At 39.6% G+C, this 119,277-nt stretch overlaps 1 protein-coding gene across 1 annotated transcript; it reads right to left on the bottom strand.

The window, feature by feature from the left end:
• Positions 1-50,757: 50,757 nt before the first annotated feature.
• Positions 50,758-111,440, bottom strand: slc17a6a (solute carrier family 17 member 6a). Its single transcript, XM_073049732.1, has 12 exons — positions 110,599-111,440; positions 108,664-108,916; positions 108,134-108,252; positions 87,718-87,832; positions 87,033-87,120; positions 86,851-86,937; positions 83,675-83,817; positions 81,486-81,635; positions 70,780-70,912; positions 63,734-63,844; positions 61,482-61,609; positions 50,758-52,778 (listed from the first exon to the last, which is right to left on the bottom strand). The coding sequence occupies exons 1-12, from the start codon at positions 110,682-110,684 to the stop codon at positions 52,449-52,451; spliced, it is 1,743 nt and encodes a 580-aa protein (XP_072905833.1). The 5' UTR covers positions 110,685-111,440; the 3' UTR covers positions 50,758-52,448.
• Positions 111,441-119,277: the final 7,837 nt, after the last annotated feature.

Below are 119,277 nucleotides of genomic sequence, written 5' to 3' on the forward strand. Positions count from 1 at the left end.
TCTGAAATCAACCTGGTGAACCTCCTCTGCACCACCTCCAAAGCCAGTATATCTTTCCTCAAGGAAGGAAACCAGAATTGCACACAGTTCAACAGGTAGGTTGTCATCTGGGTTCGCTTTAAGTCTTACTTGTCACTTCTGCTTTGTTTTGTAACACAAAAATTAATCAAAAGGAAAATATGGAGACTCTGGGGATAAAAGTGTGCACATCATTTTTACTTTTAGTGAGGCAGGTGCTTATGATATGGTGGAGTATTGACATATGTCATTCATGTTTTATGTATAACCCATCATGAATTATGTAAACAACAATGAATGCTCAATCAAACAATATATTCACAATATTACTTAAATACAGTACTGCGCAAAAGTCCTAGATACAGATGTATAGCTATGGTGCCTAAGACTTTCGTACAGTACGATATTTGCCAATGTGGAGCGAAGGGGAAATTTGCAAATATGTTGGGAGCAAAGGATGTTGTGAATGGTGAGGGTGAAGTGCTGCGGGAGGGTACGGAACAGGTGTAGGGTAGGGCATGGGAAGGGTGCAGACAAACCCATCCCTGAGACACCAGGGCAAGGTCAGTTGATTCCAAACAATTGGTTTATTGATCTTTACAAAATGTCTCTCTGGTGCTTCCTGCTCCCTCCCCTCTCCTCTCTCCCTTTCCCTTTTCCCAACCATGATTTGACTCTCCCTGCCCATCTTCCCACTCCCAGTCCACTACAGACACCCATTTCATTATCAGGTTTATTATCACTCAGCTATGTCATGAATCTGTTGTTTTTTTTTGCAGCAGCAGTAGTACAGTGCAATAGATAAAATTGCTACAATACTGTACAAAATTTTAGGCACCCTAGCTATATATATGTGCCTAAGACTTCCACTGTATTTTATTACTGAAATACTACATACACAACAACCTGTATCCTTCCAAATTTCTCCCTAGATTTTTTCTCCATAGCTCCATAGCTTATCATTTATCAATCTCTTAAATGAAAAAGTAGCACTATAGTGTTGAGGGATATCTGGCTGCTCTTTTATATAAGGGTTCAATTTTCTTCTTTATTGACTTGTTGGAATTCGTTAATGCTTATTGTGTTTCTGTCTGAGTAAAGAATGATAATCAGTTTTCCATAGAAGTAACCCTATTGCAACTGAAAATAACAGAAAATGCATGGAATATCAGTCTTTATGAAATGTCATTGGCCTCCACTGATACTGATTGACCTGTTTGCTGTGTGCTTCTACCATCTTCTGAGCTCAGATTTTCACCAAATACCGATTCCACTTTTGGATTGCTGTTGCTAACAAGCAACTCTTTCTAGTTATGATTCCAACAAGATGCTTCTACAGAGAAGTGTTTTGTGACCATGCATAATGGAAAGACAGCTGTGCCTAAACAGATCAAATATTATCTTTCAGTTTTCTGAAGTAGAGTCGAGGATCATTACTGAGTATTGCTACCTTTCTTTGCAGACTGACAAATAAAAGGATTGTTAATGATAAAGACATAATGGATAGTGGATTGAATGATAGTGGATAAGGCATTCATCCTGAATTTTAACGAACTTCTTTGTTTCCATTTGAGACTATAAATTTTGTTGGTCGCCTGCAGTAATCTTCCACTTTCCAGTCAAATGTCATACTGCTTAATTTTTCATTAAATATTAATTCTGTTAGAAAATACTGAGTTGAAAAAAATTAAGAACAGAGATGTGGCTCTAAAGCTGATTTTATATGAGCAGATGGAATTTTAGGCCAAGCCTTATCACACAATTTAGATGGATTATAACAGTTTTGGCACCTTGTGGATGGAGTTCTGCCAAAATTCATCCTTCATCCTGTACCATCAGAAAATATTAACTGTGAGCTTGACCCTTTCTGAAATTACCCTCTTAAATAGCACATTCAATTTAAGGTAAATTAGAATGTGAAAAATATATTGGCCTTGTCAGTGAAGTTCAGATAGTAACAAAAATAACTCAACTCTTCGCATACATTTCCAATTCATGACTTGGTTTAACAAAATATATTCTACCCTCCAATGCTAATTTTATTCTAATATGCCCAAGCACTAACAACATATGCACTCAATTCAACATGTCCCAACCAATGAGTTCCAATTACAGATTTCTCCTTCATTATGGAAAGGTGACATAACCATGGCTAACAAGAGAATTCAGAGCCAGCATAAAAGCCAAAAAGAGGGCATATAATAGAGCAGAAATTACTGGGAAGTTAGAGGATTGGGAAGCTTTTAAGAACCAACAGAAAGCAGCTGAAAAAGTAATTAAGAAGGTAAAGATGGGATACAAGAGTAGGTTAGCCAATAATATTGAAGAGGATGCCAAAAGTTTCTTCAGATACATAAACGTAAAAGAGAGGTAAGAGTGGATATCGGACTGTTGGAAAATGATGCTGGAGATGTAGTAATGTGGGGCAATGAAATAGCGTACAAACTGAATAAGAATTTTCCATCAGTCTTAACTACGGAGGACACTAGCAGTGTCAGGGGGTATGAAGTGTGTGAAGTTACCATAACGACAAAGAAGGTTCTTGGGAAACTGGAAGGTCTGAAGTAAGATAAGTCATCTGGACCAGGTGGTATACACCCCTGAATCACTAGACTCTGGAATGATTCCAGAAGATGGGAAAATTGCGAATGTCACTCCGCTCTTCAAGAAAAGAGAGAGGCAGAAGAAAGGAAACTATAGGCCAGTTAATCTGACCTCAGTGGTTGAGAAGATGTTGGAGTCCATTATTAAGGATGAGGTCTCAAGGTACTTGGAGGCGCATGATAAAATAGGCCGTAGTTGGTGTTGTTTCCTCAAGGGAAAATCTTGGCTGACAAATCTGTTGGAATATTTTGAAGAAATAACAAGCAGGATAGACAAAGGGGAATAAGTTGATGTTTTGTACTTGGATTTTCAGCAGGCCCTTGAACAGAGACAGCACACATGAGACTGCATAACAGGCTACGAGCCCATGGTGAGATTCTAGCTTGGATAAAGCTATGGCTGATAGGCAGGAAGCAAAGAGTGGCTGGCTGCCAGGTTTCACAGGGTGTTGGGACTGATTACTTTTACATAATATGTCAGTGATTTAGATGATGTAATTCATGGCTTTGTTGCAAAGTTTGCAGACAATATGAAGATGAGTGGAGGGGCAGGTAATTTTGAGGAAGTAGAGAGGTTACAGAAGGACTTAGACAGATTGGAAAATAGGCAAAGAAATGGAAGATGGAATACAGTGTTGGGAAGTATATGGTCATGCACTTTGGTAGAAGAAATGAAAGAGTTGACTACTTTCTAAACGGAGAAAAAATACAAAAAAACTGAGATGCAAAGGGACTTAGAAGTCCTTGTGAAAGATTCTCTAAAGGTTAATTTGCAGGTTAAGTCTGTGGTGAGGAAGGCAAGTGCAGTGTTAGCATTCATTTCAAGAGGATTAAAATATAAAAGCAAGGAAATGGCAGAGCAGATTGGATGGGCCAAATAGCTTAATTCTACTCCTATATCACATTGAATGGTGGTGCTGGCTCGAAGGGCCAAATGGCCTACTCCTGCACCTATTGTCTATTGACTACAATGACCATCTCTCCGAGCAGCCAGGGCCATCAGGATTTGGCAATAGGGGAGGGGCCTCTGTTATGACACCTACTCAAACATGCAACCTTCCAGGGTTCAGGCTCTCTAACTCTCTGGAATTTGGATAACAGGCTTGGCCCCTTGAAAGATTCAGGACCATCCCACTAATTGGCAATCAGGACTTTGGGCGCCAAGAATTCAGTATTTAAAATACGCCTGAATGGAGCCTTAGTGCTCAGTCGTATCCCTACTAGTGCCACCATTCACTTTGCGTTCAGCTATCGATCTAGTTTGATACCGTGTCTCAATCCTAGCCTCAGATACACAAGCATTTGCATCCAAACCACCCTCCACAAGGAGTTGCATTACTAAAAGATATAATCTCATCAAAACATGTAAAATTCTTACAAGATGGACTGGATAGATGCAGGGGTGATGTTTCCTGGAACCGAGGGTTCCAGTCTCAATCACATTCAGTATAGAGACAAGCAGAGAGTAGGGATTCTTCTGCTTCTTCTCTTTCAAAGGACTATTGAGATTCAGTCACTGAGTATGTTCAATGATATTGTCTGGATTGAAGGTTTTTATTTATGGTAAGAGATTAGGCAGGCTGTGCCTATGTTCTCTAAAGTGAAGGAGGGTGAGAGGTGATATGCTTGAGGAATATAAAGTCTAAGATGGAAGATAGTCATAATCTTTGACTCCATGGTAGGGCTATCTAAAGTAAGAGGTTTAGGCTTAAGTGGAAGGAGTTTTAAAGGGATTTAAGGGGAAATCACTGTAATTATGCAGAGGGTGATTGATATCTGGAACTCACTTCCAGAGGAAGTGATGGAATCAAATACAATCACTTTATTTAAGAGATATTTAGAAAGGATACAGTTTAGAAGAATACAGACCTAATGTGAACAGGTGGCATTTGCAAAGATCTTCAAAAAGCTTGACATGGATGTAGTTGAGCTGGAGGGTCAGTTTTCCTGATACCATGACAGATTAACAGATGCTCAGAAATTAAAGGTATCCAGGATATAGAATTAGTGTGAAAAGGCATTTCTGTATTTACTAGAGTTTAGAATAAGAGGTAATTTCATTCAGATGTACAAGGGGAATTATAGCAAGGGAGGAACCCTTGTTTCCTTTGGAGATTCCAAAACTAGAGGCATCATCTCAGGATAAAAAAATCAGTCACTTAGCTCAAGGATAAAAAGAAATTTGCTATCTATTGTGCTGTAAATGGAATTTTTGGGACCAGCTCAGGTGGAGGCATCAAATAAAAAAATGCTAGGTGCTTAATCATTAACTTTTTATTAGCCATATATTTTTTTCTTTTTTCACGACACTACATAATTATATTTCTCACCTCTTTATGCCTCATCATATTTACAAGAACACAGCTGCCAGCATTGATACTCGCTGCACGCTAGACATTCTCAAAGATCCAAAGATTGAAAGTACATTTATTATCCAAGTATGAATGCAGTATACAACCCTGAGATTCATCTTCCCATGTTCAGTCTGCCCAACAAAAGCTAGAAAAACCACGCGATCCATTCAAAGGAAAACATCAAATGGCCTACGTGCAAAAAAAAACACACATCATGCAAAATGGCAAAAAGTACAGAATAAAACAAGTCATCAAGGCAGATCAAGTTCAGTTCAATATAGCTCTGTGTCGTTTGTTAACTTCAGGCCACAGAGCCTGAAGTGCACCCTGATCACAAATCACACAAAATAGCAACAAAAAAAGAGTGACCAAAAACCAGAAACACATCATAACATGAACTACAGAGTCTGATTCACAACCACGTCTGTTAAATTTTGAGCAAGACCCAGGCCGCCATCACCAACCTCTGACAGCATCAAGCGATAGGTAGAGATGACTGTCTGCACTATCAAAAACAGGTGTAACAGGACTCAGGGTTGAGAAAATAGCATGGAAGGTAGAAGTTCAAAGGGAGAAGAAATGTGTAAAGAAAGAGAGCAAGTCATTGATGGCAAAAATAGGAAGACATTAGAAATAGAAAAGATGTTTAGAAAGGGATAAATAGAGAGTGAGGAATTGGAAAATAACAAAAGAGAGTGATAGAGGGTAGGAGTAAGAGTAACAGGGCAGTGACCAGAATAGAAATAGGCAGAAACACAGGCAGACGGAATGGAAAGTAGAAAGAAAGAGAGAAAGGAAAAGAGGATGGAAGGGAAAAGGGAATGGGATTGGAGAGAGGGTAAAGGGACAGGAGGAGATGACAGAGAATAGGTTGGAAATAAGGCACTGGAACCAGGCATTCAGCCCAACTAATTTATGGCAGCATTATGCTTCATTTATGCCTTCTTCCTCCTTTATCCTCATGCAAATCTCTTTTTGAGATCTCCTTTGGGAAATGTGTGACCTGCACAAAAAGGACAGGTTACACCTGAACACAAGGGGGACCAGTACCCTTGCAGAAAGGTTTGCTGTAAACTAATTTGGCAGTGGGGTGGGAACGGGAGTAATAGGGCTATTGGTATGCAAGTCAATGTAGCGTGTAGTGAGACCATGAGGAAGGACAGGCAGATGATAGGGCAAAATTGCAATCAGTGAGATGAATTAAAGCATAACGGGGCCAAAATCAAAAAGGGTGATAAATACATGACTGAAGGTGTTATATTGGAATGTACATGATATACGTAATAATGTAGGTGAACTTGGAGCACAGTAAAAAATTGGCCTGTATGATTTTGTGGGCATCTCTGAGTCATGGCTAATAAAAGATCATAATTGGGAACTTAGCATCCAAGGATATGCATTGTACCAAAAGGGCAGTCAGATAATAGAGGTGGGGGTGGCCCTGTTGGTAAAAAATGAAATCAAATCCTTGGTAAGAAGTAACATAGGATGGGAAGATGTAGAATCCTTGTGGATAGAATTAAGAAACTGCAAGGGTAAAAAGACCCTGATGAGAGTTATATACAGACCTGTGAGAAGTAGCCAGGATGTGGGCTACAAATTACGACGGTAGTACGAAAAAGCATGTAAAAAAAGGCAAAGCTGCAATAATCTTAGGGGATTTCAACATACACATATTCTGGGAAAATCCGGTTGCTGCTGAATACGCAGAGAGGGAATTTGTAGAATGCCTCCAAGATAGGTTTTGGAGCAGCTTGTGGGTGAGCCCACTAGGGGAATGGCAATCCTGGACTGGGTGGTATGTACTGACCCAGATTTGATTAGGAAGCTTAAGATAAAGCAACCCTGAGGAGCCAGTCATCGTAGTATGATAGAATTCACCCAGCATTCGGAAAAGGAGAAGATAAAATCGGATGTATCAATATTACAGTGGAGTAAATGAAATTACAGAGGCATAAGAGTGCAGCTGGCCAAAGTTAATTGAAAGGAGACACTAATAGTGATGACAGAAGAACAGTAATGGCTGGTGTTTTTGCAGGAAATTTGGAAGGCACAGGAAAGATACATCCCAAAGATGTAAGGGTATTTCAAAGGGAGGATGAAACAACTGTGGCTGACTAGGGAAGTCAAATCCAGCATAAAAGCGAAAGAGATGGCATGTAATATCGCAAAAATTAGTGGGAAGGTAGAGAATTGGGAAGCTTTTAAAAACCAACTGAAGGCAACTAAAAAAGCCATAAAGAGAGGAAAGCTGAGATATGAAGGTAAGCTAGCCAATAATATGAAAGAGTATACAAAAAAGTTGAAAGAACCTTCTGAAGTCCTAAAGAAGGGTTTCAGCCTGAAACGTCTACTGTTCATTTCCATGGATGCTGCCTGACCTACTGAGTTCCTCCAGCATTTTGTATTTGTTGCTTTGGATTTCCAGCAATTGCAGAATTTCTCATGTTTACAAAAAGAGCAAAAAAGAGATGAGATAAGATATCAGGCTGATGGAAAATGATGCTGGAAAGGTAGTAATAGGGGATAAGGAAATGACAGAGGAATTTAGTAAGTTTTTGAATCAGTCTTCACTGTGGAAGGCACTAGCAGAATATTAGTAATGCAAGAGTGTCAGAAGTGATTGTCTTTGCGAATACTAAGGAAAAGGTGCTTGGGACGCTGAAAAGCCTGAAGGTAGGTATGTCACCTTGACCAGACAGAACCACACCTCAGTATTATGAAAGAGGTAGCTGAAGAGATAGTGGAGAGATTAGTAGTGCTCTTTCAAGAATCACTAGTTTCTGGAATGATTCCTGAAGACTGGAAAATTACACGTCAGTCTACTCTTTAAGAAGAGAGAGAGGCAGAAGAAAGGAAATTATAGGCCAGTTACCCTGACTTCAGTAGTTTGAAAGATGTTAGAATGCATTATTAAGCATGAGGTTTCAGAGTATTTGGTATAAATCCCAGATAGGCCTTCCTTTTTTGTCGGTTACATGGAACAGTATATGTTCCAAGCCTACACTGTACACTGGTATCACTCCCCAGCTTTTCCTATGCTACATTGATGATTGCATTGGTGATGCTTCCTGCACCCATGCAGAGCTCGTCAACTGCATCCACTTTGCCTCCAACTTCCACCCTTCCTTCAAGTTTATCTGGTCATTTCTGACATCTCCCTCCCCTTTTTCAATCTCTGTCTCTATCTCTGGAGACAGCTTATCTACTGATTTCTTTTATAGACTCACTGATTCTCACAGCTACCTAGGCTATACCTCTTCCCACCCTGTTACTTGTAGATATGCCATCCCCTTCTCTCAATTTCTCCATCTTGACTGTATCTGCTCTCAGGATGAGGCTTTTCATTCCCGAACTAATGAGATGTCCTCTTTCTTCAAAGAAATGGGCTTTCCTTTCTCCATATCAACACTTCCATTTCACGAACATCTGCCCTCATCCCATCCACCCCGTCGCCCTACCAGGAATAGGGTTTCTCTTGTTCTCACCTACTGGGCCTCCACAAACAGCACATAATTCTCTGTAATGTCTGTCATCTCCAACGGGATCCCATCATCCTTCCCTCCTCCCCACTTTCTGCTTTCCTTTTCCATCCATGCCTCCCCACCGATCTCTCTCCTGACACTTATCTTTGCAAGAGGAACAATTGCCACAATTGCCCCTACACCTCCTCCCTCACTACCACTCAAAGCCCCAAACAGTCCTTCACGGTGAGATGACATTTCACCTGTGAGTCTGTTGTGGTCATCTACTGTATCCAGTGCTCTCAGTGTGGCCTCCTGTATACCAGTGAGACCCGAGATAGATTGGGAGATTGCTTTGCCGAGCACCTATGTTCCGTCTGCCAGGAAAAGTAGGATCTCCCTGTGGCCACCCACTTCCCATTCCCATTTCAACATGTCAGTCCATGGCCTCCTCTAATTCCGCGATGAGGCCATACTCAGGTTGGAGGAGCAATACCTTATATTCATTCTGGGTAGCCTCCAACTTGATGGTATGAATATTGATTTCTCGAAATTCCAGTAAATGCCCACCCCCTTCATTATTCCCCATCCCCTTTTTCCCCTCTCGCCTTATCTCCTTACCTGCCCATCACCTCACTCTGGTGCTCTTCCCCATTCCCTTTCTTCCATGGTCTTCGGTCCTCTCCTATCAGACCCCCTTCTCCAGCACTTTATCTCTTTCACCCATCGAGCTCCTAACTCTTTACTTCACCCCTCTCCTGGTTTCACCTATTATCTACCACCTTGTACTACTTACTCCCTCCTCCACTTTTAATTCTGACTTCTCATCTTTTTCTCCAGTCCTGATGAAGGGTCTTGGCCCAAAATGACAACTGTTTACTCTTTTCTATAGATGCTGCCTGGCCTGCTGAGTTCCTCCATCATTTTGTGTGGGTTAACATATGAGAAGTGTTTGATAGCTCTGGGCTTGTACTCGCTTGAGTTCAGAAGAATGAAGGGTGATCTCATTCCAACCTATCAAATACTGTAAAGTGGTTGTGGTGAGGACATTTTCTATAGTAAGAGAGACTGAGACCAGAGGGCACAACCTCAGAATTGAGGGACGTCTATTTAGAACAGAGATGAGGAAGAATTTCTTTAGCCAGAGAGTGGGGAATCTGTGGAAAGGAATAAACAGATGATGATTCACACTGAGGTCCTTCACTATAATTTGCTACTGGTTCAATTTAGTTTATTGGTGTCAGGCTGTATTTATACATTGGCATTTGAACTGAAACCTGATTTCCCTACAAAGGACTGTGAGAACAGCTGAGCGGGTCATAGGGGTCTCCCTACCAACCATTGGGGACATTTATCAAGAGCGTTGCGTATGCAGGGCCCTTAGTGTTATTCAGGATCCCGCTATCCATCCAACATCCTCTTTGACTTTCTACTATCAGGCAGGAGACTCTGGTGCATAAAAAACAAGAATGGTCAGTATGGGAAACAGTTTCTTCCCTCGGGCCATGAGGCTTTTGAACTCTCCGCTGCATCATATTCAAAGTGTCCCTGGTTAATCTGTTTCATACCTTACAGTATTTAATTTATGCACTTTAGTTTGTTATTTATATGTGATTCATCTCTAGATTTTATCCTTACCTTCCCAAGTTATTGCGTGTTATGTGGGTTATGTGTACTATTGTGCTTTACACCCTGGTTTGGAGAAACATTGTCTTAATTTCCATATACGTTACATCATTATGTTGTTATATACATGTATAGAGTTAAATGACAATAAGCTTGCTTTGACTTGACTTAATTTAAATATCACCTTTTTAAAGCTATGTTCTTTCATTAGTCAATCAAGTCTACTTTCTGTAAAGCAGGGGTCTTCAACTTTTTTTTAATGCCAAGAACCAATTCCATTAAGCAAGGGGTCCGTGTGCCCCAGATTGGGAACCCCTGCTAAAGAGCAAAAGACTTTGGTTGGGATAGTAAAGAGTTAACCTGTGTCCTCTGTTTTATTCAGTTTTGAGCTCTGTGACTAATCTTTCAATGTCACCACCTACACTGGTTCTAAAAGCATCCACAATACACTCTGTCCTTCGCTGCAAATGAAAAGATTTTGGTGTAAATTAATTCTTTTAAGCAACGCAATCTTGGATTCAAAAGCACATTGTGGGACTTGATTATGAGCTCCCTTAAGTAGCTTTGGAATAGCATGTCCAAATGTTGATCTATTAGCATTCACAAATGCTTTATTGTGCTCTATCTTGTATGCCTGTTACCTTAACTGTATGAAGCATTCCTCATTATAAGAGCTCAATAAAAGTGTGTCTCCAGCACAGCAAAGCATATGCTGCAACGATGAACAATCACTTCTCACACTTTTGTTCAGTCTCACTGTGAATGAGGAATTGTGAAACATAATTAACCGAATTTTGTTTTCATCATACTGTATATACATTCCGCATCGGCTGTGCAGATAATATTGCAAGTGCTGGTTTGCATTAAAAATAAAATACTATCATATATTTTATCAAATACATTTCCCAGTTCAATTGTTGAGATATTTGGTATTACCAAATTCACAACAGAAATTTTGTATTTAATTAGATCCCAATGAGAAGAATTCTAAGTAATGCTGGATTATCAAAATTAGTTATCTTGAATGATGTCGAAATAATGTCGTTAAAAGTAAGCAACAAAATTACTCTTTGTAATGTTAGCTCTACTTTTGTAACATTTGGGAAGAGGAATTTTACTGAGCAAGTTTTTATGCCCACTTGAGATTGATTTTAACTCTACAAGAGATCTCTTGTAGAGATTTTATCTCTACACAACACTACAGGAAAACAAGATCTTCCTAGAACCATGGTCAGACTTAACTTTGTCCATAAAATAATATCCTACTGTGTCAAAAGAAGAACAAATGTTGAATTGTAATTTACTGACATGCCAAATTTTGATTTCTGTTAAGCTATGGGGATACCACTGAGCAACAATAGATTATTCTTGTCCATCTTCTAACCCAAGGGGACTTAAGAATTTGGAGAGAAGATGAAGGAATGGGCTGTGGCAAGTACTCTATGAAGTGAACGTTCTTTGCTGGCAGCTACAAGGGGTGATTGATAAGTTTGTGGCCTAAGGTAGAAAGAGTCAATTTTAGAAAACTGAGCACATTTACTTTTCAACATAGCCCCCTCCTACATTTACACACTTAGTCCAGCGGTTGTGCAGCATACAGATCCCTTCTTCGTACAAGTGGTCCACAGCAAGGGTGATTGATAAGTTTGTGGCCTAAGGTAGAAGGAGATGAGCTATTAACTTCAAACTTTCTGCATAATCATTCAAAGAGTTGAACTGCACGTGCATGTAACAAGAGCATCTTGGACCTCCAGGTGGTTCACAGTAAGGGTGATTGATAAGTTCGTGTCCTAAGGTAGAAAGAGGTGAGTTATACAGCTCTTGTTATACACACATGCAAGTCAACTCTTTGAGTGATTATGCAGAAAGTTTGAAGTTAATAACTCACCTTCTTCTACCTTAGGCCATGAATCTATCAATCACTCCTCATATGTTGAATGGAAATAGTTCTGTACATTCTGCATCCAAAGATTAAAATGCATGCACACTGCATATAATTAGAAAGACAACATTATGAATCAGAATCAGGTTAATTATCACCGGCATGTGACGTGAAATTTGTTAACTTAGCAGCAGCAATTCAATGCAATACATAATCCAGCAGAGATAGAAAAAAAATAAAAAATAATAATAATAAATAAACAAGTAAATCAATTACGTACATATATTGAATAGATTTTAAAAATGTGCAAAAGCAGAAATACTGCATATTTTTAAAAAAGTGAGGTAATGTCCAAAGCTTCAATATCCGTTTAGGAATCAAATGGCAGAGGGGAAGAAGCTGTTCCTGAATCGCTGAGTGTGTGCCTTCAGGCATCTGTACCTCCTGCATGATGGTAACAGTGAGAAAAGGGCATGCCCTGGGTGCTGGAGGTCCTTAATAATGGACTCTGCCTTACTAAGACACTGCTCCCTAAAGATGTCCTGGGTACTTTGTAGGTTAGTGTCCAAGATGGTGCTGACTAGATTTACAACCTTCTGCAGCTTCTTTTGGTCCTGTGCAGTAGCCCCTCCATACCAGACAGTGATGCAGCCTGTCAGAATGCTCTCCACGGTACATCTATAGAAGTTTTTGAGTGTCTTTGTTGACATTCCAAATCTCTTCAAACTCCTAATAAAATATAGCCATTAGTAAACACAAAGTACACTGCAGATGCTGTGGTCAAATCAAGACGTACAAAAAAGCTGGATGAAATTCTCACTTTTTGTGGACTCTTCGTAGACTCTTTGAAACAGACCACATCATGAACTCACTTCCACTGTAAAGGTACAGTGGCCGCTTTGTGAGATCAGCGTTCGAGAGGTACCGTGTGTCTGCCAAATTGTCTTCGGAAAGGTACAGTGGCCGTTTTGGCATATCTCTGCGAGACTCGCTTCTTCGCTGTATTTTGAATCTCCATCTTCAAGATTGTCACTTCGCTACACTTCAAAACTAAAAGTCTCTCCTATCAATTCCCCCATGATTCCCTGGAAACTTTCTGAACTGACATTCTGAGACTGTGCTCCAGTAAGACTCTGTTAAGAATTGTCTCTAATTTTAATCATTTGGGAGCTATAGACGCTTAGCGCTGTTAACTTCATTTTAAGTTAATCGCTTGTTTAATATTTCATGTTTCTGCTTGAGTGTTAATAAATTCTGTTGTTTTCCAATAATATCCTGACTCCGTTCCACATCTATTATTGCAGGTTCCACGTAACAGTATATAGAGAGCACAGCAGTGGGCTAAGCACACACCCCGTGGTGCTCCAGTGTTGATTGTCAGTGAGGAGGATATGGTGTCACCAATTTGTACAAACTGTGGTCTTCCCATTAGGAAAGTCATGGATCCATTTGCAGAGGGAGGTACAGAGGCCCAGGTTCTGCAACTTCTCAATCAGGATTGTGGGAATGATGTTATTAAATGCTGAGCTATAGTCAATGAACAGCATCCTGACGTAGGTGTTTGTGTCGTCTAGGTGGTCTAAAGCCGTGTGGAGAGCCATCGCGATTGTGTCTGCCATTGACCTATTGTCACAACAGGGAAATTGCAATGGGTCCAGGTCTTTGCTGAGATAGGAGTTCAGTCTGGTCATAACCAACCTCTCAAAGCATTTCATTACTGTCGATATAAGTGCTATCAGGCGATAGTCATTAAGGCAGCCCACATTATTCTTCTTAGGCTCTGGTATAATTGTTGCCTTTTTGAAGCAAGTGGGAACTTCTGCCCATAGCAGTGAAAGGTTGAACATATCCTTGAATACTCCCGCTAGTTGGTTGGCACAGGTTTTCAGAGTCTTACCAGGTACTCCATTGGGACCTTCTGCCTTGCAAGGGTTCACTCTCTTTAAAGACAGTCTAACATCAGCCTCTGAGATGGAGATCACAGGGTCACCAGGTGCAGCAGGGATCTTCACAGCTGCAATTGTGTTTTCCCTTTCAAAGTGTGCATAGAAGGCATTGAGTTCATTTGGTAGTGAAGCATCGCTGCCATTCATACTATTGGATTTCACTTTGTAGGAAGTAATATCTTGCAGACCCTGCCAGAGTTGCCGGGCATCTGATATTGCCTCCAACCTCACTCGAAGTTGTCTCTTTGCCCTTGAAATAGCCCTCTGTAAATCATACCTGATTTTCTGGTACAGGCCTGGGTTGCCAGACTTAAATGCCACAGATCTAGCATTCAGCAGACAATGTACCTCTTGGTTCAACCATGGCGTTTGGTTTGGAAATATACGGTAAGTCTTTGTAGGCACACACTCATCCACACAGGTTTTAATGAAGTCAGTAACAACTGCAACATACTCATCCAGATTCAAAGATGAATCCCTGAATACAGTCCAGTCCAGTCCACTGATTCAAAGCAGTCCTGTAAGTGCTCCTGTGCTTCCCTTGTCCAAACCTTCTTGGTCCTCACTGCTGCTGCTGTCTTCAGTCTCTGCCTATACTCAGGGAGTAGAAGTACAGCTAGGTGATCAGACTTCCCAAAGTGAGGGTGTGGAATAGCACGGTAGGCATTCTTGATGGTGGTGTAGCAATGGTCCTGTATGTTGTTTCATCTGGTATTGCAAGTGATCTGTTAATGGCAGTTGCTTAGTGATTTTCTCAGACTGGACTTGTTAAAATCTCCCAAAATGATGGTGAAGGTGTTAGGGTGCACTGTTTTGTGCATGTTGATCCCATTGCTCAGATCATCCAAAGCCTGTTTGACATTAGCCTGAGGTGGAGTGTAAACTGCTACCAGAATGACCCCAGAGAATTCCCATGGTTGGTGAAAAGGACTACACTTAACTGCTAGATATTCCAGGTCTGGTGAGCAGAATTGTCAGCACTGATATATCTGTGCACCAAGTAGAGTTAATCATGAGGCATACTCCTCCACCTCTGCTTTTGAGAGACTCTATAGATCTATCCTGATGGTGTATAGTAAACCCATCAATCTGAATCCCTGCATCTGGTACAGAAGGGGTTAACCAGGATTCCGTGAAACAAAGGACACATGCAGTCCTAATGCCCCTTTGATTCAGCACCCCGGCTCTGAGATCATCGATTTTATTCACCAAAGACTGCACTTCCCCAGCAAGATAGTCGGTATAGGGATTTTAAAACCCCATTTCCATTGATCCCGTTGATATGAACTAAATTATGATATGAAGCAATTCTGATTTAAGTAGAAATTAACAGTCAGTATGGATCAAGCAAGTAATTAAAGATTGGGATACATTCATACCCATGGGTTCCAATTCAAATTGGTAAATCCATCACCTAATCTTAAGGCAAGTAAGGTGTCAATCCTGGTCCGGTAATGTTGCAGTTGAAATTTTCCATTCTCTTCCTATAAGTTTGAAGGATGGGTAAATACATGACTCATATTAGCTCCAGTACCTTCAGTCAGCACCATACTGTTGCACAAATTATTTAGACTTAAATGTGAAGGACACTATGGCTGAGAGCCACTGCTGTCAGCTTTTGTTTGTGTAGTACTTATAAAGCCAAGGACAGAGATGTAGATTCAGAGGATTCAAGCAATAGATCAAAGTTTAATACAAAGTACATTTTTCATCAAAGTATGTATACCATATGCATCCTTGAGATTCGTCTTCTCACGGGCAGCCACAAAACACAGAAGCACAACAGAATCCACAAAATAAAACCCACGCAACAAAAACTGTCAAACACGCAAAATGCAAAAAAAAAGAACTCGTGCGAACAATAAAAAAGTAAGCAAATAACACAGAGATCAGGAACCATGAAAGTGAGTCCACAACCACAGAGCTCGTTCAGCACTGCAGTTGATCCAGGAGCCTAACGGCTGCAGGCCACAACTGCAGAGTCAGTTCAGCATTGAGGTGAGTATCTATATAGAAGTAATAAAAATTACATTTCCTATTATCATTAGTTTCAAGTTAAGCATCATTAATAGTACCTGAACAATTTTAGTTGTAATTTATAATTAAATCATATTAACCCTAATTCTAATTCATCTTAGTTCCAGAATCTCTTCTGTTTGTAAATCCTGTGCTGCTGAATATCGTTTGCAGTCCTTTTGCTCTGATTTTAGTACTGAATCTCAATCAACCCACTGAATATGAAAATCATGTTCCATCAAGCCAGCAATTGATAGGTACCATATATGACATGATTCCTATTTCTGTGAGGATTCCTATCATAATTGAGTGCACAAGATGGGGTTACTAACCTCATTTCTCACTACATTCAAGGAAGGTGCATCTTAAAAACTAATGGGCTATCGTCAGCATCTAAAATCATCCATGTTGTTTGGTTTTTCATACAAAAGGAACATATGCCCTTGCCTTGAGTTTTCTTATTTCCTGTACTGATATCATTAATTTCAATTATTAAAACTATTAACTTATTAAATGTAATTATTCAATTATTTAAAAATAATTCCATAAAGCAGTCAAATCCCTAACGCTGAGAATACATCCTTTTCATGTGGGACAATTGTTAGCCTTGCTGGTTTTTCAGATTGAGAAAATACTGGCCAAGCCCAATTTGTCGTCACCAACAGATCTCCAGAACAAATACTGGATTGATTGGCAAGGAAGTCTGTGAGAGAAACCATTGTTTCCTTCCTAGTTTTCCATTAGGAATCAAGTAAATCTTTCAGTAAGTTGGTCTCCATTAGTCGGGGGATTGAGTTCAAGAGCCATGAAATAATCTTGCAGCGCTATAAGTAATGTTGCAGCTTTTGGGGCTGCACCATAGCATGGTGGTTAGCACAACACTCTACAGTACCAGTGACGGAGGGTTCAATTCCCTCCACTGCCTGTAAGGAGGTTGTATGGTCTCTCCATGACAATGTGAGTTTCCTCCAGGTGGTTTGGTTTCCTCACACAATCCAAAGACATAACAGTTGGTAGGTTAATCGTTCATTGTAAATTGTCTTGTGATTAGGCACGGATAAAATCGGGGGATTACTGGGTGGTGTGGCTCAAAGGCCTATTCTGCGCTGTATCTCAATAAATAAATACATATAAAACCCTAGTTAGACTACACTTGGAATATTGCATTAGGTTGTTTCATTATAGGGAGGATGTGAAAGCTGTGCAGTGGAGATTTACCAGGATGCTGTCTGGATTAGAGAGCATGTCTTAGATGGATAGGTTGAGCAAGCTAGGGCTTTACTCTTTGAGCAAAAAGTGATGAGAGGTGACTTGATAGAAACGTACAAGATAAGAGGCATGAGAGGCATTGATTATGTGGATAGCGGGAGGCTTTTTCCCATGGCTGAAATGGCTAACACGGGGTGGGGGCATATTTTTAAGATGCTTGGAAGTAGATACAAAAGGAATGTCAGAGGTAAGTTTTTCACGCAGAGAGTGGCAGGTGCATGGACTGTTAGCGAAGTTGGTAGTGGCGGATACAATAGGGTCTTTTAAGAGACTCTTAGATAGGTTCATGGAGCTTAGAAAAATAGAGGGCTATGCGGTAGGGAAATCCTAGGCAGTTTCTAGAGTAGGTTATGTGGTTGGCACAACGTTGTCATGGAGATAATTACTAATGCCTTCAAAATCTCTTCAGCTACCTCTTTCAGAACTCTGGGGTGTAGTTAATCTGATCCAGACAACTTATCCACCTACAGATCTTTCAGCTTCCCAAGCACCTGCTCCTTCATAATGTCAACTATGCTCTCTTCTGACCCCTAACACTCTTGAATTTCTGGCTTATTGCTAGTGCCTTCCACAGTGAAAACTGATGCAAAATACTTCTGAAGTTGGTCTACCATTTCTTTGCCCCCATAACTACCTCTTCAGTGTCATTTTCCAGCCTCCTGATATCCACTCTTGCCTCTCTTTTACTCTTTATATATATGAAAATACCTTTTGATATCCTCTTTTATATTATTGGCTATCTTACCTTCATATTTCATCCTTTCTCTCCTTAAGGCATTTTAGTTGCCTTCAGTTGGTTTTTAAAAGCTTCACAATGCTCAAACTTCCCACTACTTTTTGCTATATTATATGCCTTTTTTTTTGCTATTATGCTGTCCTGACTTCCCCAATGTTTCCTTCTTCAAATTTGGGATGTACTGCATGTATCCTGTGCCTTTTGAATTGCTCCCGGAAACCCTAGCCATTACTGCCTGCTGTCATCCCTGACACTGTCCCCTTCCAATCAACTTTGGCCATCCCGTCTCTCTTGCCTCTGTAATTCCCTTTACTCCGCTGTAAGACTGATACATCTGACATTATCTTCTCCCTCTCAAACTGCAGGGTGAATTCTATCATATTATGATCACTGCCTCAGAAGGTTTCCTTTACCTTAAGTTCCTTTATCAATTACACAACATCCAATCCAGACATGAGGAAATCTGCAGATGCTGGAAATTCAAGCAACACACACAAAATGCTGGAGGAACGCAGCAGGCCAGGCAGCATCTATAGGAAGAAGCACTGTCGACATTTTGGGCCGAGACCCTTCGACAGGACTAACTGAAAGGAAAGATAGAAAGAGATTTGAAAGTAGGAGGGGGAGGGGGAAATGCAAAATGATAGGAGAAGACCGGAGGGAGTGGGGTGAATCTGAAAGCCGGAAAGGTGATTGGCAAAAGGGATACAGAGCTGGAGAAGGGAAAGGATCATGGGACAGGAGGCCTAGGGAGAAAGAAAGGGGGAGGGGAGCACCAGAGGGAGATGGAGAACAGGCAGAGTGATGGGCAGAGAGAGAAAAAAAAGAGGAGGGGGAAAAAAACTATATCAGGGATGGGGTAAGAAGGGGAGAAGGGGCATTATTGGAAGTTAGAGAAGTCAACGTTCATGCCATCAGGTTGGAGGCTACCCAGCCAGTATATAAGGTATTGTTCCTCCAACCTGAGTGTGGCATCCAATCCAGAATTGCCTTTTCCCTAGTGGGCTCAACCATAAGGTTCTCTAAAAAGCTGACTGATAAGAGTTCCTCTTCAAGATGGCACCAGCAAAAAGTGCAACCAATGATAACGCCCTGCAGACAGTTCTTTTACTTCTTCTTCTTTCAAAAATGATCTATTACTAAACTGTGTCTGATTGGAACTTGTTATTTACATTTTGATGGTGTGTTTTTGGGCCAGTTTTGCGACCTGTTGCTTTGTTGTCTCCGAGGGAGTTTGGTGAGGTTTAGAGCTGAGTGTACAGCCTGGAAACCAGGAAGCACATAATCGACTCATTGCTTCCCTTTGGTTGAGGATGAGAGCGGAGGCCGGGCAGGTTTTCAGTGCAGTCTGCCTGCATTAAAGTTTATCCCCAAAGTAGGCCCAAAGCCTGGTATTAGTTCATCATATTCACGGGACAAATCACCATTAAGTTTGCAGACATGAGGTACAGTAGCTGGGAGCAGTCTTACAGCCTTGGCATTGCGGAGAGAGAAGTCTCCTGCTATCTGGTCCGGCATTTAAATTGTCCTATTTTGGCTGCCTCAATATAGAAAGGATGTGGAAGCTTCAGAGAAATTGAATAACAGATTTATCTGGACTATAGGGCATGTCTTATGAAGATAAGCTTAAGCGAGCTAGGGTGTTTCTCTTTGGAGTGAAGGATGATGAGAGATGACTTGATGGATGCGTACAAATAATAAGAGGCATATGCAGCCTGGATAGCCAGAGATCTTTTTGCAGGGTAAAGGGGGGCATAATTTTAAAGTGATTGGATGAAAGTATAGCAGGGAGGTCAGAAGTAAATTCTTTACACAGAGAGTGGTGGGTGTGTGGATCACCCTGCCTGGGATGGTGGTAGGAGGGCATTTAAGAAATTATTAGATAGGCAAATGGATATCTTATTTGATGCACAGTGAGTCTCACTTCAGTTGTTGGGATGTTGATGGAGAAGATCCTGAGAAACAGGATTTATGAATATTTAGAGAGGAATAATATGATTAGGAATAGTCAGCATGGCTTTGTTAAGGGCAAGTCGTGCCTTACGAGCCTTTGAATTTTTTGAGGATGTGACTAAACACATTGATGAAGGTAGAGCAGTAGATGCTCTACTAGATGCTAGTATATGGTTTCAGCAAGGCATTTGATAAGGTACCCCATGCAAAGCTTATTGAGAAAGTAAGGAGGCATGGGATCCAAGGGGACCTTGCTTTGTGGATCCAGAACCAGCTTGTCCACAGAAGGCAAAGAGTGGTTGTAGACAGATTATATTCTGCATGGAGGTTGGTGACCAGTGGTGTGCCTCAGGGATCTGTTCTGATTTGCTCTTTGTGATGTTTATGAATGACCTGGATGAGGAAGTGGAGGGATGGATTAGTAAAATTTGCTGATGACACAAAGGTTGGGGGTGTTGTGGATAGTGTGGAGGGCTGTCAGAGGTTACAGCAGGACATTGATAGGATACAAAACTGGGCTGAGAAGTGGCAGATGGAGTTCAACCTAGATAAGTGTGAGGTGGTTCATTTTGGTAGGTCAAATATAATGGCAGAATATAGGCAGAATATAAAAAAATGGAAAGACTCTTGACAGTGAGGAGGATCAGAGGGATCTTGGGGTCTGACTCTATAGGACACTCAAAGCTGCTGTGTAGGTTGACTCTGTGGTTGGGAGCTGAGGGATAATGTTGCAGCTATATAGGACCCTGGCCAAACCCTACTTGGACTACTATGCTCAGTTCTGGTCTCCTCACTAGAGGAAGGAAGTGGAAACCATAGAAAGGGTGCAGTGGAGATTTACAAGGATGTTGCCTGGATTGGGGAGCATGCCTTATGGGAATAGGTTGAGTGAACTAGGCCTTTTCTCCTTGGAGTGACGGAGGATGAGAGGTGATCTGATAAAGGTATACAAGATGATGAGAGGCATTGATCGTGTGGACAGTCAGAGGCTTTTTCTCAGGACTGAAATGGCTAGCACAAGAGGGCACAGTTTTAAGGTGCTTGGAGGTAGGTACAGAGGAGATAGCAGGAGTATGTTTTTTATGCAGAGAGTGGTGAGTGCGTGGAATGGGCTGCTGGCGGCGGTGGTGGAGGTGGAAACGATAGGGTCTTTTAAGAGACTTCTGGATAGGTACATGGAGCTTAGAAAAATAGAGGGCTATGGGTAACCATAGTAATTTCTAAAGTAAGATCATGTTTGACACAGCTTTGAGGGCCAAATGGCCTGTATTGTGCTGTAGGTTTTCTATGTTTCTATGATAGAAAAATGGAGGGTTATGTAGGAGGGAAGGGTTAGATTGATCTCAGAGTAGGTTAAATGGTCAGCAGCACATCATGGGCCGAAGGGCCTGTACTGCGCTGTAATTTTCTATGTTGTGATAAAGGAGAACAGTACTTTGGCTGCCATAGGGCTGAATTTGTTGATATATTTGCTATTTACTTTAAAAGTTCAGATGGATATTATTATAACTATTCATTTCTATATTGGGTGATTTCAATCCTCTTTTTTCCTTCTCTGGTTCCCTCTGCTGTTAGGATAGCTTTCCGATTCTGTGATAGTGCAGTTTCCATTTGTTATCTTTGAATAACACCCAAGGGCTCAGGAGAATGTTTTCAATGAAACATGATCTCCACAAAGCAGATATTTCTGTGCCTCCCTAAGAAGCCAATTGGAGTTTCAGTGTTAGCTTTGGATATTATACCTGCTGAACTTCTCTTGGTCAGGTTTGACAGCATTAAGCATTAAATGGGTTACTTGGACCATTCATGTTCTCTTTCATGGAGTTATTGCATGTTAGTAAAATAAAGAGAGACTTCATAATAGAATTCAAGGCTAGATGCCCTCACTGGCTGAAGACAAAGAAACCATTCCTGCTAGCTGGGAACTCCAGGATTGAGGTGAGATGGAGTGAGTGTGTGAAAGGGGAATGATGAAACAATGGTGTAGAACTGTGTGTAGCTTAAAGTATACATCTATATCTTTCAAGATTTAAAGTTAGAAAACTCTCTTATTTCCATTTCTACTCTATGTATAGTGGAGGTTTGGAACGCTTTCTTTGAAATGGTAAAGATTGTCTTACCATTCGGACAGTGTTAATTTTAAACCTAAGTCTGATAAAGTTTTTGTTTACTGGGATGTGAGGTGTGGCCCGTCATGTAGAAATATATTACAGATCAGCAGTGATCTCTCAGATTAACAGAAGTGGCTTGAAGGGATGAATGGCCTACTCCCAATCCGATGTTTCTTCCTATGCACCTGCAGTTACAACAATGAAAGAACTCCATAGCAATTTTATTTTGCAAATAGGTGAAATTTTAATTCATCCATTCATCATATCCAGTTCGTCCAACATGTTCCCATGGGAACTTTGAATTTCATGTGGAATTTATTAACGAACAGAAATAAAGCAAGTTAATAGTAATTTCTCTTGTAATTGTAGATGGGAGGATAAAAAAAACAAGGAAATGGGAGCTGAAGAATTCATAGAAATATGATCCAAGATGGCACATGTGCTAATTTGCTCCAGAATACCTTTGTGTGTGCATTTTCCCAATGACACACACAAAAAGAACTGGTGTTTTGTGAGTATAGCAATGATGACCACAAAGTTAGCACATAGATGTAAAGACCCATCTAAATTCGCACATTTTGGGGGTCATTCACAAAATCCTAACCTGTACAGTGTTGCCATGGATGGAACTCCCAAAACAACAGTTCTGGACCATTTGAGGTGTTACAAGCAGTGTAATAGGAAGAGTGAACTGCCACTCCGTGACACAGAAGCAAGCATTTCGCTTTCACCCCACCAACCCACTCCTCCGCTAAAGCAAGAGGATAAAGACAGAAGAGGAAGAATCAGAATCAAGAAATGAGATGAGATTCTTTTCTATTTTCCATTCATTGCAGCTTTTTGGTGATGTAATCATGATCGATGTAATCATGGTGATGTAATCATGACCTTTGTTCTGGGGCTTTTATAATATTTGTGTGGTGCAGTTCCAATGTTGTCACACGCAGTTAAATAGCTGGATTAGTAGGGTGAAACTGTGAGCTAATGGCTTGGCGATAGCATTCAAATCCCACTAAAGCAGCTGCGGGATGTAAATTCAGTTAAATAAATAATTCCAAAGGTTCAAAGGTAGATTTAATGTCAGAGAAATGTATACAATATACTACATCCTGAAATACTTCTTCTTCGCAACCATCCACGAAAGCAGAGGAGTGCCCCAAAGAATGAATGACAGTTAAATGTTGGAAACCCAAAGCCCCTCCCCAGCTCCCCCCTCCCACGCGTAAGCAGCAGCAAAGCAATGACCCCCTCCCCAACCAGCAAAAAAAAGCATCGGCACCCCCCCCCCCCCACCGAGCACTCAAGTGTGCAGCAAAGCATCAATAAAGACACAGACTGGCAGTACCCCAAAGACTACTCGTTCACTCGATAATTTGACATATCACAGGCTCTCTCTCTCCCTACTAAGGGAAAAAGAGGTGTCTCCATAATCTAGATTTCTTTTAAACTAATATAGTAGTAGTGATTTGAATAGTTCTAATTTACTAATGTTTTTCAAGGAGGAAAATATCCTATCCTTACCTGCTTTGGATAGATATGGCTTGAATCCTAGAAAATGTGGTTGACATTTATCTGCCCCTGAAAGAGCCCAACGAGTAACTAAGTTCAAGGGCATTTAAGGGCAAACAATGAATGCTGGCTTTACAGTTATGCCTACCTCCCTTGATAAAATCAAATGGCTGAATATGGTAAACTCAGTGTTAAACCAGACCTTTACAGCAATGTAACCTTTAACAATGCAACTCCTTTAAATACTTAATCAGAAAGTCAGAGTCAAAAAGTAACAGAAACAGCATGTTCTGACCCAACATCCATGCTGTCCAAGATACCTATTAAGCTATTTCCTTTTGTCTGCCTTTGATATGACTATAAATCTTTCCTACCCACGCACCTGTCAAAATATCATTAAATTTTGTTATTGTAACTACCTCAACCACTTCCTCTGGCAATGACTCCATATACGCACCACCCTCTGTGTGAAGAGTTTGTCCCTCATTTCCATTTTAAGTCTTTTTCCTCCCACCATAAGTTTAAGATAAAGTCAAAATTCTATTCAAATTTTAAGATTTTTTAACATATATATTCATTAACTTTCAGAGATTTTTGTATCTGGAACTTCAAATCATTTTTTTCCTCTGTAATTCCCTTTTCTTAATATTGTGATATTGAACTTCATCTGCCCCAGTTTTGCAGGAGTACATAATCAATTCAGTATGTTTCTAGAATCCTGCAATCTACAAAATAGCTGCTAAATTGTCTGGAAATATTACTATTTTTCCATGAGCCCTGCCAGCATTTATTATCTATCCCCAATTGCTTCTGAACTGAGGAAACATATAATCAGCACAAAAAATCTAAATCTGTTGTTTAAAAAAAAACAGGGTAAGATTCCTTCTTAATACAAATCCATCCCTTCCTTTGTGCTACCATTTTTTTAGTGGGTTCAGACTGAATTAAACTACTCCGTTCACGAGACAGATGGTATGGCTCACAGATACAGTGGAGAAACTAATTCTGTTCATCTGAAAAGAAGGGGGAGAAAAGCTAATCAAAAATTCTTCCATCTCAGTGAATCTCTAGTGTGTGGGTTGATCTTTATCCTTCATCCAACATCATTCAGTCAGCTACATATCTCATTACAACTTGTGGAAGCTTCCTTTGTGAAATTGGCATATTACTCACCAAACCACACTTCAGAAGAATTGGCTGCAAAATGCTTTGGAAGTTCCTGAAGTCTTGACAGATCATAAATGTAAGCTTTTTCTTATTAAGCAGTCTGAATTCTCACATCGAACATCTGCTTCATTCCTGATTCACAATTCTACTGATTGTGTAAATATGGTGTTCTAAATATTGTCGGGCCAGACAAGGAGAGAAATGCTAACAGTCTCTTTGCATCCCATGCCAATTGTGATAAAGTCTGCTGACTGCTGTTTTCTCTGGGACTTTTTTTCCCCCCTGTGCCTAAATCTACTCAGTCGTCCATTCTTCCTAAGTCTTGATAGGAGACATTCTAATATAGGATACATTCAGGGCAAATACTAAGTGCCCAGAAAATGAGATTACAAGCAGAATATCTCTAAATTTTCAACCGCTCACTGCAGTCAGAAGTTCCCACTTGCTTCAAAAAGACATCAATTATACCAGTGGCTAAGAAGAATAATGTGGGCTGCCTTAATGACTATTGCCCAGTAGCACTCACATCGACAGTGATGAAATGCTTTGAGAGGTTGGTCATGACTAGACTGAACTCCTGCCTCAGCAAAGACCTGGACCCATTGCAACTTGCCTATTGCCACAATAGGTCAATGGAAGACAATCTCAAGTGGCTCTCCACATGGTTTTAGACCACTTAGACAACACAAACACCTATGTCACGATACTGTTCATCGACTATAGCTCAGCATTTAATACCATCATTCCCACAATCCTGATTGAAAAGTTGCAGAACCTGGGCCTCTGTACCTCCATCTGTAATTGGATCCTTGACTTCCTAACTGGAAGACCACAATATGTGCGGATTGGTGATAACATATCTTCCTCGCTGATGATCGACACTGGCGCACCTCAGGGGTGTCCCACTGCTCTACTCTCTATATACACATGACTGTGTGGCTTGTAATAACTCAAATACCATCTACAATTTTGCCGACAATACCACCATTGTTGATAGAATCTCAGGTGGTGACGAGAGGGCGTACATGAGTGAGATATGCCAACCAGTGGAATGGCACCACAGCAACAACCTGGCACAAGATGAAAGAGCTGATTGTGGACTTCAGGAAGGGTAAGATGAAGGAACACATACCAATCCTCATAGAGGGATCAGAAGTGGAGAGAGTGACCAGCTTCAAGTTCCTGGGTGTCAAGATCTCTGAGGATCTAACTTGGTCCTAACATATCAATGTAGTCATAAAGAAGGCAAGACAGCGGCTATACTTTATTAGGAGTTTGAAGAGATTTGGCATGTCAACAAATACACTCAAAAACTTCTATAGTTGTACCTTGGAGAGCATGCTGACAGGCTGCATCACTGTCTGGTATGGAGGTGCTACTGCACAGGACCAAAAGAAGCTGCAGAAGGTCGTAAATCTAGTCAGCTCCATCTTGGACACTAGCCTACAAAGTACCCAGGACATCTTTAGGGAGCGGTGTCTCAGAAAGGCAGCATCCATTATTATGGACTTCCAGCACCCAGGACATGCCCTTTTCTCACTGTTACCATCAGGTAGAAGGTACAGATACCTGAAGGCACACACTCAGCGATTCAGGAACAGCTTCTTCCCCTCTTCCATCTGATTCCTAAATCGACATTGAACCCTTGGACACGACCTCACTTTTTTTAATATACAGTATTTCTGTTTTTGCACACTTTTTAAAATCTGTTTAATATACGTAATTGATTTACTTGTTTATTTATATGTTTTATTTTATTTTATTTTATTTATTATTACTATTTTTTTCTCTCTTTCTGCTAGATTATGTGTTGCATTGAACTGCTGCTGCTAATTTAACAAATTTCACATCACATGCCGGTGATAATAAACCTGATTCTGATTCTGATAAGTGATGTTCGCTTAGGGATAAATAATGGGACAAACACCAGAGAGACACGGAGGTAGAAATTTATCCCCTGTTGTATACACAAAATACATGATGAGTCTATTAATCTCTACTTCTATACTTTGGCTTCATTAAAGTTCAGAAGCAGGATTCAGTGTGCATATATTATATTGTGCATTTAACATATACCTAGAAGGTAAATTTCTACCTCATCTCCTTCATTGAATATTATTTTCATATCTTTATGAGTTCAAATGTCTTCGCTCAGAGGGTGGTTCAAGTGTGGAGTGAGCTGCCAATAGAAGTTGTGGGTGCATATTCAACTGTACCATTTAAGAGAAGTTTGTGAAAAGCCCTGGTTTCCTTGGCTGTGTAAGTCTAGGGAAGACACCCTCTGGTCCCACAAACTCGTGAGATTGAGGTGACTCTTCCACCCCAAGCCCTGGTTAGTGTGGAGGCTGTGTAATTTGCTGCCCTGTTACAACTCAATGCCTCAAAATAACAGACAGTACACTACATGCAATTAAAGGAATTATATTTATAAATCTTATCTGAAGGGTTAGTAAAGAAAAACAAAAAGAAAAGGGCCCATTTTAATTAAACAGTCACATGTTGGAGCTCATCCTGAACTTCTCTGTCACTCACGCGCTGGGCCCTTGGTCTGTGTGAAAACACACCACTTTCCAAACGTCACTCGCAATCCATCTCAAACATACGGGTCTCCCACCGGATCGTATGCTATGACCGGTTCTCCCCAGTGTCTTCTCTTCTCATCTACCATCAAACAAAATGGTCCAAGAGTAACCTCACCAAAAAACCTGCCCCCCACCCTTTTCACCTTTCTAGCTGGATGGCACACATTCCTCATCATTCCTGATCGTCAACAATAACCCAAACAGGCTGAAAGCAGAACAGCGGCTCTCACAGAGCTGCTAAAATAAATACCTACAGCATAACAGTAGAGATGTGGACCCAGGCATTACATTTGTATAGATACATAGGTGAGTGGGGCTTGAAGGGATATGGTCTGGATGCAGGTAGATGGGGCTAGGGAGATTTCAGGTCAGCATGGACTATACAGGCCAAAGGGTTTGTTTCTGTGCTATAGTACTCTATGATTCTATGAATGAGGATTTGGTTTAACATAAAATGTCAAAGTAATTGTGTTCTCAATACCCTGGTAAAGGACTTGAAATATAACTTAAAGATGAGAGTGTTACCAATTGGACCAAAACTAGTAAAAAGAAAAACTGCCAGCAGTTATATATGATATCTGTTATTTACACCATAAAACCTTGACATGGGAGCAGAATTGAGCCATTTGGCCCATCAAGTCTGCTCCTCCAATCCATCATGGCTGCTCCATTTCCCTATCAACCCCATTCTCCTGTTTACTCCCCATAACCTTTCACACCCTGACTAATCAAGAACCTATTAGCCTCCACCTTGAAAACACCAACGACCTGGCCTCCATAGCCACCTGTGTCATTGAATTCCACGGATTCACCACTGTCTGGCTAAAGAAATTCTTTCTCATCTCTGTTTGAAATGGATGTCCCTCTATTCTGAGGCTCTGTCCTCAGGTCCTAAACTCTTAAACCACAGGAAACACCCTTTTCACATCCACTCTGTCTATGCTTTTCAACATTCGATAGGTTTCACTGAAATCCCCTTTCATTCTTTTAAGTTCCAGTAAGGGCTCAGAGCCATCAATCTCTTCTTATATGATAAGCCTTTCACTTCCAGAATCAATCTCATGAGCCTCCTTTGAATGCTCTCTAATGTCAGCACATTCTTTCCTATGTAAGGGACCCCAAACTGCTTGCAATACTCACGGTGATGCCTCATGAGTGCCTTATAAAGCCTCAGCATTACATCCTTGCTTTCATATTCTAGTACTCTCAAAATGAATGCTAACATGGCATTTGCCTTCCTCACCACTGACACAACCTGAAAAATACCCTTTAAGGAATCCTGCATGAATTTTCTTCCTGTTTAGAAAATAGTCTATGCTGTTATTCCTCTTACCAAATTGCATAACCACAAACTTCACTACACTATATTCCACTTGCTACCTCTTTTTCCATTTTCCTAATCTGTCCAAGTCCTTTTGCAGCCTCGCTGCTTCCTTAACATTACCTGCTTCTCCACTTATCTTTGTTTCATCCACAAACATGACCACAATGCCATCAATTCCATCATCCAAATCAATGTAAAAAGAAGCAGTCCCAGCACCAACCCTTGCAGAACACCACTAGTCATGAGCAGCCAATCAGAAAAGGCTCCCATTATTCCAACTCTTTGTCTCCTACCAATCCGCCGATGTTCTATCCATGCTAGTATCTTTCCTGTATTACCTTGGGCTCTTATCATGTTAAGTAGCTTCACATGCATCATGTTGTCAACAGCTTTCTGAAAATCCAAATACACAACATACACTGACTCTCCCTTATCTATCCTGTTTGTTATTTCCTCAAAGAATTTCTCAGGCACAGTTTTCCCTTAAGGAAACCATGCTGACTTCGGCCTATTTTATCATGTACCTCCAAGTACCCAGAAACCTCATCCTTAACAATCAACTCCAACATCTTCTCAATCTTAGTTCAGGCTAAGTGACATAATTTTCTTTCTTCTACCTCCCTGCCTTCTTGAAGAGTGGAGTGACATATGTAATTTTAAATTCCTCCGGAACCATTCCAGAATCAAGTGATTCTTGAAAGATCATTACTAATACCGCCACAATCTCTTCAGCTATCTCCTTCAGAACCCTGGGGTGTGGTCCATCTGGTCTAGGGGATGTATCGACCTTCAGACCTTTCAGCTTCCCAAGCTCCTTCTCCTTAGTAATAGCAACTGCATTCATTTCTTCCCCCGGCACTCTGGAACTTCTGGCATACTGCTAGTGTTTTCTGCAGTGAAGACAGATGCAAAATACAAATTCAGTTCATCCACCATTTCTTTATCCCACATTGCTAACATTCCAGTGTCATTTTCCAGTGGTCCAATATCTTTTATTACCTCTCTTTTTCTCTTTATTTACCTATAAATCTGCCGGTATCCTCTTTGATATTATGGACTACCTTACCTTTATATTTCATCAATTTCATCTCCTGCCCCATGGATTTTTTTGTTGTCTTCTGTTGGTTTTTAAAGATTTCCCAATACTCCAACTTGCCACTAATTTTTGCTCTATGATGTGCCTTCTCTTTGGCTTTTATGTTGATTTTGACTCCCCTTGTCAGCCTGCCTTTAGAAAACTTCTTCTTCTAAGGTAGCCATTTTGGTAATGTTCAAGTACAGAAGTTCGAAAATTATTGATCGGGCTTTGAACTCACATCAAGTTCGACCTGCTACAGGAATAGTGAGACTTTGAACTTGAAGAATAAGGCAGAAATTCAAGAGCATTGGGGAAGAAGTAGGAGTAGTTTTATTACTAAAGAGAAAGTGCTTGGAAGTAGAAAGGTCTGAAGTTTGATAAGTCAACTGCACCATATGGACTATACCCCAGGGTTCTGAAAGAGGTAGCAGAATAGATTGATGAGGCATTAGTAGTGATCTTTCAAGGTTCACTGGATTCTGGAATAGTTTCGGAGGACTGGAACATTGCAAATGCAACTCCACTCCACAAGAAGGGGAGAAGGCAGAAGAAGGGAACTTATAGGCCAGTAAAGCTTAACTTCAGTGGTTGGGAAGACATTGGAGTCTATTATTAAAGATGACATTCAGGAGTACTTGGAGGCACATGACCAAATAGGCCAAAGTCAGCATGGATTTCTTATGGGGAAATTTTGCCTGACAAATCTGGTAGAATTCTTTTGAGGAAACAACAGGCAAAAATAGCCAGAGGAGAGTCAGTGAATGTTGCTTCCTTGGATTTTCGGAAGGACTTTGACAAGGTGCCACACATGAGGCTGCTTAACAAAGTAAGAGCCCATGGTATTACAAGATAGAAGACTGGCTGACTAGTAGGAGGCAAATAGTGGGAATCAAGGGGGGCTTTTCTGGTGCTAGTGGTGTGCTACAGGGGACAGTGTTGGGACTGCTTCTTTTCACATCATATGTCAATGATTTGGATGACTTGATTGGTTTGTGGCCAAGTTTGTGGATGATACAAAGATTGGTGGAGGGATAGGTAGTGTTAAGGAAGCATCAAGTCTGTAGCAGGACATAGACAGATTAGGAGAACGGAGAAAGTAATGGCATATGAAATATAGTATAGGGAAGAAAATGGTCATGCACTTTAGTAGAAGAAATAAAGGTGTAGGTTATTTTCTAAATGGGGAGAAAATTCTGTAATCAGAGGTGCAATGGGACTTGGGAGTTTTGGTGCAGGATTTCCTAAACATTAAGTTGCAAGTTGTGTCAGTGGTAAGGAAGGCAAATGCAATGTTAGCATTCCTTTGGAGAGGACTAGAATATAAAAGCCAAGGTATAATGCTGAGGCTTTATAAGGCATTGGTAAGGCTGCACTTGGAGTGCTGTGGACAGCTTTGTACCTGTTATCTAAGAAACGATGTGCTAGCATGGGTGAGGGTCCAGAGAAGATGCACAAGAATGATCCCAGGAATAAAAGGGTTAATGTGTGAGGAGCTCTTGGTGGCTCTGGCTTCATACTTGCTGCAGCTTAGAAAAATGACAGTGAATCTCATTGAAACCTATCAAATATTGAAAGGCTTAGATAGACCAAAAGGACATGGAGAGGATGTTTCCTATAATTGGAGGTTTCTAAGACCAGAGGGCAATGTTTCAAAATAGAAGGATGTCCCTTTAGAACACAGACAAGGAAACATTTCTTTAGCCAGAGGATGGAATTAATTGCCATAGATGGCTGTGGAGGCCAAGTCATAGCGTATTTTTAAAGTGGAGGTTTATAGGTTCCTGATTAATAAGGGTGTCAAAGGTTACAGAGAGAAGGCAGGAGAAATGGGTTAAGACTGATAATAAATCAGCCGTGATGGAATGGCAGAACAGATTCAAGGGGTTGAATTTCCTAATTCTGCTTCTATGTTTGATGGTCTTGTGGTCACTGTACTTTCGGACAGCAGTGTGTTAGAATTTTGTTTTTGTTATTGTTGGCCAAAAAAAACTAAACAATTTTATTGAAAAATAGTTTTTAAAACATCAGTGGGGCATTGTATCAAGGTAAATTATATTTTATTGATAATTTCTTTGATGCTTTGGCTTCAGGGTATGTTTTGTCAGTTCATCAATCATTCTATATGTGCTATCAGGTACTTCAATTAGCCCCACTGGTGATCTGCCAGTAGCCAATATCTATGGCAACAGAGGACTGCCCCTGCCTGTGAATGATCTAGATTCTATACTGAAGAATTTTTTTTCCAAGAATTGTGGCTTAAAGTTCTATTTGTAAAGAACCACGCGCAGCTGCCTGAAATAGGTGTTAGGCCCCATGTATATATCGTGGATGAGTCTAATGGCTGTGTGTGTTTTTTTATTCTGGTCAGTACTAAGTAACATTGCCATCAAATCCTCCAGCTGAGAACTTTTTGGAGGCCGAAGTTGTGATCTGAACAAACAGAAAGACTACTCCGACAGAATCAAGCGCCTCTATTAATCAGAGAAACAAAGACTCCTGATGTAACACCAACCTCCGTGGTACCAACCACCCCAATCCATCAAATATAGTACTTCACCTTCAGTATCACTGAAGCTACATCCTGGAACACCCATCCTGGCAGCACTTTGAGAATGTCTTCACCAGGAATATGGATTTCCTCCACCTGCTCATGGCCAATGAGGATAAGTAACTAACGCTGGTTTTGCCCACACTGCCCAAATCTTGAAAAGGAATAAATGAGGGAAAAAAAGGTAAATGAAATAAACCCTACCTGTTTGTTATCTTACACCCCACTTCAGTCAATCAATCACTTCACCACCCCCCCCCCACCTCCTCTTTAAAATGACATCAGCCCTTTTTTACTCTCAGTCCTGATACAGGGTTTCAACCAGTTACGTTGAAGATTTGTTTCCTCCTACAGATGTTGCTCGACTTGCTAAGTTCCTCCAGCAGATCCGGACTCCAGCACCTACAGATTCTTGTGTCTTAATTCATATAGACATTCTGGTAGAGCCTGAAGATGCAGGTACAAATGCCTAGTGTTGCAGCCCTCCTCCTGACTAAGGCAGTGCCCTCTTCAAACTTTTCCATCCAAAACTTACATGAAAGTGGTTGGTCTTCAACACATGCAAGTAAGGGGAAGAGCCAATTTTTCAATCTTTTCTTTGCTTGAGAAACCCTATAATTAATTTCATAGGACATTAAAACTTAAAATAGAATAAGATTGAACCTGTCAATCAGAGGGTTGAACTTAAGCCTCTGATTGCTCTTATCGGTACTTCGGGAGAAGTTGACATGCATTTAACTCCGACTAAGCGTTGTACATTGTCTTTCACCTCTCATTTGGCCAGACGTGCAGTCCTACTTAGGTGGAGAGATGCTGCCCCACCCACTCATGCTCAATGGCTCAGAGATATTATGTCCTGCTTAGACCTTGAAAAGACTCATTATTTACTTCTTAATTCAGATATAAAGTTCCAAAAGGTGTGGGAAACTTTTCTTGATATTTTTGTAATGCCTGTTTAGATTTAGGGTGCATCCCTCCTTTTTCTTTTCTTTTGCATTTAAATCCCTTACTTACAGCTTCTTATGGTTAAGATTTATTGTTTTTTATGGATAAACATATTATAGTTTAGGTAGTAGGCAATATACCTTCTTTTTATAAATACAGCTCTGTGGTGATATAGTTCTGATTACCGTAGATTTCGCACTACAGAGTGCACCTGATTAAAAGCTGCTGGCTCTAATTTTAGAAAGAAAATCAATTTTGTACTTGTACAAGCTGCACCGGATTTTAGGCCGCAGGTGTCCCACGTTGTAATATGAGATATTTACACAGAAAGTTATTACACGTGAGGATTTTTTAACTTTTAATTAAATCCATATGGTAACATAAACAAATACATATTGCAAATGCTTTTTTTCGAACCGTGCCTGTAACACGGCTACTTTTAAATATACATACATATCGGTAACACACAAATTACGTTGTGTATACATTCCAATATCTCCTAACGACTGGTAAAAAAATATATACTGCAGCCTACCAGGAAAAGTTATTGATCGCCTTTAACTTAAAAGCAGTGTTTCGCGCTCGCCTAATGCCCCCACCTTCCCGTTTATCGCAAACCGGTATTTCCCACAAGACGCGGCGAAACCGGATGTGACATCATAGTATCCCGGGATGTAGTACTTCTAACTTTAACTAGAAAATACTAACAAATGAATTACTAAGCGAAAATATTATAAACTAAATAACTGCCATAAAGGCAGCACAATGCTTTTCTTCGAGTGTTTTCCATGTTGATGAGGGTGAGTACAAATGACTGATTTACAATAATTTAATTGTGAAAGTGCGCTTGATTTATCGTACAATTTCATTGGACCTCTGTGAACTACTCATCAATTTTATTGGTCTACTGTTACGAGGCAAAATGTTTTTGGCGGCATGAAAAAAATTCATGCATTAGCCGCACCGTAGTAAAGGCCGCAGTGTTCAAAGCTGTTCAAAATGTAGCGGCTTATAATCCGACATCTACGGTAACTCTTTTATATATCGTAAGGTTGTCTTGGAGTTTGGTAGTGGGAGGGTGGGGTGGTAACTAACTTTACACGATCTACTATGGGTGCTTTGCTTAATTGTTATGAATTGTACTTTGATATGTTTGTTTTGCACTGTATAAACCTCTTTTGTTATTGTTTTTTTGTTTTGTTGCATTGCAAAAACTCATTAAAAAATTAATTTAAAAAAAGAAAAAGATTGGCTATTTATAGAGATGTTACTGGGACAGGGAATGGGTGACTGATAGAAGATTTGAGATGAGAAAAGTGGAGAAAATTTAAAATTAATAGGCTTCTTATTCCTTCTGAATTAGGCAACCATAGGGTTAAATTACAGATGGTGGGTAAATCCACCTCCAAGTCTGTAGAGATGTTACTTTAAATACACAAATTGAGTTCCATTGATGCCATTGAGTCCTTACCTGTCACTCTGTCTTGATGCCTGAGCTTGGTATAAGATGAGATTCCAGTTTACATGCCAATTCCCGGACTCTAACCTAACTCTATTGAAGCTGAGCATGTAGATTAGATCTAGGAATAGATCCATTCTCTGGACATGGTTTTCCCTGTCTTGTGCTCCTGTCAGGGTGTTCTGTACTGCCGGATTTAATCTCCTTTGTATTGACACTTGGGTCTCAGGAGACTGCCAGCTATTCAGTTTTGCCTCTTTATTTTAGTTTTGTCTATTTCATGTTAATTACTCTTTTATTAGTGGAAAATAATGCAAAATCATTGCTAATTGGAAATACAAATATTATGAAATTGAACTTACAGAACATTCCCGACAGAGTTTAATATTTGTCAGGTTAACAGAGTGGTCTATTGAAAAAAGTATTTGGATTTTTTTAACTCTCTTTTATTCACTTTTCAGGACTTGGTCAGTCGTGCTAAGGCAAAACTTATTGCTCCTTCATTATAGCAGAGAGAGTGGTGGTTACCTATATTCTTGCAGTCAACAATCTAGTCACTGTTGAACGTGGTAGACCGTGTACACTCTCCCAGAAACAGTAATGTGATAATTACGTGTAAATTCAGTTGCACAGCGCTTTTCCTGTGCTTTGCAATCAAAAATCTTTTATTTCTCTATGAGTGAGTGAAGCATTTCCAAGTCTTAATTTAGTCAGCAGATTCTTCCTAAGACATCCTATCATAAGTCAACATTAGAATCACTGAGCAGTGCAGACAAAATGCTGGAGGAACCCAGCAGGTCAGGCAGCATTTATGGGGGAGAGTTAAACTGAGGAGGTTTTAGGCCGAGACCCTTCATCAAGACATGAAAAAAAGATGACGAATCAGAGTAAGAAAGTGGGAGGAGGGGAGAAAGACCCACAAGTTGATAGGTGAAACAGGGGGATGGGGGGAGGAGGGGGAGGGGTAAAGTAAAGATCTGGGAAGTTGATTGGTGAAAGAGATTGGCTGGAGAAGGGGGAACCTGATGGGAGAGGACAGAAGGCCATGGAAGACAGAAAAGGGGGGGGAGCACCAGAGGGAGATGATAAGCAGATAAGACGAAAGAGAGAAATGGAAATAGGGAATGGTGAAGGGGGTGGGGGGCATTACCAGAAGTTTGCGAAATCAATGTTCATGCCATCAGGTTGGAAGCTTTCCAGACAGATTATAAGGTGTTGCTTTTCCTGCACCTGAGTTTGGCCTCATCGCGACAGTAGACTAATATATCGGAAAGAATGGGAAGTGGAATTAAAATGGGTGGCCACTGGGAGATCCCGCTTCTTCTGGCGGACAGAGCGTAGGTGCTCTGTGACGCAATCTCCCAAGCTGCATCAGTTCTCACCAATGTACAGGAGGCCGCACCAGGAGCAGCGAATACTGTAGATAACCGCCAACATACTCACAGGTGAAGTGTCACCTCACCTAGGAGGATTGTTTGGGGTCTTGAATGGTAGTGAGGGAGGAGGTGTAGGGCATTTGTCCACTTGCAAGGATAAGTGCCAGGAGGGAGATCAGTGGGAAGGGACGAATGGACAAGGGAGTGCAATAGAGAGAAATCCCTGCGGAAAGCAGGAAGTAGGGGAGAGGGAAAGATGTGCTTGGTGGTGGGATCCTGTCGGAGATGGTGCAAGTTATGCAGGTTTATGTGCTGTATGCAAAGGCTGGTGGGGTGTTAGGTGAGGACAAGAGGAACCCTATCTTCGGTAGGGTGGCAGGAGGATAAGGTGAGGGCAGATGTGCGTAAAGTGGAAGAGATGTGGTAGAGGGCAGTGTTGATGGTGGAGGAAGTGAAGCCCTTTCCTGTGAAGGAGGAGGATACCTCCTTAGTTCTGGAACGACAAGCCTCATCTTGAGAGCAGATGCGGTGGAAACGGAGGAATTGAGAGAAGTGGGTGGTGGTTTTACAAGTAACAGGATGGGAAGAGGTATAGTGCAGGTAGCTGTGAGAGTCAGTAGGTTTGCCAAGTTGATTTCCTTGCAGTTCCACACAGAGACACCGACACATGCACTGAATCTCCAGCTGGTAATTCCAATTCTCTGAGCTTTCAGCTCAAGTCTTTACACCACATGTTGCCAGTAGATTGCCAAACCCTCCTTTCCCTCCGAGCTTCCTGTGGGAAGAATGCCAATAACCCCCTGATATGCTGCAGACCTAGCCCCACCGCTCCAACTTTACCTGGCCAGCAACCCAATCAAACCAGTCTCCGGTAAGGAAGTATGGGGTACACATTTCTATATAAATGTTCAATGCCCAGCTATTGCAAGGCCTGGTTTATGATAGAATTTTGTCAAAGTAGCTACAACTGTTGCCTGTTTGCTTCTGCTCCAGTCTAGTGCACCACTTTGGATGCAGTAGATATTCTCTGCTAATATGTCTTTTCTAGAGATGTTGATTAAGAACTAAATATTAATTGGGTCCATTGTATTAAGTTCTTTGCTTTTATTTTATTCAGTGCCTTGGGATCTCTTAGATCCATTCAATACAGCCTTGGTCAATGAAAGGAAAATATAAGGTATAAGCTAACAAGAATTACTCATTAGTTGCCGTTCTATGCTGTGTATGAACACAGAATTAACCCAAGGTCCTCTAGTCTATCATCAAACATGTTGGTCCTTTCACCTTATTAAGAAATGTATTAGTGAGGAAAACCAATTACAGCGAGCTGGCCTGCTGCTAATTTGTAATAAGGCCTGTCTGCTTGCCAGGGCAGAGATTTCATGTTAAGCTAATCTTCTTTGTTACTTGATTTGTGGTCAGCACCTTGTGTTATTAATCAAATGTTAGTGAATGTCCCAAGGTACTGTTAGTGATAAGTTAGTCAGTGGAACTGAACCCACTCCACTTCTGTTCATAGGAACAAACGGATCTAGAAATTAGATTCTGCAGTGCCTGTTCTTTTTCTATACCAACCCCTTATAGAGTAATCTGATGTATGCTGTTTTTAATTTTGCTACATTGAATAGGGAGAATAGTTAGGTTTGCTGAGCAACACAGCAGTAAGCCAGTTCTGGTCTAGAAGCCCTCATTGTCGATTTGACTGTTTGTGGCATTGGGTCCCTTCCAGGCAATTGTCAGCAACATATTAAACAACCGTCACATCTCCAATTTTAATCGTGCCTCCAAAACTTGCACTGACAAATATTGTCAAAGTGAGTCTCGTAAAAATTTCAGAGTTGTAAACTTTGATAATAAATGAAACTTTGAACAACTGAGTGTCTTGTATCGTGCTAAATAATGATTGTACTCCAATCGCAAACAAGAGAAAATCTGCAGATGCTGGAAATCCTAAGCAACACACACAAAATCAGCAGGCCAGGCAGCATCAATGGAAAAGAGTACAGTCGATGTTTTGAGCTGAGACCCTTTATCAGGACTGTACAGCTTGTACTATGATTGTACTGCTCATGTTAACCCTATGCTCAAATTTTGCCATAAGTGATGGTGCAGATGCCTCTTCTCAGTTTCTGAAACCCAGCAAATAACAACAATTATTATCCATTTGGTTGCAGCCAGACTGTCTAGTCAAGTGTAGTATATATAGCTTCTCCGAGGATCATCAACTTATTGTGGTGGAAAGGCTTGGGAGTTCCAAAGATCCTGAAAGTGATGCCATCTTGAATTTAGCTCCTTGTAGGGTCACCCAAGGCAGTAAGGTCAAGAACGAGGTTTCAGACAAAGAATGATCCAGCCAGACCTCAATGATGGAGCTGGCAGAAGATGATGACGCATCACAATGACAGTGAAGGTGGAGGAAGGCTGCAGCAGTGAAGGTTACCCAGTCATCTTATATTTCCAAGCCACCGGACCCTGACCCCAATCTGTCAAGGACTGTGTGGTGGCTGCCCATGCATCAGCTTCCTCATGTTAAAAAAAACTTACACACATCCGTTCTCCATTAAGGGAATCAACCCTAACATCCCACTCAACTCGGGTGATAGACAATAGACAGTAGGTGCAGGAGTAGGCCATTCGGCCCTTCTAGCCAGCACCGCCATTCACTGTGATCATGGCTGATCATGCACAATCAGTACCCTGTTCCTACCCTCTCCCCATATCCCTTGACCCCGCTATCTGTAAGAGCTCTATCTAACTCTCTTGAAAGCATCCAGAGACTTGGCCTCCATTGCCTTCTGGGACAAAGCATTCCACATATCCACCACTCTCTGGGTGAAAAAGTTTTTCTGCATCTCTGTTCTAAATGGCCTACCTCTTATTTTTAAACTGTGGCCTCTTGTTCTGGACTCACCCATCAGCCGGAACATGCTTCCTGCCTCCAGCGTGTCCAATCCCTTAATAATCTTATATGTTTCAATCAGATCCCCTCTCATCCTTCTAAATTCCAGTGTATACAAGCCCAGTCGCTCCAATCTTTCAACATATGCCAGTCCTGCCATTCCGGGAATTAACCTTGTGAATCTATGCTGCACTCCCTCAATAGCAAGAATGTCCTTCCTCAAATTTGGAGACCAAAACTGCACAGAATACTCCAGGTGGGGTCTCACCAGGGCCCTGTACAGCTGCAGAAGGATCTCTTTACTCCTATACTCAATTCCTCTTGTTATAAAGGCCAGCATGCCAGCATGTGTGATCCACAACTAATATATACATGGAGGTGTGAAATACAAGAACAGAACAAAACAACACTATTAATTTATTATTTTGTCCTTTTATTCCTTTTCTAAGGAAAGATATTCCTGTTATGGGTGTGTAATGAAGATTCACCAGGTTAATTCCTGTTGTGGCAGGTTGACATATGAAGAGATATTGGTTTATATTGTTGGAGTTTTAGAAGAATGGGAGGGGACCACCTAGAAACCTACAAAATGGTGACAGGACTGGACAGACTGATTAAAGGATGTACGTTACCCCTGGATAAGAAATCCAGGATCACTCATCACTGTCATTTAATAACGAGATGAGAAGAAATTTCTTCTCCCAGAATGTGGTGAGCTTCTAGAAATTCTCTGCTCTAGGAAGTAGTCAAAGGCTAATCATTAAACACATTCCAAGCATTGGGTATTACTCCTGAGGCTAAGGGAAAGAGGGATTTGTCAAAAGAAAGCTAGAGTACTACCGAATGTGGATAAAATTGGCGACTGACCCTTCTTGACCAACCTCCTGTGCAGGACATTGCTAAAAGCCTTGTTCAAGTCCAGGTAGACAAAATTATTGCTTTTCTTTCTTGGTAACCTGTTCAAAAAACTGAGTAAAATTGGTTAGATATGACCACCCTGCAGAAAGCCAGGTTAACTATCCCTAGTCAAGCCCTCTCTATCCAAATACTTAAATATCCTGTCTCTTAGAATACTTTCCAATAATTTACTTATTACTGACATCAGACTCACTGGCCTATAATTTCCTGGCTTATTAGAGGTATTCTTGAAAAATGGAACAATGTTAGCAGTCTCCAGTCTTCCAGCAACTCGCATGTGCCAAAAGGCATTTTAAATACATATGCCCAGGGCCCCCGCAATTTCTGCAATATTCTCCCACTAAGTGCAGGAGGACAGCTTGTCAGGTCTTGGGGACTTGTCCATCCTAATTTGCCTCAGAATGTCAGATGTTGCAGGTTCATGAGTATCAGTCATAAATGCTGTTTAGTTTGTTGTCATGGTTGTGGAGAGTCACTGACTTGGACCAATGATGGTTGACAGCAAGAACCATTTTCTAAAATAGTTGCTGAGATTGCTTGCAGTGTATGGAGAATTCAGCACATAATGAGCAGCCAGTTGCACCAACTTTCTCTGAATGGGAAGGTCAGCAGGTCTGCAGAGGAATAAACCTCTGCTGGTCCCCTCATCCCATGATTCCCAATGCCAAAAACACCCATAAGTGCCAGCAGCCTTTGATGTAACTGCCAGTAGCAGGATGGGCAATCCTGCCCATGTTCTTACCCTTGCATGAGGGCATTTCCAAATTTTCCAGAAGGCAAAGTTACCATTTGAGAAATGGCCTCAGACCAAATTAAATCATCGCTAAAGGCTATCTTATTGACCTCTTAAGGTTAAAAAAGCTGTAATTCCGTGCCAAACCAAACAACAGAATGCATGCTAATAGTTACAGCAGCTGAACAGCAAGAGTTCTGTGAAGAACAGTTTATAAGGACAGTAGAGCTTCTGGTTAGGGAGTGCTGGTAAGCGAGCAGGAGTGTGTTGTGTGTTTTCCCTGCCTTACATTCATACAGTCCATTATGGTAAAAGCTGTCCCCACCATTGAATATATCTACAAGGAGCGCTGTCATGAGAAAGCAGAACCCACCAGCAAGGACCTCCACCATTCAGGCCATGCTCTTTTCTCACCGTTGCCATTGGGAAGGAGTTACAGGAGCTTTAAGTCCCACACCACCAGGTTTATGAACAGTTATTATCCTGCCATGATCAGCCTTCTGAAGCAAGTGGATAGCTTCATTCACCTCAATACTGAACTGATTCCACGACCTATGGACACACTTTCCTGTAAAAATCCACAGGTATGGAAACGGCTGCACCTGGGGACAACTTGAGACCAGCCCAGGACAGAGAACTATGGCAAGCTACTGTTGGCAGCCTATGCCCCAGCAGGGGTGATGGGCTTAAGTACAATTTGTCTTCTTTTGCACATTAGTTTTCTGTCTGTCTTTTTCTTTGTGTAATTTTTTCATTGACTTTAGTGTGTTTCTTTGTATCTATTGTGAATGCCCACAAGAAAATGAATGTTATGGTAGTATATGGCAGCATACTATATACGTACTTGGATAATATATTTAGTTTGAACTTTGAATTTACTGATTATGACACTGAAAAATGTTACTCAACCCAAGGTGAGTATGTGGCCTCCAGCAGAGGCATCCCATCAACCTGTTACTTCCCTATAACTCTTCAACTTATCTTCTTTCATATACTTCCCAACAACTTCCCTTGGTTTATTTTTAACCACTCACTTACGTTAAGTAACAATGTACAGTTCTCAATTAACCTACGTTTATGATGTGGGAGGGATTGAGAACACCTATGAGGAACTCACAGGTAAAACATGCACATTCCAAAAGAACAGCATCTATGGTCAGGATTGATGAAGGCCCTTAAATGAGGCATCTAACAGATTTATTGGCAAGAAATGATTGAATTTCAGAACTCTGTTTCCTAGCAACCAAACATCAAGATTAATTTACTACATAAGAAATACCCCAAGGCCATTTTCAGCACTGTTCTCATATCTTTTGATTCTCATAATGTGACTAGAAATCTATTGTTGTCTGTTTTGAATGAATGCAGTCACGAAGCCTCCATCCACAGTGATCTATGAAAGATACATCACCCTTACCTCAACTATTCGTGGTCACCTCTGATCATAGACTTCTCAGCCATGTAAATTGAATTGAACTGAATTGAATTGACTTTATTTCTTACATCCTTCACATACATAAGGAGTAAAAATTTTTATGTTATGTCTCCGTCTAAATGTGCAATGTGCAATCATAGTCATTTATAATAAGTTATAATAAATAGAACAGTCAATGTAATATAGAGTACACTCAAATCTGCGTGAGTTCGTCATTCTGATGGCCTGGTGGAAGAAGCTGTCCTGGAGCCTGTTGGTCCTGGTTTTTATGCTACGGTACCGCTTCCCGGATGGTAGCAGCTGGAATAGGTTGTGGTTGGGATGACTTGGGTCCCCAATGATCCTTCAGCACTTTTTACACACCTGACCTTGTAAATGTGCTGAATCATGGGAAGTTCACAACTACAGATGCGCTGGGCTGTCTGCACCACTCTCTGCAGAGTCCTGCGATTAAGGGAGGTACAGTTTCCAAACCAGGCAGTGATGCAGCCAGTCAGGATGCTCCCAATTGTGCCCCTGTAGAAAGTTCTTGGGATTTGTGGGCCCATACCAAACTTCCTCAACTGTCTGAGGTGAAAGAGGCGCTGTTGTGCCTTTTTCACCAGACAGCTGGTGTGTACAGACCACGTGAGGTCCTTAGTGATGTGGAAGTCGAGGAACTTGAAGCTGTTTACCCTCTCAACCTCAGATCCATTGATGTCAATAGGGGTTAGCCAGTCTCCATTCCTCCTGTAATCCACAACCAGCTCCTTTGTTTTTGTGACATTGAGGGAGAGGTTCCTTTCCCTGCACCTAGTCTGTCATGCACCTAAAATCTTCTGTAAGTGTTGATAATATATACCATTTCTCAAAACTCAAGAGAATACTGTCACAGTCTACTCCATATTCTTTTATAGCAAACTCACCATCCTTTGAGCTGGTCTTTTGAATCTTCTCTGCACTCCATCTGTGGCAAGCACTTGCCCTCACTGACCATGACCTCTTTCCAAATCTATAAAATCTCTTACTGCCTTTTTTTATGTTCCCACCAGTCTACACTCATGTTTCGTATTTCCTTTATCAATCTCCTGGTCCTTCACTCGGTTCTAAAATACTCCCAACTCTCAGACCTCCTACTATTTCTGACTACATTATAAGCTTCTTGCTTTGATTTAATGCTAGCTCTAAGTAAGGTGTATATGGTTACTAGAATGAATCACTCTTTCTGTTGGGGCTATAAGTTTTTTCTCTTCTGCAAGATATTATTTCCTTAAATGCTAGCCACTAGCTCCTCACCATTGAACCCTTTAATGTGTTCATCCAATGTTCTGGCCTCTAGAGGTTCAGTTTGTATTGTATGCATTTGTTTAATGCATATCACTTCCTGTATGTAAGCAGTTTTTAATAACATTTCCTGTGTGGGTTAATTGGATTCAACTATAAGCACAGGGTGTAAAGATATCTATCTCTATCCTCTCTTTACTTGCCCTTAAAATGGCAATATCTGTGAGTCTTAAGCTTTGTTCACATTGGTAAACAATTAGTAAATCTATTTTGAAGGAAGTATTATTTTATCGCCTGTCATCGTTAAGATAGTGTCACATCACAAGTTTACTCTTGTTTCCATGGCGTAGATATGGAGTGTTGTGTGTGTGTGTGTGTGTGTGTGTGTGTGTGTGTGTGTGTGTGTGTGTGTGTGTGTGTGTGTGTGTGTGTGTGTGTGTGTGTGTGTGTGTGTGTGTGTGTATTAGCTTGGTTAACACCAATTGCAATATTAATCAGCAGTATTAATATATTAAGGTGCATGGTAATTCTGCATTGAATTTAACATATATTTTATTGAACTTTCTGCAGTTTCACAAGTAAGATTTCATTAAAAACCTTGAAGGAAACTTCTGTCTCAGGTGATTTTTGAAAAGGTGTTTAACTCACTGCATAGTTTTGTATATCCATACCCGAGAGCAGTAGATCCAATCAACTACAGCCGATATGATTCTCGTGCCTTTATTGTTTAGATTTAAGACCCTTGTCTTATATTGAACTACATCACTTTCAAACTCAGTGTAAGATTAGGGAATTTTGTGGCAAAAACCTACATCTAGGGTGTGAGGAGGGAAGGAGTGTGGTTCAACAAAGACATTAAATATGAGTGGGATGGTTAAGTTGGTGGAGGTGGGCGAGTGATCATTAGTTTTATGAGTAGGGATAGTCATGAGTTACAGGCCAGAGAGATCCTTCAAGGATAAATCATGGTCTGAAAAGGTCAAGTTCAACATAATGTGGCTAGATTGTGAATCTGTTGAATTTGGCAAGGGCCTTGGTGGTCAGGGGTATTTGGGTGGGTTGCGGGAAGAAGATCTCATTAAAAGGGTCTAATCATGTAGAGGGATGGAAGGTAATAGTTTGCTTGGAGATGTCAGTGGAAGATAGCAAAAATGAAGCTCTCTCACCCCCAGCAAGTGGAAGATCACATTTTCATTTCTGCTTCTGTTGAATTGAATGGTTACATGAACTCAGGGATACCAGGTTCACAGCCATTAAGTTTAAAGCACATGTGAAATGTGAAGCCTAAAGCTTCTTAAAGTATTCAAGATGGGGATCTGCCTCTCAAGAGTAAAGTATTCCCATCCATCTGCATTAAAATCCAAAGTGGTAAGGTTTATGGGGTTGATTCAGCCTATCTTTAGTTGCATTTTGTTAAGTTTCTCCACTTCTGACCTTGTGATGGATGGAAAACAATTAGGTAGGTGATAATACTTGGGCCTCGGACACTGTCCAGCAGTATTCCTGTGGTGATGTCCTGGATGGAATAACTGACCACCAACAACCACATCTAACTTTCTTGGAGAAACTAATTATTAGCAAGATGTTATTGTATGTGTGGAATAGTGTAACATCACATTGAAAAGGTCTAATGAGTGATGCATCTATCACTAAGATTTCATTAGTTCTGACCCACAATGCACCTTGAAATGGTCAGTAAGTGGTCAACTACATTTGCAACGTAAAGCAGGATTTTTCAAGGAATGGTGGGCTTCATTGGCATTAATTACTATCACTTGATGCAATTCACTACCTTTTGTGGACCTGAATGATCAACATGTTGTTATGTGATTTATAATTATCTGCTACGACCAAACTGCAAGGCAACAGGTGAAAGGGTTCAGGTGCTCAAACAAAATGTATACCTCAGACTGGGGCTGATCTGAGCCATATATTTTATGCTGAGGTCACTGGTTGTTTCAGCAAGAGGATGCTGAATCGGGAAACACAGATATAATATAGCAAGAAATTTAAAATAGACATGGCAAGGATCAGTCATTGTTTTGATATATTCAGCAGAGTTAGATCACCTCAGGATTGGAGAGAATTTTGTCATCTGGATGGCTATTAATGTACTATGTTACTGTTAAGTTAACTGTGGTTTTCATTGGGAACATTGATTTAATTGCCACCATATTTGAAAGAACTCCTTGCTGCCAATTCAGATAATGCCTACCACCACCATTTAGCTGAGAGATAGAGTCATAGAACACTACAGCATAGAAATGGGTTCTTCAGCCCATCTAATGCATGCCAAAATATTAACCTGCCTAGGTGCATCGACCTACACCCGGACCATAGCAGACCCATCCATGTACCTATCAAAATTTTGCTTAAATGTTGAAATCGAACCTTGCATCATCACCTCCACTGGTAACTTGTTCCACACACTCACCATCATCTGAGTGAAGTTGTTCCCTTTAAACATTTGGAAGTGGACAAGATAACAGAGGTAATTAATGAGTACTTTTCTTCAGTATTAACTACGGAAAAGGATCTTGGCGATTGTAGGAATGACTTACAGCAGACTGAAAAGCTTGAGCATATAGATATTAAGAAGGAGGATGTGCTGGAGCTTTTGGAAAGCATCAAGTTGGATAAGTCACCAAGACTGGGTGAGATGTTCTCCAGGCCTCTGTGGGAGGTGAGGGAGGAGATTACTGAGCCTCTGGCTATGATCTTTGCATCATCAGTGCAAAGGTTCCGGAGAGGTTCCGGAGGATTTGAGGGTTGCGGATGTTGTTCCATTATTCAAGAAAGGGAGTAGAAATAGCCCAGGAAATTATAGACCAGTGAGTCTTGCTTCAGTGGTTGGTAAGCTGATGGAGAAGATCCTGAGAGGCAGGATTTATGAACGTTTGGAAAGGCGTAATATGACTAGAAATAGTCAGCATGGATTTGTCAAAGGCAGGTCGTGCCTTACAAGCCTGATTGAATTTTTTGAAGATGTGACTAAACACATTGATGAAGGAAGAGCAGTAGATGTAGTGTATATGGACTTCAGCAAGGCATTTGATAAGGTACCCTATGCAAGGCTTTTTGAGAAAGTAAGGAGGCATGGGATCCGAGGGGACATTGCTTTGTGGAATCAGAACTGGCTTGCTCACAGAAGGCAAAGAGTGGTTGTAGACGGGTCATATTCTGCATGGAGGTAGGTGACCAGTGGTGTGCCTCAGGGATCTGTTCTGGGACCCCTACTTCTCATGATTTTAATAAGTGACCTGGATGAAGAAGTGGAGGGATGGGTTAGTATATTTGCTGATGACACAAAGGTTGGGGGTGTTGTGGATAGTGTGGAGGGCTGTCAGAGGTTACAGCGGGACATTGATAGGATACAAAACTGGCTGAGAAGTGGCAGATGGAGTTCAAACATAGAAACATAGAAAATAGGTGCAGGAGTAGGCCATTCGGCCCTTCGAGCCTGCACCACCATTCAGTATGATCATGGCTGATCATCCAACTCAGAACCCTGTACCTGCTTTCTCTCCATACCCCCTGATCCCTTTAGCCACGAGGGTCATATCTAACTTCCTCTTAAATATATCCAATGAACTGGCCTCAACTGTTTCCTGTGGCAGAGAATTCCACTGATTCACCACTCTCTGCCTGAAGAAGTTTTTCCTCATCTCGGTCCTAAAAGGCTTCCCCTTTATCCTTAAACTGGGACTCCTCATTCTGGACTTCCCCAACATCGGAAACAATCTTCCTGCATCTAGCCTGTCCAATCCCTTTAGAATTTTACGTTTCAATAAGATCCCCCCTCAATCTTCTAAATTCCAGTGAGTATAAGCCTAGTCAATCCAGTCTTTCTTCATATGAAAGTCCTGCCATCCCAGGAATCAATCTGGTGAACCTTCTTTGTACTCCCTCTATGACAAGAATGTCTTTCCTCAGATTAGGGGACCAAAACTGCACACAATACTCTAGGTGCGGTCTCGCCAAGGCCTTGTACAACTGCAGTAGAAACTCCCTGCTCCTGTACTCAAATCCTTTTGCTATGAATGCCAACGTACCTTTTGCCTTTTTCACCACCTGCTGTACCTGCATGCCCACCTTCAATGACCGGTGTACAATGACACCCAGGTCTCATTGCACCCTCCCTTTTCCTAATCGGCCACCGTTCAGATAATAATCTGTTTTCCTGTTCTTGCAACCAAAGTGGATAACCTCACATTTATCCACATTAAGCCTCACATCAAGCCAGATAAGTGTGAGGTGGTTCATTTTGGTAGGTCAAATATGATGGCAGAATATAGCATTAATGGTAAGTCTATTGGCAGTGTGGAGGATCAGAGGGATCCTGGGCTCTGAGTCCAAAGGACACTCAAAGCTGTTGCACAGGTTGTCTCTGTGGTTAAGAAAGCATACAGTGCATTGGCCTTCATCAATTGTGGGATTGAGTTTAGGAACCAAGAGGTAATGTTGCAGCTATATAGGACCCTGGTCAGACCCCACTTGGAGTACTGTGCTCAGTTCTGGTCACCTCGTTACAGGAAGGATATGGAAATCATAGAAAAGGTGCAGTGGGGATTTAAAAGGACATTGCCTGGATTGGGGAACATGCCTTATGAAAATAGGTTGAGTGAACTCGGCCTTTTTTCCTTGGAGCAACAGAGGATGAGAGGTGTCCTGATAGATGCGTATAAGATGATGAGAGGCATTGCTCATGTGGATAGTCAGAGGCTTTCTCCCAGGGCTGAAATCACTAGCATGAGAGGGCAGATTTTTAAGGTGCTTGGAAGTAGGTACAGAGGAGATGTCAGTGGTAAGTTTTTTATGCAGAGAGTAGTGAGTGCTTGGAATGGGCTGCCAGCAATAGTGGAGGCGGATACAAAAGGATCTTTTAAGAGATTCCTGGACAGTTACATGGAGCTCTGAAAAACAGAGGGCTATCGGTAACCCTAGGTCATTTCTAAGATAAGGATATGTTCGGCACAGTTTTGTGGGTCGAAGGGCCTGTATTGTGCTGTAGGTTTTCTATTTTTCTATGTTTCTATTTCATCTTTCGCACTTAACCCCTGACCACTAACTCTAGTTTCACCCAATCTCAGTGGAAAAAGCCTACTTACATTTACCCTTTTTATACTCCTCATTATTTTGTACCTCTATCAAATCTCCCCTCATTCTTCTATGCTCTGGGGAGTCCTAACCTAGTCAAACTTTCTCTATAACTCAAGTCTCAGCAATGTTCTTCTACATTTTCTCTGCGCTCTTTCAATCGTATTTACATCTTTCTTATAGATAGGTGACCAAAACTGCACACAATACTCCAAATTAGGCTTCACAAAGGTGTTAAAACTTCTACATATTATCCCAACTCCGGCATTCAGCACTTTGATTTATTAAAGCCAAAGTGACAAAAGTTTTCTTTACAACCCTATCTACCTGTGACACCACTTTCAAGGAATTATGGATCTGTTAATTCCAGATCTCTTTGTTCTACTGCACCCCTCAGTGTCCTACCGCTAACCATGTAAGTTCTACGCTGGTTTGCCCTCCAAAGTTGCAACGCCTCACACCTGTCCTGATGAAGGGTCTTGGCCCAAAACATTGACTGTACTCTTTTCCATAGATGTTGCCTGGTTTCCTGCTAAGTTCCTCCAGCATTTTGTGTGTGTTGCTTGGATTTCAAGTATCTGCAGATTTTCTCTTGTCTTAAATTCAACCTACTATTTTTCAGTCAAGCTGGTCCAGATCCCTCTGTAAGCTTTAATAGCCTTCCTGACTGTCCACTACACCCCCAATGTTGGTGTCATTAGCAAATTTGCTGATCTAGTTGACTACATTATCATCCAGATCATTGATATAGATGACAAATAACAACAGACCCAGCCCAGATCCCTGCAGCAGATCACTAGTTACAGGCCTCCAGTCAGAATGGCAACCATCTACTACCACTCTCTGGCTTCTCAAAGTGACTGAACTTTCTTGACCAACCTCACATGCAAGAGCCTTGTCAAAGGCCATAAAGTCTATGTAGACAACATCTATTCAGCTGGGTCATTCCCTCATCATTCACCTGCTTGTCTCCTTTCTGTTGTCCAATGGTTCCTGGTTATTCATTGATCACATGAATGAGGTATTGGTGGCAAGAATATGTAGAAAGCTAACAATACTGGCAAATAATTTCCCAAGGAGTTGATTGGTGAGGTGAAACAGAATTAGTGATTTCCTGGTGTAACAGCTATAAAATGGCTGAATGTGTTGACAAAAATGCTGACTCAAGTTTAGTTTTGGACTTTGATTATGCAGGTAGGCCTTCTGAGACAATTTACTGGAAATCATGTGATAGTTTCCACTAAATTGCATTCAGGGATCTTGTCTTGTATGAAGTTATCATTCATGGCAGAGGTAAGGGAGAACCTGAACAATAAAATAGTGAAGATGTTTCAAGAGATTACTCCATGGGTTGGATCGCGACCAGTGCCTGGCAAATTTAACACCCCTTTCATGCCTTGCCAAAGCTTTGTTAAAAATTAAAAATCTTAAAATTAAGTAAAATTGGAGAGAAGGTCCAGGGAGCCTCATTGATTCTATGATGGATTTATTGAGTATACCTGCAAGAAAATGAATTTCAAGTTTGCGTATCATGACATAAATGTACTTTGATAATAAATTTACTTTAAACTTTGAACATTATATAAAAACAAACCTGCACTTACATTTTCAATTATGTTTGGCTTTCTCTTTTTAAGGAAAGGAGTCATTCCATATACCCATGCCATATCTTTCATAAATCTGAGAGGTCTGGTATGTTTATTTGATCTATTCTGCTGAGGATGCTTGGTCTGCATCACAGAACTCTGTGTTAAGTCCATCATGGGTGCTGACATTTACAAGGGGTGACTGATAAGTTTGTGGCCTAAGGTAAAAGAAGTCAATTTTAGAAAACCTAGCACATTTATTTTTCAACATAGTCCCATCCTACATTTACACACTTAGTCCAGGAGATGAGTTATGCAGCTCTCGTTACATGCACACGCAGATCAACTCTTTGAGTGATAATGCAGAAAGTTTGAAGTTAATAACATCTCCTTCTACCCTGGGCCACAAACTTATCAATCATCCCTGATGAGATTAACTTCAAACTTTCTGCATAATCAATCAAAGAGTTGAACTGTATGTGCCTGTAACGAGAGCTGTATAACTCATCTCCTTCTACCTTAGGCCACAAACTTATCAATCACCCCTGCTGTGGTCACCTTCTGGAGGTCCGAGATCCGTATGCTCCACGACCGCTGGACTAAGTGTGTAAATGTAGGACGAGACTATGTAGAAAAATAAATGTGCTAGGTTTTCTAAAATTGACTCCTTCTACCTTAGGCCACAAACTTATCAATCACCCCTCGTAGATATACCATCATAACACAAGCATGTTTCTAATTTCCACACTGCCATGCTCTGAAAATCAATAAGGTCTGTCCCAGTACCTTTTAGGTCCTCTTGACAAACTTATACTATGCAGGGAATACATGTTGGATATATATACTGTATTATAGTTATACCGTCAACTGTAAGAACATACTGTAACTTGTATGTAAAAAGTATAGATAGAGATTTTTATTAACACTTCTTGCAGCAACAAAGTGATACAGTCCACATCTTTCCAAAGTACACAGCAATGGCATGATCACATTACACATCACTTTGAGGCACAAAGCAAGGGCAATACCTTCAGATCAAGTAGGTTCCCCTCATTAGTAACAGAAGCCATTCCTGACTTGTATACTGGGACAACGGACACTAAAACAGCCTCCATCCACTAGTACGGTATAGCCAACAAACAGAAAAAAAAACCCATCCCCTGCACCATCTGGAACATACAGTACAGCAGCAAATGGTTGATACATCTCGAACTGTACCATTAATGAGTAGGACTGTCATCATCTGTGGAGCAGAATTTTAGTCTCGAGAATGAAGTAACTCAAGTGAACAAGGTGCTGATGAATCCAGCATAATAATTACCTACAACCAAAAGCTATATCAAACTACAGTAGTGGAGCACATAGTACAAGACAATGCAGTTGATTATGTGGGTTTATTGCTTTGTACACAAATACTGCAGTCTTTGCTGAATCCAGTAATATGGAGAGGAAATGGGTTTAGCCAAAATGACATTGCCTGATACTAATTCTAAATCTGATGAGGCATGCTTCCTTTTATTTTCAATGAAGACTGTGATTCTGTCCTTTTTTTTTTCTCTGCTTTTCAGTCAAATATTCAGATGCAGGTCCTACATCTGGGGTTTTGATAGATTTCCGTAGAAGTTTTTTTTTACAGTAAATTAAAATTTTGCAAAGCTTTAACTTCTTTATCTGATAAATAACCTCTAACTTTTAAGTGCTAATTATATTCAAGTACAGATGAATCATAAATATGTGATTTTTTTCCATTTATAAAAGCTATTTACTTATCTAGAATATCAATAGATAAATTTATCTCATTATGTGTGCTTTACAACTTTTCTTCTTTGCATACTTTGTTCATGGTAATGGCGAGACTTGTATAACCATTTGTTTGGTTTGGTGGTAAACTGAATGTAATTTCACTACACATCCAAGATGGACATAATGACACGTGCATTTTTATAAAACATCTAACCAGGATGAAAACATATTAATTCAATGGGTTTTCACAGATAAAAACGCTCATTTAAGGAAAATGCATATTTTGAATATAGAGTTTAAATTTACTAATTTTTGAGTTTTTTTGAACCAAGTATCTAAATATTCATATAATATGCATTAAACTTTGGCTTGGATCCACTGAAATTATGTAAGATTTACTTTAATATCTAAAACTCAACAATACAATTCATTACTAGACATTCATCTAAACACTCACATTAGGATTTATTTTATTTGAACGGATACCCAGTTAAGCTGCAAGTCTTTCCATTTGAATGGATAAGTCATTTTGGATATCCCCGCTAAATTTCCTGGCAGTTTGCTGGCCAACCAGCAGATCCTGAAAAAGCCCAAGTCCTTCTAAAAATGGCAAAGCCTGGATTGAAATGATGCACGCCACCATTTTATACAGATTGCACTCAAATGCTGCTTTGTTAAATTGTACACAGTTAACAATTGTCATTCTTACGTGTGGACATTCACACCACAGTAGTCTGTGCAAACAATCACAATGAATCTTAGACACAATACAAAATATCGAATAGACCTTTTTTTGTTTATTTCCCTGTTATGAATAGTCTCCTTCTTGGCCTTTACTGTAGTAGGAATCTTTCACATCCTCCTGTACAAATTCTTCCTTCTTTTCCCATCCATTAGGCCAACCACCATTGCCACAAGTGGTGGCCCCATAAGACTTTGTTGTACCATAATTCTGAGTAATGTCACCGGTTTCTTCTGCCAGTTCATCTTCATTTATAAAACCACATTTTTCTTCACTTGTCTGCTCAGGGTCTGCCCAAGGCTGTTTCTCACCCGATGCAAATAATGCATAAAATATGACTCCTCCATAGTGGACAAGTGCCGCAATTAGAAAGACATACTGCCATTCTTTCTGACTCTGTGAAGGGAAACAGACATGTATGTATTTATTCTGTGGCCTGCAATACATCCCAAAGAGTATTAAGATAATCAATAACTTATGAAATGTGGTTGCCCTTGGTAATCAGGTTCCCACAAACACCAATGTCTAATGAGCTAATTATCTTTCTTTGGTTATATCAAAGTGCAGCACAGTGGTGTTAGCGACTAACGTAACGTAACTTTACAGCACATGTGATCAGGTTTATTCCCACTGCTGTTTTAAGGACTTTTTACATGCGCTGTGTCTGTGTAGGTTTCCTGTGGGTTCTCCGATTTCCTCTCGTGTTCCAAACACTCAAGGATTAGTCAGACTTGGGCATGTATGTTGGCGTCAAAAGCATGGTGACACTGCGGACTGCCCCCAGCACATCCTCAGACTGTGTTAGTCATTGATGCAAATGATTCATTTCAATTATGTTTTCATGTACATACGGCAAATAAAGCTAACCTATTCCAGGTTAAGGAATATCTTTATTTGTCACATGTACATTGAAACACACACAGTGAAATGTGCCATTTGCATCGAGTCAGGAAGGACTGTGCTGGGCACCCTGCAAGTGTCGTCACGCTTCTGACACCAGCATAGCTTGTCCACAATTCACTAACCCTATCCGCACATCTTTGGAATGTGAGTGGAAACCAGTGCACCCAAAGAAAACCCACGTGGTCACAGGGAAAGCTTACAAACTCCTTACAGGCAGTGGAGGGAATCAAAGATCATCTCGATCTTACCACTGGTGCAGTAACATGTTGCACTAGTCTAATTGACTGAGAAAATAAAACATAGGCCAAATCAACTGAAATGCACATAAGCTCTTAAGTTAGTATCCTTATATAGAATAGTATAGCATAGGAGTATTCTCTTCAGCCCACAACAGCTCTGCTGACCATGAAACTAATCCCTTCTGCCTACACATGAATCATATTCCTCCATCCCTATATAATCTTCATACCCTCATAATCCACACAAGTAGAACAACATTGCTACAAAGTAACCTCATGCAGTCACTATGCCCCTTTACTTGTTGAGTTCCCCCAACATTTCACATGAGTTTTTCAGGATTTTCAACATCTGCGGAATCTCTTTTCTGCTTAGCAAAATGAACTTTAAATATGGCAGCATTCAGTTTAACAGTGTATGTGTGAGAATTTACCAATTATTGTAAATAATATTTCAAAGTATTCTAGTTTTGATATACTTTTCTCCCTTTTCTGTTCTTAGACAACATATGCAGTAAAATACCCTGCAATCATAATTTTGGCTTTGTTATACAGAATGATCACAAATGTGGTTACCAAACAAACTTGCACAGTTTACATTTTTTTCAGCTAAAATTGCATCTGCATTGTGACTCTTTTACTTTAGGATGATCAAAACATTTTGAAGTATGATCATTCTAGAGATAAATATTGCAAGGTTAATGAATAGTAAATCCAGCTGACCACGTACGGGGAATTGGTGAATAATCCAGCAAATACCCAGATCAATAAATGGTGGTGTGTTTGGACAAAGCTTGAGAAACACATTTCACATGAGGACACTGACGCCTACAGTTATGCACGGCTCAAAAATTCTGCAATTAAGATCAATAGGTGGGTAGATTGGGAAAATCAGACTGGTGCTGAATCCTAAGGGAAGGAATTTGTACAATGCTGACAAGATGGCTTACTAGAGCAACTTGTGGTTGAGCCCAATAAGGAAAAGGCATTGCTGGAATGGATGTTGTTTAATGAACCAGATTTGATCAGGGAGCTTAAGGTAAATGAACCCTTAAGACACGGTGATCATAAAATCGTAGAATTCACCCCGCTGTTTGAGAGGGAGAAGCTAAAATTAGTAAGAGTCTCAAAGGTAATGGTGAGAAAATTGAAAATGGGGTTGAGTGGGATATTAAATAATAAATCAGCCATGTTGGAATAGCAGAGCAACTTGATGGGCCAAATGGCCTAATTCTGCTCCTATGTCCTAAGATCTTATAAAAGTAGATAGTTTTCCTATGATTTTTTAACACATAAACATATAAACATTGTGTATTGCCTGAAGGAGGATGGAAAAGTTTACATCAATGGCACTCATAGCATTTTTAAAAGGAGAAAAGGTGGAATGATTAGACATTTCTCAAATATCATGTCAAATATATGACAGAAATTTGTCCTGTACAATGGCAATGGTCAGCAGTGTTAGGTAATTATTTGAATAAGCTTGGCACCATTTTACAAACTCAACTTGTGCTACAAAAAAGATAAATAATATATAATTCTACGTGACAGGTTGTAGCAAAAGGTGACACCTGGACAGGAAACTACAGAAAATTTGTTGGTTGCAATTCAAACAAGAGATCATTAACTATTGAGTAAAATTGACTGTGAGTTGGTTATGAGACCATAAGACATAAAAGCAGAATTGGGCTATTCAGCCCATCAAGTCTGTTCTGCCATGCCATCATGGCTGATTTATTATCCCTCTCAACCCCATTCTCCTGCCTTCTCCCCGTAACCTTTGGTGCCCTTCCTAATCAAGAATCTATCAACCTCCACTTTAAATATACCCAATGACTTGGTTCCTACAGTTGGGTGTAGCATTGAATTTTACAGATTAACCACCCTCTGGCTAAAGGAATTCCTCCTCATCTCCATCTAAAGGAACATCCTTCTATTCAGAGGCTGTGCCCTGTGGCCCTCGGCTCCTCCACTGTAGGAAACATCCTCTTCACCTCCACCCTATCTAGGCCTTTAAATATTCAATGGATTTCAATGAGATTCCTCACATTCCACCCCCCCCCCCCACCCCATTCTTCTAATCTCCAGCAAGTTCAGATCCAGAGCCATCAAATGCTCCTTGTACATTAATCCTTTCTTTCCTGGGATAATTTCTGAGACAAATGGGAGAACGGCTGGATTTATTAACAGAATTATATTAGTAATCTATGAACATCCTTCCAACAGAAAGTTGACTATGTATTGTAACAGTGTTCCACTACTATTTTTTCAGTATAGCTTCTCTTTTACTGTATGTCATCCTTTTGGGTTATATCGATGGAGCACAGGAATCACCAATCAGTGAGCCAGAGGCTGAAGCTCTGGGATCTTTCAAGAATCGATTGATTCTGCCATTGTACCAGATGACTGGAAAATTGCAAGTGTCACTCCACTATTTAAGAAGGGTGGGAGGCAGCAGAAAGGAAACTATAGACCTGTTAGCCTGACAACAGTGGTTGGGAAGTTGTTGGAATCAATTGTTAGGGATGAGATTATGGAGTACCTGGAGGCACACGACAAGATAGGCCAAAGCCAGCATGGTTTCCTGAAAGGAAAATGTTGCCTGACTAACTTACTGCAATTTTTTGGAGGAAATTACAAGCAGAATGGACAAAGGAGATGCAGTAGATGTGGTGTACTTGGATTTTCAGAAGGCCTTTTACAAGGTGCCACACATGAGGCTGTTTAGCAAGATAAGAGACTGTGGAATTGCAGGGGAGTTATTAGTATGGGTGGAGCATTGGTTGATCAGCAGAAAACAGAGATTGGGAATAAAGGGATCCTATTCTGGCTGGCTGCCAGTTACCAGTGGAATTCCACAGGGGTTGTTGGGACTGCTGCTTTTTAGGATGTATATCAATGATTTGGACTATGTGATTAATGAATTTGTGGCTAAATTTGCCAATGATATAAAGATAGGGTGGAGGAGCAGGTACTGCTGAGAAAACAGAGAGCCTGCAGAGAGATTTAGAAAGTTTAGGGGAACGGGCAAAGAAGTGGCAAATGAAATACAATGTTGGAAAGGGTATGGTCATGCATTTTGGTAGAAGAAATAAACGGGCAGACTATTACTTAGATGGGGAAGTGAATTCAAAATGCAGAGATACAAAGGGACTTGGGAGTCCTTGGGCAGGATACCCTAAAAGTTACCCTCCAGGTTGAGTCGGTGGTGAAGAAGGCGAATGGAATGTTGGCATTGGTTTCAAGAGGTATAGAATATAACAGCAGGGCTGTGATGTTGATGCTCTCTAAGGCACTTGTGAGACAGCACTTGGAGTATTGTGTGCAGTTTTGGGCTCCTTATTTTAGAAAGGATACACTGACATTGTGGAGGGTTCAGAGAAGATTCACGAGAATGATTCCAGGAATGAAAAGGTTACAATATGAGGAATGTCTGGCAGCTCTTGAACTGTATTCCCTGGAGTTCAGGAGAATGAGGGGGGATCTCATAGAAACATTCAGAATGTTAAAAGGCCTGAACAGATTAAATATGGCACAGTTATTTCCCATGATAGGAGAGCCTGGGACAAGAGGGAATGGCTTCAGGATTGAAGGACGTCCATTTAGAACAGAGATACGGAGAAATTTCTTTAGTCAGAGGTTAGTAAATATGTGGAATTTGTTGCCACAAGCGGCTGTGGAGGCCAAGTCATTGGGTGCATTTAAGGCAGAGATAGATAGTTTATTGATTAGCTGGGGCATCAAAGGGTATGGGGAGAAGGGAGTGGGGTTGACTGGAAGAATTGGATCAGCCTATGATTGAATGGTGGAGCAGGCTTGATGGGCCAAATGGCCTACTTCTGCTCCTATATCTTATGGTCTTATGATTTCCAAACGATCATTTTAAATTCACCCTCATTCTCTACCAGTTCTGTTTAACTTTCCTAAGTCTTTCATTTCATTTGTTAGGGAGTTATGATTATTGCATTCTCCATTTATTGTGGTTTAAGTTAGAGTGCAGCAAACGGCAAGACTAATATGAAACTATTGCACCTATTGTCCAGAGCCAAGTTTACCTAAACCTCAGAAGCTGGGTGCACTTGTGCCTGTTTGAAAGCTGTGCTTGACGATCCATGATCCTGATCGTAGTTTACTGTATATAGCACCAAATGCTGATGTTAAACATGCCCTCTAGGTGTTGAGTGCAGCAATATGCAAATGGAACAATTGCAAAGGGCCTTGTTCTGCACTTGATGTCCATCTGACGAAGGTCCTCCATCAATCTCCACCCATTGTATGAACTCATTCTCTGGATCAAAGTTTTTTAGTGAGGCCGTGGAAGACATGGATCACTTCTCGTAGCTTGAGAGCCACCTCTCAGTGAAGGCAGATATCAATGAAGGGTTATTTCAACAATGTGCCAGCACAGCCTTTGGCTAACTGGCAAAAATAGTGTTTGAAGATCAAGGCTTCCAACGACACAAAACTCAAAGGACTCGGTGGACTTAATTCTCAAGAATGCAGGTATGACACCTTTAAGTGAACAAAGGTACATTTTCATAGCTGGAAGCGAGCAAGGAGTGGGAGGACTCCAAACCAGACTAAAACATCAGGATATGAAACTTCCTCTACTCAGTATCTTGTTAGCAAATGTAGTCTCTGGAGAGCAAGACTGATAATCTAAGGGCAAGATTGTTCCACTGGAGCAAAAAGGGATTGTTGCATTCTCTGTTTCATGAAGACATGGCTGACCTCAGACATGCTGGATACCGAAGACCCGAAGACTTCTTGATACATGGGAATGACTAGACTGCTAATTCAAAGAGGGCAATAGTTGGTGCTCTATGCTTCATGACAATCTCTTCATGGTGCTTGGACATTGCAGTCTTGTTCCTCTGACCTGGAACATCTAATGATTAAATGTTGACTGTTCAACTTAAAAGAGTTCTCCTCCATGATCCTGATCGTAGTTTACTGTATATAGCACCAAAGGCTGAGGTTAAGCATGCACTCTAGGTGTTGAGTGCAGCGATATGCAAACAAGAAAAAGCCTATCCCGACGCCTTTCAAATCATAGTCGGGGACTTCAGTAAGGCTCCACCCAATTATCATCAACATATCACCTGCAGCACACACTCAACCTTTGCATGTTACCGTAAATAGTGTCTACCGTTCGAGCCCAAGAATGCATATTGAGAAATCTGACCATCTGACTATTCTCCTCCTACCTTCATACAAGCAGAAAATAAAGAGAAAAGTTCCAGAAGTGGTCACAAGAGGCAGAGGAGCAACTACGGGACTGCTTCAGGTCAGTCCTGGGCCATGTTCAAGGACTCATGAGAGGACCTGAACAAATACACCATGGTTGTCATCTACTTTATAAAGTCAGTCAAGGACAAGTGTGTCCACACAAAATTGTTTAGAGTCTCCCCTAACCAGAAGGTCTGGATGAATCAAGAGATCCTCATTCTGCTGAGGACAAGATCAGTGGCATACAGTTCTGGCAACCAAACAAAGTACAAGAGATCCATGTATGACCACCAGAAAGCTATCTCACACGCAAAGAGGCAATTCCACACCAAACTGGAATCAATAAGTGATGCTCAGCTGCTGAGGCAGGGCTTGAATGGTATCACATCCTACAAGGCAAAACCAAGTGGCATATGTGACAATGTTTCACTCCAAGATGAGATCAATGCCATTTGTGCTTGCTTTGACTGACATAACATGGAGGTAACTTCACAAACTCCCACAGCCCCCTTTGAACTTTTGATTTCAGTCTCTGAGGCTGATGTGAGAGCATCCCTCAGGAGTGTGAACCTACGCAAAGCATCTGCCGCAGATGGGGCCCCTAGCCAAGTACTGAAGACCTGTGCTGATCAGCTGGTTGGAGCATACACTGACATCTTTAATCTCTTGCTTTGGTAGTCTGGGATAGCCACCTGCTTCAAGCAGGCTTCAATTATACTGATGCCCAAGAAGAGTGTGGTACCTGCTTTGATAACTATCATCCAGTAGTACTTACTTCCACTGTGATGAAGTGCTTTGAGAGACTGGTGTTGAAGGATATCAACACCTGCCTTGGATCCAATCCAGTTTGCCTACCATCACAACAGGTCAACAGCAGATGCCATTTCATTGGCTCTTCACCCAACTTAGACCATGAAGATTCATATTTCAGGATGCTCTAAAACTGTACAGTTGGGAGTATTGTGACAGTTTCATCATTGGCTGATATGTATACACGAATGCCCCTGAATGGAAAAGCCTACAAAAATTAGTAGATAGAGCCCAGTCCATCGTTGGTAAACCCCTCCCCACCATTGACCACATCTATGTGGAGCACTATCACAGGAAAGCAGCGTCCATCATCAAGGACCTCCACCATCCAGGCCATGCTCTCTTCTCACTGCTGCCATCAGGAAGGAGGTACAGAAGCCTCAGGACCCACACCACCAGGATCTGGAACAATTATTATCCCTCAACCATCAGGCTCTCGAACAAAGGGGATAACCTCTCTCAACTTCACTTACCCCATCACTGAAATGTTCCCACATCCTATGGACTCACTTTTTAGGACTCTTCACCTCATGTTCTCAATATTTATTGCTATTTATTTATTGTTATGATTATTATTTTTCTTTTTGTATTTGCACAGTTTATTGACTTTTGCGCCTGGACTGTTTGTCCATTTTGTTTTGTGCATTTTTTCATTGACCCTATGGTGTATTTTTTGTATCTACTGTGAATGCCACAAATAATGAATCCTGGGGTTGTATATGTTAACATATACAGGTATGTACCTTGATAATAAATTTACTTTGAGCTTTGAACCCCCATTCCTAGTTCTGTTACAAGAAGGGATTATAAGGCAGGCAAAGGAAAAAAAATAAATAAAGGAGACTTTGAGAGCATCCTTCAAAAAGATGCAACAACCCTACTGTTTCCTGGGATTCTGTGGCCCAAGACCACTTGAAATGGAGAAGGGTTATACAGGATGGTACAGGGAGGTACAAGGTGTACCTACAGTAACATTGAAAGCAGCAATAGGAATCCTCCATCTCACAAACTACCCAGACTATCCTGCCCATCTGTGGAAGAAGCTGAAGTTCTCACACTGACCTCACCGGTCCACACCAGAAGCCACAGCACCAGCATGAACCATCCCCTGACCCTGGGGGGGGGGTCTAAGCAGCAGGAGAAGATCAGATTTGTCGCCATATATGGAAGGTTGTAGGGATAAGTCTAAAAGCAAATCCAATTCAGTCATTGATATTACAAATTCTCGCCTAATATTTAAAGTGGCAAGTGATTCGGGAATCTGCCAGAACAAGCAGGATCTCCCTGTGGCCACCCATTTTAATTCCACTTCCCATTCCCATTCCGATATGTCTATCTATGGCCTCCTCCACTGTCATGATGAGGCCACCTTGTAATCCGTTTGGGTAAGCTCCAACCTGATAGCACGAACACTGATTTCTCAAACTTTCAGTAATGCCACCCACAACCTCCCCCCTTCACCATTTCCCTCCCTCACCTTATCTCCTTGCCCACCTGTCGCCTCCCTCTGCTGCTCCTTCCCCATGGCCTTCTTTTTTCCATGGCTTTCTATCTCTTTCACCAATCAACATCCCAGCTCTTTACTACTTCCACCCCCTCCAGGTTTCACCTATCAGCTGGTGTTTTTCTCTCTCCCCCCCCCCCCCCGCCCCACCTTTTAAATCTACTCCTCAGCTTTTTATCCAGTCCTGCCGAAAGCTTTCGGCGTGTTGCTCAGATTTCCAGCATCTGTAGATTTTCTCTTGTTCAAGAATCTACTTAACCAGATTTTAACTATTTTTGCCATTGTGAGTAAACACTAAAAATAACCTGCAATGCAAGTGCATTAGTAAAGAAAAATGGGAATTTTAAAAATGAAAAATACTACAATGTCACAGCTTAAAATCTACTACCGGTGTTCGACAGTTGTTGAGTTCTGTACCTTGTTTTTAGTCATTGCCCCAACAATCAGAGGGCACACCATTCCAGATAATGTTCCCACACCGTTGGAAATTCCCATGAGAATACTGGCATATCTAGGTGCTATATCCAGATGGTTAACATTGAAACCTGTATTGAAAATTTTAAAAAAGGATTATGAATATAAATCCATGCCTTCTGCAATGTAAACTAAATAAGAATTTGGATAATGAATTCCTTTTCCATCTAGGGTAAACTATTAATTTAATTTCCAATATAATTTAGTATACCTAAAGTGGTTCTTAAACCAACAAACAAGTCTAATAAGAATAAAATGTAACTATCATATTTAATATCGGAAAATTAACGTCTTTCATCCAAAAATATCTTGGGACAAATTTACAACTGGTATACACTCTAAAATGTAAAATTACAAACAAACAAATAATTTAACCATGTAGTAATCTACTACCTGATGAGGTAATATCGAGCAGGGACTAATGAAAATATATTGTCTCATTTACTGTCAGGTGTCGTACAAAATGAATTTGACCTGCTTCCTGTAAATAACTAGAAATATTGAGTGTGATTATTATGGTAGATGAGGCAATTCTCACTGACATGGTCTGGATTGCACTTCTGAGCTTTTTTTTTCAAGAGATAAACCATTTATCTCATTCTGCATTTCATATCTGTCAAATATGAAAAGCGCTCCATTGAATATTATTACTATCTGTTTAGGATTCTTTTGAGTCTAACTCAAACACAATTTTGGCATAATTTCATCATTGAAGTTCATTAACTATGAATGAAAAATCAGGCCACAGATCGTCCACAGTAATATCCCTGGGAAAATTGTTTTTCTTGTCAAGGTGGCAATAATTCAATCATATCACAGAAGTGCTATTAACTGACAAATGCTCCTCAGAGAAACAAAATGCTGTTCACTGAACCATTTGGCTGTTTCATAAAGGTTTGGGAAAACAATGAATAAGTAAAATACTTAAGTATAAGTGTCTGTTGCAATGTGCCAGGCATGGGTACCTTGCCCTGAATCACTGCCTACAATAAGCTCACAGACAAGTTTACCTGGTCCACCTGGCTGGCCTGAATAATCCTGGATTCCAACAGCATGGCTTGAGAGGTGGCAGCTCCTTGACGGGCCCAATTAAATCTCACCCCTGAAAATCCCATGGAAGCCCTTACCTGTCATCAAAGCCCCTATCCCACCTGATCAAGTTGTAAAAGCTAATATTTTTTAAAATGCCTCTGAATGTCCTGACATTCAAAATATTTTAAATACAAAATATAAATATAGCTAATTATATTTTTTGAAATTGATGATATTTTTAAAAATCTCAAGTAATTTATCAATGTTTTGTGCTGACTGAAATAAACAACTACAAAGGATTTCTTCTCTGCTGGCATTGAAATGATTGGGTTCACAGAACCTGAAGCAGCTCTTACCTGTTGCAGTGTCCCCAAATGCAAAGGCCAAGGAAATTGCAATTTGATTGGTATGCCTACGCTTCCCCCCAACTAATTCTTCCCCACCAACTAACCCTCCCACTAAGGCTACGGAAGTCCTGGACCTCACCTCTTTTAAACTACTATACGCTATTGATTCTGAACAGAACCAATCACGTTCACCAGTATAACCCATAACAATGCATTTGGGATGTGCAGAAAGAACTATAAAGGATAGAATTATGGAGTAATTCAAGAAAAAACACTATACATGCTAAACCTATAACTTAACAGTGTTGTTAGTCTAACTAATAATTAGCAAAATACAGCAAACTTTCATTTATTCTGTAGTTATGCATCCTGAATTCTCACTCTACTGACAATTTCTAAGAATGTTCAAAAAATTCATAAAATATTCATAACTGTGAATTTTATTCCAAGTTTTAAGTGTGAAAGTGTATTTTTAATTTATTTACATTTATACATGAGAGCAGTGCAATTAGAGGCTGACTGGCAGCTCTTTGAAGACTTGGCACTTCATGTGATGGTGAACACACTCATTCTTTTGATTTATTTCTGTTCTATTTTGCACTAATGTTATTTAGCCTTAAATATATACAGTAGACCTGCAGTATAAAGCATTTATTTCAAAAGGGTAAGAAGATGTCAGATCAGATATTTAATTCAAGGCTATGTATAGAATACCGTGCCTTTTATTTAGGAGCTATTCCCATGCAACCAATACACTCCTCTCCCCAAGGATGCTGTATAGGTAAGAGTATATTGTAATATTAAATATCACCTTACCTGATATAGCAAAGCCACTGAAGCCAACAGCCATGACAAGGAATGAGATTGCAACCCCTTTGCTATGTGAGTAGCCTACCACAAGAAGAAAGGTTGCTTCCAAACCAAACCCTTAAGGGAAATAAAAGACAAGAAACTATTATCCAAATGAGGTCTATTAATGACTTTAATGCTACAGTATTTAATTGTAATCTGCACCAATTGACACCATAATGACTCCACTTTTGATGAAATCAATATCAATTAGCATTTATATACCTTACCTAAAGATACGGTAGAATGCCACCAGCACTTACCAATCTATACTGTATATAATCACTAAAAAAGTATTCAGCTCTTTGCAGGATAGTGTGGTCCACTTACCCGCACTCCTATTACTAAAATCAGCATCCATCCCTTTCATTACTAACACACTACAGCAACATTAAATCCTAATTACATGGTGCAATGCAACCATTCAACAAATGCAATTCAGAAGCAGTTTCTGGCCACCTGACGTCTATCAACAAGAAAGAGAAGAGCAACAAAGAATGAAAGTTCTTTATTTGCTAGTCCACAACACAGATCATGCATCACCGCTGCTGCTCCTGTCCACCCCAATCCTGGACAGCGGGAAGTCTGTTTTGCAGAAGCGTCCAAACAAATTTATAATTTATTTTGTTGTATTGGAGATGAGGAGGAATTTCTTTAGTTTAAGTTCAAGCCTAATTGCCATTATACAGCCAGATGAAACAGTGTTCCTCTGACTTCAAGGTATAAAACACACTCACTGCATATTCTGTACATGTAATCATGACAGCAGAAAAACATAAAGATACCAAAAAAATGTAATTATATAACACAATTCTCTGACTGTCATGGCCTGTAGATTGATGGCACATAGATGTTGTCCTGGAGCCTTGTTTCTACAACAGCAAACACATAGCAGTTCCTCATCTCACACAAATGCAGTCTCAGGTTAACACAATCCAGCTCTTCTTCCACCCAGTGAACACTAGTGGGCAGCACCAAAGGGAGGGGCCAGCCCCCCCCCCCCCCCCACCAAACTATCCCGGAATCCAGTGGCACACAGTCATCTCCAGCATCTCCTTCCCTGGCGGCTGCAGCAGGCAAAACATCCGAGGTAACGCAGCTCCCCCACCTTTCGTCTTGCCAATGAACCAGTGAATTGGACTCACAGTGCTCTAAAACCCCAATGTCAAACAGGATCTTGTAATCACTATAAAAATGTCCACGACAATCATTTGCACCACTTGTTGATCGCACGTTGCCTCTGACACCTATTTTCCTGGGTGGCTGAAGTGAGGTGCAACACAATACACAACAAGGTCAGTTCCACTGCTATTGAGCAACTCGAGTGGGTAGATCTGCAGCACTTGGTGTTCCTAATATTTACCAGTGTCATGCAATTGTGAAAAAGATGTATAGGACAAACAATTACATCTTTGTTTGGATCCAAAGAGATCTCACTGCATCCAAGGCCCCCGCCGTCTATCAGAAGCAGTGGGATTGTTGAATTCTGTGAAACCATTGCCACAGATGGCTGTAGAGGTCGAGTCATTTGGGTATTATTAAACCAGCGGTTGATAGATTCTTGTTTAGTAAGTGTGGCAAAGGATATGGGGAGAAGACAGGAGAATGGGGCTGAGAGGGATAATAAATCAGCCATGATGAAATGGCAGAGCAGACTCAATGGACCTAAAGGTCTAATTCTGCTCCTATGACTTAAGCTCTTTTTATCTGATTGTATGATTATTCTCTTCACCATAGCTATATCATGCTCCTCTTCTGGACGTCAACATGCAAGCATGTTCAAGAGAAAATTTCATAACCATCTTCTCAGGGCAAATATTAATAAACAATGTACTCTAGCTATCATTCCTGAATAATTTAAGAAGGAAGCATCCCCTGCTCTTTAGCTTATATCAATGCGATTTGCAATAAATAAAACACTGATCAATGCTATATTGGAATGGTCAAGCAATCCCTGCTCAGTGTGGAACCTCAAAGAGCTAATGCAATAAAGTGGTAATTTCTGATTTTCAAATTAATTCATTAACAACAGTAATCGAGTTAGGGAGGAAAGTAATGTGTAAAGGAATTGCAAAAGGTTGAATAGCTAAGGAGTTGAAAAGTAAGATTGATTATAACATGAAAAAATCAGAACTGTTCCACTTTGTCTCGAGAAAGAAAAGCAGAATTTTGCTTTAAAGTTGAAAGCTGGAGAAACTTTGTACTTGGATGACCATGAACATGAATCACAGGAAGTTAACATGTTGGTACAGGAGAGAGAGACAGAGACAGAGATAGGAACACACGCAGAAACAGACAGAGAGAGACACACACATACGGAGATTAAAAGAGTTCTAAATACAAAATGAACAAAGCAAAAAAAGGAAAATTTATGGAAGTGTTGAGCCAGGATCCAATGAAATAGCGAAGTCTGCTTGAAAAAACAAATAATCTATGTTCTTGTAACCTGTTTAACTATAATTACGGTAAGTATAAAATAGTTGAGCTACTGATTGCTTAATTTTTTGCTGAAATGTAATTTGTTGCATTAGTTACTTAATTTTCAGCACTTGGCAGTCTTGGTTTAGGGTACTGCAAGGGAATGACAGCATTGAAATAACTACTGAATACCTGGTTCAAAAAAATATAAGAAAAAATTATGACCGTCAGAAGAAAAACTACAACATGTATATTGAAAAAATTGCAAGAAAATTTCTGGAATTTAAAGAATTAGGTCTTAGGATAATTGAGAAACGACCATACTGAAAGTGTCATGGTTGGTTTTAGAAATGAGGGAATTGGCGAATGGATTTTAATGCCAAAGCATTTTCTTGATATATCACCAATATTTTATTATCAATCAGCAAATCAGATAAATACAGTATCATGGATAATATTAGTTGATGCTAGATCAGTATTGATCGATCAGGATTAATTCAATCCTGGAGGTCACATTGTAGTCAGTGGCAAATGAATTTCATTTTGCAGTTCAGCTCACTGACAGCTTCCTCTGAGGTTTTTGTTTACAGATTATGAAGTACATAATGTGGTTATCAGAGCCTCACTCTTCCAACTCAATGGTGAAGTCACCTTCTCTCTTCCACCCCCCCCCCCCCCCACCCCACCGAAGAAGGCATTGTCGCGCTGTCAATTCTCTTTTGCGGAAGGCTGCAAACTTCAGATGGTATCCATTTGGAGATTTTAATGTGAATGACAATAACAGGGGGTTAAATTGGACAGCATCAGGAAGCGGACAGAGGAGAAACTGGAATGTGTGATTAACTCAGTCTGTTTGATTTGGCAAAGTACAAATTCATGCTGCTTGTATCTAGTCACAGGAGATCGATCACAGTGATATTCAAACCATCCATTGGAAGAAAGATGGATGACCTGTATCACATTTGCGTTACACCAGACCTATATCAGGTTCTGCCTGGCAGTGGTGTAGTGGCATCAGTACCAGACTTCCAGATGAATGGTCTCAAGTTCGAATCCGGGCAGCTCCTTGCATGCTTTCCATCCATGCTGGGTTGAGCCGGGCCTCGTAAAAAAGCAGTCAAATGCTACGGAAGCGGCAAAAATGCAGCCCAATGTGCCACAATGCATGAAAAGGAACAACAATATCACAGGTGAGGGGTGAAGAGAACTCTGGAAATGAATAACAGGAGTCAGGCTTGCAGGGTTGAATTTGAAGAGGTAATGCCCGAAGAAGAGCAAAGATCTCCCATGCCGAGTCAAAATCATGGAGAGCACCATCTAAACGACAAACCTTAAAACAAGCATCATCAGCTTTAATTGCTGGTGCATGCACTGCTTCCTGTTCACACATTCATCAACAGTCTCAAATAATTAGAAACTGGATAAGCTTCACAGTATTATAACTTACTCTTCGTCATATAACCATACCTTTTACACAACCCCAACAAGTCAGCCATTACAGGAAAACGGCCCAAATAGTAATCACCAGATTGTACTGATGACTACTCAGCAGCTTTGCAGAGAACAGCCAGCATCTACAGTGCACAAGTTGGCAAGGAGCTTGAGGAATAATGCAGTGCAGCATAGGCACCCAGAACATGTAGAAGATTAGAGGGCAATGGATCTGGCTTCTGCTCCACTACTGGACTCGGCAAAGAATCCAGGGGAATATCATAAGGTACTGAATTTTAGGTCACAATGTACTCTGTATTTGGCCCCGTCACTTTAAACTAACAGGTATGTCTAGAGGGGTTCGTTCACTAAAATGTGTTTGTATTTTTTAATTGCCTTTTTAAAAGCTAATAATGTTCCCAAATTAATTCACATGTTGAATATGTTTCTAAATTATTTTTAAATATCTAAGGTTTTTAAAAACTTTTTCTTAATATCTGTGGTCATGTTTAGGAGGGTATTTATTTGGTGCCACTCACAGGCAACTAAATACCCTCCCAGAGGGTGGCAGAACAATGGGGATCATGAAACCATAGAAGTTAAGTATGACCACATCCATCCCTTGTGAGGCAAGTGTGAAGCTTGGGCTGGTTCCTACCCCATACAATGTTTTAAATAACAGATCAGGTAGCCCTTTAACTGCACCAGTCAGCCCTGATATGTGATGGCCTTGACCCAAAATGCTAATCCTGTTTCTCTTTCCAAATATTGTCTGACTTCGGAGCATTTCCAGTATTTTCTGGGTTTTTTTAAATTCGGATTTCCTGCATTTGCAACTTTTTTGGATTTTCATTGTGTGGTAGGCACTTTTTTTTTAGCAGGTGCAGCTTACCTCCCATCTACTGGCCAGAGGTGACAATCTTTGCCATCACTGAACAGGAATTAATGAGTCCATTTGGAAATTTACTGTTAGGGTAAAACAGTTAAGCAACAATATTTTTTTGGAGTCATAGAGAGGCACAGGTCCTTCAACCCATCAAGTGTGGGGTGGCATCAAATGAGTTGTTGCACTAATCCAACATTAATCCGTTTTTTTTCTTACAATCTCACCAAAAGAGAGAAGGTAAGATTGGAAATGGTACAGACCGGAATTGGGGTTAATTTTATTGGTAGAACACTCTGATGAGATGGTTACAGACAGAGACTCTCTTCCTTTTCCACTGGCTTCATCAGATGTGTTTTTCAAGGCTGTGCTTTCCTAAGTGCAAGGTTGTGAAGCATACAGCTGACCATCATGGAGGCTGCAGAAAGTTGTATACTCAGCCAACTCCATCACAGGCACAACCTTCCCCATCATGAAGGGCATCTTTAAATGCAATGCTTCCAGAAGGCAGCATCCAGCAAGAAGGACCCTAACCACCAGGAACATACCCTCTTCTGCCTACTACCATTAGGGAGGAGGCACAGGAGCCTAAAGACCCACAATCAACATTATAGAACAGTTTCTTCCCCTCCACCATCAGATATCTGAACAGTCCATGAACATTACTTTGTTACTCTTTTTTTGCATTATTTATTTATTTTGTAATTTGGAAGTTTGGTTGATCACTGATCTTGACAAAATGTTTGCAGACCTTTCGGCTCCAGTCGAGAAGCCATCATCAGTGCACAGTTGAGGGTGCTGTCTCCTCAGAATGCCCGTTTAAATACTCCTCCAGGGTCTGAATGGATACTGATTAGACGCTGTCATCTGGTTGGCTGGTTCAAAATGCCGTGAACAGTTTAGCAGTAGAAGATTCTGATTGGCTAGCTTGGATGGAGATCCATTGGAAGTGTTTGCTTCGCTGTCCAGATTCTGACATTACTGATGATTCATTAATTTATAGTACTTATAATATCTTTGTGCTGATTTACTGCCACAAAAAAACCACTTCAAGACTTATAAATCAGTGATAATAATCCTGATTCTGATCTTGTCCTACTCAAATTCTGGGCATCTACAAATCAGTCTATGAGCAATGCTTGAACTTTCTTATGATCTATCATGTGATCTTTGTTTTCATAGCAAATAGCCGGTAGACCCTTTCTTTTGCATCCTTTTATTTTATTGACGTGTAGAACACAACACAGCAGAAGAAAAATATTTTGGCAAGCTCAAAGAGCAGAGCACTAATCTGCATGGTAGATACTGTGAGAATAGAACCCTTAGTTTGGTATTCATCTCCACATTGGCATGCGATAACACAATACCAGTAACATGAGGGCATGCATCTATTTTTTTCTTTGACAATGAAGAAAGCTGCAATCCTTGCAATGAAATAAATGATAACTACCTCGAGAAAAAGGACAGCATCTCAACCTCCTTTGAGAAAAATTGTATAGTAGACTAGGATATATTGTAAGTATCTCAAACTGATACTTAGAGGAAGCCTATGCAAAAATGCCTATGAATAGCACAACTTTAATTACAGGGACAACATTATCCTCATATAGAATGGCAATAGACTGTATTTGAAGCATGTGTTTTTATCTCGATGTGGGCATCTTTAATAAAGTGTAATTCCTTTACATTGTTCTTGAAGTGCATAACGAGGATTAACCCCTGAAGGTCCTGGAAGTGCATAACGAGGGTTAGCCCCTGAAGGTCCTGGAAGTGCATAACGAGGGTTAACCCCTGAAGGTCCCGGAAGTGCATAATGAGGGTTAACCCCTGAAGGTCCTGGAAGGATGTTGAGTGCCCTTAAATCCTTCTTCCTCCCTTTTCAAACAAACTGCTTTTCTCCATCTGGTCCTTCCCCTGACTTTCTATCAAGCTACCCTCTGACAGAGAAAACTACTAAAACATACAAGTCTGGAAGAAATTGATAACTGAATCAAACTCCCACAAAAGTTTGTTGAGTAATTACAGAAACTGTTAAAAGCATTAAACAATCAAAATTAATCTATCCAATGGTTGAATGATCCATAGAAATGTATCTTCCTAGTACATGATCTCAAACTCATAAGGAATACAACAAATTTTTACATTATAATATGAGCAAAAGCATTAAGAATTATAAATCACTTATTTTCATCACGGTATCTATCACAATACTGAAAGCTTATCTTAAATAGTACATACACAAAAATGTTTTGGTATTATCATGAAAAATATAATAGCATACCTCCACAATTCATTATCTTTCTGACCATTGTAGTTGAAAGTATCCTTTTACTTCTGAGGTAGTCCGCAATCTGCCCACCAATTGGTACAATAATTGTCATAACGAGATGGGGCAAAGCTGACAGCATACCGACCTGAATTAATAAAACTGAATGGTTACAGAGAATAAGGGAAATAAATTGTACTTCTGTCTCTTGTGTAGTTAAAGATATTACTTTAAGTAATTTACTCTAAGTAGTCATTTTAAAAGGTAAATATGGAAATACTCTGTGATAGGAAATCCAAATAATGCAAAAAAAAACGTTTAAAGGTTATATCAGATAAACTGACCAAAAAGAAATTCCTTAAATCACTGGAAATCAAAAGAACTGCAGAATTTGTAATCTGAAATAAAATTATAAAATGCAGGAAGCACTTAGCAGGTCTGGAAGCAGCTGTTGGAAGAGAAATGTTTCATTCTTGGGGCATTTCATAAAGAACTGGGAAAGAGAGAAAACAAGTTAGTTTTCAGATGCAGAGCAGATGAGGGGCAGGGGATGGATAGCACAAAGGGGCATATCTCTAATAGCGTGAATCTACACACCGTGACCACTTTATTAGGTACACTCCTGTATCTTAAAGTGGTCACAAGAGTGGACCATGGTGTGATCTTTTACTGCTACTGCAGAAAGGTTCAACACTGAAGTTCAACATGTTGTGTATTCAGAGATGCTCTTCTGCATATCACTGTGATAACACGTGATTATCGGGTCCAGTGATCACAATACCATTAGTTTCAATATAATTATGGAGAAGGACAGGACTAGACCCAGGGTTGAGATTTTTGATTGGAGAAAAGCTAACTTTGAGGAGATGCGAAAGGATTTAGAAGGAGTGGATTGGGACAATTTGTTTCATGGGAAGGATGTAATAGAGAAATGGAGGTCATTTAAAGGTGAAATTTTGAGGGTACAGAATCTTTATGTTCCTGTTAGGTTGAAAGGAAAGGTTAAAAGTTTGAGAGAGCCATGGTTTTCAAGGGATATTGGAAACTTGGTTAGGAAAAAGAGAGATATCTACAATAAATATAGGCAGCATGGAGTAAATGAGGTGTTTGAGGAATATAAAGAATGTAAGAAGAATCTTAAGAAAGAAATTAGAAAAGCTAAAAGAAGATATGAGGTTGCTTTGGCAAGTAAGGTGAAAACAAATCTGAAGGGATTCTACAGTTATATTAATAGCAAAAGGATAGTGAGGGATAAAATTGGTCCCTTAGAGAATCAGAGTGGACAGCTATGTGTGGAGCCGACAGAGATGGGGGAGATTTTGAACAATTTATTTTCTTCGGTATTCACTAAGGAGAAGGATATTAAATTGTGTAAGGTAAGGGAAACAAGTAGGGAAGTTATGGAAACTATGACAATTAAAGAGGAGGAAGTACTGGCGCTTTTAAGGAATATAAAAATGGATAAATCTCCTGATCCTGACAGGATATTCCCTAGGACCTTGAGGGAAGTTAGTGTAGAAATAGCAGGGGCTCTGACAGAAATATTTCAAATGTCATTAGAAACGGGGATGGTGCTGGAGGATTGGCGTATTGCTCATGTGGTTCCATTGTTTAAAAAGGGTTCTAAGAGTAAAGCTAGCAATTATAGGCCTGTCAGTTTGACGACAGTGGTGGATAAATTAATGGAAAGTATTCTTAGAGATGGTATATATAATTATCTGGATAGACAGGGTCTGATTAAGAACAGTCGGCATGGATTTGTGCATGGAAGGTCATGTTTGATTAATATTATTGAATTTTTTGAAGAGGTTACGAGGAAAGTTGATGAGGGTAAAGCAGTGGATGTTGTCTATATGGACTTCAGTAAGGCCTTTGACAAGGTTCCGCATGGAAGGTTTGTTAGGAAGGTTCAATCGTTAGGTATTAATATTGAAGTAGTAAAATGGATGCAACAGTGGCTGGATGGGAGATGCCAGAGAGTAGTGGTGGATAACTGTTTGTCAGGTTGGAGGCTGGTGACTAGTGGTGTGCCTCAGGGATCTGTACTGGGTCCAATGTTGTTTGTCATATACATTAATGATCTGGATGATGGGGTGGTAAATTGGATTAGTAAGTATGCAGATGATACTAAGGTAGGTGGCGTTGTGGATAATGAAGTAGGTTTTCAAAGCTTGCAGAGAGATTTAGGCCAGTTAGAAGAGTGGGCTGAACGATAGCAGATGGAGTTTAATGCTGATAAGTGTGAGGTGCTACATTTTGGTAGGACTAATCAAAATAGGACATACATGGTAAATGGTAGGGCATTGAAGAATGCAGTAGAACAGCGTGATCTAGGAATAATGGTGCATAGTTCCCTGAAGGTGGAATCTTATGTGGATAGGGTGGTGAAGAAAGCTTTTCATATACTGGCTTTTATAAATCTGAGCATTGAGTATAGGAGTTGGGATGTAATGTTGAAATTGTTCAAGGCATTGGTAAGGCCAAATTTGGAGTATTGTGTACAGTTCTGGTCACCGAATTATAGGAAAGATATCAACAAAATAGAGAGAGTACAGAGCAGATTTATTAGAATGTTACCTGGGTTTCAGCACCTAAGTTACAAGGAAAGGTTGAACATGTTAGGTCTTTATTCTTTGGAGCGTAGAAGGTTGAGGGGGGACTTGATAGAGGTATTTCAATTTATGAGGGGGATAGATAGAATTGACGTGGATAGGCTTTTTCCATTGAGAGTAGGGGAGATTCAAACAAGAGGACATGAGTTGACAAGAGGAAAGTGTTGTGCATTAAAGTTCCAGGAGATCAGCAGTTTCTGAGATACTCAAACCACCCCATTTGGCACCAGTAATTATTCCATGGTGTAAGTCACTTAGATCACATGTCTTCCCCATTCTGATGTTTGGTCTGAACAATATATGAAACCCTTCACCACACCTACATGCTTTTATGCATTGAATTGCTGCCATATCTGTTTTTATAGCAGGCTGAAATTAGCGCGAGAGATCTTTCACAGCAGATTGAAATTAGCATAAAAGGTCGTTCTCTGGTGACACAGCATGAGGTTGAAAAAGATCTGGGGTGCTTTTCAGCGGCTGCGATCAGCATGGGACCAATAAAAATCGGTGTCAGTGGAGTGTTCATTGTTGAAGCGAGGCAGTGTTAGAGTGCTCCAGCTTTGGCCAAACAGGCTTAGGCAAGGACAGGTTTGGACAAGGATAGGCAAAGGTTCAAAGTAAGCTTCTAATAAGTTTTTGTTTTCTGTGAATGCATTGCTGGTGCACAGAGAATAGATCTGGGGGTAGTGGTAAGTTTGTGTGAGATGTGGGAACGCTCTCCCTGATAATGACATTTGCACAGACTGCATGTAGTTCCTTGGAGACCGTGTTAAGGAACTACAGCTGCAGCTGAATGACCTTCAGATCATACGGGAAAACGAGGAGGTGATAGATAGGAGCTATAGGAAGGTAGTCACATCCAAGTTTTCCGATGCAGGTATCGGGTAACTGTCAGGAGAATGAAAGGGAACAGGCAGCCAGTGCAGAGTAGCCCTGTGGCTGTTCCCTCAATATACTGCTTTGGATACTGTTGGAGGGGTTTAGCTACCAGAGGGAGACCACAGCAACCAGGTCTCTGGCACTGAGTCTGTCTCTGTGGCTCAGATGGGAAGAGGGAAAAAGAGGAGTGCAGTAATGATAGAGGATAATTAGAGGAGCTGAAAGCAGATTCTGTGGATGTGAAAGAGACACCTAGATGGTATGTTGCATTGCAGATGTCAGGTCAGGGATGTCTTGGATCGGGTCCATGAGATTCTAAAGGGAGAGGATGAACAGCCAGAAGTTGCGGTACATATTGGTACTAACAACACAGGTCGAAAAGGGAGGAGGTCCTTTGAAGACGTAACCAGTAGAATGGATAGGGGAGAGCCAGTGGATGTGGTATATTTAGATTTTCAAAAGGCTTTTGACAAGGTCCCACACAGGAGATTAGTGTGCAAACTTAAAGCACACGGTATTGGGGGTATGGTATTGATGTGGATAGAGAATTGGTTGGCAGACAGGAAGCAAAGAGTGGGAGTAAACGGGACCTTTTCAGAATGGCAGGCAGTGACTAGTGGGGTACCGCAAGGCTCAGTGCTGGGACCCCAGTTGTTTACAATATATATTAATGATTTAGGTGAGGGAATTAAATGCAGCATCTCCAAGTTTGCGGATGACACGAAGCTGGGCAGCGGTGTTAGCTGTGAGAAGGATGCTAAGAGGATGCAGGGTGACTTGGATAGGTTAGGTGAATGGGCAAATTCATGGCAGATGCAATTTAATGTGGATAAATATGAGGTTATCCACTTTGGTTGCAAGAACAGGAAAACAGATTATTATCTGAACGGTGGCCGATTAGGAAAAGGGGAGATGCAACGAGACCTGGGTGTCATTGTACACCAGTCGTTGAAGGTGGGCATGCAGGTACAGCAGGCGGTGAAAAAGGCAAATGGTATGTTGGCATTCATAGCAAAAGGATTTGAGTACAGGAGCAGGGAGGTTCTACTGCAGTTGTACAAGGCCTTGGTGAGACCGCACCTAGAATATTGTGTGCAATTTTGGTCCCCTAATCTGAGGAAAGACATTCTTGACATAGAGGGAGTACAGAGAAGGTTCACCAGATTGATTCCCAGGATGGCAGGACTTTCATATGAAGAAAGACTGGATCGACTAGGCTTATACTCACTGGAATTTAGAAGATTGAGGGGGGATCTTATTGAAACGTATAAAATTCTAAAGGGATTGGACAGGCTAGATGCAGGAAGATTGTTTCTGATGTTGGGGAAGTCCAGAATGAGGGGTCACAGTTTAAGGATAAAGGGGAAACCTTTTAGGACCGAGATGAGGAAAAACTTCTTCACACAGAGAGTGGTGAATCTGTGGAATGCTCTGCCACAGGAAACAGTTGAGGCCGGTTCATTGGCTATATTTAAGAGGGTGTTAGATATGGCCCTTGTGGCTAAAGGGATCAGGGGGTATGGAGAGAAAGCAGGTACAGGGTTCTGAGTTGGATGATCAGCCATGATCATACTGAATGGCGGTTCAGGCTCGAAGGGCTGAATGGCCTACTCCTGCACCTATTTTCTATGTTTCTAGGTCCTAAAGAGTGAATATAGGGAATTAAGCAGAAATTCTGAAAAACAGGACCTCCAGCGTAGTAATCTCTGAATTGCTACCCGTGCTATGTGCCAGAGAGGGTAAGAATAGGATCATTTGGAAGATGAATACATGGCTGAAGAAATGGTGCAGTGGGAAGGTTTCAGATTTCTGGATCGTTGGTATCTCTTCTGGGGAAGATATGACCTGCACAAAAAGTAAGCATTACACCTGAACCCAAGGGGAACCAAAATCCTTCTGAGCAGATTTGCTAGAGCTGCTGGGGAGCGTTTCAGCTGAGCTGGGAGAGATGTGGGATCTGGAGTGATAGGGCTGAGGTTGGGGCAGTTGGTATACAACTAGATGCAGTGTCTAGAGAGACTGTGAGGAAGGACAAACAGATGACAGAGCAAAATTGTAGTCAGGGGGATGAGTATACCATGAGGCCAAAATCAAAAAAGGGTGATGAATACAGGATTGACTCTGTTATATTTGAATGCACACAGTATATCAAATAAAATAGATTATCTTGCAGCGCAGTTAGAGATTAGCAGTTCTGATGTTGTGAGCATCACTAAGTCATGGCTGAAAGATGATCATAGCTGGGAACTTAATGTCTAAGAAAACATCGAAAGGACAGGCAGGTAGGCAGAGGGGATGGCATGGTTCTGTTGGTAAAAAATTTAATCAAATCCTTTGAAAGAGGTGACATAGGTTCAGAAGATGTAAACTCCATGTGTGTAGAGTTAAGAAGCTGCAAGAGTAAAAAGACCCCGATGGGGCTTATATACAGGCCTCCAAACAGTAGACAGAATGTGGGCTACAAATTACAACACGAGATAGAAAGGGCATTTAAAAAGGGCAATATAGCGATAATCATGGAGGAACTCAATATGCAGATGGCTTGGGAAAATGAGGCTGGTGCTGTATCCCAAGAGAGGGAATTTGTAGAATGCCTACGAGATGGCTTTTTATAGTAGCTTGTGGTTGAACCCATTAGGGGAATGGCATTTTTAGATTGGATGTTATGTAATGTCCCAGATTTGATTAGGCAGTTTCAGTTAAACACTGAGGAAGCAGTGATCATAATATGATAGATTTCACCCAGCAGTTTGAGAAAGAAAAACTAAAATTAGATGTATAACAGTATAACAGTTGAGTAAAGGGAGTAATAGAGGCATGAGAGGAGTTGGCCAAAGTTCATTTGAACGGGACATTAGCAGGGATGATAGCAGGACAGCAATAGCTGGTGCTTCTGGAGAAAATTCAAAAACCACAGGAAAGATACATCCCAAAGATAAAAAAATTATCCTAAAGGATGAGGCAACTGTGGCTGACAAGGAAAGTCAAAGACAGCATTGAAGCTAAAGAGAGTGTATATAATTTAGCAAAATTTGGTGGGAAGGTAGAGGATTAGGTAGCTTTTAAAAACCAAAAGAAGGCAACTAAAAAAAACATAAAAAGAGAAAAGATGAAATATGAAGGTGATAGTGGCATCCGGTAGGCTCAAGAGACCATGGATCTGTGCCTGGAAAGTCTACTGGAGTGTCCTCTCCAGGGCGCAGGCCTGGGAAAGGTTGTATGGAAGACCAGCAGTTGCCCATGCTGGAAGTATCCCCTCTCCATGACACTGATGTCAATATCAAATACCCTAATATGAAGGTAAGCAGGACAATAATATCAAAGAAGATTCCAAAAGTTTTTTCAGATATATAAAGAGTAGAAGGGAGGTGAGTGTAGATAGTGGACTGCTGGAGAGGTAGTAAAGGGCCACAAAGAAATGGCAGTGATGCACCATTAATAACTCACTCTGAGATGTAAGAAGCGAGGTATCAGCTTTTATTGACTGGAAGAATGAACAACACTACATCCTGGAGAATGAGGCCGGGCACAGGCCTCAATCGCCTTTATACAGGGGTCTTTGGGAGGAGCCACAGGAGCAGTCAGCAGGGGTCTGTGGGAGGAGCCACAGGAGCAGTCAGCAGGGGTCTGTGGGAGGAGCCACAGGAGCAGTCCAGACAGGTATATGTAGTTCACCACAGGCAGACAAACTGAATAAGTATTTTGCATCTGTCTTTACTGTAGAAGACACTAGCAGAATGTCAAAATTGAGAGTGTCAGGGGGCAGAAGTGAGTGTAAGTTGCTATTACTGAGAAGAATGTGCTTGGGAAGCTGGAAAGTCGGAAGATTGATCAATCACCTACTCTAGATGGACTACACCCCATGGTTCTGAAAGAGGGAGCTGAAGAAATTGAGGAGGAACTAAAATTGATCTTACAACAATCACAGGATTCTGGAATGTTTCCTGAGGACTGGAAAATTGCAAATGTCACTCCACTTTTTAAGAAGGGAGGGAGGCATAAAAGAAGTAAAATATAGGCCACACGAGTGAATCTGCAGATGCTGGAAATAAATAAAAAACACAAAATGCTGGCAGAACTCAGCAGGCCAGACAGCATCTATGGGAGGAAGTAATAACGACATTTTGGGCCGAAATCCTTCATCAGGAGTTGGAAATTTTGGCCCAAAACGTCGTCACTACCTCCTCCCAAAGATGCTGTCTGGCCTGCTGAGTTCTGCCAGCATTTTGTATTTTTTAAAATATAGGCCAGTTAGCCTGACTTCAGTAACTGGAAAGATATTGGAGCCTATTATTAAGGATAAGGCTTTGGAGGACTTGGGGGAACATACTAAAATAGGCCAAAGTCAACATGGTTTTCTGAAGGGAAAATCTTGCCTGCAAAATATGTTGGCATTCTTTGAGAAAGTAACAGGCAGGATCACAGAGAGTTGTTTATTTGGATTTTTGGAAGTGCTTTGATAAGGTGTCATACATGAGGCTGCTTAACAAGATAAGCCCCTTGGTATTACAGGAAAGGTACGAGAATGGATAGAAGAATGGCTGATGGCAGGAGATAAAGTGTGGGAATAAACAGTGCCTTTTTTGCTTGGCTATCAATGATTTGTGGTGTACCATTCAGATCGGTGTAGGGACTGTTTCTGTTCATGTATATTTCAATGATTTGGATGAAGGAAATGATGACTTGTGGCCAAGTTGCTGATGATATGAAGACGGGTGGAGGGGCAGATAGTGGTGAGGAAGCAGGGTACCTTCAGAAGGACTTAAACAGATTGGGGGAATGGGCAAATTGACAAGATGGAATATAGTGTAAGGAAGTGCATAGTTACGCACTTTGGTAAAAGGAATAATGGTATGGACTATTTCTAAATGGGGAGAAAATTCACGAATCAGAAATACAAAGGCATTTGAGAGTCCTCATGCAGGATTCCCCAAAGGCTAACTTGCACGTTGAGTCGGTGGTAAGAGGACTTAAAAACAAAAGCAAGGGTGTAGTGCTGAGGCTTTGTCATTGATCAGATCACATCTGTAGTATTGTGATCAGTTTTGGGCTCCTTGTCTAAAAAAAAAGATGTGATGGCACTGGAGAGGGTCCAGAGGAGGTTCACGAGAATAATCCCAGGAGCAAAAAGGTTAATGTATGAGGAGCACTTGATAGCTCTGAGTCTGTACTCACTGGCGTTCAGAAAAATGAAGTGTGAAACCTATCAAATATTGAAAGGCCCAGATAGAGTGGATGTGGAGAGGATGTTTCCTACAGTGGCTGAGTCTAAGACCGGAAGCCCCAACCTCAGAATTAAAGGATGTCCATTTTGAACAGAGCCGAGGGAAAAATTCTTTAGCTAGAAGGTGATGAATCTGTGGAATTCATAGCCACAGACGGCTGTGCAGGCCTAGTCATTGGGTATATTTAAGGAAGAGTTGATAGGTTCTTGATTAACCAGGGTGAAAAAGGTAATGGGGAGAAGGCAGGAAATGGGGTTGAGGGAGATAATAAATCAGCCACAATGGCCAAATGTCTGCAGCTATGTCTAATGTCTTATTGTCACCTGATTAGCTGATTAGAAATCTGCATTGATGAACAGGTGTACAGTCGTACCTAATGAAGTGGTCACTGTGTATAAATGAATTAGGGTTTCATACTTCTTTGCCTGGATTGTGTGTTGCTGACATCAGGGCTGTGGAGCATGACCAACAGGCCAAGTATAATCAGTTACTAGCCAGTGGCTCTTTCTGCTGTGAAGATATCATTTTCGATTGTGTTCAGTAAAACACACACAAAATCTGAATGAACTCAGCAAGTCAGGCAGCACCTATGGAGTGGAATGAACAGTCATGGTTGGGCCGAGGCTCTTCATCAGGACTGGAAAGGAAAGGAGAAGAAGACTGAAGAAGGAGGTGGGGGAGAAGAAGGAGTATAGGCTGGTGATGGGGAAGATAGATGAGTGTGGTGGGGGAATTGTCTTCAGTATGCAAGTTAAGCAATTTCTGCAGGAAGCAAAACCAACTATGAATTCACAATATAGACTCATCGAACCATAGAAAAGTACAGCACAGAAACAGCCCCATGGCCCACCTAGTCCGTACTGAATCATTTAAACTGGCTACTTCCATCAACCTACAATGTGTTGACATCATTTCAAAAGTACATGGAGAGCTTTTAGAATGGATTCCAAAAAGACATGAAATTAATAAACAGAAACTCTGCCACTCACTTTAGCCAGAATTTTCTGTTTTAGTATTCAGGTTCAATGTTAGTAATTTGCTTCTGTATGTCCTCAGTAATTTCTCATCGTTCCCAGTAATCTCTCATCCCCATTCAACTCTGCTAATTCTTATTTTAAAAGTTAGGATAATTAAGATGTTGTAAGTAAAGAAAAAAAGTTGCATTCATATGCAGTCTTTTATAGCCTCTGTATATCCCAGAGCACTTTATAGTAAATTAGTTATATTTGAAGTGCAATCTCTATGGAAGGACAGAGCAAATAAATTATAAATAGCAGAATTCCAAAATAGCAATAGGATGATCAGATAATAATCTGGAATATCTGATTAGTTACTTTGTATACCTAGAGCAATTCTTCCATTATCAATATACTGTAGATGGATCAGGTTTCCAAATCTCCATTCTGACATGCCTTATTTTAATGACTTTTAAGGAGGAATTGTTGGTAAGAACACAAGAAAGTAAGCCCCACTCTTTAGAACAAAGAGTAGCTGTTTAGATCCACTGACTAGCCCACATTCAAAAGCTAATGAACTCAAATGATTCTATAACTTCAAAAGATGTAGTACAACACCCCCTCGGTGCAGCAAAGTGTCTCTCAGTACTGAAGTATCAATTTGCATTTTATACTCAAATCACTAAAGCCCGCGCCTTCACTTTCGGACACAGACTAGAGTGGTACTACTGAGCCAAGGCTGATTTTGTTTTGAGATGGACTCATAGTGAAATCTTTCTTTTGTCAATTCCCTTTATGGATTTAGCAAGATGGGATATAGTAGCACTCAGTTGCAAGCACATGTCATAGGATATCTTGGCTGAGAATCTATAAGGCTCCATGGTTTCATGAAGGGAATTCTATCTAAAATCAAGATGGGTTTTTGAATTCCAGGGTATTTCCATTTTTTGTGTACTAAAAAGAATTCTACCATGTGACATTTTTCACATTGCAAATATCTATTTGTCAAATTGCCTGTCTTGTTATAAGCTGTATGAAATGAAAATTACCTTGCTGATTTCAAATCCAAATACTTCTTCGAAGTAGGCAGGTTGGCTAATGAGCAGCAAGTAGAAAGTCCAGCTTCTACAGAAGTTTGCCACAATTATTGCATAGACTGGCAGAGAGGTAAAGAACTTTCTCCATGGTGTCTTGAATTTCTAAAATAAAAGAGCAGACCAATTATGATAGAGTTGTTAAATTAAAGCATGTATTGGTTAACTTATTCCAACAAGCCCATTTGTAAACTGAATGCATTAAAATCAAAAAATTATACCAGACCATGGTCCAGGACGAAAATCAGCCCACACTCAAAAACAAATGAACAATTATATGTACAACCAGATTAACCAACTGATTTTCTTTCTGGTAAAGGACAATAATCAATATACTTTGACCAGAACTGTCAAATGATCAACTATTAATTTACCCAATAATTTACATATTTAAAATGCTTAGAACATAACCATTTCTTCACCAGCTGCCCTGCTCTACATCATAGATTTATCAACTGAATTATGGTGAAAGTGGTAGTGGATCAGTTGTAGATTAATCAAGCTTTCTGATATGTCCAAGTTACTTTGAGAAGTGACTTGACTTGGTTAATTAACCATATGCTTTTCGTCAGGTCCCCTACACAAACAATCAGATCTCCAGGAAAAAGTACACCATTACCGCATTTCAGTGCACAGGTATAAATTTTCATCTTTAGGATGATACACTATTACCCAATTTAACAATTATTGTAATATTTTACTATTTAGAGTTATGCCTGAAGATATAACATAATATTTGATTTTGATCATTTGCTCATTTTGAATAAAAATTGGCAATGTGAATCCCCAGTGCTCTCAGATCATAAAGCACAGTTATGGTGTTACATCAATTATATCCTGGATACTCTGCTGTGCAGGAACATTATTGTACAACAATAAATAACCAACACTGATAAATACAATTTATATTGAGATATAAAATGCCTATCCATAGATTCTATGTTCTGCAACAATGCATTATAACAGGCAACTATGGCAAAAGTAATGAAGTTTTAATTTTGTAATGCTTGGCTTCAAATAAGCTTGTTAACTGTGTCTTCAAGTACATTTTATTTTGCTTGAATAATGTTTAAAGATTTAATTTTCCATATTTAGGCCAATAGACATGAAATTCCTGCATATCTTGTGTTACGTTATGGCAATTTCAGGTTTATAGGGATTGCAAATGAATGCCATCAAAGTCTCACATCTTATCCTAAACATGACAAAATCAACCTGCATCATTTTTCCTAATAAGGAATATCAATCAGTCAATCTATATGTTAATAAAAATAATGTCCAGGAAAGTAAGGCACAGTAGCATAGCAGTTAGTGGCATGTTATCACAGAGCCAGTGATTGGTGTTCAATTCCCACAAGCATTCTTAAGGAGTTTGTCATTTCTCCCCATGACTGTGTGGGTTTGCTCCCACATTCCAAAAACACATGGGTTAGTGGGTTTGTTGGTCACATGAGTGTAATTGGATGTTGTCGGCTCATTGGGCCTGTAACAACACTCTCTAAATAAATCCATTACATCAGTTTTGTGTTTCTAAAATTTGAAAAGGGCTGATAGAAAAGCAAGGTTTTGTTCTTAAAAATTGAACTATAAGTGAAAAGCTAAAAACAGGTGGAATATTGGTTGAATATGTGCAGAATTCAGGACATGTATCTACCAATGGAATGACAAAATTCTGTAGATTTTTTATATGCAAATATAAAACACAGTGTCTGGTGTAATATATTTGGACAGAAGTCAAGGACATCTTGAGGTATGTACTACATTTATATGCATGTTAAGCAGTGTGAACGACGACATTTTAAAGTGTATTCAGAATCTTGGTGCATGGCTTAAACACTTTAATTGGACAGCTGTGCAATAAAACATGGTGCACATATGTTAGAGCAGACCTCCATGTATCTACTTAGTATGCAAGACCAGAGCCCTGTGCCCACAATTAAACAGTAGAGACAAACATCTCCATATGTTTAATCTGAATGGCGCAGAAATCGGTAGACATAAAATACCCATATACAAAGTTCAATAAATGTTATTACATACACAAAGAGCTTTGGGAATGGATCAACGTAATATCACACATACTGTATTCATCTTTAGTTAACTGAAAGACATCTAAAATAAAGAACAGATGGAAATGATCCTACATCTATTCCTCCAATTAGGTTGGCACTTTCACCAATGCTCTCTTCAATGTAGGTGCGCTCCTCATCTGTGATTGTTGGATGTGCTGCAGGACTTTCATAGGATACCAGGACCCAAAATATATACCAAAAAATTCCAAAAGACCCTAGTCCAAAAACATTAGAGAAAGCAGCATATGAGAAAACCGGATCACTTTTTCATTGTTTTGCAACAGAGCAATTACAAATTACTTAACATATTGCATTCAATTATTAATCAGAATATTCCAAAAAATTAAACAAATACATAAGAATGCTGGACATGTGAAGAAAGAGTCACCATTTCCAGACAAATGATATATGAACCTGGTATGTTAGTTTAGTATTTTAAGGGTAGATTTAGTCTTCATTCAGGTCAAATCAGAAGGAGGGCAAAAATTCAGAAACCTGACAATGATAGGGAAACCATTTGGGAGAACAGAACCAAGATCCTGATAAAGTTTTTTGCTGGAAAGGTGTAGAAGGGATGCCAGAACTGCTACAGACTTTCATCTTTTCCCTGGATTTTTTCTGCCATTGGCATATTGTTTTTCCAGTAAATGTTTCTGTTAAATATCAACATGAGAAATTATGACTTTTAGCAAGAGAAGTAATATTTTGTTTTAATGTCATTACTGGGTATTTCTATAGACAATTATAATTCCAAAGAATGTATTTCATTTTTCCTAATAATTTCTCAAGTGAATTGGTGAATTGATCAAATGAATTCTCAAATGAATATGCAATTGGTCTTAATTGTTGTCAACCATGCTTTGAAAAACTGCCATTTCAGCTTTATGTGCTTAGCTACAGTTGCATATTCTTACTTTTCAATTCATTTTTCTGTCACTTTTTAAAGTTGAACCTATTAGTTCATCATCCTAGAACTAGTACCAAATCTGAAATTACTATAAACTAACCCTATTTAGTGTTAAATACCCCTTTTTAAGCCTGATGACAACATAATACTATTTTGTACTCTCTTTTTGCCAGTAGTTTGGAAGAGAAAGGTATTTCTTGTATGTTGGTGTGGTCCATGCCTTCAGTGCACAGTGAAAGTAGAGAACATGCTGGATGTCCAAATGTGGACAGCTCCAGGACATCCTGAGCTGACTGGTCAGATCATTATATCTTCACACCAGCTAATTTTTTGTAAATTAATGTTTTAATTAACTTATTTCAATTATATATGTTTTAATTGAGTTGTTTTATTTTGTAAAATACTTAAACATAACAGTGTTTCTATAAGTCTCATTGTCAGAAACATTTAGTTGTAAAGATGAAAAGGTCTTGCCAAAAACCATTGGGGTGATTGGAGGTTGGTTCTTAGGGTCACCAGCAAGACCTTGAAATTAAAAGGGGAGCAATGTACAAAAGGTATGCACAACTCTGGGAATATTATAGAGGGGCATACTTGAGATGTGGGCTGGTTCAAGTATGATCCAATCCAGTTTTGCTGTTCTATACCACTCAGGTGTTGCTCTTGAAATATGAACCCTTTTTTAAATGAAAATGCATTTGTGAATTCCTAATCAATATTTGCAAAATCCCACAGAAGCATTCTAAATACATACTGATGGCAAAAACTTCACCCACTGCTAATATTTATTAAAGTAATGCAATGTCATTTAAATTGCAAAAAAAATCCATGTCAGTAATAAACACAAAAGATTCTACAGATTCTGGAAGTTCAGAGCCACACAAGCAAAATGCTGGAGGAACTCAACAAGTCAAACAACATCATCCTGACCTGCTGAGTTCCTCCAGCACAGATCTGAGCAGCCACAGCAACAATTCCTTAATATTTTACTTACCAATGATTAACATTCTCATCAAGTTTAAAATAAAATTCAATACTATCTTTACCAAACTCTCCATCAGAATGCAGCAGCACAGAGGAAATCATTTGGCCAATTATGCCTGGGTGAGTCATTTGAAAGAGTTTTCCAACCATTCCCCCAATTCTTTCCCTGTGAAACTTCTTCTTTTCAATATGTGTAACATAGAGCTACTGTATGTAGCACAGAGACAGCCTGCTCAGCCCTGAATTCACACTAATTCTTAAGTACCCGATTACATTGAAAACATTTATTCTATTTTGTCTTCAACTCTTCATGCCTTTGAGACGTGGGAGGAAACCAGAGCCCTCAGAGGAAACCTGCACAGTCAGAGACAGGGTGTGCAAACTGCACACAGGCAGCACAAGAGCCACTGGCACTATGAGGCAACAATTCCACTAGATGTTCAAAAGTGCTGCTACTTCGAATATAAAACTCATCTTTATCCTATGGCCATCCTCATTTTTGCAAGCGGTGCATTGATCATATGAACCTGTTAATTAAAAAAAAATCACCTCACTTCATCAAACATGGTGTAACTTTCCCATGTGCAGTCTGAAAAAATTCCCTTATAGCTTTTGCACCTCTATCAATCAACCTCTCTTTGTTCTATACTCATAACCCTCTACAGGTGCGCAGTATGGAAACAGTTCTGGGGCAGGCAGGAGGGTCTACAATTGGGTAGCCTAAACTGCCTAATGCATCTCTGGCACCATCCTACCCGATATCAAGGACATATACACAGAAAGGTGCCAGAAAAGGAACAGTAACATCATGAAGGATCCCACCCACCCTGCTCATGGACTATTTGTCCCACACCCAACAAAAAGGAGGCTATGTAGCATCCATGCCAGGACTACCAGACTCAAAAATAGTTACTTGCTCCAAGTAAGGCTGATCAATACCTAAAAGAACTAATATAGAACAATTCACAAGTAATTTCCTAGATTATTTTAAATGTCATAGGAACTGATTTCTTTATAACAATTTACATTATTTTATAGATTAGTAGCACTGCTTGTACCCCAGTAATGCCTGTATGTACTGATATTCTTACAAAACTAGACATTAATAAATTTGCAAAAGTAAATCCTGATAAAGGGTCTCGGCCAGAAATGTCGACTGTGCTTCTTCCTATAGATGCTGCCTGGCCTACTGCGTTCCACCAGCATTTTGTGTGTGTTGCTTGAATTTCCAGTATCTGCAGATTTCTTCGTGTTTGCGAAAGTAAATCTTTGTTTTAATTTAAACAATGTTTTTAAACTTGTATTTATTGGACAATATGCACTGAAGAAATACGGGGAACAATGGCACAGAACCTACCATACACATAAAACACAGAAGGCCATCCAGTGTATTGCACAAGAATCCCAGCTAAAGGCATAGCAACAACAGCTCCAGCATAAGAACCTGCAAGAAATCAATCCACAGCTAAGATCTCATTGAAAGGGTGAAAGTCAACAACAATTTTAAAAATCTTAAAAGGCAAACAAAATGCTAATTACCGCAAAATGAGGTGGTTGCTAGCCTGCTCCTCTCCAGCGGTGGGGCCCACTTACTCCATATGCCATGACAGGCTGGGTATGTGACTCCCTGCAAAAAAAAACCATCAGTTATTGTTTTATACAGAGCCCATGTGCCAAGCTGTTCAGTAAAGTGTCATCTGGCATCTAAGTTTAAACAAAACCAATACATTTACTAAATACTGATTCTGACACAATAGCAAAATGATCAGCTGAGAACATTTCTTGCAGTCTACATATAATATTTATACTTCCAATTCAACGTAGAGGTATAAACTGTGAATACACAGTTCCTCACCAAAAAAAATGTAAACAAACTGAATCTTAGTAGTGACTGAAATATATGAAGTTACATCCACATGTGATCAATTCATTAAGAAGGATAATGATGTATGATGTAATGATTCTAATTCATACTGGACTGGAATTGCTATTAATGTTGAATAAAATTAACAAAGACTAGAGGCTATAACAGGTCAGTCACCACATGCAAAAATGGAAAACCAACAATGGTGTACGAGGAGTGAAACTTTCATCCGATTTAGCCAATAACGCATTGTGGCAAAAGGAGCGTATTTCATTAGGAGCTACTTGTATCCACAGCAGGTTACAGGTCATTGCGAGCTGTTGTGAACTGACCGCTGATGCCCCGTCGCCCGCAACATACCTCCACTAAGCCCTGCAGAATCCTGACGAATATCACGAAACCATAGTGGACTTTGGCGGCGGACGGGATGAGCATATTTAGGGCGGAGGTGAGGAAGATGGCAGCGCCAAATACTCTGGAAAGAGAACCGAAGAAATCTCGTCACACATATTCTCATTCGGTCTTTTCTTTTTAACGTTGGTGTCTCGGGTCAGTTCCTACTGTTGAGTCGAATATCTTTTTCACGTTGAATATTCCCAGTAATTATTTGGACTATAACAGATGTACTGGGTCTTTTTCGCAATTAATATTAGAAATTTAGCTGCGATCTTCAAATACTAGTTGGGGGGATATCATTAAACCCAGGTACCAAATTTCCCTGCCAATCAGAGTGACGGGAACATCGTCTTCACAACGCCTCAGACTGCTTCAACCATCGATGTCATTGGCATACTGTTAGAAACGTAACGTAATTATGCCAAGGAACTTAACCTCGATTAATAAACTCTTTATCTGCATGTTCCGTTCTTTTTATATACACAATTTTGATATTGTCACATTCATGCCGAAAAACGAGTAACCGACACACACCTGGACTACTATTCCATCAATACATATCACAACAACCAGTACCTATCACAATATCAGTCATAACAGTGAATAATACCATCATGATGATGAACACATAACGACAGATACGCATTGCGTTTGATTGGCCTGGTTTTGTTAATTCTGTTTGAGTTTTTAGTTCCTTAGGGCTGTGGAGCGATATGCTACATTGTAACTGTCGGACCACTGCGGTGAGCCACAATTCAAGCAGTGTCTCTGGAAACATCAGTCAACTCTGCGCCTAGCTTCTCCGGGTTTAACCCCCGCGATTCGGATCAGCTGAGCCTGTCGGCGACTGATTTGTGCCAGACCTATCAGAAATAAAATCTCGGCATGCACGATATAATTCTTTTTAAATAATCTCATTAACACGCATATAAATTGAACTTTGCAACATTTGGTATGAACATATTACAAATCACAAGTGCAGGTTACAAAAACTCATGTTTAATCTACGCAAAGGGGTTTTGCTTTCCACAGAAGAAAATGCAGAATGCTAACGAAACCAAAAACTGCAACCTTGTGGTATGCAATCACTAAAAAGCAAAATTGGAGTCGGGGGGGGGGGGCTTTAAAATATATAAATACATCTGTAGCATATAGATGTAGCAACTCTTTTAACAAGGGATTCGAATTCTCGCTAATCGGTAGAACTAAGTTCCACTTGAAGGATCTTTATTTGTGTACAGTTAGTGCTGCGACACGGTGGTGAATTCTGAAACATCCCGACCACAGGGTCCTCAACTCCAAGATACAATTCCGATAACAAAAAGATATTCCGCGTTGCTTCTGGAAAATTATATGATTAATCATATTCAGTTTTCTCGTGGAATTTATGTGAATCGTATGTGAATTACCCGCGGCGAAGATTATTTTGTATCGCGAGGAGATCCCTTTGGTCTGAGGAAGAAAAGGCCAAATTGAAAAAGAAGATGAATCTCGAGATAGTATCTGGTAACATTTATGTGCTTTGATAATAAACTTACTTTGAACTCTACTTCGAAATTCGATGTGATGAGAGAGCGTATTGAATGGAGCTGAATGTTTCGATACCTATTTCACACTACATTTCTTTTTATTTTAAAGTTTTGGACCAAATGCTTTGAAATTTAGTAAATTTAGTGCTATAAAATTTTGTAGATTTTTGTAAAGAGGCGCATGTGTTAAATTTTAACAGCTATGCATTTAACATTGGCGCAGTCTCTGGAAACCAAGCAGTAATTCTTAATTCAATTAGGAACTTAAATATTTCGGATTTGATCACTGCCCGGTACTGCTCCTGCCCACATCAAGCCAACGAATACCACAGGGAGGACAAGTCCTTCGGGATAAATTACAAGCGTGTTAACCTGTCAAGACTGCCCCCGCAAGTATTACGCTTCTCTTTTCGGTGCCCTCGAGACCAGCCTCCGAGAGGGCAGAGAGAAGAAAAGCGGATAAAATGAACGAACGAGCATTGAAAGAGTTTAAGGTTCCTTTGTGCCTTGAGTTGGATAAACGCCTCCCAGGATAGACTTCCTCAGTAAACTACAGCCCCACAGACTTCCAAGTAAAGGATACATAAACACCACGGAACACAGATCATTGAATCCATGGGAAATGATAGTAACCATTTCCCTTTTTTTTCTCTCAAGTCCAGACATATCAAACTAGAAAACTAGAGAAACAAAATTGCTTACAGATCCTAATATTCACCATGAATACCTTTAAAATCTTTTTTTCCCCAACACATTGATAAAGATTCTGTAAGTATATGTTACATTGAATGTCATAAGTACTCGGTCTAATCTCGGTAACTGATGATCTTTTATAATTTCTAATAAATATGCAAATACTTTGCAGTAGTGGATGCATTGTAAATCTTCACACCAGTGTCTAAATATTTAATGAAGACAAATGCCGGCTTAGATTCATTGATGACTTGGGACTGAGTTTTACCCTGTCTCCAGGCTCTGCGGCAAGGGGAAAAGAGAAAACCGAACCGCATTTCGATTGTTTGCAAATACATTTCAACCTCAAAAGGTCTTGGTGAAAATAGAAAACCCCATCCTGATCCTGCCCACATCAGTGCTATACTACCTCTGCAATACCAGAATGGCAAGAGCATTAAAACAGCAATTTTATTTTAAAACGTCAAAAATTACTTCTTATAGATAAACATGATTTGTGCGGTAAATAAAAGTAAAGGTATATTAACAGAGAGATCTTCTGCACACGTTCTTAAACGGTTGTCATCACATGCCGCAGTGTGCCAAGGTGCAGACATAACTCACGCCAGTATATAACCCGGCTTCGTTGTTACATATTTTGGTTGTATTTTATTACCTGAAACTATATAGGAGGATATTATTATCTCTGCAGGTGTCACCCACGGCCCCAAGGTCACCAGCCTTACTGTGAATGGCAATTTATGCTTAAGCTCACACGTTTTCTCAAAGTAAGAAGCTTTTAGATCAATCTCAGCTGAAATTTAGCTTCATCGTTTTATCTATAACTCATTGCAGAACATTTGTGATCAGCCTTTGTTTGAAGGCGAATTCAAGAGATGGCCAGAGTTAATCCATCCTTTTAAACTAGACATTTCTGGAAATGGTTGCTTACTAATAAAGCAAAGATAATTTCTGTGATGGCAGGCAACAAGCTACCTGAATTTTATACTGTTCATATAACAGAATAAAACATTCCAAATGCCCAGGGGAGATTTGCTCAGATAAGAAATTGTATATATATACACACACACACACACACACACACACACACACACACACACACACACACACACACACACACACACACACACACACACACACACACACACACACACACACACACACACACACACACTTAGTTACTGCCTGTAACGCCGTGGGCGTTTAGGGCAGCAATGAAGTCTTCCATCACCGTCTGTCATTGACCATCTTCTCCATTGTGCCCCAGGTGTGGTTTAGGGTCCTCATTTCTACCTCTAAGGTATGGCGCCAGGTTGTCTTTGGTCTCCCGTGTTTCTTCTGCCTTTCAGGAGTCCAATGAAGCGCTGAGTCTTTGGGACTATTTTCTTCAAAGGTCGAAGCATTGTCTCGACAGGGATGAAGGTTACTGCAGATGTCTGGTATGTGAAGGGGCTCAGCAAGCAAGCGCTGGACTGGATGAACTGGAATATGTAAAATTGCTATATGGATGGCAAAGCTTTCAATGAGCTTGTGTTTACAGAGCATGGAACTTGGAAGTCCGGCAAGGTGTAAATTGCATTGCTCAGATCTAGAGGTATAGCTGAGCATTTGACGGGAGATGTGTTAAGTTGGGTTTTATTGTGTAAGACATTGGTTTCTGCAAAGTTAGAAGAATTTCAGGATGGAAAGTGACACTGAGGTGAAGTCTGTTTCAATCTCCAAAGGTTGACCGCTATGGGATAAAATTTGACGATCTTCCCAATATCAAAGGAAATTTGCAGCCCCCGGTCAGTTTAGATCGGCACAACATCTCCTCTACGATCTTCATCAGTACAGGTGTACCACGTCTGTGTGCTTAGCCCCCTGCTCTACTCATTTTACACAAATGATCGTGCAGCTAAGCACAGCTCCAATGCCATACTTAAGTTTGCTGACAACATCACTGTTGTTGGCTGAATCAAAGGTGGTGACAAATCAGCATCTAGAAGGGAGATTGAAATCTGAAGATGTCGTGCCACAACAACCTCTCACTCAAAGTCAACAAGATCGAAGAGCTCAGGAGGACCTTATTGACCTCAGGAAGAGGAAACTGGATGGCCTTGAGCTAGTCCTTATTGGGGAGCAGAGGTGGAGGGGGTCAGCAAATTTAAATTCCTCTGTGTTATTATTTCAGAGAACCTGTCCTGGGCAATTCACATAAATGCAATTACAAAGAAAGTGTGGCAGAGCCTCTACTTCCTTAGAAGTTAGCAAATATTTGACATGACATCTAAAACTTTGACAAAATTCTGTAGATGTGTGGTGGAGAGTATATTGACTGGTTGCACCAAAACCTGATATGAAAACACCAATACCCTTGAATGGAAAATTCTACAAAAAGTAATGGATATGACCTAGTTCATTATGGGTAAAGCCCTCCCCACCATTGAGTACTGTCACAGGAAAACAGCATCCATCATCAGGGACCACCACCACCCAGGTCATGCTCTCTTCTCGCTACTGCTGTGATCAGGAAAAAGGCACAGGAGCCTCAGGTTTCAGTTTCAGTTTCAGGAACAATTATTACCCCTCAACCATCAGGCTCTTAAACCACCAAGGTAACCTCACTTGCCCCATCACTGAACTCTTCTCACAACCAATGGACTTGCTTTCAAGCACTCTTCATCTCATGTTCTCAATAATTATTGCTTTTTTCTTTTGTATTTACACAGTTTGTTGTCTTTTGCACATTGGATGTTTGGGTGCGGTCTTTTATTGACTATTATGGTTCTTGTATTTACTGTGAATGCCCACAAGTAAATGAACCTCAGGGTTGTATATGGTGATATATATGTACTTTGATAATAAATTTACTTTGAACTTTGAGTGTTTCATTCAAGAATCACTGTATGTTTGACAGAGGGAAAGTAAGGAAGAAAAGAAGGACTCAGAGAAATAGAGATAAGTTTGAGGTGGGTGTTATCAGCAGATAGACAAAGACAGATACTGCATTGTCAGGTGAGTTGCCAGATGGAAATATACAGATAAGAAAAAGAATTGTCTCATTGATTTGAAGAATAAACAAGGCTAATGAGAACCAAAGATGACTAGGAAGAAAAGCCATTGCTAGTGATTCTGTCATCATGTCCAATAAGAATGGAACAAAATATGTTTGCCCAAGTTAATGAAAGTGAAGAGAGATTGGTAGGGCTGGACATCAGAATCAGAATTAGGTTTAATATCATTGGCATATGGCATGAAATATTTTGTTATGTGGCAGCAGTACATTGCAATACATAATATTACCAATAGTGAATTACAGTAAATATATATGTTAAATTTAAAAAAGGGGTTTATGAGTCAGTGTCAAAATATTGTAGTGTATTTGTTTGTTTGTCCTAACTATGGGTTCTCGTAATTCAGATAAAACATGTTTCACCACATGGAATGTTAACAGACTGGGGAATCCTATAAAAAGGAGAAAAGTAATGAATAAGCTTAAGAAACAAAAATGGGATGTGGTATTTCTACAGTAAACACATTTATCAGCAGAGGGATCAGTAAAATACTGGAGGAGGGGTTTACAGATCTTTTTTTTACAGTGCAGGGTCAACTAAGAGCAGGGGAGTTATAACACTTATCAATAGGCAGCTGCAGTTCAGATGTGAGAAACAGATCAAAGATGAAGCAAGGAGAATTCTTATTATTTTGGCAGAAGTACAGAAGCAACATATTATTTTAGCAAACATATATGCACCTAATATAGAAGATGCAAGATTTTTTGTGGATCTTGAAGGAAAGTTACATTCATTTGGAGCTTACGATATCATACTTGGGGGAGATTTTAATTTGGTAATGGATCCAATCATTGACCGTAGTAAGATGTTGTCATATAGAACCTCAAAACTCACTGTGATGGTGCAAAAAATGAGTAAAGCCCTCGGGCTTGTGCAGGTTTGGCGCTTTATGAATCCCAATGGGAGGGATTACACATATTTTCAGCAGTTCAAAAAAAAAAACAAGGATTGATTTCTTCCTTATATCCAAGTCACTTATTCAGTCTGTGTCTCAATGTGCAGCTGGTAATATTATAACATCAGATCATGCTTGGGTTTGTCTAAAGACAATACCCCAGTATGAGAGAATGCAGTCACATAGATGGAGATTTAATTCATCCTTGTTAGAAGATTCAATATTTAGGGAAGCTATGAGACAGCAAATCAAGGTGTATTTAGAGATAAATACACCTGTGGCCTCCTCAGCAGGGACTAACTAGGAAGCCCTGAAGGCAGTTTTGAGGGGATATACTATTCAACGTACTTCTTATATAAAAAAACCGAATAATCAAAACAAGTAGTGTATTCACGGGTTCAATGTCCATTCCAAAGTCTGATGGCAGCGGGGAAGAAGCTATTCCCGAATCATTGAGTGTGTGCCTTCAGGCTCCTGTACCTCCTCCCTGATGGTAGCAATGAGAAAAGTGCACATCTTGGGTGATGGGGGTCCTTACTGATGGATGCTGACTTTCTGAGGTTTCGCCCCTCGAAGATGTCCTGGATTCTGTAGAGGCAAGTGCCTTGATGGAGCTGACTGAGTCTACCACTTTTTGCAGCTTATATTAATCCTGTGTAGTGCCCCCCACCACCCCCCATACCAGACACTGATTCAGCCAGTTACGATGGTACATCTGTAGAAATTCGTGAATGTCTTCATGAAAGTGACATATTATGTAAGTTTGAAGATTATAAAGAAGATAAAAAAGGAATAGTTTGCTTTTGTCGCAGTTCAACTAGAATTATTTTATTCTGAGTCAGGAACTCACTTCAGAGTATCAAAACTCGAGTTCAAGAAGGATGGGCATGGATTCTGGAGGTGATAACAAAATATAGGTTTCTGGAGAGGGAAGGATGTTATGGTAAAGTTCATTTGAATTGTATGGTTCTCATTAAGTAGTGCTCTTAATCTGTTCATTCATAAATTTTAGAGAGATTTTTTTTGTCTGTTTAGAAGACCAATTTTGGTGTTGCCCAAGGAGGCTGTGTTGGTCCCACTCTTCTCCTTATACATGCTCCCCTTGGGAGATATCATTAGAGAGGATAAATTTGATTTCAGTACATATATGACACACAATTTTATATCTCAGTTGAACCTGATGATGGTAACACCCTATCTTCTCTGACCTGGTATGGTTGAAATTTAAAAAATGGATGAGCAATAATTTCCTAAAACCAAATAAAGATAAAACTGAAATACTTCTGAATTGGTCACAAAGCCAAAAGAGATAAAATTCTTGATAACTTGTGAATTTGGCTCCCCTTGTAAAGTAAGTCTGGGTGTTATCCTTGATTCAAGCTTAAATTTTAAATTCCACATAAAGAAAATGACCAGAGCAGCATTTCTACATTTAAGAAATATTACAAAGTTATGTTTTCTTCTATTACATAATGATGCTGAAAAATAAATTCTTGCCTTTATATTGAACAGACTAGATTACTGCAATGTACTTTTCACTGGCCTTCCAAAGCACTCTATTGACAAACTTCAAATCATTTAAATGCCGCTGCTAGACTATTAACCAAAACCAGAATGAGGGAATATATCACTCCTGTACTGGCTACTCTGCATTGGCTTCCTACATCTTTTAGAATAAATTTTTAAAGTTCTCTTACTTATTTTCAAAGCTCTTAATTGTCTGGGATGGAGTACATTTTTCTTTTTTAATCCTGCTCAAGGACTGGTGACATCCTTCTGCCCCTCATTAGTGAGAGAGAGAGAGAGCCTGTGGCACGTCAAACTGTCGTGTAAACAATAGTTTTGTTGACTGCGGAACATGGTCTCATACAGATCACGATTGCAGTACTTTGCTGTACCTTGGTGGGTGGTGGGTGCTGATGCTTTTTGCTAAAATGGGTGGGGGGAAGCTGCTTGTGTGGAGGAGGGCGGAGATAGTGCTTTGGGGTTCTAACACTTTTCTGTCATTCATTCTTTTGGAGGTCATCTGGTTTTCATGGATGTCTGTGAAGACTAAGTAGTTCAGGTTGTATATCGTTTATATTCTCCGATAATAACTGGAACCGTTTGAGTTCTCAGGTCTTCTGCCACCAGTCTCTTAAATTTAAACACTCTTTCTCTAAAGATAATAGGTAGGTCAGCTTTTTTAAACCACGCTCCTAAGCTATAAAGGTTGCAGACTCAGTTGGCACTTGTAAACACCAGCTCAAGACCTATTTATTTAACCTTGATATTAACTAACACCTTTTCATCATTTAATTATCTTTTTATTTTATTTTTGTTTGTATTTTATTCTGTTATAAAGCACTTCGAACTACATTGTCAGTCTGAAAAGTACTCTAAAAATAAAGTTATCATTATTATTTTCCTTTTTATAGACCATCTAGTCAACATATTCATTTAACTCCTGTATTTAAGTAACGTGGTTAAATGATACTTAGCTTTGAGTAGTATACAAGGAAGAAAATTGATAAAATCATTGTAATATATGTAGATATTTTACTAAATTGAAATTGCATGTGATTTACATTATTTTCTTAAATACACAATTCAAAAAGTTTATATTTCACAGTTTATCTGAATTATATGGAGCAATTTTAAGACCTTTCAAAGGGCCAGCATTATGATATATATAGTTTATATGTGTTGTGTACAGGATATGTATATATAAAACAACATAGAAACCTGCATCAATGTATTTTTTTACATCTGTCACATAACTGCATTAAATGTTATTAAGGGAATTGACCATCTGCCTCTCTGTACCCTGTATAAGAAAGCCATAAATCATTGCTTTTCTAATAATGATGGTACCTTAACCTCTCAATTTTCATTGCAATACTGCCCACACATAAAAAAATACATGGAATCCAGTGCCTGCATCATACCACAACATATTGCTACATAAAACAGTGAAACCACTAAAAGAGGATTGAAAATTATATTACTCCAGAAACTGACATTATATTGTAGGACTACACAAAATTTGTTCTCAAAAATTACGAAGTACTACTTTGGTCCTAAAATATTTCTTTTGTCATTATATTATTCAAAGAAGAAGTAAATGAAACAATATGGGAGATAGTAATACTGTATAGTTGATACTAATTATCTTAGTCCAAAAGAAAGAGCATTAACAGAAAGAGTTTTCCCCTTATTTGAGCATTGTTCAGTACATGTTAAAAGTGGATGAAAATTTATTGCACATTATAGCATTGAAAGCGATTGCTCAAATTCAGAAATAGAGGAAAGCCAACATCTCTATAATTTTATGTACTAGAATATAAACATAGCTGTTCATTTTATTAAAGTTTATTAAAAAGTAAATAGTTTTGACTAATGCAGATAATTTTCTATCCTATTTTCATTCCTCTTCGGAATGAAATTAAATGAGTACTCATTCCGATGATATCAAGGAGGAAGAAATTATCTAAGGAATTTATCATAGGTGCCAAAACCCGAATTACTCAAAGATGGGAGTTGGTATAGATTTAATTTAACTTTGGAGCTGTTTAGAAGAAGAAATGTGAGGGAGATAGAAGAGAAATGCCTGCATAGTGATAAATATCAAAAAGTATAGGAAAGAAAGGGTAAACTTAGAACAAATATCAAGAACAGAGAGCTAACATTGTAAATGAACAGGACATCAAAAGTTGAGCCATTAAAAACTAAATGAAATTACTAAGCAAGGTTATAATAGAATATATTACCATACTATTGACTCCTTTCAATTCAAATATTAACACAGAATCAGAAACCCAGTTCATGATAATGATGCACAAAATAAGTTAAATAATGTCTACAATAATTGTAAGCACTTACACTTGACATATATGTTTTATTGTATTAAACTAAGCTCAGAGCTGTTCAATGTCTCCAAGTTTTACTCAATGACAGTAACAATACGGCTACATTTCCCCTGGGTAGAGATGTTTGGTTATCATTTTAAACGCTAGGCTTGTTCTACAGGTTGATAATAGTGGAGTAAAGGGAATTACAGAGGCATGAGAGCAGAGCTAGCCAAAGTTGATTAGAAGGGGACTTTATTTTGGATGACGGCAAAAGAGTAATGGCTGGAATGGAGATTCTGAGAACAATGTGGAAGGTGCAGGATAGATACAGCCCAAAGATGAAGAAGTATTCTAAAGGGAGAATGGGGAAACTATGGCAAACCAAGGAAGTCAAATTCAGCATAGAAGAAAAAGGGAGAGCATATAATATAGCTGACATTAGTGGGAAGTTAGGACAATTTGGATGCTTTTGAAAAGCAATAGAATGCAACTAAAATGACATAAGGAGAGAAAAGATGAAATATGAAACTAAACTAACAAATAATATTGAAAAGGATAGCAAAGGGTTTTTTTTGAGATATATAAAGAGTAAAAGAGAGGTGAAAGTAGATGGTAGAATGCTAGAAAATAACAATGGAAGAGTATTGCTGGGGGAGAAACAAACGGATGACAAACTGAATAAGTGTTTTGAATCAGTTTTCACTGTGGAAGACACAGGCAGTATGCTAGAAATTCAAGAGTGTCAAAGGGCAGAAGTGAATTTAGTTGCTATTACTAAGGAGAAGGTGCTTGGGAAGATGAAAGGTCTGAAGATTGATGTCACCTGGATCAGATGGATTACACCCCAGGGTCCTGAATGAGGTAGCTGAGAAAATATTGGAGGCATTAGTAATGGTCTTTTAAAAATCACTAGATTCTGGAATGGTTCTGGAAGATTGGAAAATTGCAGATGTCTCTCACTCTTTCAGAAGGGAGGGAGACAGAAGAAAAGAAATTATAGGCCAATTAGCTTGACTTCAGTGATTGAAAAGATGTTGGAGAGTATTATTAAGGATAAGGTTTCAGAGTACCTGGGACATGATAAAATAGCCCAAAGTCAGTATGGTTTCCTTAAGGGAAATTCTTCAAGGAAATTCCCCTTAATGGGAAATACAGGTATTTGAGGAAATAACAGGCAGGATAGACAAAAGAGAATCAGTGGATGTTGTTTATTTGGATTTTCAGAAGGCCTTATCAAGGTGACATGCACGAGGCTGCTTAACAAGCTAAGACCCTATGGTATTACAGGGCAGATATTAGTATGGATAGAGGTATGACAGGAGGCAAAGAGTGGGACGAAAGGGGGCCGATTCTGGTTGGCTGCTGGTAACTAGTGGTGTTCTGCAGGGCTATATATACAGGGGACTGGTTCTTACCACATTATATATCAATGGTTGAATGACAGAATTGATGGTTTTGTGTGCAAGTTTGCAATGATAAGTGGAGGGGCAGGTAGTGCTGAGTAAACAGGGTGCCTGTAGAAGGACATAGACAGGTTGAGAGAATGAACAAAAAAGTGGCAGGTGGAAAATAGTGTAGGGAAGTGTGTGGTCATGCACTTTGGTAGAAGGAATGAAGGCATACACTATTTTCTAAACAGGGAGAAAATTCAAATATTAGAGATGCAGGGGAATTTGGGAGTCCTCTTGCAGGATTCACTAAAGATTAACTTGCGGTTGAGTTGGTAGTAAGGATGGCAAATGCAATCCTAGCATTCATTTTGAGAGAACTGGAATATAACAGCAAGGATGTAATACTAGGTTTTATAAGGCATTGATCAGACCATACTTGGAGTATTGTGAGTAGTTTTAGGCTCCTTATCTAAGAAAAGATGTCCTGGCATTGGAGAGAGTTCAGAGGAAGTTTCAAGAATAATTCTAGGAATGAAAGAGTTAACATATGAAGAACATTTGATGGCTTTGGGCATACCTCACTGAAGTTTAGAGGAATGGTAGGGAATCTCATTGAAACCTGGTGAATATTGAAAGGCCTAGATAGAGTGGATGTTGAGATGATGTTTCCAATAGTGGGTGAGTTTAGTGCCAGAGGGTACAGCTTCAGAACAAAGGGACATACATTTAGAACAGAAATAAGGAGGAATTTCTTTAGCCAGAGGGAAGTGAATCTGGAATTTATTGCCAGGAATGGCTGTGGAGGCCAAATCATTGAGTATATCTAAAGTGAAAGTTGATAGGTCCTTGATTAGTAAGGGCATCAAAGATTATGGGGAGAAGGCAAGCTAATAGGGTTGAGAGGGAAAATAAATCAGCCATGGTGGAATGGTGGAAAAGCCCCGATGGACGAAATGGCCTAATTCTGCTCTTATGTCTTATGGTCTATTTTTTGATAGACCAATTCTCACATTCAATGCAATGGCTGATTTATTAAAGCGCCTTGGTAATATTATGATCAACAGCACAGAAAATAAAATTTTCCTTCAAAACCACATTTTCTATTTAATATGTATGTCTGCTTTCCCCTCTCTCAATATTGTCTAGGCTATTGGTTCATTATGAGTCAACAAAAATATTCAGAAAAGTTAATGATTTCAAAAGATGACTTTATCAAGTTGGCTGGAAATAGCTGGATTGACTATCTTCTGGCTCATCAATAATCAGAATAAGTTTACCAGAGATGTTTGGAGAAATAATTATATGAGATGCAAACTTAATACTTGCATTAACAATTTAATTTTGTGGTCAGATAAATGTTATAAATAAGACCTCTCTGTTAGGAAGAACATGATACAGAAATTGACACAGAATTTATAACGAGACTTTGACTGCCTTTGGGTAGTACTGTAGGATCAAATTAAAGAATTAGAATAAAAATAGCCCAAAACATCAACTGTTTATTCCTCCCCATAGATGCTGCCTGACCTGCTGATTTCCTCCAGCACCTTGTGTGTGTGTGTGTTACTCTGGATTTCCAGCATCTGCAGACTATCTTGTATTTTTGAGTTAAAATAAATGTTTCTAATATTTAAAGATCACTTATTTACATGGAAATTAATATTAATATATTTAAAACTGCTTATCAATACAAGCATTTGCTTTGCATTTGTACCAATACACATATATTGAGGGAGAGGGAGAGGAGAGAGGGACAGAGGGAAAACATAGTATGTCTCATTTACATGTTTATAATTTTGAATATTTGGCAGGGAGTATTAAAAACCTGTAGAATACCCAAAATTAAATGGTGGAATAATAAACACAGCTATTCAATATTATCTGACATCTCTTTCTACTGCTATAATGGTGATGGCAAACATATCTTAAATGATTTATTGCATAAGCTTAAGTATAATAGACATTTATATTTATTGTCTGTATATAATTTCAAGATTGAAGTACTTTATTGATGCTTAATGCAATATTTAAGTTTCCATAACGTAATTGTTGGCAACAACTTTTTAAATTTATTGCTTATTTTTTTATTTATTGTTTTATGGAACGTGGATGTTGTTGGCTGGTCCAGCATTTATTGGTCATCTCTAGTTACCAATGAATTGAGTTACTAACTTGGTCATTCAGAAGGTACTTTGGAGTCATGATATTGATAGGTATGAAGTTTCATACAGGCCAAGTCATGAAGGCCAGTTTCTTTCCCTGGATGACACAGGTGACACAGGTAGGTACTCACCTTAACTTAGTAGTTTTAAGCTAAAACAGAAAATGCCAGAAACACTCCATAGGTCAGGTGGCATCTTGGAAAGAGGAACATAGTTAATATTTCAGGTCAGGCATGCATCAAAACAAGTTCTTTGACCTGAAACCAGAATGATTCTAGAATTTCCAGTTATTTTAGATGTCCATTTTTTGCAATTTTTGATTTAGAATTTCAATGACTTTGTACAGTATACTGGCATTCATAGGCATGTGTATGGGGGGGCAGAGAATTGTCATTTGCATTGAAGTGCTGATTACATGAGAATTGCTTGAGATTTTACAGCACAGCATTTAGTGGTTGTGCATAAATTTAAAAATACCAAATGCTGTCATCTCCTTAGAATTTTAACAATTCTTCTAGGTTTTAAGGCTAAACATATCAATGCAAATACAGCAAAAAAAATTAAATGTTGTAAAGTTCTGTAACAATGTAGAGCAAAAACAAATTAAATAAATGACAGTTTTCACCATCACATAAAGGGCAGTCTTTAAAGAGGATATTGCTGGTAAGCAGCCTCCAACTTCATCGCCCTCATGTATAAATGTAAATAAACTGAAAATGCCTTTTCGCACTTATTTTTTACAACACTTAAAATTCACTATTAAAGGTTATTTTCAGATTTTAAAAGTAAAAAAGCTAATTGCTTAATAATATTTTTTTTGCCAGATACATATATTCTAGACACGAACATTTACTGTTCTTTGATGGTTACATTTATTAAGGTTAGCTTTTGATCCTATATTTATTTGTTTACTTGAATTTAGATCCGCCAGCCACTTTGGTCCCTGCATCAATAATTCAGGCTTTTGTTTACTAGTCTATTAACCTAACCCCAATTGATGTAACTGTCCTTCATTTTCCTCGGGGCAACTGTGCGTCAGCAGTACCAGTACTTGTAAAAATGTACTTCCAGCTCACTATGAATGTTAGTAGTTACTTATAAAGGTGACAATATGAAGTTAATCATAAAGGAATATCAATCAAATATTTGTCATTTACCTTACCTTTTCTACATGCTCATTGTAGGAAAATCATAGCCAGTTTTTAACTATGTTAGCATAGTTCTAATTCTTCTAGCCAGTTCCATTTTTGCTTATAAAATGGCTTTTTTCTTCTGAATCAAAGCAATGAAGATGTTTACAGACTCTACCGCCTCATAAACAATGAGGAAGATGTTGGTGCATGACCTTGCTAGTTTTATTTCATAGATGATCTAGTTTAATCAAATACATAATTGTAATTGTGAGGCTTTTGTTTTACACTAACTAAGGGAGCTTGGTTTACATCTAATTAAACTACTTGGCATGGCAGTGGGTCAGAATTATGTCATTCAGGGACTTGTTTGCACATGAGATTTTTTTAAGCAAAACCTTTATAGTCAAAAAGTAATTCATCTGAAGGCACTGAACAGACGAATTTTTTTAAGTCATTAATATCAGCATGGTGGCTTTTTAATTATTTCATATGTTTTTAATACACATCTCACTGAAATCACATTTCATGAAATTGTTACAGGAGAAAATGGACTCAGCTACTTTTTGTTAAATGGATGCTAAGAGGCAATTTATTTTTACTGTCATCTTCTGTTTTCTTATGCATTGTGTATGGTAGCCAACTTTTATATATATATACATATATATATATATACACACACACATTCATATTCTGTTAATATATACAGTTTATTGGATTAGGGCATAAGATTGTTATTTTCCTGATATTTTTCTTGTAGCTTAACTTTCCTATGCCTGCTTATATCAGAATCAGATTTAATCCAAATCAGAAGAAAATATGATCACCTATATACATGTATATAGGATATCATATTTCTATATGACCACTTATAGAGTAATTATTCAGTGAATTTTCCAGTAATTATGGTAATTGCTTCTATATTTTTCCAGAATGTTCTTAATTTTCCAGAGCAGATGTCATACTACTCGAATCCGGCTGTTTATAGACAAATTGTTACCTCTGAAATTTTGTTTTTCTCTAGTTTGAGTAGAGAAGACCATGACTACTTTTTCCTGTTTTCTTGGCTACTCTTTCTTGCTTGAATTCTGCTCTTGTAACACTTAATAAAACAATTATAAGCAATAATCTTTATGCCTCAGTCTTTACTTCCAAGAAACCTTTGGATCGCAAAAAATCAAGATCCAACAGCTTGGATCTCATCATCATAACTGAGCAATGGAGAATGCTGACTGGATTATCCACCATGTGAAACTCAAATTAAGTTTCTTAAAAAACTGCTCTCTATGTTTCTAAGGACAAGACAAAAGGAAACAAGATTAATTATCAAATATAAATACTATTCCAGAATTCTGGTGACATTAATGACCAAGTCAATTGTACTTTCTAGTTTTCAATGATAACATTTGAATTAGATTGCAGCCTGTTACTGACTCCCAATTAGTAAATCAATTGTCAACTATGATTTTTTTTATATAAAAGATCTTTACAGATTATTCTTGCACATATCGAGCTATCTGGTTGTCAGGATGAGTTTGAGTTTAGCATTTAATCTGGTGGAATTATTTTAGTTCCTAGTTCTGAGTTTCTATTCTGAAATAAACCAACTCGGCGTCCCTTTATCAAACTTCTGGGCACAATTAACTGGTTCTCTCAGTCCACTTGTATACTTGATTAACGTACTGTTGCCGGCTAGTTTGTTTACATTGCAGAATCTCATGCAGTAAGTGCTTCCTCGGGCACAAACCGGATGGTTCCTCTTCAGGTCGCAAATGGAGTCATGTAATGACTCGTGAGTAGCGTAGAACGCAAAAAAAAAATAATCTGACAGGAGTTTTCTTCTCGCTCCGCAAAGATACCCATCCACGTTAATGAAGCTCACGTGTTCACTTCTACGGTATCGGAACCGGAAATGTGACTCCCTTGGATCTCATTTGTAAAACTGATAGGATCTGTTAGAAGGTTTTCATTGGATAGTGATGCAATGTGTCATTGGCAACGTCAAAGAAAAAACATTGAATCCAAATATAGCCATTTCATTGAGAAAGTTGATTTTTAAAGTTAATCACAAGGTTATTTTAATCTATCGGGGAAAGTTAGAGAGGAAGAAGAAGCGTTGTCAAAATATATGAATGAATGGATTGGATCAAGTGATATTTCGACATGGTGTTCTTGCACACAAAGAACTTCTCTGTAGGATTTTGAAAAAGTGTTGCATTTGTTGAAATTTTAAACCTTTAAATTTCAGTAATACCGATGAGTCGCCCAAAGGTTTTATATAACTTATTCATTAGGAACTATTGTTCATTTCCTATATTGTAATTAGTCAAGAAAGAACATAAAATGAAATTAACATCCAATGGTGCCCCAACTTCCGCTGCAATAATATTCTCCTTAACAAAATCGCTCTAAGTAAATTTGAGTTTTCTGACTGTATTGTCGCATAACCACACAACCCGTACGGGAGGGCAATAAGCGCTATCAGATGGTCGCAATGTACAGTACACAGACAAAGCCAGGAAAGATGAAAGACAACTGCCGGAAATCTAAACATGCATAACTGTGAACTTTTAAACGCTTTTTTTCCCCAAGAGCGAAGTGTACATAAATTGACTGTTAGGTGCATCTTTAATGAATTCATGTTTTTGTGTGTTTTGCTGCTGTTAATACTAAAGTTAACCAATATTTTGTAATAATAAACTGACTGGTGAAGCTATGAAGTCCCAATAAAAGTTTGGATAAGCATGCTGCCATAGGCTACGATGAATTCAGCATTTAATTTCCATGGAATTCCTCAAAGTGTCTGAGCAAGCTGAGAAACATACACGTATTTTGGATTTTTCTTATATTCCTCGTTTAACTATAATTATAGCCAGAAAAATGCCGTGGGAGCATGGAAGACGTTTGTTGTGCGCGCATATCCATGGTTGATGTAGATGTATTTGGTGTAATTTATTAAGGTATGGTTCCTCCAAAGTCTGTCTCCAATGATTGTAAGAACGCCATATCAAATCTACTTGGGCCAGAGTGAAGATGCATTTCATCTATAATTTCCAAGTGACCATTGCAGATAATAAGCCGTAAACTCGGGCGCACAATTAAACGCCCATAGTGTGAGTAGGGTGAATCTAACTACAGTTCTCCTCTAGCTTGTCGTTTTCATCTAAGTAACCAGGAGAAGTGTTCTCCACACTCTTACTAACGCTTTAGCATGGGAATCGAGACAAGAGCCAAGGGTGTTTGTTTTTTTTAAATTAAATCTGCAGGTTTATTCGTAGTGACTAGAAATGATTACCAAAAACACACTATCACTGGAAAGTACATTCAAAATGCTGGAGGAACTCAGCATGTCAGGCAGCAGCCAGGGAAAGGAATAAACAATCAACGATTCGAGTCTAGACCCTTCATCAGGACTGGATAGGAAGGGGGAGGGAGCCAGAATAAGGTGAAGGAGAGGATATTTACAGAATCTCTGAGTTCATCACTGGAGTGCTATTGTTTATCGATATAACGCAGAGCGACTTTTTCATCTCGGCAGGCATATTTTAATTCATTCCATCTATTTTCCATTGGGGAACAAACAAATGGTCAGGTATCGTGCAACCTGTCTACTCGGATCAAGAGAAACAATATATCAACGTATTTGCCGCATGAAATAAATAATTTTAGCGACATTGTTAGGCAGTAATTATTCTTTCAAGCCTGGTATTGTATTGTCTGAAATCATGTAAGAAAATAGTAAATTCAAGATTAATATGTGAATGTGCTAGTTTCATACACGATTTCAGACGATGTAATATCGAGCAATGTTTCTGCTGTTAAAAATACTACACTTATGTTATTTAAAAACCCCAAAGTTGATGAGAATGTTTTTAAGGATTATCCCACCAAACAAGTCCACATCGTTGCATAGCACCTTTGAAAATTCCCGGTAGATATCTCAAATCCTTACTACATCGCGATGAGCTATTGTCTGGAGACTCCTTTTCTTGAAGGGTGGAGTATTTATAAGGGACTAGTAAAGGTTATAAGTACGTATCAAACATACACATGCCTATGTCGGATTATTAGGACGGGCAATAAATAAAGCACTTATTCTAAAAGTGTAACCGTTTATATTAATAAGGAAGAGTCTATCTGAAACTGAATGTTAAACAATTGCAATATTAAAACACCACCGCCATATTCCACTAGCAAAATGTTTAAACAATATTGGAATATATCGTTGCTTTAACAGATATAGCCAATATTTTCTGAGGTTAATTAATACGAACATTCGCACACTTCAGTTCTATTTTGCAAATGTTTTTCACACAGGATTCTGATATTCTTCTGTGCGCTACCCCTACAGTTCGCACGCAACTTGTTGTTATTGTATAAACCTGTAAACACGAGGATAGATACCGCACTGTCTGCACGACAGACAATGAGGATTAGCTTTTACTCCTTAACACAGTGTTTATCACATTGTAGTGTTGCATTAAACTGTTTCATACGAATTATCCGAATGAAATAACATATTTCGTGTACAAAATTCATCATTGGCCGATCCTGAATGGAAGGGGGTCTTCTGTGGGCATTGCAACTTTTAGCAATCCGCTCGAGAAGGGGTCGATCTTGTCGCAATGTTACGCAAATCATTTCGTTCACTGCAGTAACTACACCGGACACGTTCCTCTGCAGCTATTTATATAAAATATTGTACACACGGCCGAGACGTTTGAAGCAGGCTTGAACATAATTTTAGTTTCCTACTGCCTGGCTGAATTAGACGCGAGTGCGTGACTCGGATTAAAATGAACTAGGTCTAAAACTCAAGGGATCCAATTAACAGGTTGGATGAAACCCCCTGAGTACCGAAATATTAACAAACTCCATGGAAACGGGTCGTCCACAACCTGCTACCCAACTCGCCTCTGTATCTCAAACAACACCCTGAGTTGTCTTTCAAATCTTTCCATTATCCATTCAATCAAATTGTAATAAGGAAACGTAAACTGGCACTGTACTGGGGGAGAGGTGTTGGTTGTGGAAGAAAATCCATAAACACCTAAAAACTACCGGGGGGGGGGGGGGAGAAATGCAGATTAAAGCATTGCATCCTGTTATTGAAGCAAAGAAAACGCAAAGACAATATGATTTTGAAAGATAATATAAAGTTAATCTGATTTTCGAAAAAAAATTATGTGTTTTATGATTTGTTATATTATTGAATCGTTTAATTCCTGTGTAATTCTAACTAGCGTGGTCAATTTAAACGTAAACTAAAATAGTCAGATCTCAATAGGTTTTCAGCTGCCCTGATGCTCTAAATATGGAGGATGGGCGCTAAGTCAAGTTTAGCGTTTGAAAATGGCATCTTCGACCTGTGGCGAAAAGCCAAGTCTAATTAAGACAGGAGTCCGGAACTTGGGGCGCATGATGCTACTGTGGCATCCCATTTAGCGTGATAGCATTTCCTTCATTAAAATAGTTTTTAAACTTAACGCAAATTCCGTTCAGTTAGTTTTGTTCAACTGCCTTCTTTGATATTAAAGTTACCACTTTACAAAATGGATCATTTAGGAAAATGAACATTTTTGAAGTAAATCCCGAATAATTTCACGATCCGCAATTGCTAATTCTCGATTTTTGTATTGCCGACTCTGCGTCAGACTATCAGACAATTAATTTATTCCCCTCAAATTATTTTACCTGTTTGCTGCCAATCTTGATGCTATATAGCCTCCAGGAATCTGAGTTACGATATACCCCCAGAAAAAGGACCCGTGGATCATTCCCACAGTCTCGGGATCCCAGTTAAATGTCGCTTTCTTGTGGAAAAAGAGATGAAGAGAGTAGGGAAATGCAAGTTAGATTACATGTTGGCAAAACTGTAATGAGTTGTTTAGACATATTAAGGCATGCGTGTACGCTTCAAAATGATCGGAAATTTGTTTAACATTAGAGGTCAATTTAAAAGGAGTATTTGCATTTACAATCAACGGACAACGAGAGAGCCGAGCCGAGCCGAGCTCAGTTGAGCCGAGGTCCATTCTAATTTTAACGCAAATCGAAGTGGCTTACAAAGGGGCAGTCTGACAAAGGAATGTTATACATCCAATGCAGCAAACATCCAAATGGATTCAAAGCGAAGTATATTAAAATGAGTATTTTGATGTTGTGGGATTTAGCCGAAATCAACAGAATATTTGGAATCTAGGCTGTGGGCGTGCCCTTCTCACCTTTTTAATGATTGTATTCCCGTGGTGTATGGTACTGTTGTTGACCATATCCACGATGGCCACGCCAAGGTTACACCTGATGCCAAAGGAGATGCAGAAGCCCAGACCACTCATGATGGCGATGATGTACCTGCGAGGTAACCCGAAACAGGTGCAATCGCAGAGAGGCGGTTTCTTGGGGCGGACGTTCTGTACCTTTCCATCCTCAGTCAACTCGATATTTTCCCCATGTTGCTGTCTCTTTTCCAACACTCTGCATCAGAAAACAATGGCATTTATTCCACAGAAACATTAATTTCTTTAGGGTTGCTTCCATCCATCAGAAGCGCCGTTTTTCAATTTTATTGTTTCAATTTGGTCGCAAGGATTCAATCACTTATGATAGTTGTACATCAAATATTTTGCCTTTGCTAGGTATTCGTTTTATATGTCACATGAATCCGATTTTTTTTTTTAAAAAAAACCCTTGATAACCACCACAGAGTATCAGTTCAATATGGGAAGCAAAAACAGATTTGATTATAATCAGGAGCAAGTACTCCCTGTAATTATCAGTCAGGTTTTTAATATACTGTATTTGTCTACAATGATGTCCGTGAAAACGTATTTTAACGCGCAATATATATGGAATTTGCGGGTTATAATTAAAGATCTGAGTTCAGTCTGAGATGTGTTTTTACTGCAATACGAATCTTCGTTAAAATAGAAACGAAATTCATTATTTACAAAGGTAATCTGGAAACAATAGGTCTTGCATTGTTTTAATAAATCGGATATAGAAATAATGTTTGGTGATTTTTTAACGCAGGTAGTGGAAGCCCAAAATACCTACTGAGACTGATTTATATGGAAATAGTATGAAAATTCAGGAAAAACACACCGAGTGAAATGAGCAAAAAAGAACTTGAATTTCATAGGTATTAATGGCGTTGCCCTGCTTTGATGCAACAAGCAGGAGAGGTTGCAACTCATAATGCACTGATATGTCAAAAGAAATATTAATTGGCTAGAGTATAATCCAACGTGTGTGTTTTATTGCAATCTTGATGTAAAAGGGAAATGTTTGCTGAAATGAAAGCATATACTGTATAGCAAATAAATTGACGAGTAGGCCAAAGAGTGCTTGAGGTTAGGACCAATGTATTTAGGTGCTTATATCAAACCGATTTTTAATCTTCAAAATACCCGCGTCTCTATAAACATTTGTGTAAATAGACTGATGAACCTTTAATGGAAAAAAAAACTTTGACTAATTATACCGCAAAGATCCATATCAATATTATAGTTGTAGGTGGTGGAAGGAAGGGGGTGGGAAACGGCTTGGCGTGATTGTTGTTTTGATTGAAAGACACGGTGGTATAGATATATTATTAAACAGATCGATATGTATGCAGCGCTTTGGATAATGCAGAGAGCTGTCAAATGTAGAAGCACACATCCCTTATGATATTAATTATTTACATGTTTCAGGCTGATCCCAAAGGTGGAGATTACATTAAAACAGCTGTGGAATGGAACCATATTTGCAATAAGTGGATTGTTCCAAAACCACGGCAAAACTCACATTTACAACGGTCACTTAACTCCATATTCGAAAAAATGTTTAACACTAGTATAGCTGACACTTCTGGGCAAATTATGGGCAGCCATGTTTAACTTACTCGGTTCTGAGTGTTACTAGCAAAGGCAAATATACAGGTAATTATTGGGGAAAGGGGTAATAAGAGAACGTTGTGTGACAGAACATCATGCACAAATTATAAGCAGCATACATTAAGTCAACAGAAGATTTTCATAATTTTACAACATTATAATCACGTTTTAATCTATGTTTTATTTGTGATATTTTCTCTAAATACGATTCAGGTATATTTAAGAGATGTTCTTTAATGTGTATATAGATTTGCAGAATGACAATTATTTTAGAAGTCTTACCTGTACAGGTGACCAAGAGATTTCCCGGCAAAATTTTTCAGCCCCTCTTTGCTAGGAGCAAAGACCCGTTCCTTAACCGTATCCATACCCTCAGAAAGTGATCAGGCAGAAACTCTTAGGAAAGTGTCATGCTAGAGATAATGACAGTTCATTAGAATTAACGTGGTGAAACGATCAAGTGCTCTCAAGCTACAGAGGAGCGTACGACTCATACATAAGACCCGATATGCTGCTGTGATTCGAAGTTCAAAGAGGAAATGAGGCAGTCTTATTTGGTTGCCCGCGTCCAGCCACTGAAGATTCAGAAACAGCCATGATGTTTAGGGTATCCAGCATCAGAAAATGTATTGTTGCTGTTTAAAAAAATATAATCCACGGATGTAGTCTGTAGATCAAGGTTAATAAAGTATCTAAATAAGCACGACTTTTCAGTCGCATGCAGAGAAGAAACAAAGCTACCTGGCGCAATCGATCATTGGAATACTTTGGCAGATACCGTATTCAGCACCTTGGACAGTAGCAGCGCGTAACTGAATTGCGTTAGAACAAGAGGGTGTTGGTTCAATCGCCAACTTTCTCTGGGATTTGACCGGATTAGAGCAAATCCCTCACCGTCACCAAGCGCTTACTTGGGTTGTGGATGCTATGGAAACGGCATCAAAGGTTCGATATCTCACCGCAGGTTCTTTGCCTGTGTCATTGCCTCGCGGAGATTGAAGTTTATTAAAAATTGACAAGTTTTCTTTCAATTCCCGCATGTTCTCCCCACCCTGACGTCAATTTAAACTATGACATTCACATTTAGCTTTGAATAGATGTGGGCTCCCAGCCCTTTGATTTGTTGAATGTGCACCAAATCAAGAACCTCACGTTCGCAGCTTCTCTTTCTATTGAAAAAAAATCAAGTTCCTGGTTTTTGCAATACCATTCTTACGCATTGCAGTGCATTTTTACAGCGGATCTAACAGTTCACTTTATTTAAATGAAATAGTTTTGTACATTTTCATAGCTGTTCTTTGTCCTGTCAATTCAAATTACAGACAGTTTAATATTTCACCCCACTGTTATTTGTACAGATATTTTATTCTGCATCATGTTTCGTACTTAAGCATAGCATGTGGTTGCTTTAAAACCTACTGTAGGATCGGAACAGGTTGTCATACCAAATTAACAGTGGTTCATTTAAGGCTCACGCTTTATGGCCCACGTCTCCGCCTAGTGGTTTATCCTGATACTGTTCGGACTCACCCTGTGTGAATCATCCGCGATTTTGAGGGGTAAACTCGTATCCCATTTCGACACACTGTAGTTCCATTTTTTTTTGCATTAGATGGGTCAGAATGGATCACATGATACCTTTCATAAACGTGTTTTTGGATATTTGCACTTGTCTATGAGAGATATAGTTTTACAATTACTGTCATATAATTCTTTATTCCATAAATTTATACCTGAAAATCTCTGATTCGTAAATACATGTATTAAATTCCTATGCAATATCTTATACGACCTGTAATCATAAAACTTGAAATTTAAGCTGCATAATATAGTTTATCGTATATCTAAAAGAAAATTAGATATTTTCTTCAACACAATTCGTTTAAGACAAATCATATTTTAAAATCACCCCTAAATCTATTACAAAATGGAGTATATAAGCATTCAAAGGTGTTTAAAATTCGTGAAGCGCAACAATACTTTTAAGTTTCAAAATCCGAAAACGTTCTTTAGTAGTCTGGAACAAGAAAGAAATAACAAGAGGGGATAAAAAATTATGTTGCAGGATAAAAGCAAATTTGAACAGCCCATCTAAGAAAAAAAGTACTTAAACACACAACATATTAGATGTTCTGTTACATCCCAGAAAACCATCCCCATAGGGCCAATTCTGTTCTCAGAAACTCTTGAGCTTTCGGGTACTTTGCCAATTTGGTGGCACGCTGGCACTTACAAATGGAATTGTGGATTCTGAGGCGCTGATGAAATCAAGTCTCATGAGCATACAGCAGGAAAACGTAGCTGATGACGAAGTTCAAGCACTGGCTTCATGACTGGGAGAAAGACGTACACCTTCTCCTATTCCTCATGTTATTGACAGTTTTGTGATAGCTTACTGCTAGGGACAGGATCGTTACATACTTCACATACAAATGTACAATTAGCAAAATGATTCCCTTTTCATATGCGGGTTTGATTTTAAATCGTTATTAGTTGATGCAAAAACTAATCCATTAAGTGGAAAATTTTACCCATTCCCTGTCGGATCAATTTATACATTCTTACCATTTGAACTCTTGTTGTGCAGCCCTGAGAAGTCAGATAGACCAAATAGTTTGAGGCCCTTGACTGAAAATTGAATTGCACCTCTTCAATGTGCTAAGACATGGCTGCAGGTGACATTAAGAACAACTCAGGTCCCTCATCAAAAGAAGTTCATTAAGACGGCAAACGACAATTAGCAAATGCGCAGATGCATCCGCAGATTTTCTCTTGTTTGTGACTTGATTACTAGCGTGCAAATATGTTGGTGTGTTTTATAATAGGGAGAAGTCTAAAACGAGAACCACGTAAATCCAGGTGGAGAGAATGCTGCCTGTAACTTACCTGCAGCTCACACTGTCTACAGCAATGACAGACTGGCGCTAGCCCTTAAGGGATCTATGCTGACTACAGACCGCAGCTGTACACATTATGGCTGCTATAGAAAGAAGTGGGGGAGATGCAGGGGAGAGGGAGGTCGGATTTACAGATAGGAATACTCGATGCCTCAAAGGGGCGGTATCCATCACCCCGGACATACTCTCCTCTCATTGCTTCTATCAGGGAAGCGGTACACGAGCCTGAAGGCACACACTCAATATTTTAGGAATAGCTTCTTCCCCTCTGTCATAAGATTTCTGAATGGACATTGAATCTATGAGCACTACCTCACTACTTTTTTTCTTTTTGCACTACACAGAGCACAGCCTCCGCCAACAGCACAGGAACAAGCCCTTCGACCCACAATGTGCTGATCAAATTAAATTAGTAATCAAAAGGGCAACCTAACTAATGATAGATAGATAGATAGATAGATACTTTATTCATCCCCATGGGGAAATTCAACATTTTTTCCAATGTCCCATACACTTGTTGTAGCAAAAACTCATTACATACAATACTTAACTCAGTAATAATATGATATGCATCTAAATCACTAACTCAAAAAAGCATTAATAATAGCTTTAAAAAAAGTTCTTAAGTCCTGGCAGTTGAATTGTAAAGCCTAATGGCATTGGGGAGTATTGACCTCTTCATCCTGTCTGAGGAGCATTGCATCGACAGTAACCTGTCACTGAAACTGCTTCTCTGTCTCTGGATGGTGCTATGTAGAGGATGTTCAGGGTTTTCCATAATTGACCGTAGCCTACTCAGCGCCCTTCGCTCAGCTACCGATGTTAAACTCTCCAGTACTTTGCCCACGACAGAGCCCGCCCTCCTTACCAGCTTATTAAGACGTGAGGCGTCCCTCTTCTTAATGCTTCCTCCCCAACACGCCACCACAAAGAAGAGGGCGCTCTCCACAACTGACCTATAGAACATCTTCAGCATCTCACTGCAGACATTGAATGACGCCTATTCTACCTATTCAGGTTTTTAAATATGTATCTAGATACTTCTTACCATATATTTTTATTATATATTTCAATATACTGCTGCCGCATAACAAAAAAATTCACGACATCTATCAGTGATAGTAAACCTGATTCTGATTCTGAGATGAGATATGCTATAGGGAATGGAATGTCAGTGGGAGCCACCTGAAGAAGAATCTGACAGATAACTGGAGCGTCTCCTCCAGGAGCAAGAACCCATACTCAATGGAGTAATACTGGAACATGTTCCATGACCTCACACGATAGTTTAAGGTGAGTTGCGGTTCAACTCTCGTGCAGATGCACTTAACATGAGACCATATTCGCACTTGTTCTTACTTCCATACTGTTATTCGATTCAATCTTCCCTACCCTCTCACCCTAACATATGCAAAAAAAAAACACGTTGTTTAGGGCGCCGAACGCCACTTAATGAAAAGGTGTATAAGATGATGAAAGGCATTGATCCTGTGGATAGTCAAAGGCTTTTTTCCCAGTGCTGTAATGGCTAACACGAGAGAGCAGTTTTAAGGTGCTTGGAAATAGGTACAGAGGGATTGTCAGGGGTAAGTTTTTTTTTACGCAGAGACCGGTGAGTGCGTGGAATGGGCTGCCGGCGACTGTGATGGAGGGGGATACGGAAAGGTCTTTTAAGAGACTCCTGGAGAGGTACATGGAGCTTAGAAAAATAGAGGGCTATGAGTAACCCTAGGCAATTTCTGAAGTAGGTACATGTTCGGCACAGTATTGTAGGTCGAAGGGCCTGTATTGTGCTGTAGGTTTTTTGTGTTTCTCTATGAAAAAGTGAATCAATGTCTGTCATGTCCTCCACGTGGAATAAAATAGCAAAGGACGAGAGGAAAATTCCCAAGTGAGAGGCAGTCTTCTCGAGTCCATTTTCCCTTCTCAGTGAAGATGAAGATCGTTCTCGTTCTAGGCACAGAAATAAAGGTTGAAACCAGGACACAAGAAGCAGCTATGTGAAATCTTTAGTACTGCTTCTTTGAAATTAGTCTGCAAGTTCGGAATTGTTATGCATGCATGAAAGTGTTTAGGATGTAGCTTATTTATTGTGGGAGTAAGCTGGCATCTATGGAACTGATTGAATTATTTCACAGACTCTTCGTAAGATGCCATTCATCAATGAATATAGAAATATGTCACGTCAAATAGTGCAAGTAATTAGAGCAGATATTAATTTCTGTAATGCGTTGTAATCAGTACATGTGGACCACAAAGAGGCATTTGAAGGAATATTATGCTTCAACTGGGCAGTCTTGGCTGTTTCTGGTGTACCATGAGATGGAGTGTGGAGAATATCTCTGACAGCGCACACAACTGATAAGAAATGTCTCACTACTCATACAAAAGAATCTCCTGTCTCTTTGCACGTTTTCTACCTGCCCTACTCTGCCGAGAGATGAAGCTCCGATGCCGAATATGACCAATACCTTAGAATCTTCATTATCCTCCAGACCTCTTGCCCTGCCAGTCCTCTGTGTTTTGTGATATGCAGGCTGAGTCTCCTTGCTGTACCCCCTCAAGCACGCTGCCAGGTTACATGTATACAGCCCACTATCATGAGGTCATCGTGTTATAGAATTGCACAGGGCAGAGATGAGCACTCCAGCTCAACACACCCATATCTACACTTTTGCCCGTTTACACTAATCCCGTTTGCCTCCATTTTGACCATATCCACATATGCTTTAACCATTTGCACTCTTCTCAAGCTTACAGCTAGTCTTTGATATGATCGTTATGGGGGGGGGGGGGGGGGAAGAGAAGAGAGAAGCGAAGTTAGATCCAACAATTTACCCTGTCAAACCTTTCAATTTTATATATACCAAACAGGTCACCTGCTAGCCTTCTCTCCAAATAAAACAAGCTCAGTTTTTCCCTATCTCTTCCTCCATTCCTCACACCCCCCCCCCCCACCCCATAACCGAAGACCTTAAGTCTAAACAACAATCAAGCGAATCTCTTCAGGGATTCCCAGCTATACAAATATCGCTGTGTATCACAGGATTCATGAAAATAACAGAACTCAATTTTCATCTTCATAATTGTATTCCAGTCATTGTATCAATTCTATCTGAAGAAGTGAGTGTTCACTCAGGTCCAAAACCATCAAGATACAGTGTAGCCCCCCCCCCCCCCCACACCCCTGAAGACTCGTCCCTTCCAGTACTGTTGACTTCTGAAAATAGCAGGTAGTGCAGACTTGTGAAGGATAAAAAAAAAAATCGTGCAAGCTGCCAGAAAACATGGCATTGTCATTTTTCTCAGGATTTACAAATGCCTGCACTTTGTATTAATTACATTGTAATTACAAGCCCATCCTCGTAGGATCACAAGTGCAGGCACTGATATTCTGCACCCATGGGAAGCCAGCAATGCTGGCAAACCCTTGATCCTGAGATGCCAAATTCTCACCACTGGAATCAAAGTACTTGAGTTTATTTGTTCATGACTACAGGACACAGCTGTCATCTCTAATGTCACAGTCAGCCACAGCGAAAAATAGGACCGAGTTCTGCAAAAGCAGACCAGCACAATCCTAAAAACAAGAGATTCTGCAGATGCTGGAAATTCAGACTAACACACACACTGTATACTAGAGGGAGGCCAGGCAGCATCTATGGAGAGGAATAAAGACCCAATGTTTCAAGCTTCAGCCTCAAACATCAGTTCTTTATTTCTCTCCAAACATACTGCCTGACCTACTGAAGCATTTTGTGTTACTTTTTTTTAAAACAATCTTTGTTTAGCCTAACATTTGTAGGGCAACTCATACAGAACTCTTTCAGTTTTGTACACTTAACAGCAATCAGATAGATTTTTTATTCTCCCTCCAATCAAGTCAATCAGTCAAGATTTGATCTATGAAAATGAAATATTCCATCAGTGAAGCAATAAAATATTTCAGAGTACTGATGTCTTGTAAATTAGACAACTGGCAGGGTACACTTTGGAGGTTTTGACAAGATGCCGTAATACATTTCGTTTGCTGGTTCATATAACCATGGTTTGCTGGTGATAATGGAGTGATTATTTAGTAAGATGGATAAGGATTCTCTTAAGTTGCCTACTTTGCCCTTGATGAAGAGTTTCTTGAATATTTTTGGATCTGCACTTACCCATATGGAGAGTGCATCTTCACATGCCTGATTTATCACTATCTACAAAGCACTTACCAGAATACAAAGCCTGTAACCTGCTTCTGTTGGAATAGTACGTATTTATGGGACTCCCAGCCCAAGGTAATGCCCAATGGGAGACTGGGGAGTACTGACTCTGGTAATGTAACCAAGTGCAAAGTGAAAAGTTGGATAAACTTTCTCTTGTTCAGGATGGTCACTGTCTGCATTTTTTTGTGGTGTAATTAGTATTTGATGTTTTCATAATGAATATACACTCACCTGGAGAGATTACTTAATAGGCAAGAGGGAAATTAGGAATAACCACTGTAGATTTAATTTATTTTAAATGTTTTGCTGTCATCTACTTTAACGGTATCAAATTAAGGGGCTATTCAAGGGGACTAATCTTGTCTACTGCAATCATACTGAATGGCTGCACAAGCTCAAGGGATCAAGATATCTATTCCTGCTCCAAATTCATAAGATACATCTTGGTTAACTAACAGAAGACATCAATTTGCCAAGAACACTTTTTTTCCCCTCCCAAGATGTTGCTAAACTGCTTGGTTTGGTTGGGGGGGGGGGCATTGTGATGGCATAAAAAAGGGTATCATGGTAAGTGGAGAGGAAACAATGGATCAGATCATCTTATTCTTTTTCATGCTTAACAGAATCCATTTCATTCACAGATTACACTTAACATTCTGCTGAACTAGAGGATCCAGCATTGCCTGTTACTAGTTAGACATTTTCGTATGGTAGTCAACTTTTGCATTTCTCGCATATACATGTAAAATCAGATTTAAAACCTCTAGTTAGTCAAGGGGAAGAAATGAGGATTACAGATTAATTTGTACTTACTGAGCAAGAAGCTTATTAGTGTTCAGCAATTGTTACATTGATTAAAAAGTACTTGCAACTACAGCTAGGCAAATTCTTGCGACAAGATTAAAGAGCAAGTCTAACTGTTCAATTGTTGATGTGCAAAGCAAATGGCAGTGGTGCACAAATCAACAATTTCTGTAGTTCTACAAATTAATGCATGCCATTTCACCTCCTACTTTTTCAGGAAATTCACACATCCATAATTATGTTCTTTGCTTACAAGGTCTAGCCATGTAGAAAAACAAGTGTATGCAGAAATTAACTAGTCTGTGAGCCAAATGAAACAAAGAGAAAATCAGAAATGAATGAAACTTTAATCTGAAAATAAAATAGTGTATATAGATATTATTGATTGGAAAGTCTTCTGGTGTTTTACAATCACAAATTTCTTTCTTTACATAAAGTCTGTTGGTCATTTGGCAATATAGTGTACAGGAATAATTGTGTACATTTGTTTGGCTAACAAAATGAATCTCTACACTGAGCACTCTGGACAGTGCAAATATTTAAGAATGTGTTCATTTAGAGAAAAACATTTAATGTACAAAGGTTATTGTAAACAGTGTGAAACATCTAAACTGTGCAATACCATACATACCAAATAAAGCAGAGGTTGACTCCCTTTTTCATAGAGGTTAATACTTCTATTTACCCATGTTATCAACTGTGAAACACTACACCATAACATGGATATAGCTATAACTGGAAACAAAGTTTCACTAATGTGTTAAGAAACAAAAAAATGGCACGAACTACAGACAAGTGAAAAGAAATATTGTATGTATTATATCACCTTATCTACATTTTCTCATCTCATACACTAATTATCTGCTTGCTTCCAATCACACACACACAGTACTGCGTAAAAGTCTTAGGCATATATATAGCTAGGATGCCTGAGACTTTTGCACAAGTGCTGCAGTAATTTCGTGCATTACTTTGTACAGCTGCCACAAAAAAAATGATATACATGAGTGACGATAAACCTGATTCTGATATTGGTCTCTATCATAGAC

This window comes from Hemitrygon akajei, chromosome 6, assembly GCF_048418815.1.
Source record: "Hemitrygon akajei chromosome 6, sHemAka1.3, whole genome shotgun sequence".
NCBI classification, from domain to species: Eukaryota; Metazoa; Chordata; class Chondrichthyes; order Myliobatiformes; family Dasyatidae; genus Hemitrygon; species Hemitrygon akajei.

What these genes read in the sequence shown, in the direction of transcription:
- slc17a6a (XM_073049732.1), bottom strand. Translation starts at nt 110,684, where the DNA reads ATGGATACGGTTAAGGAACGGGTCTTTGCTCCTAGCAAAGAGGGGCTG. An exon ending in TTGGATTTGAAATCAGCAAG is followed by an intron (nt 70,913 to 81,485) that starts GTAATTTTCATT and finishes TTATTAATTCAG; the next exon opens with GTCGGTATGCTGTCAGCTTT. An exon ending in GGGCAATGACTAAAAACAAG is followed by an intron (nt 52,779 to 61,481) that starts GTACAGAACTCA and finishes TTCCCTTCACAG; the next exon opens with AGTCAGAAAGAATGGCAGTA.